The 140058-nt window shown below is 55.1% G+C and overlaps 1 protein-coding gene across 5 annotated transcripts; it reads left to right on the top strand.

Annotated features, from left to right (window-relative positions):
- The first annotated feature begins 56967 nt into the window (after positions 1-56967).
- Positions 56968-121475, top strand: ELFN1 (extracellular leucine rich repeat and fibronectin type III domain containing 1). 5 transcript variants are annotated; one of them, XM_079120626.1, is made up of 3 exons: positions 56968-57386; positions 94218-94364; positions 117805-121475. In XM_079120626.1, exon 3 carries the CDS (start codon positions 118098-118100, stop codon positions 120582-120584), a length of 2487 nt encoding a protein of 828 aa, XP_078976752.1. In that variant the 5' UTR covers positions 56968-57386; positions 94218-94364; positions 117805-118097; the 3' UTR covers positions 120585-121475. The 5 variants fall into 5 exon arrangements, with proteins under 5 accessions (XP_078976752.1, XP_078976755.1, XP_078976754.1 ...); XM_079120629.1 differs by having other exon boundaries at positions 117808-121475; XM_079120628.1 differs by lacking the exon at positions 56968-57386 and adding an exon at positions 57707-57830.
- Positions 121476-140058: the final 18583 nt, after the last annotated feature.

Raw genomic sequence — 140058 nt, forward strand, 5'->3', positions numbered from 1 at the left:
CATGAGCCAGGGAGCAAAAGAGAGAGAGGAAAGGACCAGGGTCACACAGTCATAGAAGGCAATGACCTAAACACCTCCTCCAGTTCCGCCATCCCCATGGTGCTACCCTGGGACGGATGCCTTTAATGCATGGACCTTAGGGGACATTCCAGATCTAAACTGTGGTAGTTATTGGTAGGGTGGTTAATTTGCTCATGCCATATGATATCCCAGGACACTGTACGAGGTTAGATTCCTTTTATACCTAGAAACCCTCACCCTCAACACTTCAGTGCACACAGGTCTGATTTCTACTGCCTGTTCCTACATTTCATCATTGGGGGCTTCCTCTGAAAGTGCTGAAGTCACCATCCACTTACCCATCCACATCATCCATCTATCCATCTATCCATCCATTCAACCATCCACCCACCCACCCATCTACCCACCCATCCATCCATTCATCCATCCACTCACCCATCCACCCACTGACCCATCCATCCACCCACCCATCTACCCACTGACCCATCCATCCATCCATCCACTCACTCATCTATCCTTACAACCATCCACCCACCCACCTACCCACCCATCCACCCACCCACCCATATACCCACTGACCCATCCATCCATCATCCATCTATTCATCTATCCATCCATTCAACCATCCACCCACCCACCCACCTACCTACCCACCCATCCACCCACCCACCCATACACCCACTGACCCATCCATCCATCATCCATCTATCCATCTATCCATCCATTCAACCATCCACCCACCCACCCATCCACCCACTGACCCATCCATCCATCCATCCATCCATCCATCCATCCATCCACCCATCCATCCATCCATTCATCCATCCATCCATCCATCCAATCACACACCCACCCATCTCTCCATCCACTCACTCATCCATCCTTACAACCATCCACCCACCCACCTACCCACCCATCCACCCACCCATCCATCCACCCGTCCATCCATTCATCCACTCAATCCATCCATCCATTCATTTACCCATCCACCCATCCATCCACTCAACCACACACCCTCCTGCCCATCCATCCATGAGAGAAATGTTTGCTTGGCCGTTCATCAATGAGCGTTTTCTGTTAGGAGCTGGTCTGAGTGCTTGCCTCATGTCCACCATCTCACTGCAGAGACCGGAAGGATAGCAACCAGCGCAGGTCCAGGCAGTCTTGGGCAAACACAGGAACAACCCACCCCCAGCAAATGGGACGGGGGTGGAAAGGAAGGAGGAAAACAGCTGTGAAGAGGGATGAGGAGCGCCTGTGAGCTCAGAAGCCCTACAGAGACAGGGTGTGCTGCCTGGTGGACAGAGGTCATTTGGGCTGTGTTGGGAGTAGACTCAGGTAAGCCTTCCAGGTTCCGTGTCCACTCATCTATGTATTGTTTGAATTTTTATGGCCAATATATTTCATTTTATAATCAGGAAAGAAATATGAAAGAAAAAATACTTGCAGGGGTTGCAGACAGGGAACCTGGGGACACACCCCCAGTCCCGTGGTGAGTGCGGGAGGCGATGGAGCTGGGTCTGGGCAGGGCAGGATGGGGGAGCTGCAGGTCTCCTCCCTCGCCCTAGGGAAGCCCTGAAGAGAGACCGCAGTACCAGAATACACCTCTGGGGGGCAGCAGAGGCCACAGAACGCTCAGGCCATGCTGAGCTGGACATGGCTCCCAGGTGGGAAGTGTGGAGGAACCCGTTCCCACCAGGGGAGGAGGGGAATCCTCCTCCTTCCCTCAGGTCAGTGCCCACACACACTGACTCAGCCGCCCACCAGGAAATTCTGTGTCTTCCCAGAAGGCCAGGAGCAGAGTCAGTCCCTCTGTCTGTCTGTCTCTCTTTCTCTTTCTTTCTTTTTTCTGGTGTCTCTCTCTCTCTCCTCCCATCCTGCCGCCCAAAGACAAAACACTTTGTCCTTCGAAGGTGCTGGCATCTGTATTTTATGTCACTGACACCTGCTGAGCCCATCACTCTGCTGCATGGCAGAGGCTGTGAGGAGATGCAGGCTAGCCCACGGTCACCTGGGGAGAGGGCCAGGTACCTATAGGAAGTGGGATTACCACAGACAACAGAACGAGCCCTGTGCATGGGGGAGAGTAAGCTGGCATGAAATACCAGGACCAGGATGGAAACAGAGTGTGCGTGCTCGCCACACGGGCACTGTTAGTAGGCTTCAGTTTTAGCTTTGACCTTCCTGGTAGATGTAGAGAAAAGAGAAACAAGATGAATCATGCAGGTGCCTATCCCTGTCCCTGGGCAAGGAATTTACCGGCTGCTCAGAAGAGGGAGACTGTCTAAGCCCCTCACGGCCTGCTGGTTCTCTCCAGGGCCTCCTGCTGAGCGTGCTGAGGGGCCAGGTCTGTGCCCAGACGCTGTGGTATGCCCACAGTAGGCTCATCCAGGAACACTGGACCCGGAACTGCAGGAAGTGGGTGTCGGCAGGGGGCAGGGCCCACCTCACCCAGGGCTACGCCTAGAATGCTTAAGGAACCTGGAACTTGGCCAGGCTTCTTGTTTGTGTTTTTAACTTAAAAAAAAAAAAATTACAGAACTAATTTACACACATGAAAGGCACTCTTTTGGGGTACAAACCTGATCTGACAAACACACACACTTGCCTAACAGTGATCAAAATGAAGCCTGGTATGGTGGTGCCTGCCTGTAATCCTGGTGGCTCGGGAGGCTGAGGAAGGAGGACCGCAAGTTCAAAGCCAGCCTCAGTAAAAGTGAGGCCCTAAGCAACTCATTGAGGCCCTGTCTCTAAATAAAATACAAAACAGGGCTGGGGGTATGGCTCAGTGTTTGAGTGCCCCTCATTCAATCCCTGGTACCATTGTCATCATCATCATTATCATCATCGTAATACATAATAAGAATACATTTTAAAAAATCAAGACTCAGGACGGTGTCATCTCCCCCAAATTCCCTTGTGACCCTCTGCAGTCAGCACCCCTGCCCCACCCTTGTCTCTGCAACCCTGTCATGTTCTCTGTCCCTGTCATTCTGCCTTTTCCAGGTGATCTCCAGATGGACTTACTTGGGACAAGGGAGAGCCGTGAGTGCCCAGCCCTGGGTCTCAGCGGGTGGCGAGGCCTTGCTCGTCACACAGGGCACACAACATCTCTGTTCTGAGCTCTGCATTTTGCTTTTACTTTGCTCTGGCTTTCAGTCTAGCCTCCTGGGTCAGGACCAAGGCAGGGACTGTCCCTGCGTGCCCACGACACCCAGGCTGGGCTCTGGTGCTTGTCAGGGATCCAGGGAGGCACGGATGTGAGGCTGGACTGCCTCTTGCCACACCCTCTGCCTCTCCGTATCTGCCGGTGGCCATCGTTCCACCCGCCATCCATCACCCTGTCTTACACCTCCAAGCTAGAGATGGATTCCCTTGGGAATTAATGACTGTCGTGTTACCACTGTCCCTTTATCAAATGCAGCCATTTATCAGTTGACATTTCAGGGACCTTCTCCCTGTCCCCAAATTATTTTGGGGTGGTTCCTAAGGAACCTGACAAAATGTCATGCCCCGTATTGGTGGACCCCTCACACCCCTCTTGGGCTCTGCTGGGCACAACTTTATGGAAGACGCACAGGTGACACCTGGAAAGTGAGCTGTGACGTTGGGACCCCACGGCCCACCTGGGGCAGCCCCCAGTGGTGCCATGTGTGGCCTTGTGTGGGCTGTGCATTCATGGCTCTTGGGGGGGTAGGCAGATCAGCCCTTCATCTCTGCCTGACCCCTGGCGAATGGATTGACATGGAATCTCTTATGTCAGATGCTGCTGGGGAGCTTTTCCTGGTCTCCATCACACTGGGCCAACACACTCCAGCCCAAGGTCCCGTTCAACCCTCCCGGGCATCACCTACTGCAATACTGGGTGTCTGTTTGGAAGAAGCCCCTGCACACAGGCCTTGGGAGGGTGTCTGTCCCTCACCCAGCTCCAGAACGTGCTTCCAGGGAGCACCAGGTCTAGAGTCCTCCCGTTCTTTGTGGAGATCCAGGGCAACATCCGTGGCCCCACCTTGGCCGGCCTGGACAGCTTCTGCCCCTGCAGGAGCAGACCCTGGTGGGCAGCCCTCAGCATAAGAGGAAGGCCTGGCTGTCCCAGGCTGGTGCCAGCCCTCGTGAGGGCTGCTCCTTGGTCATTTGCAGGCTCCTCACCTTCCTCTGAGGCTGCCTCCCCGCTGCTGCTTCCCCACAGAGGCAGGGACTTTTCTGCTGGTCGAAGGAGGAAAGACTTGGCCTCTTCCTGCTCTGAGTTAGCAGGGCCCCCACCCCCAGATGCTCTTTGTTCTTCTAAAAGTGATGCTCAGGGTCTCTTTCCCTTGTAATGGCCTCGTACAACTTGGTGCTGGCTGAGGGCTTCTCTGTTCATGGTTTGTCCACGGGGCTGGGGAGCTGCTCTGGATGAGGCCTGCGGCTCCCTCCTGGGCCCTCTGGGGTCTGTCTGGTGCAGGTGGACAGAAGGGCGGTACTCAGGTAGGGGCCACAAGGATGACGGCTCCTGGCCCCGAGCCTGCGCATTCCTTGGAAATCAGGTTTGGCTCCGTCCACTCCAGTGCCCACCACCTTCTCTCCCTCCCAGCTGCTTCCGTCCTGTCTGGTGTCCCTCTGCAGCCCCCGGGGGCTGGGGCCCATGAAAAGCTGCACTCTGGGAGCAGAGGGGCCTGAAGCCAGGGAAAAGAACACCCGGGCTTTGACTTAAACTCGTTAAACCCAATGAACCTTCCCGCAGAATGATCCCAGTCTGCGCTGGGCCTTTTAATCTCGTTCGGGCCTCAGGATAATTTGTTTAGCTGTGCTGATCAGTGGAAGGTTAATTCAATTGGACTTGGGTTATTTATTTGTGCCCGGATTTGCTAAGTGTCATTGGAGGTACATGAGGTCTTTATTATGGGGGCGAGATGGCTTCATTAAGGTGACGCCGGGCCCTCCTCCTCCGGCCTGCTCCAAGTCCTGGGGGTTGGAGCCTGGTAGCAGAGCACGATGGTTCCCAGTCCTGATGCCGCCTGGCGTGGGGCATGCCAGGCAGGGTACTGAGCCAGCTCCCTCCGGCCAGCTGCTGTGGACAGCCTGCCATTCTGCCCAGTCCTCCTGAGACTGGGAGTTCTGCTTCCCTTCATCCCCTCAGGGTCCTAAAAGGCCACCTCCAGGTCCTAGCGTTCTCCTCCACGGGTTGGGAACCCCACCTTCCCGCTCCCTGCCTGCCAGGGATCCTGGTGGCCAGTTAGCTCGCGCCACTACAGAACCTTCCATGACTTCTGCACATGGACACGGAGGTCAGAGAGAGGGCAAGCACCGTCCCGCCAGCTGACGGAGCTCAGGCCCAGAGCTGGGATCCCTCCCCGGGTGGCTGCAAATAATGGACTGTGACGGATGCCCTGGACGAGGACTTGGCTTTTTTGCCACAGGGCCCAGACGACCCTGGTTTCCTGTTCTCAGCCCCACATCTTCCCACCCAGGGTGGTGGATAGGGGAGCCCCGTCCCTGGGATGTGGGGGGGGGGTCTCAGGTGGCCTTGTAGCCCCCATGTACCCCAGACACACATGAGCAGTGCTGCTACGGAAGGAGGAACCCAGTCCTGGGAGCGGAGGCCCTGTCTGGAGGCGCGTCAAGGGAGTTGGGTGTGGGTGGCAGGGTTCCCAGGAGAGCCCCATGGCCCTTGTCAGGAGGGCTGCAGGTCGGAGACCTGGACGAGGGGCTTGTGTTCTTCACCCTCTCTCCACTGTAGGAGCCCAGAGCAGGGCAAGGTGGGAAAGGGGCCCCACATCCCACCCACACCCCTCCACCTCGGACGGCTTCCCCTTCTGTCCCTTCCAGGAGAGAAACCAGTTGGCAGTCCAAAGCAGAAGACCCCTGCTGGAGTATTATGGATTCTAAGAGCTCAAGGGACCTTGGCCATCTAGGTCCATCCCTTTGCTGAACTGTGGAAGAATCTGAGGCCCAGAGAGGGGCAGCAATGTCTCCAAAGTCAACAGCACATCAGAGACAGAGCAGAGACCAATGAAAGTCACAAGAGAGGACACTAGTAATGACCTACCAGCCAAGCCTGCATCTACATCAACACCTCCAGAATACCCCAAAAGGGGCTATTATTACCCCTTTTCAGATGCAAGGAATGGAGACTCGGAGAGGAGGGGTGCCTTCTCTAGGGCCACACAGCTGCTTTGTTGTAGAAGCCAGTGTCCCTGAGTTTTCACTTCCTGTGCCAGCCCTTTCCTCCGTGTGCAGCGCGGCTCGGGTGGTCTCTGTGAGACTTGGCCGCCTTGGCTTGGGCTCCCCAGAAGCAGACCCTGAGAGAAGGGTCTCAGGAAATGCAGGGGAGGTTGGGAGTTCATTAGTCAGGGTTCTCCAGAGAAACAGGACCAACACCCCAAAGGAGACAGAGCATGAGCAACTGGCTCCTGGTCAGTCCCACAGGCCTGGGAAGCCAGTGGGGAAACCTAGTCACCGTCGACAGACCTGGGGACCAGGGGAATGCCAGTCTGAGGTCAGGGGAAGCGAGGTGGGAACCCCAGCTTGGCAGTGAGGCAGGAAAAGAGACGAACTGCCACTTCCTCTGCCCTTTGCTCTGCTCTGACCGGTAAGGGGTCTTAGGAGGCCGCTCACCCCCTGGAGGGCAGTCTGCTCCGCTGAGCCCTCTGACCTGACCGGTGCTGTCATTGGAGACGGGGCCTCAGCTGCGTGTCCTTGACCCAGTCAGGATGACACACAGAATGAACCATCTGCAGGGAAGGAAGTCTGTGCACACGGGAGATGGTCCCACGCCCGTCACACGACAGGCAAACTGCAGCCCGCCTTGGGGGACACAGGCCCAGGGCGTCCCCGGGAGAGAAGGTGTGGGTGCTCATGCATCGGCTCTGTGGTGTTGGTGCAGTGACCACGTCCCTGACCCATGCCTTTCTATCCTCATGATGTCTCATGGTCCTTGCTCACAAGTGGAGGAACCGAGGCCCAGAGTCTCGGTGGGGTGAGAGCAGAAAGCCCTATTCCTTGGTTTCCTCCAGTTGTGTAGGGGCCTCACCTGGGCTCCTGTGTGCCCTGTATGACTGCCTGATGATTGCTGGTGGCTGGACGTGGCCCCAGGCTATGAGAGCAGGTGTGTTTCTCACTCACAGGGGACAGTTCCTTTTGTGTGTCACTGATACTGGCTAAGGGCTTCCTGGATGGCTGGCACAACAGCATTTCTGGTGTGGTCTGTGAGGATGGTTCTGGAAGAGATCAGCATTTAAAAAATTTTTTTTTTCTTTAGTTGTCAAGAGACCCTTTATTTTATTTATATGCGGTGCTGAGACTTGAACTCAGTGCCTCACATGTTCCAGGCAAGCACTCTACCACTGAGTCGCAACTCCAGCCCCGCTCCAGCCCTTTTAAAATGTATTTTTTAGAGACAAGTTCTCACTGAGTTGCTTAGGGCTTCGCTAAGTTGCTGAGGCTGGCTTTGAACTTGCGATCCTCCTGCCTCAGCCTCCAGAGCCACTGGGGTTACAGGCGTGCACCACTGGGCCCATGAGATCAGCATTTGAACTGGGAGTGGAGTAAAGAAGATCCTCCCTCCTGTGCCATGTGGGCAGCACCATCCAGTCCACAGGGTTGCGGGGATACAACAAGAAATGTGGAGGAAGTGTGGATGTCCTCGCCTACCTGGGGACAGCAGTGTGCCTATGCAGATGGAGAGGCTTCTCGGCCTCCATAATTTCATGAGCCCCCGATCTCTGTCTCCCTGACTCTCCCTCCACACCCACGTCCAATGGGTTCTGCTTCTCTGGAGAATCCCCACTGGCCTCACTGAGAGCCCAGGACCACCCTTGATGCACACGCAAATGTCAACTGGCAGTCCTAGGAGAGGCTGTCCCTGAGGACCTGTCTTCTTAGTCCCAGGCGGCATGAGGTTGCCCTTGCGTGGGTCAAAGTTTGGGAAGGCTGGGGTGGAGAATCTCCTAGAGGACCAAGTGGAGAGGGCCCTGGTGGGGAGTCTGGGTCAGTGCTGCGCTGGGGTTGGCTGCATTCCAGGTTCATGGTTGACATTCAGGTGGTACAACTGCCATATGGGCTGGCTGGCTCCTCTGCTGTGGCCAGGGCCCACTCATGGGCAGTCTCCAGCACGGCCAAGGTGCTGGGCCTCTGCTGCCCTCACAGGGCCTCTGCTGGGTGGCTTCCTCACACAGTGTCTTGTCTTGGCCCTCGCAGGAGCCACAGGGCTGCCTGAGGTGCTGGGGACGGAACCCAGGGCCTCTCTACCTTTAGACCAGGAGGTGGGTGGGGGACGCAAGCAAGGAGGCACGGGGAGGACTGTGGTGGCCACAGAGTCCGCTGGTCTGTGTCTAGCAGTGCTGGGCCTGTGGCCTTGGAGCAAGAGTGGGTGGTGGGAAGCCGGCAGGGGTGGGTGGGGGCGAAACCCCAACAGCAGACCCAGGAAAGAGGCTCAGATGCCCCTGGCTTGCTGCCTGGGAGCCACGTGTAGTATGACGGACAAGGAGCAAGTGGCCAGGAGATTCTTTCTCCCGTCACAGGGCACTTCCTGCTCTGGGCCTCCCACACCTGCCTTCCCTGCGGGGCCCCCACACTTCCCACCTCCCCCGCCGGCCTGCCTTTTCCTTGCACAGCAGCCAAACTCCAATTCCCCCAAGACTCCGCTCATCAAATATCCTCTCCTCATCACCGTGATTTCCCATTTGTGGGCCCCGCTGCACCTGGCTCTCGGCAATCTGCTAACTCTCTCCGCTCCCGGACTCAGCGCCTCAGCCTCCCGCCCCCACGGCTCGGAGGAGCTGGCTGGTGGGTGGGGGTCCCAGGGGCCCTCCCCCACTGCGAGTGTGCATGGGGAGGGACGAGGGGTCCGGGCTCCTCAGCCAAATCCACAGAGCCATTCGAAGAAGGACCTTAGGACAGAGGCCACATTCTCAGCCTCGGGGAAGGTAGCGGTCAACTCTTGGGTCCCTCTTGCCATCTTTCCTGGCCTGGGAAACAGGCAGGCTCAGAGACGTTCCTCCAGAGAAGAAAGCAACCAGCACCTAGCACCTTCCAGGCTTCTGCAGACCTCAGCCACACTCGCCACTGAACCCTGAACCTTCACACACCCATTTTGCCCTCAGAAAACCAGGGCTCAGAGAGGACAGGTGTGGCCCCATTCACTGGACCATTAGGAGTGGCGGGGCCAGGTGGGGCCCGGATCTCTGGGATTCAGTGTGGTTTGGAAGCTGTGTGGCACGAGCTGACAATGTCACGTCCAGAAGGGGGCCCTAGGGATTGGCAGTAGGCTCAGAGGAGAGGAAGGCGACTCTACTGGGATTGGAGTGCAGTGGACTTAGGGATGGCCTCGCTGGCCAGGGGACACGGCCCAGGCGAGGTAGGGGACAGGGAAACTTGGGGAAATGGCCCAATGTCACTGTGTTCAAGAAGGGAGCAGAGGCATAAGGCCAGGCAGGATGAGTTACTGCAGCTGAAGAACCTGTGGTTGGGGACAGGGGCTTGGCCCCTTGGTAGAGGCGGGGCAGAGAGCTTGGCCTGAAAACAGGAGATCTCCATGTGAGGTGCCGGAGCCAAGGACAGGGAAGGGGCCCTCAGGAAATTAGGAGAGAAGCTGGACCCTGCTCAGGCTAGCATCCTGGGACCTTAGGATCTGTCACCAGATGGGGTGGGCAGGAACCCTGCGGGAGGAAAGTCTAGATCTGCAGGAGCCCCAGAGCCCAGAAGCACTTCTGCTGATTTCCCAAGGTTCCTGCCTTTCTGAGATGGTCCCGAGGCCACAGAAGATGGGAGCCCAGACCAAGGAAGCTACTCTGCCCGCCTGTCCCCCACCTCCTCCCTCTCCTCCCCCTTCCAGGCATCCCTCCTCCCTGCTCCCAGGGGTCCTTGCCTGCCCAGGACGGGCAGGGAGCCGAGCTGGGTTTGGAGGAACAGAACTGTGCTCTTGTGTGTGGTGGTGGGGGGAGGGGGCGTCAGGGGACCCTTGGAGGGCGGGCAGGATGGCTCTGGGGAGGGGGTGTTCAGGCTGGGAGCTGGAGCTGGAGTAGAGCAGGCTCGGGGTGCGGAGGAGATGCTAGGCCAGCCTGGGTCAAGGCCAGAAGGTCGAGCGGGAAGGTGGGTGGGAGCCAGGCCATTTATTCAGGAGCTACTGAACACGCAGCCTGGTGCTCCAGGGTTCTGCCAGCACCATGGAGTGCACAGGGACAGAGCAAGTCCCTGCCCCACTCCGTCTCCTCCTGCAGCCCTTTCTATAAGGCAGGGATCAACACAATGGAAATCCAACACAATGGAAAGTTCTTGAAAGTCAGGGGAAGGAGGACCAGAGAGAAGGTTAAGTCCCCCTCCCCAAATTATTCTGTATGTCCTCAAACAATTCTGACTGCTCAAAGGAGCCGACTGTTTCCCTGGGGGCACTTAGGGAGGGGTGCCACTGAACCCTCTATGCAGACTCTTACTTCATTGGTGAAGTCGCCCTGCCTCTGTCGGAGACCTTGCAGACACCGCCCCAGCGGTTAACTAAGCCCTTGGATCTCTCTGTGCCTCACCGCTGGACATCCTCCTGCAACAGCCAGGGGATTGTTTGTCCACGGCGCCCACTCATCCCCGGTAGCATCTTGGTTGCTCATTGAGTGGGGACGGTTTACAAGACAGCGTGACAGAAATCAGATATTTGGGGAGATGGAGCAATGGCCTCAGATAATGGGATCCAGAGTGCCCCGGTCCAAGGCCCTGTCCCCAGGACTCAGTTGAGAGAGGGGACACGTCCTGCCCCAGGGGACAGGGGACTATCCCACTCATTGGCCTCCTTGGGGACTCACATCCTAGCCATATCTCCCATGTGGAAGGGGATGAAGAGAGACACAGGTGCATGTGAGTGACGAACCACTGCCCTCTCTCGGGCCATGTGTCATGTTCCCAGGGGTCCACCTCTCAGACCATGGCTCCACAGTGTCCTGAGTGTGTCTGTTCTGTGGCAAGTGCTGGATGGGCTCCAGGTCCCCCTAGGGATTGAGAGATGCTATGCCTGGCTCCATGGAGTCCACCTGCTATAAGGCAGATGGATAGGAAGAGGAAAGCTCTGATTAGTAAATAAGCCCATTTCAGATGGCATGAACACCAGGGAGGTACCAATGCAGGCAGGCAATGATCCTGGCAGAAGTTCCAGCAGAAGTTCAGTTGAGACCTTAATGACAAGCAGAAGTCAGGCAGGTGAGGCTGGGAACAAGCATTCATGGCAGAGGGAATAGCATATGCAAAGGTCCTGTGGCAGAAGATTGTCGTGTGTTTAGGGACAAAGGGGCAGTAGATGAGATCCTGCTGTGACTGTTACATAGTACCACACAATGGGCAGCTTAAAACAAGAGTTATTGTCAGAGTTCAGGAGGTCAGAAGTCTGAAATCAAGGTGTCCTCAGGGTTGGCTCCTTCTGGGAGACCTGAGAATCTGCTCGAGGTTTCTCTAGTTCAGTGCTTGGCATTCTTCATCTTGTAGATGTCTTTGTCTCATCTGGCCTTCTCTCTGCCTCTCTTTGTCCTCCTTGCTTCTCAGAAGGACATCTGCCATTGAGTTTGGGGTCATTAAATCCAGAAGATCCTTAATTACATCTGCAAAGTCCCTTTTCCCAAATAAGTTTCCAGGCACAAGTTTCGGGGCTAGAGTGTGAACATTACAGGCATCATGAACTTGGTAAGCGGTGAGTCCAGAGGTGTATGGGACCACATGGACGAGTGGAGGGGGCAGGGGCTGGATCCCATAGGCTGTGGGCACTGACCAGGGGTCTGCTATTCCATGGTCACCTGGCAGCTGCTGCCAGAACCTGCAGGGATCAGCCCATTTGATGTCTCCTCAGGCACAGACCTGGCTGCCTGGTGGGTGGCAGGCTGCAGGGTGACCAGGGATGAGCCTGGAGACCCAGGCAGGATGCTGGCAACTCAGGGTTGGGGACATGGGGGAGAAGTGGCTAGGTTGCATCCTGGACTTGGGCTCAGGCTTCCGTGGGGTCTGTGGGGACCAGGGCCTCTCCCATTTTATTGATGGGAAAACGGAGGAACCAGAGCTCTGGTGCCTTTGGGAAAGTTGAGCAGTTACACAGGAAGAAGGGGAGAGATTCCAGGAGGCCCAGGAGAAGCAGATTCCAGCGCATCCTGAGAAGCCCGGCTTGCAGGGTTGGACCCCAGGCGAGGCCCTGCAGAAGGACCCAGGGAAGGAGGTTTGCCCTGAGGCTGTGGCTGGACAGGATGTGAAATTAAGGCCTAAAATTACATGTATTTTTAAAAAATGAATCCATTGATCAACCTCAGGGGCTTCGCCCATCTGGTTCTGGTGTGTCCTGGGGGGACCTGAGGAGGCAGGGTGTCTCTAGGTGCTTGCTATGTGACCCAGATCCCGGGACCCCTTACTGTCACTTACATGGTCCCCAGGCCTCTGCCACCCTGAGACCCACAATCTCCCAGTTTGGAAACCAGGCGGTTTCCTTGCAGGCCTACACTCTGCTGCAAACCCAGTCCTGCTAATGGGCACTGATAAGGAAGATTCCAGTCCCCATGTCCACCAGACTCTGTCCCTGAACTGCTGATATCAGACAGCCAGGCATTGGAAGGCAGGCAGCCAGTTTGTGGGACTTCCTGGGACTGGCTGGGGCAGGCTCAGTGAATCTTGGCTGCAGGAGGAGGTGTGACTGAGGGAGGCAGGGGTCTCTAGGACACAGGACAGCTGGGGACAGAGCATAGGCGTATAGATGGACAGTCATGTGCAGCCACCACACCCAAGACTGGGAAGAACAGAGTCATTCACACCTCTGAGCCTGGTGGGCACTTGGAAACTGGCTTACACTGACCACAAGCCCCAGACACACGGGAATAAGCCAGAAGGACTCGCTATTAACTTCTGAGGAGAACAGCGTGAGGGCACCAGGGGGACATTCATTAGCAGCAGCTCCATGGTCCATCCAGGTGGAGAGCCCTCCCAGTGCAGCCTGACCTGGCAGAGGCCACCCGAACATTTAATCAGGTCTGAGGTGACATCCAGCTTGGCAGTCAGACAGGAGGACTCAGAGTGGAGGCGTCCATAGCTGAGGGTCTTGCATAAGAGAGTGAGGTGGAGCTGCCTCTGAATCTAAGGGACTCCAATGAGTGGGTAGTGCCCTGGTCTGGCCCTGGCTCTGTGGAGGTGTGAGGCCCAGGCCGGGTTGCTTGCAAGTCTCCAGTGTCGGGGGGACGGGCTTCTGGAGAGTAGTGATCAGGAAGGAAGGGGGCTGTCTTTCTGAGGCCCCAACTCAGGCCCTGGGAGGGCCCCTGGGAAATGCAGCTCAAGGTGCTCACAGCCCAAGGACCTGGAGGCTCCGCCCAGGAGGAGCCATCCAGGGATCCCAGTGTGGCCAGGGCTGCCCCAGGCAAGTCAGCCGGCATATCTGAGGGTCCACACTGGGCATTGTGCCAAGGTTTAGAAAATTGAGTGGGAAACTCCAGCACAGCCTGAGGCTGCAGAGCTGACCTGACGGAGCTCAGGGTAAGGAGGACCGTCCCCCAAGCCAGGGTCTGTGAATGAGAAGGAGGATCTCAACTCCTCACTGCGTTTCAGGCCGAGGTGGCTGAGGAGGTCCCTGTGGCCTGCTGACAGTGTCAGGTGAAGAATCCCAACAGGGTGCAGAAAGGAATTCTGGTCCTGGGGTGGAGGAGGCAGGAGGTGAGGAGGAGGACCGGAGGGAAGCTGGGCCTCTGCTTCAAGGCTGGTGTGGCGACCCCTGAGGACAGGTGCAGGGAGTAGCAGGGCCCCGTGGGAATGGCCTACCCACTTCCAACATGATGTGATGGAGGGTCCCTGGCAAGAGCCCCACAGGGTCCCTGGTGCTCAGGACATTCAGAAGTCCGGGAGCGCTGAGAGAGGACAGAGCGGCTGAGCGGCTGCCAAGGAAGACAGAGGCCACAGGCTGGGGGACGATGTGACCGAGCAAGAGCCCTGAGAGAGGACGGTGCCGAGCCACCCTCGTGGACGTGGCAGCGGGGTGGACGCCGGAACTCCACATGCTGGTGAACTTGGCAAGCGTCCCCCGGATTCTGATCTGTGGGAGAAGCGACCTTTATATTTCAGATCACATGAAGTTAATTTGCACTCCAAGTTCAAGAGCACTCCTGAGAAGGTAAAATGTGATTTCTCAACAGCTGTTACTGTAGGGCTCAACATGACAGAGAGGATGAGAAGCAAGGATTCATTTTTAGATACGAAGAAACACATGCTCGCTCTCCCTGGAACTGACCCAGGATGGAAGCAATCAGGAGCAAGAAGCCAGGGAGCAGGAGGGCTGGGCGCTCACCTTGTGCAATGTCCCCGGCCCGTGGCTGCCTGATGCTGTTTGAATGCTTCCAGTGATGGAGTGCTCACTACCTGTAGGAGCAGCTGAGTGGAATCCTGTCAGGTCTGATGGTGAGAAGGACTTCCCCGTGATAGGCAAAACCTGCTTCTGTGGGTGCTGGGCTGTCCTCTGGAGAAAGACCACACAAGCCCCTTCCTTGTCCCCTGCCAGCCCTTCATGTTGGGAGTGGCCAGCTCATCTGACCACCTCAGATTCCTTAACCATGTATCCCTAAGCTGATATCCGGGTCCATCTCACCCTGGTCCCAGGGAATGTTCTGGTTTGCCATTGTCCCTAAGGTGAGGCGCGTGGGTACAAACAATATTCCTCTTCCGACCGAGTAGCTGAGATTCCCATCGCGTTCCTGCTCCCGGACTGTGCCCTTGCCAGACGGCAGGACAGCGCTTTTGTACTGAGCTTCTGGGTGTCCTGCAGCCACAGGTCAGTGTCCATGACACAGGCATGACTTGCTGGAGGGCAGCCTGCCCACAGGTAGATCTGTCCAGGCGATGGAGCTGCTGAGGCCGATGAGGGCTGGTTTCAAGTAGAATTGCGGGTTCATGGTAGCCCTGCTGCTGCGCTTCCGCGGGAGACCCTGCCCACACACCCCACCCCTGGCGATCAGCCCGGGACTGGAACGGTCAGGTCCTCCTCAAGGATGTGGGGGAGTTGAAGATAGCAGGCTGGTCCCTCCAAGTGGCCGTGGGCAGTCTTACTTCCCACTGGTTCTGGGAAATCGAGTTTGGTTTGAAGAGACAGGAGAGATAAGGTCAAGGAGGCGCTGGGGAGGCGAGAGGAAGGCTCGGGCGGAGGCGGGAAAAGTGGGGTGGGCACACACCTGTGCACCTGCTTCTGCCAGTCCCCAAACCCTCGGGGTCCCCAAGTGACAGGGTCCCCTGGGAGTCCCGATACCTGGCTCCACTTCCAACCTGTTCTTATGGATGAGGAACCAGGAAAGTCTGGGGCCCTGGGGGCCCACCTCAACCCTGGCGATGATCTGAGCCACCCTGGATGCCACAACCAGGGTCCCCTTCCTCTTCCTTGCTGCCCCGGGGAGCCAGGTCAGCAGTCAGCAGTGGTGGACAGCTGCCTGGCCTGGGCCCTTCCCACTTGTGCCTTAGGAACCTTTAGTACCTCGTTTCCAGCCCCTCCCTGAGCATGCTTCTGGCTGCAGGGTAGTGCCATGGGCTGGGCTGCCAGGCGGGTGAGGAGGCCCCCTGCAGGGATTGACAGTGTGATCAAGAGCTTTGGTCAAGAGGGGTTAAGGCAAGAGTGTGTTCGAATTCTGCTGCATCGTTCGCTAGATGGGCACGTGACCTACTGCCTCTGAGCCTCTGTTTTCTTTTCTGTAGAGGCTGCCCAGGGCTGCAGCAACTGTCCTGGCCCCTGCAGGGTGGCCTGCAAGGCACAGAGCTGGTCTCACCTGGTATGTGATCATCTCCTACCTGGAAAAGTGACCTGGTGCTGGCCTAAAGCCAAAGACAGAGAGAGGCTTCAGGTCCTCTTGCAGGGCCTCTTGTGTGGCCTGGGCTCTCTCCTGGTGTGGCACCTGGACTCCTTGGCAAGGTATGGCCTTTTATGTCCCAGCTGTGGCTGTCAGTCTTGGTCTGTTAGGAGCTGAATTGCATCCTCAGAATGTGCTGAAGCCCTGACCCTAGCTCCTAGAAAGGTGACCATATTGGGAGACAGGACCCTTATAGAAGTCACCTGACTAGTCATCCAAAGAGGCTATTGAAGCTCGGTGTGGTGGGGCATGCCTGCAATCCCAGCAGCTCGGGAGGCTGAGACAGGAGGATTGCAAGTTCAAAGCCAGCCTCAGCAACTTAGCACAGCCCTAAGCAACTTACAGAGACCCTGTCTCTCAATAAAAAATAAAAAGGGTGGGGATGTGGCTCAGTGGTTAAGTACCCTGGGTTCAATCCCTGGTACCAAAGAATAAATAATAACAATAAAAATAATAAATAAAGAGGTAATTGAGGTATAAGGAGGTTGTTGGATGGCCCTAGTCCAGTATGCCCAGGGTCCTTATAAGATGAGGGGATGAAGACATAGACACACACAGAGGGATGACCCTGAGAGGACAGGCTGGGGAGGGATTGGGGAGGGAAGCCACAGAGGGTGACCTCAGCCTATAGGACGGAGGAACCAATGTCTGTCTTTAAGCCTCCCTCTGTGGCCATTTGTTACAGTAGCTGCAGGAGGCCAATACAGACTTCTGTCTGCCTCACCCTGTTCATCAAGACCCTTAGAAGGCTTGTCCAGGCAGAGGAGGGGCATGGAAAACTCTTCTTTTTTTTTTTTTTTTTTTTTTTTTTTTTTTTTTTTTTTGCGGTGCTGGGGATTGAACTCAGGACCTTGTACTTGCAAGGCAAGCACTCTACCAACTGAGCTATCTCCCCAGCCCGAAAACTCCACTTCTTGATAACGAAGATTCTAGAAGAACGCATGACCTAGAGCTCCTGTGGAAGAGACCATCTGTCCCACTGCTACCAGAGACCGTGGGTGTTTGGTCAGGATGCCGGGATTCCTGCGGGGAGAGTGGAAGATGGGGCAGGCTGGCCAGGACACAGGTGAAGGGTATGGGTCCAGCAGGACTGCTCGGAGCCCTGGTGGTGGCCGAGGAGCCCATGGAACACAGCCTGTGGTACCAAAGGGCCTTGTTCCCAACACTTCAGAGCAACTGCTCACTGCTGAGCTCTCCAGAGCAGAGGAAGCGCCAGAAGAGGTTCTCGCCTGCTGGGGAGGCAGCCAGCCGCGCCTCAGCAATTCCCAGGGGGCCGGGTGGGGACTGGAGGCCCCTGACGGAGGCACCTCGGCTCAGGCCCCGGCTCTCCAGCAGGGACCTCAACGCCTGCACTGTGTTCACGCGGGGCCTCTGGACTCCTGGCCCATAACCTCAGGATTTGTGCACCAGGTGGGCTGCAAGTTCCCGCGTCTCAGTGGCTTTTATTCGTCTCATTATTTTGTTTAACAGGCTGTTACTGCCGCTTCGACATCAAGGAGCGAAAAATTACACTTTTTCGGAGATGTTGTTAAAGAGAGGGATTGGAAGGGATGACTCAGTGGTGAAGGCTGTGCTTAGCCACGAGGCCCTGGAGCAGCCGAGGACCCCATGCCAGAGGAAAGTCCAGGGCGGGAGGCGGGTCAGAGCCCTGGTCACCCCACCCTAGGTAGGGTCTCCTCCGGCACCTACCTAGGCATAGGGGCCTTGGGGTCCCTGCCAAGCTAGTGCTCAGCTCCAAGATGGCAAAATCCAGTCTCTCTTCTTCTCTCTTCCTCAGATTAATCATTTTCTCAGTCGTTCAAGGACCCCCAGGGCCAGCGGGGTCACGATGAATGAGAAATATTCCCAGGTTCCTGGGGAGGCACCAAGGGTGGTGTCTCTGTTTCCTTTCTTTTTCCCTTTGGGACATGTTCCTTTTTTTGGTGGGGTGGGGGTACCGGGGATTGAACTCGGGGGCACTCGTCCACTGAGCCACATCCCCAGCCATTTTTTGTATTTTATTTAGAGGCAGAGTCTCACTGAGTTGCTTAGTGCCTCGCTAAGTTGCTGAGGCTGGCTTTGAACTTGTGCTCCTCCTGCCTCAGCCTCCAGAGCCACTGGGATTAGGGACATGTTTCTTTAAAGCAGTCTGGCAGTTCGCAGGGGCACACCTAGCGCATGACCCAGTAAACTCGGTGACATCGTTCACACAACTGAACATGAGGCACCCATCAGCCCATGGAAAACCAGGCCTAGGCAGACAGGGGAACATTATTCAACCCAGAAAGGAATGCTAGGGAACCCCAGCTACAGGGGATGAACCCTGAAATAGCATCTGCCAAGTGAAAAGAACCATTGCCCAAGGTCACAGGTCGGGTGGTTCTGCCCATGATTTCATATAGCAGGCAAGTCCACAGAGACAGAAAGCAGAGGGCCAGGGGTTGGGGAGTGGCAGCTAAGGGGTGCAGGGTATCTTTAGGGTGAATGAAAATATTCTGAAATTGGCATGAGTTGCACGTGTCTGAGACTATGAGAAATGCCATTGAGTTATGCCCATCAGTGGGTGAATTGCTTGGCATGTGAGTGATGTCGCAATAAAGCAGTTAAGAAATAATAGCGTCTACCTTCATAGGGCTGTTAAGAGTATTAATTATTTCCTGTAAAATATAAAATATTGTCCGACACATGCTAAATGCTCAATAAGTGTTAGCGGCTTAAAAAGATTAACTTCCCAGTGTTTGAGAGGCTGAGGCGGGAGAATGGATTGAGCTCAGGAGTTTGAGGCCAGCCTGAGCAACATAAGGAGACCCCCCCACCTCAAATAATAATCATAATACCATTTGACCAGGTTATCCCACTCCTTGTTATATATTCAAAGCAGTTAAAATCAGCATACTACAGTGACACAGCCACATCACTGTTTAGAGCAGCTCAACTCACAATAGCTAAGCTATGAGACCAACATAAGTACCTTTCAACAGATGAATAAAGACAATGTGGTATATATTATACACAATGGAATAGTACTCAGCCATAAAGAAGAATGACTTTATGACATTTACCAGTAAATGAATGGAACTGGAGGCTATCATGAAAAGTGAAAGAAGCCAATCCCCAAACACCAGAGGTCAAATGTTCTCTCTGATGTGTGGATGCTAACACACAATAAGGTGGGGAGAGAATAGAAGTTCAGTGGATTAGACAAAAGGGAATGAGGGAAGGGAGGGTGGATGGGAAGAGGAAAGACAATGGAATGGACCTGACATAACCTTCCTATGTACTTCTGTAAATACACCACAGCGAATCTCCACATCGTGAACATCCACAGGACTGGGATTCTAATTAGAATAAGATAAACTTAGACTAGGAATGTGGCTCAGTAGGACAGAGTCTGCCTGGCATGCATGAAGCCCTGGGTTTGAACCCTAGCATGGCAAATAAATAAAGACACACAAGGGTGCTTCTTAAAAATATATATATGTATGTATGTGTATATATGCAGGTGCTCCGTGTTTGTATAAATATGTCCAAAATTGACTCTACTCTCATGGATAACTAAAAAGAACAAATAAAAAATAGAAATAAAATCTTTTTAAGTTCCAGAATACCTGCCTCCCTGAGGTCTCTGGGCCTGGACAGGCGGGACCTCCTCAGGTGAGACTTCCAGACCTGCCGCCCTGGATCCATCTGCCCCTTACCAGTTACCCTTGAGGGGACCCAGCAGTGGCCTCCCCATCCTTTTGGCCTCTCTCTTCCTCTTCTTTTCTTCCTCCTTCTCCTCCTCCCCACCTCCTCTCCTTTCCTCTTTGTGATGTGTCCACAAAGCCCAGTGTCCTCGACTTGTACTGCATATTTGGAGTTTGTCACCTTCTCGTTCTCCCTGAAGTCACCTGTCTCGAACCCCTGGTTTCCCTGCTGCTTCTCTAGGCCAGGTGAGGCCGGGAACCTCACACACACACACACACACACACACACACACACACACACACATGCACGCACACTCATGGCAAGCTCCCCAACCCACAGGTATTCCAGATGGATGCCTGTCATAAAGGGTGACATTCGGCCCTTGAGGCTGGAGCCCATCTGGCCCCCAAACCCCCAACTGGGGACTGCCTCAGTAAAGCAGGTGGATTTCTGCTCTAGAGGACCGGATGGCAAATCCATTGATGAAAATTTGTAGATAACATTAAAGTGACAGAATGGCTAATAATTTAGATGATATTAAAACTATCCAACTTCTTCCAAGTAAATTAGAAGAATAAAATGAGATTTATTAAGGGTAAAGCCAGAGTAATCTAAAAAAGAGAAGGAATCAGAAATAGAAATGGAAGAAATCTGGAACAATGGTAACAGAGAAAGACCCGGAGGTAATCTCTGATGAGAAATTAAATATTAATCATGTTAATAAGCCCTCCAATTCCATCTGGGGAGCTCAATGCGCCTTACGATGTGAGCTAGGCCTTCCTGCCACGGCCCTGGGGGCACGAGGGACAGGGCTCCTGGCCAGGCTGAGCTCCAGGTCCCAGGAGAGACCAGACTCCCAGCCAGAAGCAGGCTTCATGGAGTGTCCACACGAGCAGCGTCTCCACCATTTGAGCACCTACTGTGTGCTTGGCACAGAGCTGGGGCATTTTAAAATACATTGTTGAGCATTTATATTGAGCTGGTACCTTACAGGCATTTTCTCAGGAAGTGCCCAGAACGACTCCTACTCTGTGGACAGTGGGACAGGCCCAGAGAAGTTCCAAATTACCCAAGGCCACATGGCGGCCAGGAAGTGGCGGGACCAGGGCTCGGTCCCTGAGCTGCTGAGTTCTGGAGCCCCTGCAGGGAGTGGCTGTGAGGAGTGTAGGGCAGCTGCTGTCCCAGGTATGCACCCCAGAAAAAGAAGCTTTTACCTGCAGTACATCGAGTCCTCTTACGGGTAACGCAGGGCTGCCGAGGACACTCCCTGGAAGCAGCCTGGCCTGGACGGATGAGAAGAGCCAGGAGTTGGCCCAGACATAGGTTGGGGTGCTCTGGGAGAAATGTCCCAAGCAGATGACTGGGCAAGCACAAGGGTAAATCACTCCAGGAAGAATCTCTGCATGGAGGGACAGTTAAGTCAGATGCAGTTGGAGAGGCAGCTGAAGGGAGGCTGGACCTCATCTTGTGGGCCCTGAGGGAAGCTGGACCTCATCTTGTGGGCCCTGAGGGAGGCTGGACCTCATCTTGTGGGCCCTGAAGGGAGGCTGGACCTCATCTTGTGGGCCCTAGGGAGCTGGGACATGTATATGGGGTGAGCAGGCATGTGCAAGGGCCAGCTGTGTGCTTTGGTGGCCACGTGGTCCAGAGACTGGACTGGAGGGTTGCTCTCAAGGCAGGAAGGTGGGGCAGGAAGAAGGTCCCCTGGGACAGTCAGGGAGGGAAAAACCAACTCCAACAGGGTGGGGACAGAGAGGTTCTGTCTTGCCCGACTGAGAAACCCAGGGCTTGAGGTGTGGAGGATCTGAGGTACGATTAGTCTCACTCCTCCTCTCCCAGCACCTGAGGGTGCTCCCTCCGAGCAGCTGGGGACAATGCCCGCCAGAAGGTCCCATCCTATGTTCTCCCAGCATCCTGACCCAGAAGACAAACCCTGGTGGGGAGAGCGTTGTGGCTGCTGGCCCTGAGCTGGTCATGATGGCCAGGTGGTCAGCTGATCGCCCGCTCAGGAGAGGCTACGTACCATGGCTGGCAGCATGGCTTGGACCCTTTGGCACTGGGGAGGGCCGGGCTCCTATGCTGAGTCCTGCTGTGATTGAGGCTATTGGCTAGAGGCCAGGGCCAGCCTGGAGCAGAGGAGCATGGGGTGGATGGTTCCAGAGACATTTAGAAGGTGAAGTCTGGCCCCAGGTTGGATGGAGCTGTCACTTTCTGGGGTGGGAGACCCAGCAAGAGCAGGTGGGAAGTTCTGTGTCAGGCACTCTGCATCTGAGGTGCCTGCGGACACAGGGCTGGTGTTCAAAGAGAGGAGCAGGGCGGGAGGCACTTGGGGTCATGCTTGGGGGAGATGTTAGAGCTAATGTTGAGGGTGAGACCCCTGGGGGCAGGGAGCGAGTGCCCTGGTGGGAGAGCCTGGAAGCAGGCTGGGTCCGTGGGGATGGGATCAGAGACGCAGAATTCAAAGGGCCAGAAGAAGTGGGCTGGGGGCACAGTTCTGTGAGCCTTGGGGAAGACAGAGGTCCACGATGGAGGAGGTGCCACAGCAGAACCCATGTCTGGGATTAGGACCCCTGTGCCCACCCTGCCACCATCTCAGGGCATCCTTTGACAGAAACAAAGGACAATGGGCCCTTGGAAGTCCAGATGAGTCCAGCTCAGGCTCAGGTGGAACCCAGGCCAGGTCTGCTGACTGATGCTATTGTTTCCTGGGGCATCCAGCATGCCCCACATGAACCCAGATCCATGTCCCCCATGGACCCCACACTAGCCAGCACTGGCTCGGGCTGCCCTGGCTGGTCCTTCAGCGCTCACACTGAAGAGTTCTAACACTCTCAAAGGAGGCAGGCAGCAGGCGCCAGTCCCTAAAATACTTCTTTGTCTTCCCATGGGCCTGGCTGTGCGAGGAACGCTGCTTGCCAGCAAGTCGGTGGGGGCGGGACGGGAGACAGGAGGTGCTGAACCGCAGGCTAGCCCCAGGTTCCCACGCTTGGCTAGCTTCCCCCACCCCCACTCCTAATGAGACCCCTTCGGTACAGCTGAGGCCCATCCAGTGAGGGAAATGCTGGTAATGAGGGAAGGGGAGTCCTTAGCACCCAAGAACTTGACCAATGCCCCCTGATGGGGTATCTGCGTGGGGACAAGCCGGGTTTCCCCCAGCCGCCAGCCAGACAGCCATTGTGGACTCAGGGCCAACAGAGACAGGGAAATGGGGTGGAGGCGGCCTGTTGGGGCCAGGGCTTTGAGAGGAGCAGAGTGGGGAGGTCGGTCCCCCACCACAGAGAGTTGCCTGGGAAGCACTAATGATGGGTCTGTGTCAAAGCTGGCCCGTGCTGGCATCTCCAGCGGCACCATGCCAATTAAAGATGAGTTGAGCATATTGTTAGTTTCCAAATTGTCAAGAATCCAATTAGGGCCGTCTTAGATCCACTTGAGCAGTTCTGCCGATTGTGGGTCCTGGAGAAGCCGGGCTGGGCGGGGCAGCTGCCTGCTGACAAGCTGTAATGGGCCTTGCCAGGCAGGGGGCTGGATTAAATTGGCACAGTAAGGGCAGATTCATGGCACAGCTGTGCAAGGGCCTCTGTCTCCTGACTGGTCAAGTGTGGATCCTGGGCATGAGGCTCCCTTCTGTGGGGTGATGGGCTAGCCTAGTAGCAGCCTACTGAGAGATGATTCCCAATACCACCTTACCCTCAGAATTGACCATCTGGTCTACCCTTCATTTTACAGCAGGAAAAATAGTTCCATAGTAGGGAGGGGCCTCAGGTCACAGGGCTGGAAGGGACCCTAAAGGTCAAATAGTTCAAATCCCAAAGCAAAACTGAGTCTTCTCTATCTTCTCTCAACCAAACCACCATTTGGCTTGGATTCCTTCAATGTCAAAGGAGGTATCCTCCCATGGTAACTCATTCCAACTCTTTGGGGCAGCATCCTTTACTAAAAAGAAAAAGACCTGGCTTAAATATGCTGAGGCAAGGGAGGAATTTACTAAAAGCAGGTTTCTGGGGATTTCCACATCAAAAGAGGATTGAGATAGCCCAGGACTTCTTGACATCTCAGCACTTCGGTCCCCTTCAGAGCAGCCTCTTCTGCCTGGGGTAGGTGTGCTGTTGGGGACACAGCCACAGAGAGCTTCAGAGACGCATGCCACATCTTTCTTTAGCTTCATTTGGAAAAACCCTAGGGAGGAACTGGGGTTGGTCTGGGTTGGTCAGGAGTCTGTAGGGAGATGGCAGACCCATCAGATGGTATGGTTGGGGTTCATCAAGTCATTAATATTCACCAAGTCTGGCCATGTGCCTGGCGTTGTTCTACACTGAGCTGAGAGACTTCCCACACATAAGAAAACCAGTGATAAAGACCATTCCAGACTGGTCCTAATGACAGGGTACTCTAATGACAGTGCCTCGTGGTGTCCTAAAGATGGTAGAAGAGACATCCAAGTCTGCATGAGGCTGCTGTAACAAAATACCTCAGACTGGGTAGTTTATAAACAACAGAAATTTATTTCTCACAGTTCTGAAGACTAGAAGTCCATGATCAGATCTGGCAGATTTGGTGACTGGTGAGGGCTGCTTCCTGGTTTGTGGACAGCATCTTCTTTCTGGATCCTCAATGGTGGAAGGGGCAAGGGTCCCTCTGAGGTCTCATTATTAATAAGGACACTTATCCCACCCATGAGGGCTCTCCCCATAACCCCATCACTCCCAAGGCCCACCTCCTGAGACTATCACATTGGGGGTGATGATTTCAACACATGAATTTGGGGGGACATGAATGTTCAGAACACAGTGGGGATACGGTCTGTGCTAATGAGAAAGTCCCTGGCCTCATGCCATCCGGCACTGACAGAGCCCAGGGCAGGGACAGGCACATTCCCAGGCTTTAGCAATGCAAGCTGGGCTACAGGGAAGAAGACCTGAGCAGGGGCGCCCCAGGGTGGGCCCAAGAGTGAGACCAAACTGCTCTCAGGAACATTCTCGAGCATACAGAATCAAAGAGGTGGCATCTTTATTGCCACATGGAGTGAAGAAATGGCATCCTTCCCATGTATTTGCTTCTGGTCTTTTTTCACCATTTGTCAGACTCACAGTGAGTTTTTTTTAAAGGGGGTTACCGGGGATTGAATTTGGGGTACCAGAGATTGAGCTCAAGAGCACTTGGCCACTATCCACAGCCCTATTCTGTATTTTATTTAGAGACAGGGTCTCACTGAGTGGCTTAGTGCCTCACTGTTGCTGAGTCTGGCTTTGATCCTCCTGCCCAGCCTCCCGAGCCACTGGGATTACAGGCAAGCCCCACCACACCAGGTCCACAGTGTTTTAATATATTTACAATATGCAGTTGTATCCAAACAACCCAGAGAATGAGTGAAATTTATATGACTGGTGTCATATAAAGAATGTCAGTGACATTCTGCAACTTGCTTTTCCTGCTTGACAAGGACCTTCCAAGATTTGTCCATGTTGGCAGATGCAGGTGTGACCCGTGCCCCATGAGTTACAGGATTCTGATCTGAACACACTCATCATCTCCCTCAACGTGCAGGGGATGCTCTTTCTCGTTTTCTGCCAACGGTGCTGCAAGAAGCTGACTTTTTTGCAACTTTCCTGGCATCTTCGGATCCTAAGCTGTGATTTGACTTCCTGAAGTTCAGTTGCCCACAGTGAAGCGCAGTTAAGAAGAGTGAAGCCTGGCGTGGTGGCACACACCTGTAATTCCAGCGACTCAGGAGGCTGAGGCAGGAGGATCTCAGGTTCGAGGCCCTAGCCAACTTATCAAGACCCTGTCTCAAAGTAAAAAATAGAAAAAGGGCTGGATATGTGTCTCAGTGGTTAAGCACCCCAGGTTCAATCCTTGGTACCTAAATAAATAAGTAAATAAATAAAGGAATGAGTATAGTACAATAGTAGAGAGAGAGAGAGAGAGAGAGAGAGAGAGAGAGCGCAAATGCGTGCACATTTACATAATTCCTGTTACAGCATGTTATTATAATTGTTGTATTTTATTGTCAGGTATCGTTAATCTCCCACTGTGTCTAATTTATAAATTGAACTTTATCATAGATATGTAGGGGGAAACAGCCCCTCCAAGGTGGAGATCTTGGAACGTGTCCCCTGCAGATGAGGATTCCTGTACTCAGTTGTAGGAGAAATTGCCAGAAGGCTTCCAAAGTAACTGTACCAATTTATGCGCCCTACACGAGGGGAGGAGAGTTCCCGGTGGCTCATCAGTGCTCCATCCCGGCAGGCGGCAGGTATTGGCCCACCTGGCGGTTAGGGAGCACCTCTCGGAGGTTTTAATTTGTGCCTTCCTGATGATTACCACAGCAAAGCACCCTCAGCAGCGCCCACCCACCAGGCTTCCTCTTCTGGGACCCGCCTGAAAGCTTCTATGGTTGCCAGCTCTCCGCTGGGCTGTTCATCTTTTTTTATTGATTTGTGGGCGTCCTTCATAGATCTTGGATATTCATCCTTGGTTGGTTATGTGTGTTGCAAATATCCTGCCTGCGTCTGTGGTTGTCTTGCTGCTTTGTTTATAGCATGCTTTGCCAGACAGAAATTTCTAATTTTGCTCTAGTTGGATGTATCAATCTTTCGCTTCATGATTTGCGTCTCTGGTGTTTATAGAAGAAATCTTCCCAGTCCCAGGCATGGTAACAAAGTTTGCTTTGTACATTGAGGTCTGTAATCCACCTGGGGTGTTTGTAATGGGATGAGGTAGGGGGGTTCATCTAGCATTTTCCATCTGATTAACCAGCTTCCTCAAACGACTTCTTCTCCTTCTCCTTTTCCTCTTCCTTCCTACTGAGGATTGACCTCAGGGGTGCTTTACCACTGAGCCACATCCCCAGCCCTTTTTATTTTTTCTTTTGAGACAGGGTCTCACTAAGTTGCTTAAGACCTAAGTTGCTGAGGCTGGCTTTGAACTTGGGATCCTCCTGCCTCAGCCTCTCCGAGTTGCTGGGATTACAGGTGTGCACCACCACCCGTGTCCTCAGGCTTCTTGCATAATCCATCTTTATCCCTCTGACCACCACTGCTGCCCCACTGGATCCCAGATTTGCCTGTTCATGTGGCTTCTGGATCTTGGTCTGCTCAATGCTTCTGCACGATAAATGGGATGATTTGGAGATGTGGGAGTCCAAGGGGAGGAGTCCAGGGGTATAGAAGCAGAGAGAGGCCAAGGGCCCTTGAGGGGGAAAGGAGGACTTGCGGTGGCGGGGCTGTGGGGAAGAGGTGGCTGATGGGAAGCTGCAGGGAAGAGGTGGCTGATGGGAAGCTCCTGGGGTGTGCTCGGGAGGGAACACTAAACCACACTTAAAATGAATGAAAGCCAGAGACTGCGAAAGAGCTGGGCAACATTCGGGTTCCTGTGACTCTGTTCTGTGGTGACATCAGCGTCCTTCACCCCCAGACCTTCCTACGAGTCTACTGTGGGCTGAAGGCCTTCCAGGGTTGGGTGGAGCACAGGACCCAAAGTCAAGACACCCGGCCCTGCTGGCTCAGCCTGCCCTGTCCTTGTGGCCTCGCTCTGGTGTGTGAAGGGGGACCAAGCTGTGGGCTTATGATTCCTGAAGCCAGCCCAGCCTCCCCATCCAGCCAGTGAGACTCACCCAGCACCAGGGAGCTGAGGCCCCCAAAGGGCTGGGGTGGGCTCAAGGACATATGGCAAGTTAGAAGACCCAGGACTGGACCCAGGACTTGGCTCCCAGTGGGGCCTCCTCTTGTGAATGACAGCAGTCACCGCTCAGGGTGGGACCCCTGGAAATGCCCATGACGTTCCTTCCTGTGCCTCCCCTCCTCAATCCCTCTTCCTCACTCAGACTCAGGGCTCCAGGTCCTCACCCCATGGTCAGTCGGCTTTGAGTTAGAAGTTCAGGCCCCAGGTGAATGAAGGGGCCTGTGGCATCAACATGAAGTTAGGGGTTGTCCCAGCAGACTGCAGGGCAAGGGTCCTGGAGCCCCGGATCGGGGTGCATGGGCTGTATGGTAATTTGCTAGAAGTCTGAGGTCAGGGAGTAGCAGGGCTGGCTCCTCCTGAGGTGGCCCTCTGTGGCTTGCAGGTGGCCTCTTCTTCCCGTGTCCTCACATGCTCGTCTCTCTGTGCATCTGTGTCCTGATCTCCTCTTGTAAGGACCCCAGTCAGGTTGGACTAAGGCCCAGTCCAGGGAACTCCTCACCTGATCACATCCTGACTCCAAATACACTCATATTCTCAGGTCTCCTGGGATTGGCCTTCAGCCTATGAATTTTGGGGAACACAATTCATCCCATCACAGGGGGGACAGGGAGGGAGAAGTGTGAGGAATGGGATGTAGGGGACTGGAGTGAGGGGCATCAGGGGCTTAGGAACTGAGGGGACCTGGCCTCACTCTCTGCCCTAGCCTGCAACTGGGGGACACTGAGGTGGGGGTACATGCAGATATGACTTGTGGGACACAGGCCCCCCAGGGGAAGGACACTTTGGGGGCCTTTGAGGAGCAGGGATCATAGCAGGATGTCTCAGTGGCAGGTGACTTTGCGAACCGCCCCCACCCCGACACACCCACACAGGAGCTCGGATCCCACTCTTCAGGGACAAGGAAGGGGAACCCAGACTGGCTGAGGCCACATTTCTGTTACTTTGGAGAAACGGAGGCCAGTCTTCAGCTGTGTTACAGAGATGCCTCAGTCCTCTCTCTCCCAACACTGCAGAGCGAGCAGAGTTGGTCCTGTCTGGGGGCTCTCCTGGGAGCCTCAGACTCCTCCTGAGCTTGGAGCTAAGTCACCAGCAAAGCCCAGGCTCCTCCAAGCCATAGGAAGCACCCAAAATCACAGTGTTAGAATTCCCTCGCCCAGAGACCCTGGCAGGCCCAGAGTTAAGGGCCACTCACAGGGTACCAGGAAGGGGGGGCTCCCTGGCCCCACACCTGCTGTCCCCTGGCCTGTAAGTGGATCTGGAGCCAAAGGGCTGTGGCCTGGGAGGTGGTGGGGAGGGGTAATGAGATCGCCAGGTCTCAAACTCCAGGGCTAAGCTTTGGATGGGGAGGGGAGCGGCTGCCCAGATGTCCAGCCTGGGGTGGAGGCCAGGTGGGCGCAGACAGGAAGGCCCCACTGCACCCTGCCGTGGGGGTTCAGGCCTCCCCTGCACCTTGGCCCTCGCAGGCCCCCTCCTGGCTCCTACCTCCTGCAGTTCCCTGTGGGCTGAGGCCACCTGCCCTCCCAGTGGCAGGATTAGGTGTGAGGTGGGGCTGGCTGCCGTCTAAGGCTGGCTGAGCCCCTGGGCATTAGGCATCTCCTTCTGACCTTGACAGACTGGAGTCTGGGTAGGGAAGAGCCAGGGGCAGGAAGGGCGCAGAGGGGCGGGGGCTGTGGACTTCCTCACGCCTCATTTCCTTGCTTCATTCAGGTCTTTAATGTTGCTTCCATGTTTTTCTTTTTTAATTGTCGTAAAATTCACAGACCCTAAAATTTACCATTTTCATCATTAAGTTCATTCACCATCGTACACAGCCAGCAGCAGCCTTGTCTAGGTCCCATCTTCAACACCCCCAGAAGGAAACTCTCTCCCCACGAAGCAGGCACTCACCGTGCCCTCACACACCCAGCCCTGGCCGCCACCCGTCTGCTTTCTGTCTCTGTGACTTGTCTCTTCTGGATATAAATGGAATCAGGCAGCATGTGGGGTTTTGGGGTCTGGCTCTTTAGCTTAGTGTCACGCCTTCAAGGTTCGTCTGCTTCGTAGTGCAAGTCAGTCCTTCGTTCCCGCTCCATGCGTTCAGCTGTACGTGTGGATAGGCCACCCGTCAACTGATGGACACTGGGTGGTTTCCACCTTTTGCCTATTGTGTGTAGGACTGCTATGAACGCTTGTGTGTAATTTGTGTGTGCATGTGTGTTTGTGTACCAGGGATTGAGCCCAGGGGTGCTCTACCATTGAGCCATATTTATTTTTTATTTTGAGACAGGATCTCGCTAAGTTGCTGCCGGCCTCCCTACGTTGCTGAGGCTGACTTGAACTTGGGATCCTCCTGCCTGCGCCTCCTCAGCCATTGGGATTACAGGCGTGTGCCACTGTGCTCTGCATGAACAAGATTTTGTTCAAACCTCTGTTTTCCATTCTCTGGTGCACATACCCATGAGTGGATTGCTGGGCCACGTGGTAATCCCATGCTGGACTTTCTGCAGAACTCCAGACTGCCACAGCGGCTGTGCACCTACCAGTTGGCTCTACTACCAGCTTTCTCAACATCCTTGGCAATACCTTTTCTTTTTCTTTTCCTTCCTTCCTTCCTTCCTTCCTTCCTTCCTTCCCTCCCTCCTTCCTTTCCTCCTTCCTTCCCTCCTTCCTTCCTTCCTTCTTTCCCTCCAACAAGTCTAGTGTGTATGGGGTGGGATCCCCTTGTGCCTGGAGCATGCATTTTCCTGATCCTTGGTGCTGAGCATCTTTTCATGAACTTGCTGCCATTTGTACATTTTCTTTGCAGAAATGTCTATTATTGAGATACTTTGCTCACTTTCAAGTTGGGTTGTTTGTCCCTTGTTCCTGACTTGCAAGCATTCTTTATCCAGGATATTCTTGTATCCTGGATACAAGACCCTTATCAGATACATAAGATGTTTTATTTTCTCAGTCTGTGCATTGTCCTTCTGTTCTCTTTTCTGTTACCTTTAAGGTACAGAGTTTTTAAATTTTGATGAGGTTCACTCTCTTTTGTCAATGGATCGTGCTTTCGGCATGATCTCTAAAATATGTTTCCTAAGCAAAAGTCATGAAGATTTTCTCCTATCTTATCTTACAGAATTTTATAATCCTGGGTTTTGCACTTAGGTCTATGATTCATTTTGAGATTAATTTAGTATAGAGTGCAAACTGTAGGTCCAAGTTCACTTTTTGTGCACGTGCACACACCATCTGATGATCCGCTAAACTGCTTTGGCATCTTCATCAAAAATTGCTCTGTGGGGGGAGGGGGGTGGCACATGCCTGTAATTCCAGCAATTTGGGAGGCTGAGGCAGGAGGATCCCAAGTTCAAAGCCAGCCTCAGCAACTTAGCAAGACCCTAGGCAACTTAATGAGATGCTGTCTCAAAAGAAAAATTGTAAAAAGGGCTGGGGATGTGGCTCAGGGGTTAAGTCCCCTGGGTTCAATTCTCCAGTACCCCCACCAAAAAATGTTGCTCTTCCATATATGTGTGCAGCTGCTTCTGGATTCTGAGTTCTGTTCACTGATCTGTCTGCATTTGACCAAGGTGACACTGTTTTGATTACCATCATTTTATAATGTCTTGAAATCAGGCAATGTCTGTGCACCAACTTGACTCTTTCTCACAGTCATCTTGGTCTGCTTACGTCCTTGGCATTCCCTCTGAGGCTGACAGTTGTCTTGTCAATGCTCACTGGCTTGCTCTCAGTCTGAGACAGCTGCCACTTATTATGAGTTATAGTCTTTCTCTCCTATGGGTTGCTTTTTCTAGGATCCTGCTTTTCCCTGAAGTGGTCCCTCTGCCACTCTGCCTACTCACTATGCTCTCCCCTTGTGTACAGACACTGGGTCCCTTGCTGAGCTCACTGTTTTTTAAGGCTGGGGATCATTGCTTTTTCTCCACAGTCCAAAACCCATCAGGGCTGGGTATGTGGATGAGTTTGTCCTAAGGTTTTGATCAAATTTCCAGACTAGTCCTTGATTGTATGAACTAAAATCAGGATGCTAGCGAAATTATTTAATGCTGTGAGTTGCTATCTACCTGTCTGTCCATCCCCCCCCCATCTACCCACACATCCATCCATCCATCCACCCATCCATTCATCCACCCACCCACCCAACAATCCATCCATCCACCCATCTATTCATCCATTCACCCACCCATCCAAACACCCATCCACCCATCCATCTACCCATGCATTCATCCATCCATCCATCTACCCACCCATCCATCCATATACCCATCCACCCGTCCACTCATCCACCTACCCATCCACCCATCCATGCATCTATCCACCCATCCACCCATCTACCCACCCATCCACCCATCCATACATCTATCCACCCACCCATCCGTCCATACACCCATCCACCCACTCAACCATCCATCCACCCACTCAACCATCCATCCACCCACTCATCCACCCACCCACCCATCTATCTCACCTGTGTACACCAAGGGATGCTTGCAGCTAACACCTGTTCCCCTGGGCAGGCCCAAAGAAGCTTGCTGTGTGCAACGTGTGCTGGGCAGGTAGGCTAACATTCCAGAAAGTGCCCAACCAGGGTGCAGGGCAGGGAGGCCCTTGAGGCTATTGACCCCTTCCCTCCTGTCATTTCCTCCACTATACTGGGATACCTGGTCTCCCCTTACCTCCTGAGCAGGCAGTACAATTCTGACAGGATATACTTTGAAACCATAGCAGAGGTTTTTATCTTTTCCACAATTTTCTTTTTGCTCTATGGCCTCTGCCTGTTGAATCCAGGGCCCTGGCTGCCTCAGGGGGCTGGGTGGTGGGGGAAGGTGGCCAGAGGTACGAGCAAATAAATCAATGAACTCTCTGGGGGGATTTTTAAAAATTCACAGAAGAGGTGATATTCTGAAAGTTCAGAGGATTTCTTTTTCAGAGCAGGACTTTTTGAGGAAGTAAAGGGTTTTAGGCAAGAACACAGACGTCACTGACATAAGCCATCTGTGGGGGAAAGTGCAGGGACTTTTTCCTACCTGAGCGGGGGCAGTAGTTTCCTAGGGAAGGCTGGGAGGGGCACCTGAGCCCCTCACATGGCTGCTGGGAAATCCAGATGGGTTCGAGGTAGCAGTGGAGAGGTTCTGTGTTTGATCCTTGCTTCAGAAGAAAAGCCCCTGTTAACACTGGCCCTGCCCCTGGGACAGGAGCCTGCCACCAGTGCTCCCGCAAGCCAGGGGGACAGCTCAGGTGCTGGCAGCCTTTAGGGGCAGTCCAGCCTGGCAGGGAGGAGGAGGGTCTTGAGGTCAGCATGAGGTGCCCCAGAGCAGCAGAAGTGACCCTGGGTGCAAGGCAGGGTGCCCGAGCAGGTGAGTCAGAGCTGGAGAGAGGACAGGCGGGAGCTCTCCCTGGGCCCACACCTGAACAGATGAAGAGAAGTTGAAGAGAAGGCAGGGCAGGGATTGATCGAGGGCTGTTGGCCCCAGAAACTGAAAGAGCAGGAAGGGGCTGTGACCTGGAATGGGCCAGGACTGGGAGGCTCCTGGGGAAGCCGAGATTCTTCTGCACGTGGCAGGTCCTGCCAACTGGACACCATTGCTCACATTTTGAAACTGCCTTCCACTTGTCCCCTTGCAATAATGTCCCTTCTGTGGGGTTTTGGGTATGGCCTTCTCAGGACACCCTAGCCCCACAAAGGTCACTGGCTAGGAGAAAAGCCTGCTCTGGGCGGCAGGGACACTGGATGCACTTGTAGGCCACGGGTGAGTCCTCATGACTGCTCTCCAAGACTTAGTCTCCAAGACTAAGCAGGAGACTAAGCTCCCTGTTGTTTGGTCACCCAGTGGGGGCTGTGTTGCCTCTGTCAGAGATGTTGGGGGGGACTGACATCTGTGCATTAGGGGCTGAGGCATCATGGTGCAGCCTGGCACTGTGGCATTTTTTGGACAAGAAAACAGCCCTCCCTTGACTTGGGCTTCTCCAGGGCTGGGGCTGCCTTTGTGGACAGAGGGGTTTCAGGGTTTCCCCTGGGCAGTACTCCATCCGCCTCTTGCAGCAGACAGAGTCCCTTCCATCCCCATGGTCCCCTCTAGCCCTGGCTGGCTTGGTCTCAGGCCACCCACAGAGTTCTTTGTGTCCCTGCCTCCCCTTGTCTCTGGTCTCTTTCAGACTAGCCTTGCAGCTTGGTGGGCGCAGGATATGGGAAGGACGGGTTGGGGGCAGCTGCCTGGGGCCTTAGGGACCTCTCTGCCCCTACTCTAGACTCTGCAGGAGCTTGCTGACTTGGCAGCAGCCCCCTACTGGGAGCACCTGGACTCAGTGCCCTCCCTGTCTGCCTGCGTGTTGCAGCGGAGTGAGTGACAGCTTGGCTCACTCCTCTCTCTTCATCACGAGTGGCTCCTCCCTGGGCACCCACCATGAGCCAGATGCTGAGCAGGGTGCTGGAGACACAGGGATGGACTGGGCATACTCAGGACTCAGGCTCCTCCAGCCCCTTCCAGCTATTCTGGGAACTGAAGCTGATACCATTTGAGGCCTCCTTTAAGAAAAAGGATGCAAGGGCCCCTCCCAGGCAAGTTAATAGATCCTGAGAGAGGCCAGAAGTTCTCAGAAGCTTCTAGAAACATCCGGTTCAGGGGCTTGGCTCCAGGCTGCTGGTTTTCCTCCCTTCACCGCCCCCGGCACATTCCATGGATAAATAACCGTTCTTTCAGCGATTTCAGTGAGTGGATGAGAGGACTGTGAAGTGTTTGTAAGACCCATGTTTAAAGGTGATGCTAAGAATGTTACTTATTAGGTGTGGCGCTAACTGTGCCAACTCGGTGGATGTAAGTGTTTACCACGCTGTAAAGCTCACAGTGAAGTGTCTCAACAAACTTCTTTAGAGACACTTCTTAGGTTTGGTTTTCAAGCCTTGTCATGAAGTGTTGTTGCAGCGCATGGATATAATGCATTTAGTGACTTGCTTGTAGATACATTTTTTAAAAGATTATTTTTAAAATGTTACGTTGTGTATATCTACACTTAACAGCTTAAATACTTAAACACAGTCACCAAATGTCAGTCAGGGTTCCTTCCTGCTGATGAAAATTCCTGAGATAATCAACTTGGTCAGGGACAAGGCTGACTGTGGTTCACTGCCCAGGGCTGCTTGCACGGTGCATCCTGGCAGGAGTGTGTGGTGCAGGAGGCCTGTCACCTCACAGCAGCAAAGCAGCGAGGAAGGGGCTGAGGCCCCGCCATCCACTAAGGGCATGCCCCTGAATTCCTCCCACCACTTCTCAATAGTGCCACAGGCTGGGGATACATGGGCCTTGGGAACATTCCAGACCCAAACCATGGCAGCCACACATCCCATGGGACACATTGTCAGCTGCTAGCCTGATCACTGTTACAGCCATTGAATAACAGTCAATCAGCCACTCAGTCAATGGTGTCCAGCAACACTGTTCTCCAATCTGTAACTTGAACAGGGTTCAGTGGGGAAGACTTGTCTCGGTCCCATGTGACATCAGTTGGAAGGGCTGGGAGTCCACTACCAAGATGGCACATCTGACTGGCCAGCTGGCTCAGGCTGTGAACTGGGTACTTGGCTGGGCTGTGGGCAGGACCTTTGTCCCTCTCCACAGCTGGCATGGTGGCTGGCTTCAAGTGTGAACATCCTGAGAAAGTAAGGAAGAGGCCTGGTACTTGCATGACCTTACCTCAGGGACTGAGTATGTCACTTTTGCTATCCTCTATGGGACAGGTTGGTCCAGAGTCAAAGAGAATAGACTTGATGGGAGGAAGGTCAAGGTCGTGTTGCAAGAAGAGGCTGTTGAATGGAACTATCATGGCAACTGTCATGGCAACTGAAAAACATAGCCTGCTGCACACTCCCAGAGAGCTTGGGTTGTGCCAGTCGTGGTCCCTCCTGGGAGTAACAAGTCCCACCAAGGACCTGGCACCCACTTGGGGACCCTGAAAGCAAGAAGAGGGCCTGAAATGTCCCAGGAAGACAGTCACAGGGACCTACCACTTCCAAGGGCCCTGTCTTCCACCTATGGGGACTAGTAAGCTTTGCCTTCTGAAAATAAAGTGTGGCAAAGGTTAAGGGAAATTTCGAAGTCTGACAAAGTGCTCTCTACTTTGCAAATTTATTTTGGTTTCTTGTTGTTCTATTTCTTGTTATTTTGTTTCACAAAGCAAATGATTTGTGCATTAGTTAGGTATTGCTGCATAACAAATCCGTCCCCCCCGCCCCCACCAATTTAGCAAAGTAAAACAATAAACGTGCACCGTCTCACCCAGTTTCTGGGGTACCTCAAGTGGTTGGTGTGTGGCTCTCGCAAGCAGGAGTTGCAGTCAGGAGCTGGTGGGGGCTGCATCATCGGAGATTAGGCTGGGGCCGGAGGACACTGCAGCTGGTGGCTACAGGCCTTGCTCCTCACCACGTGGCTGCTCACAGGCTACTCCAAGCTACAGCTCAAGTAGCTCACAGGCTACTTGAGCTACAGCTCAAGTCACTTGCCCCAATGTGAGTGATCCCCAGCAAACAAGAGGAGAGGCATCTTTGTGTCTTCATTCAGAATCCTACTCTGCTGTTTCTGTTATCCTGCGTTCACCCTCCTTAAAATGTGACATGACTACAGAGGACAGAAACACCACAGGGAGGGAGGGTGGAAGCCTGGCAGAGGCTGCAGCCACAGTGCAAGAAGCACCTTCTGGACTCGGGAGCACCCGAGTTTCCACAGCTCTACCATCTACATCACATTTTTGCTTCCATTCTCTCCAGAACCCCTAGACAGTCCTGCTTGTCCTTTGAAGGGGCTGAGGTGGGACTCTGCCACCATGTGGTACTCAGGCTGCCTTCAGCTGGGCCTCTGGGTTGTCTGGGGCTCAAGAAGGTGTCTGCCCAAACCCAGGCCCCAAAGACAAGGCCAGAACCAAGAATGAAACGTCAGTCTGGTTCTGCAAGGAGCAGAGTGGGCAGAGGAACTGGAAATTTAGCACCAGCCCACTGGGGACGGCCGGGATGCCAGGCGGAGACAATGCTCAGCAGAGACGCAACCCCTGCATCCCCTCAGAATGGCTTGCTTGCCAAACGTAGGGTCCCTGAGATTTCTCTTGTGAACACATAAGCCACAGTGTGGGAGAAAATGTCTCAAAACATTTATCTGCCAAAGAACTTGTATTCCGAAGATGTAAAGATCTTTTACAACTCAATGATGACAGACTAGCAACCCAATTTGAAAATTGGACCAAAGAGCAAAACAGACATTTCGCTAAAGAAACAAATAGGCATGCAGATAAAGATGCTCACCATCATGAATCATTAGGGCATTGCCAATTAAAACCCAAATGAGATGCCTCTCCATGCCTATTACAATGGCTAAAATTTAAAAAATGATAGCAGCAGGTGTTGGTGAGGATGTGGGGTGACCAGAATTCTCATATGCTGACTTCTGATCAGGAACTGTAAAATGGTGTGGCCACTTTGAGGAAGTTGGACCGTTTCCCAAAGAGTTAAATATACTCCTAAGACCCAGACCCCCACTTCTGGGGACCTAAGAGAAAAGAAAGCATCTGTCCACACAAAGACTAGGTCACCGATGTTCTCAGTAGCTTCATTTTTAAACAGGGAGAACATGAGTACCGGACTTTCTGGACTAATTTGGTTGGTGGATGCCAATTACTTGGCATAGCCTGGCACACGAGATGCTCTGAATATTTGCTGCTATTATTTTTATACCATCTGCAGATGGAGAAACTGAGGGCCACGGTGTAGACAAGGACTAGCCAGCAGGTCAGTGTCCACGCTGGGCCCAGCTCCAGGACTCTTACAGCCTCCACCCTGTGCTCAGCCTGGGGACATGAAGCTCCCTTTCTCCCTTCATCTTGGTGGGGTCAACTCCCTGCTATTGAACCTCCATCTCAGGAGAGCAGGTTGTCTTCCAGCTTCCCTCTGAGCTGGCTTATGGCAGCATTAATTGGGCAGAATTCGGAGCAAATTCCCCTCCCTGAGCCACCCAGCTAATAAGCACACCATTAAAACTCAAGCGGGAGCGCTGCCCGGGAGCCCTCGCTGGGTTGGGCTAAATTAATCCAAAGAGCCACTTATGCCGAGCCCATCTCTCCCAGACAGCCTTGACAGTGGCAGGGGAGGTGGGGAGGGCTTTGAGCGTCCGTCCCCTTTGAAAACTTGAGCCCTTGAGTTCCCAAGTGAGGACAGGAAGGTGGCAGTCTCTCTTGCTGCTGATAAAGGAGGCTGGAAGCAGTCCTGTCTTGCTTCTTTCCAATGCCACTCAGGCCTGGGAGGGGGCTAGGAGGAGGGCGGGATAGGGTGGGGAGGTGGGCGGGCTGGGGAGTTGGGCGGTGCAGGGTGGGAGGGGCGGGGAGGTAGGTGGGGCTAGGAGGTGGGCACTTCTGGGGAAGTGGGCGGGTCGAGTCTGGGGCGGTGGGCGTGTCAGAGATGGGGCGGGCGGGGTTAGGGTGGGAGGTGGGCGTGTCAGGGAAGTGAGCAGGGCTGGCTTGGCAAGTGAGTGGGGCTGGGAAATGGGGGCCCAGCGAGTTGGGCTGGCGGGAGACGGGGGCTGGCGGGTCAGGCAGAGTTTGGGCACACCTTCGGCTGCCTGTTGGGCACACCTTCGTTTCCATTGTGTATTGCTGTGAACCAAGTATCCCAAACTTAACACAGCCACAGGCGTCTATTCTGCTTGAGCCTCTGTCTGCTCTTTGGGCTGAGCAGGGAAGTCTCCGACTCTGCTCATGTGGCTTCATGAGTTCCACTGGGGGCTGAAAGACCTTCACTTAAGATGGAACACTCAGTCAGGCTCGGTGGCGCTGACTGTGGGCCTCTTTCTGTGACTTGGGTGTCCTCAGAAAGAGTGTCTGTGTCCCCAGGGCAGGGTCCCAAGAGAGAGCCAGGTGGCTATCATAGCCTCTTCTGTGACCCAGCTCCTCATTGTATAGCACCATATCCACCACGCTGGATTGGTCCAGCTGTAGCATACACTGTTTAGGTTCAGGGAATAACAACATTGGCTCCATCTTGTGATAAGGAAGTATTCATGTCCAGGAAGGTTGTGTGGGATGAAATAGTGCTATAGCCATTTCGAGAAGGAAAATCTACCACATGCACAGAGACCAGGCACTGAAGACAGAAAAGATGCTGGCTCATCCAGCCCAGACCTCCCCAAGGAGGCTGAGTGGGGACACGGCCCCTGGTCCCAGGAAAGGACTTTGTTCTTCCCGATCGGAGCTGTAGCACCTCTCCGACTGTGGAAAACTTTCCCCTTGAATGTTCGATTTCCTTAGTCATTATCAGACTCATTTTCTCCCTCCCTCTCTCATTCATCTCTTTACCAGCATTCGTGGTTGCCCATGTCCCCAGGAAGTCCAGGCTGGGTGAAGCCAAGGGCCTGGAACTATGTGGACCTGCCATGAAGCAGTGGCTCCCCTGAGTCAGGGTCTCTCAATGTCACCAGGTGTTCCTACGCCTGCCTGGGGGCTTTCCCAAAGCACCAGGGCCTCCCGGGATCCTGCCACACCCTGTGAGATGGTTCTACACACACTCTAGGAGGTTGTGGGTAGGAGTGGATTTGTCTAAGACATGCAGCAGGGCCCTGAGCACATCACTTTGACCTTTGTCCAGCATGATTTTCCCCACTGTTGCACACCATGAAGGCTTCCTGAAGGAGTGGACCTGGCCTGGGTCTCAGGCCAGAAGCAGGGGTTTCCTTCACCACTAAGGGAGGCACAGACCCCCAAAGGCCTGGTGGTGGCTCTGTGTGGTCCTTGGAGGGAAGGGTGTGACTCCCAGCCCCAGGCACCCAAGCAGAGCAGAGAGGGCTGGGCCAGGGCCTGGAGGATCTGATGACCAGTGTGTCTGCCCCTGGGGTCAAGGCCCCTGCCCAACCTCCATCCAGAGGGTCAACTCAGGGCAAGAACCCAGCTGCAGGCCTCTTTATGTGGCCTAGGTGTCCTCAGAAGAGTATGTCTGGGTTCCCAGGGTAGCTGTCCCAAGAGAGAGAGCCCTGTGTAAACTTAGGCTTCTTTTTTTTCTTACCTATAAAAAGGGCCTGCGCTCCCCCTGCCCCACCTCCCAGAGGGTGTACAGAAGATGAAGGTGACAACAGGCAGGGCCGAAAGGCATACTGCAGAGCTCCCTGGGCCCCAGGGGGATGGATGTCAGTGGGGACCCCAGGATCTCTTCTAGGTGATGAAGAAGGGAATCCTATGTCCCTCAACTGGGTCCCAGGCCCAGACCAGCCCAGCCCCTGGCCAAATTCTCCAAGTTAACAAGTTCAGGGCCTGGTGATTAACTAGATTCACAAAGTTGATGAAAAAACTGGGATATAAATAAATATTCCTGGAGATATTCCACCCCCTGCAGGCATGAACTTTGAATAATTGGAGAGAATTATGCTGAGGACTAATCAAAACTTTTTTTTTTTCTTTTGCTAATTACCTCTGGGTTTCATCAGTGTCAGAGCCTAATCAACTCCAGACATCTTAATTGACCCTCGGGAAATGCTAGGAACGGGGAGGGCTTTGGTGTCATATGGAAGGGGGCTGGGAGCTGGGAAGCTGGGGAGCCGGGGTCCTGGGTCCAGAGCCGCCCTGGTCTGGGGAGGGGTCTGGGGTGTGGCGGGCGAGGAGTTGGCTGGGCCACAAGCCGCCTCTGATCAAGAGAAACGAAGCCCTTGCCTGGACCACAGGCCCTGGTGCTACCCCCTCTCACCGGCTCCAGTTTATCTTGGTGGATGGATGGGCCCAGGTGGGGTCTGGCATGGGGCGGTCCCAGCGGTGGGGCTGCCTCGCAGAGAAGGGGGACTGGGGGAAGCTCAGGATTCTCAGCTGGGGGATCCTTGGCGACTGAGATTGAAGGAGGACTTGATCCTTTCTCCGGGAGGAAATCACTTGCAAAGGATGAAAAATTCTTCTTCCAAGAACATAACTGCAATGCCTGAGAAGAGAGGCCTCAGAAGGTAGAGTTCTGGGAAGGGGGAGGCGTGGGGCAGGTGGGAATGGGGCCCTGAATGAGCAGGGGGCCCTGAGATGCAAGACCAGGGCTTCCTAGGGAGGGAGGTGAAACCTGGGTAGGCGCCTTGGGGCTGTCAGGGTCCTGGGGCGACTCTCTGTTTCTCTCATCGTCTCTGCCTGCCCTCGGTCTCTTCTTGCCTGCCTTTCTGTCCCTCTCGTCCCTCCCTCATCTCTCCATCTGTCCCCACCTTCCAGCCTCGCTCTGTCCCCATCTGCTCCCATGGGGTCTCAGGGGAGGATGCTGAGCTGAACAGCCTGGGCTCCTGAGGGCACACAGCTGGGCTGTGGGGAGCTGGGAAGCCCTCAGTGGCCGAGGCCAGGACAGGTCTGGCAGCTGCTGGCTGCCTGCCCCTCATGCTGCTGGCTGGGCAGGTGCCCACCATGGTCACATCACCCACCTTTCACACCAAAGAACCTGGGGTTCTAGCTACTACCTCCAGTTTCCAGAGGTCCAAGAGGTGCAGTCACGGGGGCTCCCTGCAGATGGGTCCCCGTGTCCCCAGCCCTGGCCAACTCTGCCCTTCCTGTCACTCCTCCAACCTCAGCCTGACCTAGAAGCTGTTTATTTCCTGACCACAGTCAGGGTGGCCGCCATTGAGATTAGGGCTGAAGGGGACCTCAAGCAATTCCTGGGGTCTTTTCTTTTGCCTTTGTATGAGTCGAGGGCCAGCATCCCCATGAGTCTCAGTATAGGTCAAGGGTCAGCATCCCTAGGTCGCAGGAGAGTACCCAGCTAAAGCCCATGGAGGGGCATGCTTCTGAAGCTCCGTGGTCAGCCGTGGGCATGCTGGGGGCCCACTTGGCACCAGGGTGGATTGCTGAGGTGGGGGTCTTCCTGGGGCCCTGCAGCCAATGAGGGGCAGACATGGGGCCCAGGGCCAGACTGATCCCCAGCCTCCATCCAGGGACAGGGGTTGCTGTGGTAACTGGGGATGTGCAAGGAGAAACCTGAGGTGCTGCCTCTCCTCCTTCCTCTGGGAGGGAGCACCCACTTAGGGAGTCCAGGGTGCTCCACATGGACACAGGCTCACCGGGCAGAGTAGGCACAGGTAGCCCCAACTGGGTGGCCACCTTCAGCCAGGCAGAGAGCCCCCCAACCTTTGTGAAGGCCCAGGCTCCAGCCCCCAGGCTGGGCCAATGGGGCCTCCTTGGCCACAGCAGGAACCATCCATCACTGCTCCATGAGGGATTATCTGTCCCTCCTCTGCCCGCCGTTGCAGTTTGGGGGACAATGCTTATCACCCAGAGTTCAGTGCCACCCTCCCAGCACCTCCCCTCTGGTGCAGTGGCCCCCAGTAGGTAGCAGGACGCTTTCTTGGGCTATTTTCCTGATTTAAATTTTCCATTCTCCATCTCCTCCCTTCCCCCTTATTATGGTCTGGGCTTTTTTGGGCTCTGGAATGAGCATACATTTTCCTGGTGATATTTTTTAATAAAAACCATCATTTATGATTATTTTTCCTCCGCACATGCTGTCAGCCTCCTCATTGGATTTCTTATCAACGCAGCTTCCCTTCTGGCTCATCCCCAACACAGATGGGGTCGGTGCCTCTGCTAGAGAATTTGCTCTGGCACCTCAGGCCTCCCCCAATCTCAGGACCCTCCCTGTCCGTCTGGGCCAACCCTGCTGCCTTCTGTCCAGATGGTCCCTGGTCTTCTGGGCTTTCTGTCTCAGCCTTCAGGTGAGTCTCACCTGCCTACCTTTCTTGGCACACCCTACCTGCAAGATCTGGGTCACTCCTTCATCTCTGAGCCTCAGTTTTGTCATCTTTAATAGAAACAAACGTGCATTATGGATCTTTCATTCACTCAGTGAATACAACTTGGAGGCCTAATATGTGCATGGAATAGGGTTCCCCTTTTGTCCCATGGTAGAACCTGCTCAGATGTAGCTATCTACCTGCATGCCAGAGTCCGGCAACCCCTAGTAGAATGGAACCCTAGCCTTCTTCATGATTTTATTGTGTGACCTTGGGCAAGTCACTGACCCTCTCTGAACCCCACTCTTTCTATTTTGTGAAAGGTAAGGCATGGGCACTGGGCAGCTCCATTCCTGGCTGCATATTTCCCTCCCCATTAGCCCCCAGGTGATGCTTGCTCTGAGCAGCTGCAGCCAGGCCAAGCTCCTTCATGGCTGCCTGCCAGTCACCAGGAGAAGCCAGGCCTGTTGGAGCCTCTTCCCTCAGCCTGCCATGCCCAGGTGTCTGGCCAGCTGGGCTCTGGAGCCCTCATCCAGATCAGGGAGAACCCACCTGTCCTCCCACGCTGGCCCAGCCCTTGCTGGTCCCTGGTTCTCAGCAAACCTTGGAGAAGGGCCCTGTTGGGTTGGCTGAGCAGGTGGGCTCCAAAGCCCAAGGCCACTGCCAGGTTCTGGTCTTAAAATTGGTCCAGAAGGGAGCGATCTGCCCTTCTCACAGCCTGGCCTCTCCCTATCAGTGGTAGAAGAGGTTACCATGAATATTCATAAATTCGCATGAATATTCACGACACTAATGATGCTACCCTCTCTATCATCTTGCCCTTGGGCACCTCCATGGCTTGCTTGCTCCCCTGCACCCACATGTCTCTGTCGCCACTGTGTGTGCAACAAGGCAGCTCTATCCAAGGAGACCCCGCCCGGGTGGGATGACCCTTGGCCTGGGGCTCAGGCCCTAGTCTCCACTCCGACACCCCTTCCTGTGTAAGGACCAGCCCTTGCCTGACCTCAGTTTCCCTCCTGACCTCCACAGGCCCTTTTGATCCTAAGAGGGTCAGGCAGTCTGACACTTCAGGAACAAAACACCTCTGGTTCCACTTTCCAGGTGCTCCATTGTGCTGGGGACAAAGCTGGCAAGCTTGGGTTTCTGGGGGGTACGCCAGGCCAGACCTCAGGCTCTGCAGGGTGAGTAACCAGAGAGGCCTGCGATCAGGTTCCCTCTGCACTCCCCGCCCATGGCCTAGGGTACATCAGCCAGCCTTCCCTGGGGCAGTCGAGGCCAAGGTGGGCTGGGAGCTCAAGGGGGGGCTTCGGGGGCAGCAGATAGTAGATTCAGATCGGGGAGCCCTGAGTGAGTCAGGGAGCTTCACCTTGAGGGTGAGGATGAGCCAGGACCTTGGTGCACGGGGGCTCCTCTGCTCACACCTGCATGACCTTGGGCAGCTCTGTCTCAGTGTCCTTCTCTGTGGATGCTCACTCCCCATGTTCAAGGCCCAGCCACCTCTTGGTGAATGTGGCTGCTCTGTGGTGGGGAGCCCTGATCAGAGGACATTTGGCTCTTTGTCCAGAGGGACCCCAGCTTGGGGAGCAGGGACACAAACACAGAGCCAGAGGCCAAGGTCTGCTGCTTGCCGTCCCCGGAACTGCTCAAGAGCATCCCTCTGCTGGTTCCAGACCCCTCATTCCTCTTCTGCCCCCAGAAACCAGCGTCCCAAGTTTCATCTTGCTTACCTGACTTACTAGCCTGCAAGCCCTGGGCTTCCTGGGTCCTAGTCCTGTGTCCCCACAGGATGGGCCTTCCTTCAGGGGAAAGTGTGGCCCATGAACTGCAGGCCGTGTCCAAGAGGAGTCGTCAAGGAGAACACCTTCTGGAGAGTTCCAGGACACTTGGGCCTATTGGCATGTCTTTCCAGGATGTCTTTCCTGTGTAGTGAGCTCTGTGTGCTGGGAGCTTGGTCCAGTGTGAACCTGGACTCCTGCCTGCACACTAGCAGACTGAAGGTCCTGATAAGTCCTGACTGCTTGCCCTGTCTTCCCTGGCAGACAGTAATGCTCCTTGGGTGCTCAACTCGGACCTTGCCAATGTGGACATGGAGGTTCACAGTGGTTCAGTGCTTGCCCAAGGTCACACAGCAAATGAAGGCAGGAGCCAGGGCCAAGCCCATCTCATTCTGTGCTCAGACCCACCTTCTGGGGTGGAGGACGGGTAGAGGTCCCTCGCACTGTAGATTTTCTGCACCAGCTAAGCCTGCAGGAGCTTCGTGGCCAAGACCCAGCCTCTTCTGTGCTGTTTGCCTAAATGTGTTCAACCTCGTCTTCCCACGGGACTGGCGCGGCTACTGCCAACATCTGTGGGGACAACGGCAGAGGAATGCCTAATGAGGGCTCGACGTGGCCCTGCCACGGAGCGCAGGCTGGGACAGATGGTCTATCATTACCCATTTTTATTAATTACTGGCTCCCCGTGCAGCGATTGGCTCCCGAGCTCAGTCTTGTCGGACGTGCCGAGGTCCCAGCTATTCTGGAAGAGAGAAACGGTCCTTCATGTAGCGCGACGTGCCTTCCTTCTCGGCTCCCTTTGAGGCCACAGGCATTTTTGGCTCGGTGAGGTCCCTAGGGGACCAGGCTAGGCTAGGAGAAGGAAGCAGCTGCTGTTGCCAGAGGAGCCTGGGCAGAGGGACTGGCGCAGGGACAGGCGATCTGTCCTGAGGGTCCTGAAGTTCCAGGGCTGGCTCCCAAGCCCAGCACCACCTCCAGCTCGCAGGGAGGCTGGGTCAGTCCCTCCCCATCTCCAGACTTCCCGTCTGCAAAGGGGACGGCTCCTCACCCAGTGCCCCCGTGGCCAGAAGAGCGGCCAGCTCAGGCCTGCTGCATGGATGGTGCCCAGACTGCAGGTGCTGCTGCTCAGGTTCAGCCTGTGGCAGGTTCCCTACAGTTGCTGCCCCGCAACCCCCAGGGAAATGGTGTTCTGCCCGCCCCCCAGGAAGACAATAGAACATGCCCAGGCTGGTGAGAGGGTGTGGGGATGTGGAGGATGAGGACACCCCAGGCCGTAGCCAGGGCCTAAAGGCTGAGGGCCAAGAGACGGGGTTCCACATTCCCACCAGCTAGGACAGCGAGGGCCTGGCTTCAGCAAGCAGTCTGTTAGCCAGGGAGATACAAGATCTCCAGTCAATAAAAAGAGGCTGGGAGACTTTTTATATCAAATTTGTCACATGGGACAGGCGTTTTATCTGCTGCCCACTTGATGGCTTGTCATAAAGCAGGGCCCTGCTGGAGTCCCCAGAGTAGCAGTCTTGGGCCGGCTGTGCAAAGCCCGCTGGAGGTGGCCAGTTTCTGCACCCCACCGCGTGGACCCCTCGGGCCCCAGCTTCACCCCAGCCCGTGATCCCAGAGTCCCCAGCGTGCAGTCAGGAAGACCCCACCTATGTCAGTGTGCTCAGTTGCCATAGCACAGTGCCACCGACCAGGGGACTTAACCACAGGAATTTACTGTCTCCAGGTCCCGCAGGCTGAAAGAGACCACGGGGCAGGGCTGCCTCCTGCAGCCACCCTCCCTGGCCTGTAGCTCCTCTCCGGGTGTCTTCACAGTGTCGTCCCTCTGTGTGTCTGTGTCCTGACCTCCTTTATAAGAGCCCCAGCCGGATTGGACCAGGGCCACCCTAGTGACCTCGTTTCACCTTAATCTCCTCTCCGAAGGCCCCTCTCCAAGTACGCTCGCCTTCTGAGGTGCTGGGGATCGAGGTGTAAGCGTGGGACTTTGCAGCTGAGCCCATCACCCCATCCTCTTCCCAGGAAGTCCTCTTCCTGAGGCCACCTACTGAGTGACTCCAGGAAGGCCCATCCCATCTCCCAGCCCCCACAACCTTCAAGAACTGTGAGGACCTTCAGCAACTGTGGGTCATTTCTATGCAAGCTGCAGGCCGCACAGCAGGAGCCTCATGGTGGGAAAGGGGCTGGAGCGGCCCAGCTGACTGAGCAAGTGCTGAGCGGCCGGTCGGATGCTGATACCAGGGCTTGGACCCCGGCCCTGCCACTGACTGGTTGCATGACCAATTAAGACCCTGGCCTCAGTTTTCTTGTCTGGCAATGGGGGCAGTCCTAAGCCCTGTCCCTAGGGTCTGGGCAGAGACTAAGCGAATGACATGTCTCCTCACCTGGCCGTGTGTGTTTGCTGGAGAAGTGGGAGGGGTGGCTTTAAGGAGCGGGTAGAGCTGGGTGGAGGGAGCTGAGCCGAGGGGCAGATGTTCATGCTTAATTCCTTGAGCAGGGAGGGACTGTAGGGGCTTGGCCCAGCGGGGACACTTGACAGATCAGCCCCAGCACAGTGACACTGGTGGTCGTGAGACAAGGACAGTGGGAGGGCCCTTTGCAGAGGTAACGTCAGACCCTGGCAGGGGGGCCACACAGGCTGTCCCGAGACAGGCTGAGAGCCAGCAGGGTGGACCATGCTGTCTGGAAGGAAGGGGTACTCAGCACCCCCGGTGGACTCTCTAAGGTGAGTAAGGCCGGCAGCGGCCATGAGTAGGAGTGAGCTCCCTGGCACTGGAGGGAACCAAGCATGTCCTGGTACCCAGAGCAGGAGAGGCAGAAAGGCCAGCACTGTGAAGGGGGCTTTATTTTTGCCAAAGGCAATTGAAGGGTACAGAGTCTTGGAGGGAAGCAGTGGGGGAGATGGCCTTCAGGGGACAGGGATGGACCCCTCCACACATGGCTGTCCCATCTCCTAATCTGTGCTTTCATGGAGGCCTGGGGGCTGGAGGGTGTTGAAGGTCAGGTTGTAGGTGTAGGGTTCACCCAAAAGCAACCCCAGAGGAACAGAATTTTCTGGAGTCGGCACCTGGCAGGGCTGAGGTTAGCAGCTGCGTATCCCAGTCCCAGAGCTGGAGGGCTGCTCTGCAGGGCAACAAGACTGACCCCAGGGTGGCTGCAGAGTCAGTGGGCCTGGCGCCAGGCCGATGGGATGCTACCGCCATTCTGACTCACTCACACGCCTCTCACCAGTGGGACCACGGCAGACCTAGGAGGGGAGGCACTGGCTTCCCTCCCAGAGGAGCGCGGACCCAGCCTCCAGGCAGAGTTCCGCCTGGCCCGGATCAGTACTTGGGCCTAGTTGTCCACCGTGAGGGGTGAGGGGCGAGTGGCCATTCTATTGCAAGGCAGTGGAGAGACCTCTAGGGAGGAAGGAGAGGCAAAAGGAGGTGTGTCTGTCAGACTGGCAAGGACAAGGACAGGGGTGGGGTGTCAGGACCTTGGTTCCTCTTCTCCAAGGCTCCGGCTCCTGGTCCCACTGGCTCACCCATCCCCCAGACCACTTAGGCCCAGTAAGGTAAGTGTGGTCCTGTGACTCCAGTGTGGAAGGAAACAAGCCTCCCTCAGGGCACACCCCACAGGAACCCTACAGGTGTGGTTCATTGAGTGGGATCACATATGGGAGCCTCAATCAGCCCAGGACCTGAACCCAAGGGCAAAGAGCAGGGAGAAGCCATTGAGGAGTGGGCGCAGTCCCAGTAGAGGCGTCAGCATGAGCTGAGGCCTGGTGTGAACCCTGGAACACCCGGGGGTGAAGTGTCAGCTGGGGTGGTTGGGGGAGGCAAGACCACAGAGAACAGGAGCCTGCCCAGGAAGATGGCTTCTTCTGCAAGAAGAGGTGGGATTTTGGAAGTCTCCCTCAGCCACAGCAAATGGGAAGCTCGATCAGTGTGGGCAGGAGTAGAGACCCAGGGGCTCTTCCATACGTGGGGGAGACGGGTCCACATGACTGACGTCCCAGGCACCTGGCTGCCCCCACCTCCTCTTTCTTCCTGGAGCTGCAGGCATGGCTGGATCTATGTCTTGTGTCTCCAGGGGGCATGGGGTCTTAGAGACCCACAGACCCCTCTCGGACACTGTGGAGTGTCCAGTTCCCATGGGAGGGGGCCACACTGGAGATAGGAATGGTGTGCCCAGGGACCTGGGGGTATGCAAGGACTCTGTTTGGAGAACTCAAATTTCCAAATGCCAAATTTACTCTGAACTTCTAAAGGGAGTTTTAGTTCTTGTCCTCAGTCCAGGCGAGCACAATGGCTCTGCAGATGGGCGAAGGCGGCAGATTAGGGACACATTCAGGGGCAAGATGGATGGACCTTGGGGCCCGTTCACTGCCAAGGCTGAGACAGGAGCAAGCCCAGCTTTCAGAGAACAGAGGGATGGAGGGGAGGAAGAGGGACCGTGGCATCGAGGGGCCCTTGTAGCCTCAGAGGACTGGAAAGGAGGCCTGTGACTTGAGGCCTGCCTTGGCTGGTGGGAGGGAAGGATCGGGGGGTATAAGACCCAGACAGGATTTTTCCTGAGACTTGACTCTCAGAACTTTTGCAGGCAATAAAATTCCCAACTGACGAGTCCCAAGTCAAATGCTGCTTCTGCCAGGAGATCAGCAGACGGCCCAGGTTGCCTAGAGTCGGCTTCACTGCCTCCTCAGCACCTGCCTGCTGTGGGACTATCAGTCCCCAGGCTGAGTGATCCTGGGCAAAGGGCTCGAGTCACTGAGCCTTGACTGCCCTTTATAAAATGTGACTAAGGAGTTAGAGCTTCTGGGCCACTGAAGTGATCAGGATGGGGGTTGTCATGGGCTCCGTAGAGTCCCCGAAAAGATGTCAGTGTCTTAACCCCCTTGGAATGGGACCCTAATCAGAAACAAGGTCTTTAAAGGAGGTCAGGGTAAAATGGCATTGTGGGTATGGCCAACATGACTGGCCTTATGAAGGGGAAATCTGGACCCAGAAGAACTTGCACAGAGAAAGTGGAGTGATAAGTCTGGAAGCCACAGAAGAGGAAAGCCAGAGATGGCGTGGGTGGGTGGGGAGCGGTGGAAGGTGAAAGCCCCTCTCTGGAGCCATCAGAGGGAGAGATGACCCTGATTTTGATTTCAGGCGCCCAGACTGTGAATGAATAAATGTCTGTTGTTTTAAACTACCCCGTGTGGGGCTCTTTGTGACTCTCCCCAGGACACTGAAGCAGGGTTAGGTATGGCTCACTCGGGAAGGTCTCTCAGGCTGTCAGCTCCTGGTGGTGACACATCAGCCTCTCCTGCACATGCCCCCTTCCTGGAGCCCGTGCCTGGGCACACAGGGACTCATGGCCCCTCCAGCCCCAGCCACTACATGTAGTGCTAACAGATGACAATGGAGTGCAAGAGGTTGCCCATGCAGGAGTGCTCACACACAAACACACACACACACACACACAGGTATGTATGCAGACACACGTGTCAACACACATGCAGACACATGGGCACACACGCATTTTCCCATGTACACGTGTTTGGATACAGGCTCAGATTAGAAGCCCCCTGGAGAGACTCCACCAGACCCTTCCTTGCCTGTCACCCCTGGCTCCTGGCGCCAGGGGCCTTGGCCTAGTGCTTGGCTGCAGCAAGCTAGATCTGCAGCAATCCGTCCCATTCAGCTCTGGGAGAGAACCAGAGGGTTGGGGAATGGGGCCTGCCTGGAGCCAGGGACCCCAGTGCAGAGAGGCTGCTGCTGAGGACATGCCTTTGGGGAAGAGCATGCCTGCAGCTCAGCTCCACAGTGCCTACTGTGAGTACCTACTGTGTGCAGGAGCCCCAAGTGCTCACAGCCAGAAGCAGAGCTACAGCTACTTCCTGTAGCTCTGCCATCATAAGGGGCACACTGAGTTCAAGGCCATGGCCACAGGTGGCCACTGCCAGTGTGTCCACTCTGAGACCCCTGGAAGGACCCAGGGACCCATGGGCCATGTGGTTGACCACTTCCCTCTACTGGCTCACTGCTCCTGGACATCTCCCTCCAAGTGGAAATTCCTCATGGTTGACACTATTTTTAAAGAAATAAAATACCTCTGGGCACTGTCCACTCTAAAGCTTGCAAAATGTCATTTTTGTTATCTTCTCATTAAGCCCCATTTTAGTCAGAATCAAGCAGAATGAATCATAGGGGAACAGGCCTGGGCTCTGGGCCATTTGCCTTCCATACTGAGGAAAGCAACCCCAGCCTTCAAAACGCAGGGGTGAGAAAGGGGTGCCCACCTGGTCTCCCGTCCACTTCACCTGTTAGTGCCAGGTAAGGCCCCCAGGCTCCCGGACACCAGAGACAAAAATGGGCCCAACACAGGGCTGGGAACTTGTCTGCCCATCTGGCCTTCCATCTCTCTTTCCTCCCACCTTCACGCAGCCAGCAAATATTAGTTGGACAGAGACAGTGGCCCCCATTCTCTGGGTCCTTTACAGGTGTTGGTGGGCACTGATATCTGCAGTATATGTGGAAAGTGGTTGATGGACAGTTGGACTCAGGGAGAAATGTGGTAGAGAAGCACAGCAGACTGTCAGTGGGGAGTACAGGTGGCAGATGTCTGGGTCTTTGTTGTAACATGATTCCAACTTCCTGTGTGTTTGAAAATTGTCAAAGTCAAGGCAGAGAAACAACTAGAAAGAATCTGGGCTCTGCAGACAAACTACTGGAAGGGGCCACAGTCCACTGACCGTGTGGCCTTGGGTGAGTTCTTCTACCTCCTGGTGCCTCGGTCTCCTCACTGTGCATAAGGACAGCAATGGAACCAGCTCCCATCACTGGGCTGAATAAATGGATGTGGGGTACCTACAGTAGTGCCTGGCACACAAAGGATGTGTATTCCTCACTAACGAATAGTATTTCTCAGTCCCGATTGGGGCTACTTATGAGCCTCAGCTACTCAGAGAGGCTGAAGGACAAGCTGGGTTTTGCACTGTACATTGAGTTCAAGTGCAAGGTTTGACTCCAAAGACTCAAAACCATCTTGAAAAAGAACAGAGTTGGAGGACTCACCCTTCCTGACGTCAAAACTTTGTGTGGTGATGGAGGTAGTGTAGTACTGTTGTAAGGGCAGGTACATACTTCAAAGGAAAAGAATTGAGGGCCCAGAAACAAACCCTTAGTCAACTTATTTCTGACAGGAGTACCAGCACAATTCAACTGGTAAAAGAATAGTCTTTCAGTAATTAGTGCTGGGACAATTGGATGTCTGCCTGCAAAAGCATGACTTTAGACCCCTACCTCACACCATGTATATCAAAATTAAATCAAAATAGAGCCACAACCTAAATATCAGCTACTCCTATACAGATCTGAGGAGACAAACTAAGTGTAAATCTTCAACTCAGGCAAAGGCTTCACCAAGAGCATAAGAAACAGAAGAAAAAATGAGTTTTCATCAAAATCAGAACTTTCTGAGCTGCAAACAGTACCAATAAGAAAGTCTAAAAAAAAAAACCCACAGAAAGAGAGAAAATATTTGCAAGTTAAGTATTAATTAGGGACTTGTGTCCAGAATATATAAAGAACTCTGACAGCTCAATAATAAAAAGAAAAATATGTTGATTTAAAATGGGCCAAAAATCTGAATATTCATCTAGCTAAAGAAGATATGCAAATGACCAAAACGCACATGAAAAGATACTGAATCTCGCTCGTCATCAGGGAGATGCAAATCAAAACCATAATGAGATGCCACCTCATACCCATCAGGATGGCCATAATCAAAAATGACAAGATAGCTAGTGTTGGTGAGGATGTGGAGACGTTGAAAACCCAGTACGCTGTGGTAGGTGTGTGAAACATTGTGTCTGCCTTGGCAGGTTGTTTGTGAGTTCTTCAAAATGTTAAGCATTTTATGTTTAACATAATGTTAATGTTAATGTTAAGAGGTCCACGTGACCCAACAGCCCCGGTGCTAGGTGTATACCCACAGACTTGGGAACACTGACCACAAGCAATGTCCATGAATGTTCATGACTGCACTGGTCATCTGTTCCCAAAGAGGAAACCACCCAAGTGCCTGTCAATTGATGAAAGGGTAATAAAATCTGGTATGACCATACAATTGAATATTATCAGGCAATAAAAAAGAATGAAATACCGGCACACAGTACACCAAGTACGAACCTCAAAACCATTATGCTCAGTGAAATAAATCGGTCACAAAAGACCAGATTTCGTCTGACTCCACTTTATGAAATATCTGGAACCATCAAATCCATAGAAGAACAAAGCAGATGGGCAGGTTGCCTAGGGTTAGGGTGGTAGGGAGTGCTGAATTCCTTTTGGAGTGATAATATGTCCTAAAATTAGACAGTGGTGTTGGTTGCATAATTTGTGAATACACTAAAATCCACCAACTGTATACCTTAAAGGGATGAATTATGCAGTATGTGCTTTATACCTTAGAAAAGCCATTTAAAAAAAACAGCCTTAGATTCAAGCCCTGACTCCTCCATGGGGTCCCCTGATCAAGTCATGGTCACCCAGGGAATGCAATCTTCTCACCTGTGAAGTAGGGGTAGAAAGATTTGCTTCCCTGAGTTTCTGTAGGCAGGAGAAGAAATGACAGGAAACAATTTTTCATTTCCATTCTTGAATTCCATTCAAGTTTATTATAAGGGGAAACATCTGCACATTGCCCAAAATTCAAACAGCATGCATGGGTACACCACGAAAGTCAGTCTCATTTTCTGGGGTGATGGCTGTGTTCAATACTGATCCAGGCAGTGATGACAACAGATGTATACATTTGTCAAAACTCATAGAACTGTGTAAACCACCGCATATAGAACTGCATAAGCCTTAAGAGCTCTGCATTTCACTATCCATAAATAAATAATATTTTAAGAAGCGCATCTCTCCCACCTGCCTGCTGTCCCCCTGACAGGAGGCACCTTGTTTCTAGTTTCTTGGGTGTCCCCCCTAGAGATCCGTCTATGCACACACAGCAAATAAAATGTTCTTTCGCTCTCCTCTTTTTGCACACAAATGTAAAAAATGTACATACACATTGGTCTCCCCTTCAAACTTTCCTCTTAAGGATGAGCTTGGAGAAGGACCCAGATTAGCTGGACTCTCTAGGCCTGAATGGGCTATGACCTAGTCAAGCACCAACCGCCCCTCCATCTGCAGGCATTTAGGGTGTTTCCAGCCTGCTGCTGTTACAAAAGAGTGCCTCAGTAAACAACTCTGTTCAATGTAACGTCACTTTACACGTTCCCAACCAGTGTCTGGAGGACACATTCCTAGAAGTAAATGCTGGACCAAAGGATGTGGGGTTTGGAATTTCCACAGCCCAGTGTGTCCACTCTTCAGCATGATGCCTTGGACATGTCCTCAAACTTCCTAAACTCCACTCACCAGATGAGTGAAAACATCATCACAGAATAGCTTTAATTTGCATTTCTGGTCAGAGTGGACCCTTTCTGATTTTTTAAATGTTCTTTTCATTTCCCTTTTTTTTTTTTGTCTCATAATCTCTGCTTATTTTTTTCCCCTCTTGGCTATTTTTCTTATTGATTTGTAAGAGCTTTTTAGATATGAGGAAATTAGTTTTTTGCCTGGGATCCAAATTGGACAGTGTTTCTTTTATGGCTTTGGGGATTTATGGGTGTTTGTTGATGTAGCCGTGAAGCTCTGGGTATGGGATAAAAAAATTGTCACCATTTTTCTCTGGGTACCATTTTTCTTAGGATGGCTGTGGGGTCTTCTCCATGTTAATCTCAGTCACTTGTATTACTCCCCCTTCCATGAATGTCCTCCGGGAACTGTCCTGCCTGGGTCATTTACTCCCAGCCTTGCCATCTCTCATGGACAAAGGACACCAGGAGCCACCCTTGGGGGTGCAGAGATGGTCGAGCTACTAGGCGGGTCCTTGTTTATCTGACTGTGTGGAGTCATTAGTCCGTCAGTTCTCAAGCCTGCTACTCTGGTGGAAAATATTGATAATCTAACAAGGTGAGCACTTGGTTGGGCCAAGAGATGGTGGTGATTTTCATAAAGATGAGACTCTTCGTGACCCAGTTGGAGTCCTGGTCTCCCTCCCAGTGGGGTCTCTGTAGGGCCACTATAATTTCTTTTTCCAGCTTATAAAGAGAAAAGATAGATTTATTTTTGGCTCCCAGTTTTGGAGATTTTAATCATGTCTGGTTGGTCCCGTTGCTTTGGGGTAGGAGCAGGAAAAAAGAGAGGAAGAGGAAGGGGCCATGTCTGGTAACCCGCTTGAAAGGCATGCCCCCAAAGACTGCTCACTAGACCCCCACCTGGCCAGTCGAATTCTGAAGGAGGAGATTGTGGGCATCAGAAAGGCAGATGGAACTCCCAGAGCCCTGGAAACTGCCTCAGGCCCAGGAGAGAGAGAGTGAGCCACTATCCCTGCTATCCCTGTCCATCTGGTTGGTCCAGGTCCTTTGCCGAGTCTGTGCCCTGTCCAGCAGACACCCTTGCAAAGGCCTGAGCAGGCATGAGTGGGTCGACATGTGTGCATAAATGTGAGCATGAGCAGGTAAGGAAAGAAATACTAAGTACTGTGGTTTTGGAGTCGGATCCTCTGGATCTCAATTGTGACTTGGCCAGTTCCCAGTTTCTGATGACCCTGGCACAGCACCCTTCAACCCCTCAGTTTCACCATCTGTGACATGGAGATCTTAACTGTGTTCTGGGGTTGTTGTGAGACCTGGATGAATGGATGAAGCAGAAAGCACCATTCATGGGGCCAATCTTAAAATTCTGTGAGTGTGTGTGCACGTGTGTTAGCAAGGGTCCCACATAGGCCCAGGATGCCTATGACAGGCAGGGTGCAACCATGGCCAGCTGCAACAGGTACATCAGCAGCAGTTTAGGCAGGGCCTCTGCATGGAGGCTCCTGTTCTTTTGGTCCAGGTAGCTGCCATTCCTCATAGGGGGATGGCTGAGAGTGAGTCAGGGGGTGTGTCCACCAGAGGTGTGGGGATCATGGTGTTCATCACACATTGCCTTTGGGTAGTGAATCAGGCTGGGGGGGTTTCAGGAGGAGAAAGATCATTAGAGAGAGAGGACAGAGAGAGAGGGAGAGTAGGAGGGAGAGAAGAGAAAGAGGCAGAGACAGAGGGGGAGGGAGAGACAGGTGGGGGGACTTGGGAGGAAAGAGGAGACTTGGGGGAGGGAGAGTATATGGGAAAGGGAAAGCAGGGAGAGACAGAGGCACTCATGGAGAGGGAGGAAGGAAGAAAAAAGAGGAGGAGGGAGAGAGATGGGGGAAGGGAGAGACAGAAAGAGGGAAAGAGGAGGAAAGAGAATGCCTCATACAGACACTGAGGGAGGGAGGGAGAGAGGGAGGGTGGAAAAGGCCAAGAGAAGGGACTCCATTAGGACCTCCCTTCCAGCTCCATCACAGGGCCTGTGCTGGGTCTGCCACCTGTCTCCCATTCCCAACCTGGGGTGTCGCAGCCTTTTGTGGGGGCAGCAGCCTAGCCAGCCAGGTCCAACCGGGTCTCTTGTCCTCTCAAGGAAACAACATCTCCAAGAGCCGCAGAGGGAGTTAGGGGATGAAATACGGGAGCGGCCTGGATGTCCAGGATAGTTCCCCTCCCGGGGGCAGGACTTCTGGGCAGACGCCTCAGCGGCGATTTGGGGAGGGGAAAGAGAAAAGGGCCGCGCGCCCATCCAGGCTACCGCAGGCCACAGAGGGGCAGGCTAGCTCTACCAAGGACCTGGTCAGAGAGACCCCAGGCCAGGCTCTGCGGCCTTCCAGGTCCCCTTTCCTTGGAGGTCTGTACCCCCGCGTATGGATAAGGATGGGACAGCCGGCAGGCAGTGACTCCGTCCTTGATCATCACCTTCGGGTACCGGCGTCCAGGGGAGATGTGGAGGACCCTCCTCCACCCCTGGTCCCGATTTGGGTCTCGTTCACTCAGTCTCGCAGGAATGAAGAGACCGGCGGGGCGCAGGGTCTGGTGCGAGGAGCTAGTGCAGCCCGGAGCCGCAGGCCGGACGGAGTTTATGGGCTGCGGAGCGGTCGCTGTATCGGCCCCTGGACCGGAGCTCCCAGGCATCCATCCCTGGCCCTCTGATAGCGCTTCTAAAAGCTTCCTGCGCCACTCCCACGCCTGTCCCGGGCCACTCCGGGAGGGAAGCCCCAGGCGGTAGCCCCCTACCCCCGGCAGCCTCCTGAGCTTTACAGAGCGCACTCCCGCGCACAGCCCGGGTCGCCGCCTCTCCGCGTCTTTGCGAGGTTGGTCCAGGTAACCTGGCCCCCGCCGCGCTGAGTGGCGTTCGGAGGGTCGCGCCAGCGTTGCCGGCGGGGTCCGGGGTTCTGCAGCTTCGCACACGGGGCTCGGGAAACTAAGGTCAGGCGGTACCCCGCGAGGGCGCTCCTGAGCCTGATTTGGAATTTTTACCCAACGCAAAAGCTGCCGGCTGAGGAAGGGGCGGTGGGGAGTGGGAGCCGCCCAGGGAGACTACGTGGCCGCTTGGAGAGTGCTCAGGGAGATCAGGAGGGCACCTCCGCTTAGAACCCGAGGGAGCGATTTCGGATCCTCCGGGAATTGGAGGGGAAAGAAATGTAGAGAGGATTGGTGGGAGGGAAATCCACTAAACCGAATCTTCCGGGATTCGGAAGGTGTCAGGCTGATCTCACGCGCCCCCTTCTCTCGGCTGAAAGGGGGTGGGGACCGGCGATGAGGGGGGGAGGGGCAGTGGGAGGGGGTCTGCGACCTTGGGGGAGAGCGAGTCCCTGAGGGCATTGGGCCCCAGAGGGCCTGACTACATTCTCGCCCCACCCTCAGGATGTGCCCGGCCCTCCCCACCCCACGAAACGCGCGCCCCTGAGGGCTGTGCATTGACACTCACGGACGCGCGCGCCCACACGGGGTCTGACTTCGGGTCAACTTCCACGCGGTTCCCGGTGTGTGTGTGTGCACAGCCGTGTCCGCAAGCGCGTGCACGTCCCCGCCTCACGTATCCACCTCCCATTGACACGAAGGGTCCCAACCCCTAGACATTCAGGGGCTTCGGCTCCTCAGGGAAGCCTCGGAACAGCTGGTGGCTTGCGGGGGGGTCAGGGGGCGCAGAGCGGGGCGGAGAGGAAAGGGCTTGGGGGCCTCTCGGCTTCTCACGCCCTCCCCACGGCTCCCTGCAACTTCCCCTCCGTGTCCCCCTCCGGACAACCCCCTCCGTCCACCGACGTGCGGACAGCGACACCCGCCGCCCGCGCCTCCGGCCGCCCCCCGGCCCCCGCCCTCTCCTCCAGCCCTCCCCGCGCGGACTCCTACATTAAACCTTCCTCACGCTCAGAAAGAATGTGCTACAACCTCGGCGCTGCCGTGGCCGCCGCCACCGCGCCCGGGCCGGAGCGGGAGCCAAAGCCGCCCGGCTCATCGGCGTCGCCGGCGCCGCCGCTGCCCCGCCTGCCCGGCCGGCCCTGGGCTCCGAGCGCGCGGTCCCCGCCGCCACCCCGCGCTCGCCCCGCGCTTGACGCAGTGAGCGCCGCAGCCCGGCTCCCGCCGGCTCTCTCGGCTCCCCGTCGCAGGCCGAGCCCAGCCCGGCGGGCTCCGGGAGGGGCGGGCAGGACGGGAGGGGGAGGAGGTCTGTCTGGAGCCAGCGAGCCCCGAGGAGGAAGAGGAGGAGGAAGCAGGGGAAGCCGCCGCCGCCGCGCTCCGGGGACCTGGGCGCGCGCGCTGTGCTCGCCGGTGACCGTGCCTCAAGCCCCCAGCCCACACCCGGCTTCAGGTAGGAAGGGGCCTGCGGGGAGGAGGCTGCCCCGGGTTGGGGGAGAGGACCCACTCTGCCGCAGCTGCAGGGTCGACAGGTCCCTGCCCCTGGGGGGCGGGGAAGATGCTCTCCCCGTGGCAGCGGAGGCGGCGCGGGTCCCCAGCGGCTCTCGCTGCCCTGGTTGCCCAGCCCCCGTGCCCTGCCCTGGTCGTCCGCCCGGGAGCCGAGTCCCCCCGCCCGTGGGGCTTTGAATGCAGCGCGTTTAGTCCGCGGCTCGCGGGCGCCCCCCACCCACCCTCCGGGTTCGAAGGCAGGCGCACCTGAAGTTCTCGGTCGCCGAGCTCCGGGCGTACAAACTTCCCTCCCCGACGCGGTGGCTCGAAAAGCCAGGGCTTGGGACCCCTCGCGCTAGGAGGTGCCACAGGGACCCCGAAACTTTCCTGAGCGCTCCGAGAGCGAAAGGTGGGCGGAGTAGGGAGATAGGGAAGGGTGTGTTCTCGCCTTTGAGTGCACAGGGATAGCCGCGGCGCCCCAAGTTGGCCCAGAGACTGTCTCCCCGCAATTTGAAACTGGCCTCATAGTCGGAGGTGGAGAGGGAGTGGGCTGTGGGAGACTAACCTTCAAGCTGCAGACTTGGGGCAAGCAGCGGCCGGCCCCGCGCTGCTGAAGCTCTGGGAAAGGTATTGCAGGACTCGCACCCCCACCCTAAGCCGGTTGCCGGGTTCTGCGGGCCGCTGCCGAGCTAACTGGAAAGACCAGGCTCACGGCTATTAATAGGCGCCAATGCCTCGGTCCCAGGAAGTCGGCGCGGTGGACTAGTTGGTTGGTGCAAGACCCCAGAGTGACCCCTCTCTAGTGCTCTTGTCCCTCACGCTGTCCTTCCTTCCTCCCCACCTTCTGTTCTCCTCCCTTTTTCTCCTCTAGTGTCTCGGGGTGTCGCCCCCTAACTTTTTCTCTTTCCAAACTGTCTGTTTTGGACTGTGGCCACCCGTCAGGGGCCCGGGCGACTTGCGCGATCAGAGCACGGTTTCCAATCGAGTCCTCGGCTGGATGGGTGTGAGTCCCTGAGGCTAGCGTGCCGAGGATGAACGGGGATCTCCTGTAACCAGTCTCTCCCACCCACCACCCAGGCGCAACACATTCACCTGCCCTGCCGAGTCACATCCAGCCCATCTAAGGGGGCTGGGGGCCAACGGGGACAGCCGAGGGGGCTAAGGAGCATAGAGGGGACCTGAGAGGCTCTCAAAAGGATTTTGGGGGTGCAGCTACCCTTGCATGTGTACGAAGGCGGCTAGTCAATGTCGCCCGGACCAGCGTAGCCTTCGCGCAGCCTGAGGGCCTGAGAAGGTTCCGATGCTTCCACCCCCCACCCCACCCAACCCTCAGGTCAGAGCTCTAGTGGGTTCTAGGATTTGGGGGACAAGTAGTACGTGGTACTTCTTCCGGTCTCGGGATCTGCAGAGCCCAGACCCGAAACAGCTCGGGGATCTTTGTCCCCAGGGCTGGTAGCCGGCCCCGCCCCCTCCCAGTTAACTCCGGGACCCTGACGCCCTCCAGCGCTCGCGTGCGGGCTCCAGCAGCCTCAGCTTGGTAAGCGAAGTGTCGCATCCTTTCCGCTGCTCTGGGTCTAGGGGAGGAGCAGGGGGCGTGGAGCGAGGTGTTGGGTCCCTGACAGATATCCTCGCGCGGCGCCTCTGTAACAGAATTAATGACTTATACTCAGGCCTCCCATCCGCCCATCCGCGCGACCACGGGGGAGGGGCGGAACCGCGGGACTCCGGGGACTCGGTAGCAGCCTCTGTCTGGGGTGGGAGCGCAGCAGGGAGGATCCGACCCCCTGCCGGTCGACCCCACCTCCAATCCTGCGCGTCCCCCACCCCGCCCCAAGCTGGGCGCTCGGCTTGGCGCGGGTTCTCGGACTCTTCGGCAGGGACCCCTACTCCCTCCTGTAGCTGACCTCTAGTGCCTCGCCCCTCATGTATGACCCTGAATGGCCACGTACTTGCCTAGGGGTCCAGGAGTACAGATCAAGAGCACTATGGACCTCGGTCTCCGCTGTACTCCACAGAAACGGGTTCGCAGTCCCTGTGCCTGCTGGTATAGGGGAGGTCCTGGTGTAGTTCAGGCCAGACACCCAGCACAGTCCCTGGCACAGAGGCTACGGCCTTCAATAGCCCAAGGACTCCTTCCAGACCCCCAACTGTGCTTTGCCAGCTCAGGCCTGGGGGAGCCTGCCAGACCTGGGAGCTAGCCACTTCTCTCAGAGGTTTGCCTTTGGCTGGCTGATGGTGAGACCGGGCCTCAGGTCGCTCCTATTCATTCCCTTCCCACGGCTGGCCAGTCCAGAGAACCTTGCAAGAGTGACCAGGGAGACTCTGGCGGATGTTTGCCTTTTCCCTAGGTGGAACAGCAACTGGGGAGGCCTCTTAGACCTGGCAGGGAGGAAAGGATGCCCCCTTGCTTCCCACCCCAGGGTCCATGGGCTCAGGTCTGGCACATCACAGGCTTCCAGCATCTATCTGGAAGATGAGCAAGGGCCTGCCCTTGACCTGGGGCCTGGCTGTGACTGGAGTCCAGGTTCTGGGTAGCTGTAGGAGAAAGGCTACATCGATGGGGAAGGCCCCCCGCGCTTCTGTCTGCCTCATCAACCCTGGGTGTGATGCATTTCCATGACACAAACCCCTAGGACTCACATATAACTGTGGGGGCACAATGGTTTTTATCCACACCCCCCAGGAGCCCCACCCACCTGGCAGAAGGAGGCCACAAAGCCCTAAATTCCTAAATTCCAGCCAGTACTTGGAAGTCCTGGCAGCGGGAGGGGAGGTCAAAGCCCACTACCCCATTGAGGCTCCTGACAAACACTCCATACCCAGGTCAGGTCGGGCCCTGCCGCCTGGAGCCACCCCCGGGGCCAGGCTAGTCCATATAGGATTCGCTGGTGCTGTGGGCGTTCATTCACATTCCCTCTCCGGTCCCCACACACGATAGGATTTATCTTGATTTGCTGCCTTTGAATTGAGTCAACTCTTTTGTATGCTCGGTGAATTGCCCAGCTGCTGGCGAGGAGCGAGAGCGTGCCGGGGGTACTGAGGCCGGGAATCAGAAGCGGGCGGGGGACGGGAAGCGGGGAGGGGGCCCCCGCGAGGACGACTGAAGGGATGGGAGCCCGCGAAGGCGCGGGTGGGGCGAACCGGACTTGTCCAGAGCAGTCTAGGCATGCCGGCAGGGTGAGACGTCCAGAGGGCTCGGTCCTGAGGGTCCCCGCTCTCCTTCTGGGATGCGCTGTGTGGCGTGGGGTAACCCTCTGGAACTCCCCTGCCTCCGTTTCCCCTCCTGTAACACGCGGACGGGGCGGGGGGGGGGGGCTTCGGCTCACGCAGGTTGTATCAGGCCAAGTCGGAGGAGTATTCGAGAGCCCTCCCCGCAAGTCATCCCAGAGGTTGGGGTGAGTGAGTGAAGGAGGGGGCCAGGACTGGGAGACAGCCCTCTCTGCTTCCTGGGTTCTCCGCCCCTAGGTCCCAGTCCTCTGGGATTTGGGCCCGACCCATGGGAGCACCAAGGTCCTGAGAATGTCTTGGCTTGGCTTTGAGTGGTGGGAGTCGTGCGTGCTCGTTCAGGCGACAACTGCCCCCCCCCCCCATCTAGATGTGGTGGGAGGGACCGCGAGGATGCCCCTCTGTGCTTCCTAACACCCCCCAGCTTGTCCGAGGAGCTCTAGCCCTGGCTCGGCGGAGAGGAGCGCGGTGGCGAGCCGAGCGCGAGAGCAGAGGGGCTGGGGAGGCGGAGGAGGGAGCGGAGGGCGCGCGGCGCGGAGCCGGACTCGAGCCGCGGAAGGGGGGTGGAGGAGCGCGGGCGAGCGAGGGCGGGCGGCAGGGGGAGGGCGGCGGGAGCGAATTCCCCCCCGGCCGCGCGGCGAGGGGCGGGGCGCGCGCAGATCGATGGGCGAAGCTGGGGAGGAATTTCAATCCCGGGAGCGAAGTTAGAGCCTGAAGGACGGCGGCGGCGGCGGCAGCGGCCGCGGGCGCAGCCCCGGAACGGCGGCCGGGCCAGGCAGGTAAGCGTGGAGCCCGCGTCGGAGCATGATCGGGAGCCGAGCCGGGGGGCGTGGGACCCCGGCCACTCCCAGGGCATCGAGCAGGCCCCTTCACTTCGAGCCTCTGTGCAACCTCGCGCGTTCTGCGTGCGCCTCGGGTTCCGGATGCGCCCCGGGCCCCGCGCGCGATCCCAGCGCAGCGGGCAAAGTTGGAAGAACTTGGCGGTGGATCCGGTGCTGGCCCTGCCAGGCAGAGCTGACCAGGGTCGGGGTCCGGCTGTCGCCTGAGTCACTACCGCAGCCCGCACAATCTCTGCTCTCTTGGAGCTGCCCCTTCCCCATCACTTCTACCCCTCGCCGTCCCCTCCCCCCTTCGCCGCCTCACCCGAGCCTGCTCCCAGAGCCTTTGCCCTCTACCCTCGGCAGCCCTTGCTCTTCCTGGAAACAGTGGTGCTGCCCCTGAGCCCCTGACCCCTATCCTGCCGACATTACCATCCCTGTCCCCGCAGCCACCGTCAAGATCTGGAGAGCCTCCTCACTTAGCAGCCAGGACTGGCCACGTTCTGGGAGGGAACACATTCTGCGGTGTGTACCAGTGGGAAGAAACCCTGGCATAGGAGTGGGGGACTTTGCTCCCAACTTGGTGGTACTTATGGTCATGCCTCTGTTGGGTGGGGTGTGGAGGTGTGCTGCTGAACTTACTTCCTCCAGCCTGACTCTAGGGTCTCCACTTGATCCTGCTTGTTGCTGAGGGTGGTGCCCTGGGGCTCTGTCTGAAGTCCCCCCTCTAACACACACAGGAAATGATAGCTTCTGAGATCAAAATCAGACCCTTCTAGGCATCTACTGCTTGACCTTGGGTTAGGTGACATAGAGCCTCAGTTTCCATATCTGTAAGATGGGAATATAATGATAATGCCTTTTGTGAAGTGAGGGTCCAGGAGACCTTTCCTTCATGCTGGGAGCCTAGCCCAGGTATATACCTTCCCACCAAGTCTCAGGTGAAGGAACCGTGTCTTCCAACATGTCCAAACAGAACCAGTTGGCTGTGTGTGCTGCTTGATCCCAACTCTGAAAGAGGGCTGTGCAGAAAGTTTCCAGGAGCTCCTGGGAACATTGGAAACAGGAGCACTAGATGGATGCAGATCTAGAAGCACAAAGGGTGAAACTTCCCACCTTTGTGTCTTGTGGAAACTGCCTCCTAGAGAGGCGCCCTCCCAGCCTCTACCCAGCACCGAGAGGAAACAAATTGAATGGGGTTTGTGTCTCTTTAAAACCACAAATAACCATTTTTTTCTGCCTAGCTGGCCCCCTGGCCTCCTCTTCCCTGGGTCCTTCCTGCTCTCATCTTTTAATTGAACAAGTATTGAGGAGATGGACTCATAAGTCCCACCCCAGGTTTGTACCTCTTCACCAAACTCCAAATGACCCAGAGCTTTAGAGGAGGACCTCCCCTTGAAGGGGATTTGGAGCCTGGCCAGGACCTCAGTACTTTGGTCCCTTTATAGTGGCCAGGGAGGTCTGGATGCCCTGTTAGGCAGAAGGCCTCAGGGTCTCCAGAGCAGAAAGACTGGTGATCCAGCCCACTCCTCTGGCTGCCTCAGGCTTCCGTACCTCCCCGGCACCAGCAGCAGGAACACTTGCGAATCCTTCAAGATGATACAGCAGGCCAAGCACAGGCAGGTCGTGACTCTGAGAGAGGCTGGAATGGTCACCTTCACTAGAGCCACACTCCCTGGCCTGACAGACCCAGAGGGATGGCAGGGGCTGGAGGAGAGAGGGAGTATGAAGCTCCTTTCCTCCGTCCCCACAGGACTCTAGAAAACAGCAATTTCTGAAGTGTCTTGGAAGTGGGCTTCCCACACCTGGTCTGGGGAAAGGCTGAGCCCCATTTCCCTCCCCCAAGGAGAATCTAGGACTGAGTTCAGAGTAGCCCCTCATTTGGACCTTGGCATTGGAGTCATCGGGCCTAAATCCCTGGACCCTGAGTCTTTGAACCCAAGTGCAAAAGAGAAAAATTAGTGGGACCTGAAATACAACGGAGACTTAGATCAATGGAGTACTATCAGAGCTTCTGCCGGGGCCAGGTGCCTGTGTCTGGGCCTGTCCCCAGTGTCCACGCACCTGCACACACAAGCCCTAGATTCCAGTAGAATTTTCCAAACACTCAAAAAAACCTTTCTCCCGTCTCCCTGGGTCATTGCCCCCAGCCTGTAGTCCTCCCTCACCCCAAGGGACACCATCCCCATTAGTAGGGGACCTTATTTGTGAGTGTCTCCAGACACGGATACCAGAGCATCAGGAGAAATTTATGAGCAGAGATGCGGGACCTGGGGTGTTCATATTTTTCCACGAAAACAAACAGGCAGACCCCGCAGGCGCCGGGGTGGGTGGTGTATGAATATGTACAGAGGGATGAGAAGCGCTAGCAAGTGACAGGCAGGAGATAGATCTCCAGGGCCAGGTGACGGGGGCCATAAATTTCCAGCCGTGAACCTGGAACGGATGATGGCGTTGCCGCGGACACTGGATACATTGTCATCTCCCCCTTCTTGCCCTTCCCCTTTTGTTTTCTGTCATGGATTCAGTTTCTTCCACTGGAGCCTCGGATGTCAACTGGCCTTGGGTGGCTCTTTGTTGGGTGGCTGTTGGGGGAGCCAGTGCAGGGATTTTGATGTCATCCATCCCAAGGTACGCAGGGGGAGACTGAGGCCATAACAGGGCAGGGTGTGGTCCAGAGTTACACAGTGAGCAGGGGCAGAGAGTGGACAGGGCTCAGCTGTGTCCTGCTGTGCTGGTTCAGGTCAGGAGTTTGAGCAGGGCAGGGGTGCCCTTGGCTGCTGGGACAGCTCTTCTCCCCATGCAGTTTGTGCTAACCAGAGGCACCAGAGGGGGGAAAGAAGTGGTGGCAGCTGCGACCATGTGGTGCCTCTCTTCAGTCCCATCCCCAGTTACTTCTCTGAAACTCTGAGCCCTTGTTGGTCTCCCAGAAGGGGTGGGCAGGGCAGGAGCTGGGGAGACCAGCCTGGGACTCCTGGACATCTGAGCTGGAAGAGCCACTGGGAAAGAGCCACTGGAAGAGCCTACTGTGTGCTCTGCTGGGAGCCTGGGACAACACCATGGTCCAGAGATGGGGCGGCAGCAGACACACAAACACGCATGCTCCCTCCTGGCGGAGCTCGGCAGGTCCTGCTCCATTTCCCAGAAGGGTCCAGCATCAGTTGCCCAAGGACAAAGGGCAAGTGAGTGGTGGAGTGACTGCTTGCACTCAGGTCTCATAGTGGCCAGGACAGGCCTTGTCTGCTCCCCTCAGGTCTGTCCCGGGGCAGGCTGTGCCTCTGTGTAGAGGAGCCAGAACAATACCAAGTTCAGCAGGAAGCCCAGCAGGGCCTGCTGGGCCTTCTTAGGTAGATACAGAATAGTCCTGGCTCCTCTCCCTGCTCCCTCAGTGCCCTGGGGGTGAACGGGAGTGGGTGGGGAAACTGAGTCATAGGGGTGGAGCACCCAGCCACTCCAGCAGCCCTTCTTCTGCCCACCTGTGTGACTCCTGGGGCTCTTCAGTCCTGGGGGCCCCGAGTCTCAGTGACTCAGCCTCCCTTCCTGCCCTGACCATGAGCCTTCTCTCCTCAGGACTCCTGGCCCAGTTCTTCTTCAGGGGCCCACTGCCCTGTGAATTATCCCCAAGGTCCTCTGCCCCGAGCCTGGGGCCCTTGCTGAGGAGGGGTCGGGCTGCCCTTAAAGTGCAGGCAGGAATTGGGGAGGGGGCTCTGCCAGCCTCTGGGGCTGGAGGGTGCTGGCCGGCCGAGGACTGGACTGTGAGCGTCCGCTCCCCTGGGGGTTTTTGCTGCAGGCAGCTTCCTCAGCCAGCTCCGGAATGGTCGCTGGCAGCCGCAGGGAGAGCCCGGTAGAAGGACTTTGGACGCTGAGGCAGGGACATGGCCTTGCTTCTTCTCTCCCAAAATGACTGGGTTTGCGAGGGTTGGGGCTGGCGAGCCACAGCCTGGCCGGGAAGCACCCATCAGCTCAGCCCACCAGCTTTTGGCCTTTGAACTGGTAGAGCCTCTGGTGCAATCCCTCCACCAGACAGAGGAGAAACTGAGGCCCAGTAGGACAGTGAGCCAGTGTCAGAGCAGGTGGCTGTGAAGGCCCGGCCCTGTGCCCAGACCACCTCTGCCCCTGCGCCTGACCTCCCTCCTCAAATCAGGGAGGGCCAGGGTCTTTTTAGACCTCTTACTGATGGGGACCCTGTGCCCTGCCCATGACTCCCAGGCTGGAGGGGAGGGTATGCAGTCCACTGTGGCTCACCCCCTCTAGAGCCCCCAGCCCTCAGAAGCACATCTCTGCCACGTGCCCCCTCCGGTGGTTCTTCCGTAAAGGGCAGTGGGATCGTAAGCATTTCCAGAGCACTGAGGGAGGTGAGAGCTTCTCACTAGGGCAGGGACGGGGTGACCGGAGGCTCCAGGACCTGCCCCACGCAGTGCACACACCTGGCCAGCACCGCCCCCACCTTTGGAAGCGGTTGGATCCAGCCGGAATCCTGCCTAGGATGGGAACCCCGGAGATGACTGACAGCCAGGAGGCTCCCTCATGTTTACCGACAGCTCTGAGTTTTATTTTCAGCAGGATCAAACTCAGGCACCTCTTAGTCATTAACTTCTTCTAGTTTAATAAACACAAGCGCAGGCAGCCGCATGCCTACCCCACACGAGGGAAGAGGACAGCTCCTGGCTGGCCCTGGGGCTGGGAACCCTGTATGGAGAGGGGTCAGGGCCGCCTGTCAGGCTCTCTGGACCCTGCCCGAGCCCACGGTGGGTGCTGTAGAGGCCTTGCATGCAGGATGCGTCGTGAGGAAACCTTCGGACACTGTGAGCAACAGCTGTGTGCCTTCACGGCCCCTGTTGCTGGGGAAGGGACTCAATCAGTGCCCTGGATGTGCCCCAGCACAGACACTCTGCCAGGTGCCTCCAAAGATCTTCCTGGAAGCCCGAGGGCCTGGGGCCTTCAGGATGTGTCTCCTGAACCTGGACCATAGTCCAGACTCTGTGCTGGGGCTCCTAGTTGGGCCCCATCTGGGAAGTCAGAGCACTGACCGAGAGATGCACCCAGCTGATGTGGCTCAGGAAGCTCCCTGGGCATGTCAGAAAAAGTGAGCCTTGATTCCTGACCACCTCATGTGAGGTTGGCTGCCCTCTGTGGGGTGGGGACACTTATGGCAGCATCAGGGTACTGTGGCTCCTGTCCAGTGTCCCCAGGAACCCCTAACTTCTTGGTCTGCTGTGGTTCCAGGAGAGAGGTCACCCTCACCCTCTATTTGTTGGTTCTTCCTGCTTGGGGTCTGGGTCAGGGTCTGTGCCGTCCCCTTGAGGGAACTTTCTCAGGTGTGGCAGCCCACAGAAGCCCCTGGTGGGGTCCCAGCAGCAGGTCAGGAGGTGGTCCAGGGCTGCTCTGCCTCTTGCCAGTCATATGACCTGGGAGCAGGCCCCTTGCCTCCCCATGCCTTGGTGCTTCCATGTGTTAAATGGATCTAAGGCAATGGCCATGCCCTGGGTGCCAGGGCTGGGAGCAGAGCCCAGAGTGGGGTGCTCTGGTCTCAAAGACTGCCCTGGCCAGGGAGACTGAGACTGTGGAGCCTCTGATGCACGTGTGGCTGGGGCCGTCCCTTCCCCTCCCTGAGCCTTGGCCTCCCCTCTTTAGGGTGAAGACTGGTGGTGTAGCGCAGTGGTAGAGCGCTTCCCTAGCACGCACAAGGCCTTGGGTTCAATCCCCAGCACCGAAAAGAAATTGTCAACACGTGTTCTGGAAAAAACAAAGCTTCTCTGCTGCTTGCAGAATTCCCTGCACTTTTGATTTTGCCCCAGGGGACCTTCACTCAGACCTGCAGTGACGGTGTCTTGTGGTAGCAGAGGGGGGCAGGGCTGGTGGGCAGGAGACCTCTGTTTTCTGTGGAATGAGGAGGCAGGGAAAGAGGATGCTGGGACAAGAAACGGCAGGTGCAGAGCCCTGAGGTGGCATGGAGCCGGGCACGTTGGAGGAACAGCAAGGCCAGTGTGGCCGAGCACAGGGCTAGGAGGCCAGCTGAGAAGTCACAGGGTCCAGGCTTCCAGGGTGTCGGAGTTCCTGGGAAGAGCCTGTCTTATTCTAGTTGCCTGGAGAAGCTTTGGGGTTTGTAGCAGCTGAGACCAGTGGACGTGTTTGTTAAACAGCCCCTCTGGCTGTAGGTGAAGAAAGGATTTGAAGCCTACGAGTCTTCATTAAAAGACTGCTGATATCTGGGAGGTGGCCTAAACTGGGGTGACGAGGCTGGTGACGGGGAGACGCAGGGGCGTGAAACTTCTGTTTCAACATTGCTTAAAACATTGGAGCCATGTTCCGGCGGAGAAAAATATTCTGTAAAGCAAAACCCATTTTCCCATTTATATCCATTAGGAGACGAGGGACACAGCTCTGGAGAGTAAGATTGCATAAAGCAAATCCTGTTTCCCCTTTGACATCCACTAACATTTCAGAGATTTATTTTGGGGGGAGACAAACCCCTTGGGATCCCTGGGGATGCTAGTGAGGGCAGAGCTCAGGGCCCACTTCCCCCGGTACCCGCATCTGCATGTGGGGACATGACTCTTGGATCTTAGCTACGAGTGGGTGTGGGTGTAGAGCAGTGTCCATGTGAGTACAGGACATGCGCACGCGTGTGCCCATGTTCACATGTGTGTGCATTGCATGCCCTCCCTGGGCCCTGGCCCCTTCCACCCTCAGAGACTGGAGCAGGTGGCAGGTTCGGGTTCTGTGTGGTGCTGATGGATGTGAGACCTTTCAGTCTGAGGGCTCCAGTTCTGTGAAATGAACTTGCCTGCTTTTTTCTTTTTTTTTTGCGAATTCAGTCAAGCGGATGGAGGTTTAAGAGGAAGGTGCATGTGGAGCTGCCTGGGCTCTGGAGGGACCCTCACCTGTTGGGTCTGGGAGCTGCCTGGCTCCCCCGTCCTGTGGGGGTGGGGAGGTGGGACTCAGGGATAGACTCCGGGGACATTTGCCAACGTCTGGGCTTATTTTGGTTCCCACCTTATGGTGTCCCCACAGAGCAAGAACATGCTGGATCTGAAGGATGTGCTTAGCCAGAGACAGCCTTTTAGAAAAACAACTCACCAGAAATCCAGGGCGGCCACTGACCTAATCCACGCAAGTCAGGGATCAAATGGGAGGCCCCTGGAACAGGCAGCCCCGGCGCTGGGCAGCTGCCCGGAGACAGGAAAAGGTGCACCTTTATAGCATGCGGTTGGTCATGTCACCCACGCCCTGACATGCACCCACACAGGCAGGCATGTGTCAGTATGTCTGCTAGCACAGGTGCACAGAGTCACAAAATCCTAAACCTCAGCCCGCCTCCCAGGTGGAACCTCAGCTCCTATCCCACCCCAACCATCCAGCCACCTGCTGCTACAGACCCTCACTCCCTGGGCCTATGGCAGGCCAGTGCCTCTGTGACTCTCCACACAGGGACTGCATGCCCATTTCACAGACAGGCAGGCAGGAGGGAAGTGACTTGGTCCAGGCCCACATCCACACGTCCGGAACCCAGCTCTGCCAATCTCTGAACCCCACTCCCATTTTATGGAAGCGAGAGCTGAACCTCAAGGGGAAGGGACACCAGAGAGCTGATACTGGCGAGTCTGCCCTGCACCAGGGAATGGCAGGGAAGAGCTGCTTGTCGGGGTGGAGGGCAACTGGCTAGTGGGGTCCAGGCTGCCTGCCTGGGCCAGCCTCCAGCCCCACACTCTCCATTCCAGCCCAGGGTTCTACATGCCCAGGATGCAGGCTGCTCCCCACCCCCCAGGCCCAGGAGTTGCTGGAAGTGCCGACCCAGCCCGAGCTTCCTCCCAGCCCCCTCGGCATTCAGAGCGGCGCCCTGGCAGCCCCTCCCACTTCTGCCCACACCCGTGGCTTCACTACCCCATCAAGGTCCAGTTCACCAGGTGCCTCCCACCCTTGTCCTGCGTGGCACCAGGGTGACCCTGTCTTTTCATGCCCCTCTTTGCAACTACCAGAATGAGTGGGTGAGGGAGTCAGCGTCATAGCCCTAGTGACACAGTACCTTAGAGCGAGGAGCATGGAGAGGGCCGTCATGTGCACGTGGACACATCAGGGACTGGTTGGGAAGTACCATCCCGGTTCCTAGCGGTGCCTATCTAGAGGAGCTGGCCTTGAGGGCAGAGGAGGGCCTTGGGCACTCCAGCCCCATCCTGTATCCCGTCACCTCCTCTGGGCTCTGTGACCCTGAGTGTCCTGACTTGGGATAATGCCCTCCTTTGGGGGAGGTTGGCACCTGCTCAGCCATGAAGCACACACGTGTGCACACACACCATCCCCTCCTGCCCCCCTCCTGCTGATCCCATAGTAGCTTCTGGACCCAGCCAGCTGGCCAAGGGAGTTCCTGGGAAGACTCCCAGGAAGAGAGGAAGAGTCAGGGCCCAGCTGGGAGAGGAAACTGAGGCCCAGGCTGGTCGCTACCCCCTCGAGCTCCCTGAGGAGCTCCTCCTTTCACCCAGTGACACCGGATGTTGTGGTCGGCTGGCCATGCCCAGGACGAGGCCCCCTCCCTCCACACTGACCACCCTGCTCCCTGCCCTCCCGACGCCCCTTCTGGGCTCTTCCCCAGGTTCGTGCTCAGGAGCCCCCTCCGTAGCTTGGTGCTTCCTTTGTCCCCAACCCGGGAGCTCCAGTGTGACTCTGCCTGTTTCCAAGAAGGAGGGGAGGGGGAGGGAAGGGCCCAGACCGAGGGCCACACAGAACGAGCAGCACCTGAAGCAAGTGAGCTTTCACCGAGTGACAGGACCACTGGGAGGAGAGCAGGAGTGACGTGACGGCACCGTGGCAGCTGACACTCACGGACAGTCCACCCAGAGGGCCACCCGCACCTGGCAGTGCAAACGGGAACCTGAAGGAATATCACCCACTACTTTATGACAGCAGAGTGGACGATTTAGATGGACTGGACAAATTCCTAGAGGGACAAAAATCACCAAAACAGATTCAATAAAAAACAGAACATCTGAATAAAAAAAAAAGACCAATTCATTTAAAATCTTCCCACAAAGAAAAGCCCAGGCCCAGATGGCTTGAGTAGTAAATTCTGTCAAGTATGTCAAAACAACAACAACAACAACAACAACAACAACAAAAGCATCAATCCTTCAGAAACTTTTAGGAAAAGAAAGGGAAAATTTGACACGTATTCTATGAGATCTGTGTTTTCCCTGATACCAAAACCAGACAAAGACGTCACAGGAACAAAAATGGGACCTGTCTCAGAACAAAGAGGCAAAAATTCTTAACAAAGTAGCAAACCAAAGCCAGCCACACACAAGTAGATGCTATGGGTGGGATTTCTCCCAGGAATGCAAGGTTGGTTTGGCACCTGAACATCAACCCCTGTAACATCTGTGCTAAGAGATAGAAGGACTAAAGCCTCATCATCACCAGATAGATCCAGAAAAAGCATTTGACGAAATCCAACACTCACTGTGGAAAACTCACAAGCCAGCAACAGAAGGGAGTTCCTTCCCTAGTGGAACCCATAGCCGACGTCATTGTTACCAGCTCCCAGCCAGGAAGTCAGGACCCAGGACTCGCTTGTCAAAGACAAGGGTGCTTCTTCCCTCATTCATGCGGTGGACACCTTCTGGGGCTGGCTTTGGGACTCAGATGCTATCCTTTGAATCGTATGGTCTTGCTGTTCCTCCTGGGCTTCCTAAGGCGCATTCTGAACTGGTCTGGGGCCCAGAGTGGTACTGAAGTTATAGGCGTATCCAAGGAAGATCATGAGAGGGACAGAATGCCAAGTTAGATTTGGGGGGTCCTCCTGCTTTGAGTGAGAATCATTGTGTGACAGGCTGGCCTTGGGAGCTCATGAGGACCCTGGGTGGCTTTGCTGCTCAGCTCACAGTGTGGGCCAGGCGGGGTGTTTGCTCACTCACTCCCCCCTTCCCCAACACTAGGGCGTGATGCATGCACGTCTGAGTGTGCGTGCCTGTTGTAAGTATGGGATTCAGTAATTCTCATACACTTATGGTGTTGCATGACCAGGGCTACAAACCAGTTTTAGAGCCCTTCTGTCACCTCAGAGGGGTCCCTCCTGCCTCTTTGCAGCCAGCCGCCCCCCTGACACACACCAGCACTGCTCTGCATCCTGTCTCTGCAGACGAGTTACCTTTTCTGGATGTTTCCTGTCAGCATCATAACCCATGAGTGCAAAGCCGCCTGAAGCTCTTTGGTGTGGTGGCGTGTGTTAGTGGCCTGCCTTATTACTGAACGCTACCCCCTCCTATCCCCACACCAAGTTCTATTGACTCATGAGCCATGGGGGGATGTTTGACGTGTTTCCAGCTTGGAGCCGCTGTGAACCCGGCTGTGACATTAGTGCACCAGCCTCTGTGTAGACACGTCTTTATTTCTCCCGGGTAGATTCCTTGGGGTGGAATTGCTGTGCTATCTGGTAAGTTTATATTTAAATTCTTAACCAGCTGCCAAATTGGCAGACTTCCAAATTGGCTGGACCATTGTTCATGCTCATCAGCAAACGCACAAGGGCTCCTGCCCTTGGCACGCTCCTAGCACTTGCTGTTTTGGGTCTTTTTTTTTAAACAGCATCCAAGCGGGTGCGCAGAGGTATCTCATGGTGGTTTTGATTTTCATTTTCCAGGTGACTAATGAGGCTGAGCATCTTTTCCTATGTTCATCAGGCACTCATGTTTCTTCTTCGATAAAATGTCCCTTCAAATCTTTTGTCCATTTTTAATGGGTTGATCTTATTGAGTTTCAAAATGAGGGTGAGAGTGCTACATATTCTTATGGATACAAGTTCTTTATCAGAATTGTGACTTCGAGAGCCAGGCATGGTGGCACATGGCTGTAATCCCAGCAGCTCGGGAGGCTGAGGCAGGAGGATCGAGTTCAGAGCCAGCCTCAGCAACTGAGTGAGACCCTGTCTCTCAATAAAACATGGAAAGGGCTGAGGATGTGGCTCAGAGGTTAGTGCCCTGCATTCAGTCCTTGGTTTAAAAAAAAAAAAAAAAAGGATTGTGATTTTTAACCGTCTTGTCTCTGACTGTAGCCTGTTTTTCTTTTTCTTAATGGTATCTCTTTGGACCACACCTCTTGACTTAAAGTCCAATTTGTCAATATTATTTTCTTCTATGGATCATGGTTTTGGTTTCTTGCCTAATTCAAGGTCATGAAGATGTCTCTCTGTCTTCTTCCAGGAGTTTTATAGTTTGAATTCTTATGCTCAGATTTATTGACTATTTTCAGTTAATGTCTGTGTATGGTATGTCGGGGTCAAATTTTATTTTTTTCCCTACATTTTCTGAAAAATACTATCTTCTCTACATTGAATTTTCTTGGAATCGTGAATGTAAGAGTTTATTTCTGGATTCTCACTTCCATTTCTTTGATGTAGACGTCGATTGTTAGGTCACTACCACACTGTCTTGCATACCATAGCTTTGTGCTACATTTTGAAATTAGGTAGTTGTAAATCTTCCGGAATCACTTTTTCTTTTCAGAATTGCGGTGGCTCTTATAACTCCCTTGCAATTCCGAGTAAATTTTAGGATCAGCTTGTCAATTCCTACAAAAATGCCTGCTGCAATTTTGATGTACTCGTGTTTAATTTATAGATCCATTTGGGAATTTTAAGTCTTCTAATCCACAAACATGGCAGGTCTTTTCATTTATTCAGATCTTCTTTAATTTCTCTCAGCAATTTGTTCGCTGACTGTCTTTAAATTTATTCCTAAATATTTGGGTCTTTACACTATGAATGGAATTATTTTCTTAATTTCATTTTCAATGATTTGTTGACAGTACAGAAGGATAAAATTGAGCCTTGTATAATGAGCCTTTTGTGTCCTACGATCATGCCAATTTGATTCTTAGGTAGGTAGTTCTAGTAGACTTTTGTCTGTTTTGCTTAGGATTTTCTACCTGCAGGATAATGCCATTTGCAAATAAGGAGGGGTTTACATCTTCTTTTTCAAACTGCATGCATTTTATTTCTTCTTCTTGGTTTGGCACACCGGTTGGGGCCCCCAGAATAATGTTGATCAGCAGAGATGCTTTCTTTCCCGAGTTGTAGGGGAAAGGCGCTGGGTTGCTCCCCATTAAGGATGACGTCAGCTGTGGGCTCCACCTTTATCACACTGGGGAAGGAGCTCCCTTCCGTTGCTGGCTTGTGAGTTTTCCACAGTGAGTGTTGGATTTCGTCAAATGCTTTTTCTGGATCTATCTGGTGATGATGAGGCTTTAGTCCTTCTATCTCTTAGCACAGATGTTACAGGTGCCAAACCAACCTTGCATTCCTGGGAGAAATCCCACCCATAGCATCTCCTTATGTGTGGCTGGCTTTGGTTTGCTACTTTGTTAAGAATTTTGCCTCTTTGTTCCTGAGACAGGTCTGGTTTTTGTTCCTGTGACGTCTTTGTCTGGTTTTGGTATCAGGGAAAACACTGATCTTGGGCTGGGATTGTGACTCAGTGGTAGAGCACTTGCCTAGCATGCATGAGGCCCTGGGTTCGATCCTCAGCACCAAGTAAAAATAAAATAAAGGCATTGTGTCCACCTAAAACTGAAACAGAATATTAAAAAAAATCAAAACTGATCTCCTAGAACATGTGTCAAATTTTCCCTTTCTTTCTTTAAAAGTTTCGGAAGGATTGATATATTATCATTATTATTTTTGACATCTTGATAGAATTTACTCCTCAAGCCATCTGGGCCTGGGCTTTTCTTTGTGGGAAGATTTAAAATTAATTGCTCTTTTTAAATCTTTATTTATTTTAAGTCTGTTTAGATGTTCTGTTTCTTATCGAAACTGTTTTGTTGATTTTTGTCTTTGTAGGAATCTGTCCACTCCATCTAAATTGTCCGCCCTGCTGTCATAAAGTAGTGGGTAATATTCCTTCAGGTTCCTGTGTGCACTGCCAGGTGCGGGTGGCCCTCTGGGTGGACTGTCCGTGAGTGTCATCTGGGTGGAGTTGGCGACAGTGCCATCGATTCTTTACTCTCTTGCTGGCTTCTGGTTCTTTCGGTTGTTTAGAGTGCCGTTTTGAAACCTCTAACTGTAGCGGCCCAGTGTTCTATTTATCCTTCCCATTCCGTCAGTTTTTGCTTCGTATGTTTTGGGATTTTTTCCCTTACGGGCATGTGCCTTTAGGATTGTCAAGGCAGCGACATGTTAATCATTATGGAATTGTCTCTCTTTGTCTTATTAGTATTTCTTGTCTTAAAGTACATTTTATCTGCCACTCCTTGACTTCTCCCGGCTCTGTAATGGTGGTTGATTGCTTTGTTGTTTTTGTGGTTCTGGGGATGGACCCAGGCCCTGGTGCCAAGCAGGTGCTCTGCCACGGGCCACTGTTGACCTGAGTATCCTTTTCTATCCGTTTGCTTCCAACATGTTTGTACACTTGAACTAAAACGCATCTCCTTAGACAGTATTTATTTGGATCTTGTTCTTTTAATACCTCCTGACAATCTCTGCCTTTTAATTGGGCTGTTCAGCCCGTTCGTATGAATATTTTTGTTTCCTAGGGTTGCCATTTTCTTGGTTGATTTTTGTGTCCCGTGTCGTTTTCTCTCGAATTAGGTAAATATATTTAGCGTGCCGTTTCAAAATTCTGTTGTGCTAGTGAACTTTTCATTTCAGTTATTATATTTTTCAACTCCGGATTTTCCATTTTGAACCTAATTTGTCTCCTCGTTGAGGTTCTGCGTTTTCACTCATTGTCATCCTGTCCTTCCTTAATCACTTTTCTGCGTCTCTTTGAACATGTTTTTGCTGGCTGCTTGGAAGCCTGTGTCGGCTCTGTCGGCCTCTGGGGGTGCCGGCAGTTTCTATTTGATTTTTCCTTCTCAGGAAGGGTTCTCCTTTTTCTGTTTTTTTTCCATGTCATGTAAATGTGTGTTGAAAATGGACAGTTTGGCAATTTATCCTAGTGACTTCGAATTCTGATTTTTCACCCGAGAGTCGCCAGTACTGCTCCGTTTCCTTGTTTGTTTCGTCATTTACCTGGACTAATGCTGTCAGATCCATTTTCCATCAGTGACCACCGAAGTCTCTCTTCTTCCCTTACAATCCCTGCTTTTAATTTTTTATTTGTCCTAATTAGTTCTACGTGACAGTAGAATGCACTTGGACACGTACATAAACGTACATGATGTGGATTCCCACCGGTCATGTCATCACGTATGCGCAAAGGGTAATAATGTCCCATTCACTCTACTGTCCTTCCTGCCCCCACACCCCTCCCTCCTTTCCCTCCCCACTACCTAATCCAAAGTACCTCTGTTTTTCCCTAGCCTCCCCGCATTGTGGTTTAGCTTCCACTTACCAGAGAAAACATTCAGCCTTTGGTTTTTTGGGATTAGCATGCTCTTCTCCACTCCATCCATTTACCTGCAAATCCGGCTTCCTGGGGACCTCCTCTCTGTGTAGCTTTGAGGTCCGTGACTGGCTGCAGGTTGGGTCAAACACCTGGAGCCTTCCAGATTCCTGCTGTCTGGGGACAGATCTGCAGGCGGGTCTAGGAGCGTGTGCACAGATCAGCCAGGTTTCAAAGCTTACTTCCTGCCAGACCCTCTCGGGTGTCTCTGAGGGCCGGGAGGGGTGAACTGCGTAGTCTCTGTTCTGCGGGTATGCATGCCCTGCCCGTCATGGGGCTCTGTGATTGTCACAGTTCATGTCTCTCCACGTCAAGTATCTGACTGCTCTGCTGGTCTCCTCCTGTCCAGCCAGGATCAGAGTTTCAGCCCCGCAGACTCGCTGGCCTTCCCCCCCTCCCCCCCGCTCTTGCCACTGAGACTACTGCTCATCCCTGAGACACAGTGGCTGAGTGTGACTTCTGTCTCGGCTCCATACCAGATCAGCTCCTGGCAGAGAATCTTCCAGTATTCACAGCCCGCCCTGCTTATGTGACCGCAGGAACTGCTCTGGGGTGGGAGCAGGGGATGCAGGAGGCGGGAGCCGTTCCAAGATCCCCTGGTCTTAGCCAAAGTTCAGTCATTTTTCATGAATAAATATCTTTGTCAATTTCTAGGATGATGAAATGATTATTTTTGAGAATTTTGATTAGTTTTATAGCTGTGTTTTGACAAGAGGACTTGACAATCTTTTACTACACTCTGCTGGAAATTCCCCCTCCACGATATGCTCTTTTAAAAAAACATTTTTATTTTTTCGGTGCCGGGGAGTGAACCCAAGGTGCCTAACCACTGAGCCACATCCCCAGGCCCTTTTATTTTTTATTTTGAGACAGGGTCTCATTAAATTGCTTAGGCTGGTCTCAAACTTGTGATTCCCCCTTCCTCAGACTCCTGAGCTGCAGGGATTATAGGTGTGTGCCACCACACCCAGTAAAACAAAGCTTTTAAAAAAATAACATATGTAGCTCCATGAAATATCACAAGGTGAAATCCATACAAGAACCACCTAGGTCAAGAAAGAAAATATGACCTGCGTCTCAGAAATCCTCCAGCCTGTGTCTGCTGATCCCCACTCCTCTCCCTTTCCCAAGGGGAAACATTATCCTGATTTGCAGTCCTGCTTTCAGATTCGATATGGGTGGAACCGCAGTGGTACGTGTTCTGCTGAGGCTGGCTGCTTTGCTCAGAACAGTGTATCTGAGAGTCTGTTCATTTTCAGTGCTGTGTAGTATTCCACTTATCTATTCTACTATTGGTGGACACTTGATTATTTAGGTTTTCAATGATTGTTGATAGTGCCATAAACTTCTCTGTACCTACCTTTTGGTGGACATATGTGTTCAATTCTACTGGACAAGTACCTTGAGGGGGTCACAGTAGGGTTATAAGTTATTTCCACTTTCAATTTTAGTAGATGTCACAAAACAGTTTTTCAAAATGTTTGTACACTCCCATGAGCACTATGTGAATGCTCTGATTGTTCTGTGTCTTCGCCAACTCTTGATAGTTTCAGTTCTTTCTATTTTAACCCTTCTAGTGAGGGCTTTTTTTGTAATTATATTGGCCATTTGGATATCCTCTCTTGCTAAGTTTGTGTTCAAAACTCTTTTCGATTCTTCTACTCCATTCCTGTCTTTATCTGATACATTTGTAGGAATCCCTTCTCTCTCAATTCTTTCTTTCTTGCATTGCAAATTTGCAATATTTGCATTGCAAATATCTTCACTCCCTGGTTTGCCTTTTCACTCTGCAGTTCTGTCTTTTAATGAGAGGATGCTTTTTGCTGTAAGGTAGTTCCTTCATGATAGATACTTTTGGTTAGCTCATAAATATTTTACCCCTCATGTTCTTCAAGATGCTCCTCCATGCAATTTTCTGGAAGCCCTGTTGTTTTACACTTGACATTGGAAACATCCGTCCACCTGGAATTCATTTTTATCTATGGTATGAGGTAAGGATCAAGTTTCAGTTCTTCCCATCTCTGTTAATCCAGTTGGTCCTTTACTTTTTATTGAAAAGTGTCATCCATTTTTGATGGCCTTAGTTTATTCAAACTTTTTGAGATAGTTGTGCAGTTCAACAATACAGAGTTGAACTCAATAATACAGAGATTCCATGTACCCATTATCAGTTTCCCCCAGATGGTAGCATCTTCCAAATTATAGCACCATGTCACAACCAGGGTGCTGACAGCAATCAATCCAGATTCAGCGAGTCCCATCACACAAAGGTTTCTCACTGCTTTTTCCCCCCCAGTGCTGGGTCTCTAGCCTGCTAGGCAAGCGCTTTACTACTGAGCTGCTTTCACTGAGCTTTTTTATGGCTGCCTGACTCCAGCCTCCTCTCTGACCCTAGCCACCACTAATGTGTTCTCCATTTCTGTAATTTTGCCATTTCAAGTGTAAAATATAAATGAAATCATCCAGTATGTAACTTTGGGGGATTAGATTTGCTTTCACTCAGCAAAATTCCCTGGAGATTCATTCAAGTTGTTAGGCTTATCAACAGTTTCTTCTTTTTTAAATAATTGAGTGGTGACATCATTTTTCAACCTGGGCCTCTCTATATGCTCTACTCTATCTAGAGTGAACACACATGTGTGGGTATACTCTGGTGTGTGTGTGCAAGTGAGATGCACGGAACAACAGATTCCCAGCTCAGTCCCCAAAGGCGTGGCTTGCTAATGAATGGCGCGTGTATTTCTGGGTGTTGGGGACATCTGGGGACTGCAGACTGACTCTGCTCCCCGGGGTCTGCAGAGTCTCAGCTGGGCAGCTTCATTCTACCTCAGCTGCGTGGAACCCAGGCGCACCACACCCTTGAGAAGCTGTAAAGTGTACCTTGTCCCTTTATTTTTATTCACTTTTTGGAGTTCCCTGTCCATGTTGTCCATTTACAATGCCCTGAGCCAGCCAGCTTCCCTGGTGTGGCGTGGCCCAACTTGAAGCCTCTGCAGTGGTGTGCTGGGTACAGGTAGAGAGGGTCTTGGCCAGGTCCACACAGTCCTAAGGCAGGGCCACTGTGGGGGACAGGGGTTTGATTCCCTCACCTTTGAGGACAGGTCAGAGCCAAGGCAGTGATGAATGCTTGGCCATCCAAGCACCCAGCCTCCTGGAAAGTGCACCAGGGCAGGAGTTGGGGACCTGGAATCCAGCCCTAGAACTCTGCATTCTTGGCACATGAGCTTCACAAATGAATAAATGGGTAGGTAGGTGGATGGACAGGCAGATGGACAGATGGGTGGGTGAATGAACGGATGGATGGATGACAGGATGGATAAGGGATGGGTGGGTGGATGGATGGATGGATAAGTGGATGGGGGGGTGGATGAATGGTTGGGTGGAGGAATGGATGCATAGATGAGTGGATAGATGAATGCATGGGCGCATGAATGGGATGGATGGACAGATTGGTGAGTGAATGGATAGATGGTGTATGAATGGATGTATGTATGAATGGGTGGATGGATGGGTAGGTGGATGAATGGTTGGGTGGATGAATGGATGAATGGATGGATGGATCAGTGCCTGGGTAGATGAATGGGTAGCTGGGTGAATGGGTGCATCGATGGGTGGATAGATGGGTGCTTGGGTGCATGGTTGGGATGGATGGATAGATGAACAGACAGATGGACATAATAAACACATTTCTGAATGACGCAGGATGTAGAATGAATGACGAAAGTAGATGTCCCTACAGGTATTTGGAAAATGACATCGCTATGCGTGGGGGTTTGGAAGAAAGCATAGAAGCTCCCAAATCAAGAGACTGACATCACCAATCTGCACATGGAGATCACAAAACCCAGAGAAGTGACTTGACCAAACTCATAGGGTCAGGCAGTAGCAGGGCTGGCCTTGAGCCCAGCTCTGCCTGAGGCCAGATCCAGTTTTCTCCCACCATGCCCTACCCAGAGAAGTGGGCTCTGAACCAGGTCAGGGGCCCCACATGGAGCTGACTGAACCCAGCAGACAAGAGACCAGTTAGAGACCCCTTAGAGGATGCAGGGTCTGGGGTCTCTGTACGTGACTGCCACTGGAGGCTCGTCAGCCTTGGTGGGCAACTCCCAGCAACAGACACTTATTGAGCACCTCTTGTGTGCCTAGTCCTGTACTAGACCCTGAGGGATTCAAGTTGGATAACTTGTGGTTTGTGACATTGGGGACTTTCATGTCCCCTCTGTTCAGCTGTAGAATGGGGCAGGGATTCGATCAGTGCTTCTGCAGACGGGTGGGCTGGACTCCAGCCTTCTGGGCCTGCTCCTGCCACCCAGTCCTTGTCCAGCCCCAGCTCTGCATCCCACATGTTGGCCACTGAGGTAGCTGTCCCCTTGGCCTGCGACGGGAGTGAGAAATGAGGGCCTCGCAGATCCTGCATGGAGGACGGCTCCCTGAGGGGCTGTCTTGGCTCTGCACCCAGGATGTCACCAGGCTGTGTCTAAAGGCTGGGCCAGGGAGCCCAGGAAATGTTTAACTTTGAAAAATGGACCTTCACAGCTCATTAGGCCTCAGCAGCGTGGCCCGGCGGCCTGGGGAAGAGCGAGATGCCAGGGCATGAAATCGCTGAGGTATTTAAAGGCCGATTCTGCATTCCTGACCAGCGAGCGGCGTCTGCCTGCCGAGCCCAACAGTACCAGGCTCTGGGTTGGGCGGGTGCGTTGTGCCCATGAACCCAGAGCCCGGGGCGGGCAGGGTGACTGGTGGGCCAGAGGGCTGGGCTCTGGGGCTTCTGTTGTTTCCCAAGCACTGTGACGTGAGCCCACGTTGGACCCTCCTGCTGTCTGTCACTGGCTCTGTGACCGCAGAGACAAGTCACTTCTAGACTCTGGGGCTCAGTTTCCATAAATGCATCGTGGTCTGTGTGCCAAGTATCTCTTCAATTCTTGGAAGAGGGAGCTGGTTATAAACTGCCCCAAGCGGCAGCTGAGGGGCACTCGGGGGCATAGGAGCCTTGCTCAGGGAGGTGACTGCAGGGCCAGGCCTCAGCCCACCTGCAGGCCCCCAGCAGCCCAGTCAGCACCACGAGTGGCCGCAGGGTCTGGCCAGGCTGCTGTGTGGGCCCTGGGAGTCTGCACATCATCTGGGGGTGCTTCTGCCCCCCAGCCTGGCAGGTGGGGCAAGGACAGGGAGCCAGGAGGTGGACTGAGGGGCACATCTGCATGAAGCCAGGAAAAGACAGCCAGGAAAAATCAGAGCTAATCATCAGAGGTGGCCGCTGCCACGGCTCTCCAAACACGGAAAATTGCATTACGTTAGCTTCTGGTCTTCGTCCTGCACCAGCTGCAGAGTTGTGAGCAGGAGGCTGGGGGCCAGCGACCTGCCGGCCTGCCCGGCTGCAGCTGCCTCTGGCTGGGTGGGGCTGGAGCGCAGGGCTGTTGCAGGAAGTTTTCTGATTCTCGGGGCCCTGTCCTCAATCCTCACCAGCTCCAGAACTTTCTGAGGGCTCTGTGACCTTCGGCAAGTTACTTTCATTCTCTGAGCTTCTGTTTCCTTAATTGGAAACCAGAGGCGCTTCCTTAATTCCGACTGACCTCACAGAGTTGTAGAATTAAGGTGGAAGCCTGGGTGGCTTCCTTCCAAGGCCCTGTAGGCAACAGTGGTGCTGCCTGCCATGTTGGTGGGGCACTGCGTGGGTCCAAGTCCTGCTCTGCGGCCTGCCGGCTGGGCTGTTACTCTCAGAGCCTCAGTTTTGTCATCTGTACAGTGGGCACAGGCCAGTCTCTCCCTGCTAATATGACTGAGGGTTCAGCCCCACCCAGGCAGGCCCATCCTGACCCGCCTTGGGGTTGGGGCCTCAGGAATTGACTGCCATGCTGTTGGTCCCTTGGTGGGCAGGTGCTGGGCTCTGAGTACGTGTGTTTTTTCCTTCCTCCACATCTTCTTGGGTTCTGGTAGGTTCCGGGGGGTGGGGAGCCCAAGCCCTGGAGATGTTTACAGCTGTATGGTTTCATTCAGGAGAACTGGGGCGCATTCAGAGCCCTGGAGAGCTAGGAAGAAGTGGGCTGGCCTGGAAGGAAGGGCAGAGTCCTGCCAGGGCTCAGAGCATGTCTGCTCAAGCCAGCAGGCGTATGCAAATCCCATGGCGTGGGCTCCACCGCCTCCGTGCCGATGGTGCATGCTCCACGTAGAACATGAACTTGTGTGGGCAGGGGGATGCACACACAGCTGCGTGTCCTCACACGAATCTGGACTCTGCACAGGTGAGGCACACTTACACATGTGCCCGGATGCACAGTTGTGTCACACCCTGGTGGTGCCACGACCCGTGCAAACGCACAGGGCTGCAGTCTACACACGTGTGTGTCCTCCATGCGTCCAGACAGCTGTGTGCACCCACACTGGCCCCTCCTGCTCATCCCCATGGCAACCCAGCAGTGTCCTGGTGAGGCGCAGAGCAGGTGTCTGGGAGACCTTGGTTGGTACCAGGAACCACGTGATGGGCTCCCCAGAGCGGCCGGGCCAATCGGGGACCCTGGGCAGAGGTTCCAGGCTGGGGAAGCCTTCCGGAAGCCCCTGTCTGGTCGTGATTCGTGCAGGATGAGCAGCATACCCCTGTCTGGCTGGGCTGCCTGCCAGCTCAGCACTGACCAGCCCTTGTGGAACAGACTAGCAGAAAGCCCTTGGTCTGTAGTCTTGATCCCACTTTCTGGGAAGGGAAACTGAGGCTTGATGCTGCTGCCTCTGTGAGCCCCCAACCCAGGCAGACACAGGCCCCTTGCCTTCCCTTCCCACCTCCACGGAGGAGGAAAGGACCTGTCCCCAGCTCCAGCTCCAGCTCCAACCCCCAGGCTCAGGTGAAGGAGAAATGCCAGCACCTTAAAACCAGTGGCTCCTCTGCCAGGTAGCTCCCCTGCTTCCCTTTGCCATTTGGCTAATTGTCAAAGACCTTTGCTGCAAGACCCGGGACCCAGCCCCTCCCATCTGCCTGTGAAGTCATCTGCTCAGTTGGCAGGGTTCCCATGGCAACACAGCAGTGACGTCACAAAGGGCTGGAGGAGGATGACTGGAGGGAGGCTGGGGTGAGGCCGGGAGGGAATTCCTGGTTTCTCGCAGCCTTCTAGAAAGATGAATCTCTGGACACCAGTCACCCAGTAGGCATGGGCTGTGACACCAGAAATAGGTTCCCATTCTTCCCTTCACTGCTCTGAGTTAGGAAACCCCTCTGTGAAGCCATTAGCTTCCCTAGGACCCGGACCCCCTCCTGCCCAGGTGCCAAGTCCCTTGGAGGAGCAAGGACATGAGGCGTGAGCCTCAGATGCTGGGATGTCACTATCACATGCCTGGCTGGCCCGACTGCTCCTGCCAAGGACTGCCCGGCTTTGAGGGCGGTTGATGGCTCCTCACCAGACCATCAGCCCTCACCCGACTCTGCCCTTGGGCCACATGGGACCACACTGGAGCTTCTCTTTGGGCTGGCTTAAGAATAGTCTCAGGAAAAGGAAACTGTAGGACAGGGTCCCCATCAGACCCTGACCCTGATATCCATAGCAGCAGCAGGACCACCAGGTGCCCCTGCCCAGCAGGGACAAACGCCACTCCCTGTAAAAATGGAAGCACAAAGCAGTGCTGTAGAGGGCACTTTGCATGCATGCCCCTTCCACTCAGGTCCTCCATCCTTGCCGCTCCACAGGATGGCTCAGGCAGGGGTCTTTGGGCACCACCGTGGCCACAGTGGGCTTGTGGTGGGTCAGGGCTCTAGAACCGTCTGGCCCTGCAAGGATCTGCCCTCCCCTGACCGCCTCAGGCCGGTCTCTGCTCTCCCCCGGCTGCACCTCAGTGCTGAGATGTCCCTGGGAGGGAGCCCTCAGAAGCACAGGGCAGGTGTGGTCACAGGCCCGGCTGCGTCCTGCCCGGAGGCAGAGAGCAGGTGCCTCCTCCCCACTTGTAGAACCAAGCGTGCTCTGGCTGAACGGCCTCACGTTCATTCATTAGCAAACGTTCACTTGGCAAATACTGTCTGGCCTCCCCCGTGACTGCGGGAGAAGGCAGTGCCAGGAAATGACCGTGGGGCCATGCACTGGTGGAGGTAGCGGCTCCTCTAGATGGAGCAGGCTGAGGAGCCTCCTCGGAGAAGAAGACACGAGATGGCTCACCCAGGCGGAGGCCCAGGCCTGCTCCCCTACTCAACTCCGAGACCTTGAGAACCCATGGTCCTCCTAGACCTGGGCTTCCCAGCAGGGTCAAGGATGGCGGGAAGGGACACTGGGAAGAAGGAGAGGATGGGCAGGGCAGAGCGCGCCCCACCCCCTTGCCAGGAGGGATCCCAAGTCAGGCTCCAGGATGGAGAGGCAGGGCCTCAAGCCCATGCTCCCCGAGGGCCCAAGACTCTGCCTGCCCCTGCCCAGCACTGGCACTCAGAGCCCAGGCCTGCTGATGGTTCTGTCCCTGCGCCCCTCTGGGGTGTCCAGGTTCTTAGAGGGGTGTGTGCAGGAGGGAGCACCTGCTGGGAGCACCAAGCAACCCCTCTCCTCTCTCAGCCTCCACTGCTCCCCACCCCTCCAGGAGGGACAGACACCTGCAGGCTGACCCTGCTGGCTCCGCCCTGGAAGGCGCTCATTTGGGGTTTGACCCTATTTCCCAGGGTCTGGCCTCCCGTACCTTGTTCCCATTCATCCACAGGGTTCAGCGTGAGAGAACCGCACACAGGGGCACCTCTGCCCAAATCAGTTCACATTGCCAGTAGGATTTCAGGCCCGAGGGTGGTCCCTGTCTCTGGCGCCCTGTCCTCTTTCTGGAACTTCAGCCTTTGCCTCATTCAGCAGGGACAGGGATGCAGAGTGGAACACAGGTTCCTCCCCTAGGCCACCAGCCTGCTGGGAGCAGGGTGGCAGGTTTGAATCAAGTGACTTTCTGCCCCTTGGTCTCCTCCCCTGTGTGTTGGGTCTACTGAGAAGCTCTGCAGATTCTTGGGGTTGGGGTGTGGAGACATGAGGAATAAGGTCTGGCGTATAGTCAGTGCTCCGTAAACATGCCGCTGTCCTCACCGTGGGGCTGAACTGAGGCTGGCTCAGGAATTGCTGGAAGAGAGAAGAGAAACAGGCGCCCCTGCTGGAGGGGGCTGGGGCCCGGCTTCTCGCAAGAGCTGGTCTGGATGGTGCTGGAGGGAGGACCAGGAGCCATGGGACACAGCAGGAGGAGGCACCAGTGACTCTCCTTCCTGTCCCCAGGTAGTGCTCAGGCTGCCCCAGCGACAGTCAGAGTCTTGGGGATGTTTTGCATCTGTATAGATGTCTCTTTTATTTCGTGCCTACATCTGAACATCTCACCAAATTTTCAGCCAAGCCAATTAGAGTCCAAGGAAACCTCAGCCTTCATTTCAGGCAAACAAGCAAATTTCAAGCCTCATTTTCATATTTCTAATAAGCACTTATCAAATTCACAGCTCTTACCTGCGATTCGTCAGGTTAATGCCTTCGGAATATTCCTGCCCCCCGCCCCCCCGCAGCAATTTTCTTCGCCTGCCTGGCGCAGCTCAGAGGGGAGCTCTCTCTCTGACTTTACTCAGCAAATTAGCACATCAGCTTCCTGGTGGGGCGAGGAGTGATTGTTTGGGCTGCCAGCGAGAGGAGGGGTGGGGTCCCCAGGCATCCCCAGCACCAGTGCAGTTTTCCCACAGCATCCAGAGCACTGTGCCATCCCGGGCCACCAAATGCTGATTAGCACCAAGACTTTATACTGCCTGGCATTTAAAGATGCATACGTATAGATGTGTATTTTCTTTTTTAATTTTAAGATATATGAATATATTATATATATGCTCTACCTAATGTGTTTTTTCACTGAAGGAAATTAAGAAAATACTGAAAGGAACAATAAGCTGTGGTTTGTCCATCCAGAGAAGAGCTTCCGAGGAAGCTCCTTCCTTTGAGAGTCTGTTTGTTCCAGGGTTTGTATCACCCTGCAAGAAAAACTGGTAAAGAATTAAAATTGTGAATTTTTCTGCATGCAAGAAAGTTCACGAATCTTAAGCATACAGCTTGGTGAGTTTTTCTCACAAGGTGTAAGTAGAACTCAAATCTAGAAAAAGAACCAATCCAACCCCCAAAGGCACCTTGGGTTCCTGCTTCTGGCTTCTATGGGCCTGGAAGAGCTGCTCCTGGTTTGGTACTTTGTGTAAATGGACCCAGACACGTGTTCATTGTGAAGTTCATTCTCCCTGCAGGATGCAAGAGAGCTGCTTCATCTTCACGGAAGGGTAGGATCCAAGCAAGGACATCCCCCAGCTGACTCTGCCTTCTCCACCAGGGGCTTATAGTTGGGCTACTGTGAACAGTGTTCACTAAGAACATCCTCATACGTGTGATTTGAGGATATGCGTTCATCTCCATCCGTGCTGGGAATGGACTTGTAGGGTCTGCTCATTCATTGATCTTCAAAATTCCCAGGTTGAAAAACACGCATTAGTGTCCTTAAAGTGATCATGGAATATTTAAGAAGAAGGGGGTGCCGTGATGGATTTCGTCTTTCTGCTGTGGAACACTTTGGTGGTTTTCAGTCTTTGTTTTCCTCTTCTATATCCAATGGCAATGGCACTCATGGGCCAAACACTCACTCTTTTCTCTCTTTGGGATTATTTCCTTATGATGCATTCTCAGGAGGAGGACATCTGGGTCAAGGGCAGGTGCACCCACATCCCTGTGCTCCTGTGGACTGTCAGGTGTTGCCGACAGTGTAGACAGTGGAGTGCACTGTGTATGCAGAAGGGAAGGAATCATTAGGGGACCTGGTGTGAAGGAGTTGCGGGACCCCTGTCAAGAGGAGACAGCAGCACCAACCCCGGGAGGCTGGGACCTTCTCTTCCCTGGTCCCAGTCCTTTCTTGGCATTCCCCGGGCAGAGCAACCAGCATCTCCATGCAATACGTTCTGGCTGCCGGGGTCTGAATTCTTATCTAAACGTAATTGTCATGTGCATATTCTTTTCTAACCTCATTCTTTCTGTCAACATTATCTGGGGGAATTTACCTGCCTACCATGAATGGTGCCTGCTTGGTTTTTTGCAGAATATTCCACTGTAGGCGTGACTGTGGGCTGGTGCAGTCTGGGGCTCTGTTACACATGCTGGAGTCTTTCTGAGGCTAATTTTTCCAAGAGAGAAATCATGGTCTCAGGCGTGTGCAACCTTGTGCCAAACTGTCCAAAGCAGTGGGGAGACTCCTTGCCTTGGTACAGCGGGGCTCCCTACAGCTCCATACTTTCTCCAACCCCAGGACCAGGGTAGACCTCGGGTCTCCAGGGGTAGGTGTGTTCCTGCATCGTATCCTTTTAATTTGAATTTCCCTGACGCATAATGCGGTTGAGCCTCTTGGGGTCTCTTGGCCACATGGATGTTGGTGGAGCTTCTTCCAGACCTCTCCTCATTTAATTACCAAGGTGTCTGTATTCTCCCGATCAATGTATAAGAGTTATTTCTAGATTTGGAATGAGGTCCCATTGCCTCAGAATAGATAGAAGATAGATATCTTGTAACATTTTGCTGGCTCATGTTTTTATTCTATTTATGGCACATTTTTAAGAGCAGAAATACTTCATTTTCCTGTAGTGATATTTATCAATATATTCTTGCAAGGGTGGGGAGAAATCTTTCCCTGCCCCCGTATCATCAATATATTTTCCCATATTATTTTTTTTAAATGTACAGTTCTTTTCTCTTTCTTTTTCTATATTGGTTTGATACGTGGTGTGAGGAAGGTGTCCGACTGCCTTTTCCCCGGTGTATTGAAACATCTCCCCTTTTCCTGGTGATGTGTTGTATCTCATCTGTTATGCCAAGGGCTGGTTCCCAGTTTCTGGGTTTTCTATGTTTCAAGGGTTTATTCATCTAATCCTGTGCTAATTATCTTAGCTTTATATCCAATTATAATTCCATGACAGAGTAAGACCACCACTCAACTGTGTTCTTTTTATTTAGGGTCATTCCTGGCTCTTTACCCTTCCATATCAATTTTAGAATTGGTTTGTCAAGTTCCACAAAGAGAAAAAAAAAATACTACTGGGATTTTCATTAGGTTGAATGGAATCTATATATCAATTTGGAGAATCTTGACTTTATAAAATCAATGTTCATTTTTAAGTTATCGCAGATGTATAGAAACCCAATGTGCATTTGTATGTGGATTTTCCTTCTAGAACCCCAAGGAAGCTCTTATTAACTATTATTATAATCTTCACCTTCTTTTTGAATTTTATGTATACAACCAGATCATCTGTGAATACCCAGAGTTCCGTTCCTTCTTGAGTCTTAGAATTTGCATTTCGTTTTCTTGCCTTACTGCAATGGCTGAGACCACTAGTACAGTTTCAAATAGAAGTGCTCATAGCAAGTGTCCTTGCTTTTGTTCCTGATCTCAAAGGAAGAGCTTTAGTTTCAGCATCACAGGTGTTGACTGCTGTAAGTGAGGTGCATTGATTTGTCTTGACAAATGACTTTGCAAAAGAATTGGGCCAACTTTACCACATCTTGGAGCTGCCCTGGGTGTTACTTTCAGTTTTGCTTTTTGTTTTTACTGTAGTTGTTGTTGTTTAGGTCATTGTTTATTTGATGAGCACAAGTGATATCTCACTGTATTTTGTTAAAATTTGCAATTCCCTGATGAGGTGAGAGGCGGAGTTTATCTGTTCATCACCTGTACTTTCTTTGGGTCTGATTCTGAACCCTTTTGGCGACTGTTGCTGGAGCTTCCCTAACCAGTTTGAATGAGTCTGCTGCGCGATGAAGACATGAAGATCCTTCCCCTGCCACGTTCACGACGAATGTTTCCCTTCTCTGCTGTATAGCTTTTCATTTCTGTGAATTTTCAGTTTTCCTTCTTCTTGTTTTTATTTGGTCAAATCTGCCTCTCTTTTCTTTTACGATTTATTTTATTCCTTCCGAGCTTGGAAATCTTGTCTCTCTCCTGAGGCCTGATAAGTATTGGATTCTGTTTTCATCTGGCTTTTTTAATGGCTTAATATTTCATATTTAACTGTTTACTCCATCTGGAATTGACAGGGATGTGGGATGGGAAGTGAGGAGTTAATTACCGCGTGCAGTTTACCAGGGGACTGGCCTCACTTGCACTTCAGAGTCTCTGGGGTCTGACTCTCTGCGTCTGTGCTGAGCAGGGAGAGATTAAAGGAGGGAAGGAGGTGGTGTCCTGTGCTGCCAGCTCTGGGGTTGTAGAGCCTAATTACCATTGGGACTGTCCCGGTTGCTGCTTTGCCTGAGCTTATCAAAAGCAAAGCACTCTTAACCCAGCTTGGTCACCTCCCTGGAACCCAGGTGTCTCTTCATGTTTGAGACTAGTTTGTCATCTGTTCAGTGTGTGTGGGGGGGAATCTAATGGCACCTGGGCTGGGGATGACTGTCCCTGAAGTGGACTTGCTAAGGACGTGTCCTGCAGAAAACAAGAGCCAGGAAGACTTGGGACAAATCCCAGCTCTTCTGTGAGACCTTGGGCAAGTGACATCATTTTTCTGAGATTCGGTATCTGAATCTGAAAAGGGGATAATAGTACTGTTGTTTCCACCTCAAGGGACTTGGGGACGGTTTAGCAAGACAACCCATGAAATTGCATGGCACTGGGGGGGCCCTCCAGTAGCACGGCACCCCCGGCGCCCCCGTTGCTGTCTGTGAGGATCTTCCTTCAGAGGCAGGGCCTGCATTAGCTCTGCTGTTTCTGGGCATTGGACCCTGGACCAGCTGTAAGGGGGCAGGGGAACTGGCTGACAGTGTCCTGGCACATGGGCCCAGATCCCTCCCCAGCTCTGAGAGGACTGTGTCTGTCCCTCCTTTCCCTAAACTGGGTGGTCAGTGGTCTCTTTGTCCCTAACCCAGGCAAAAGGATCGGCATTGCCTGGAGATGTCTGTAATGTGCACACACACATGTCACACATGAGCACGCGCACCCTCACACACCTGCATGGACACACCTGCAGATTTGTAACCAGAGCCTCTGTCTACACATGGTCACACTTAGACACATCGACTCAGGCACAAGTCATGGACAGTGTGGTCCACACACGCCATGCTCATGCCGGCTCCTGGCTTCTGCTCCAGCCTCAACCCTCCCTGGACAGCTCCTCCTGGGCCCCCTGGGGACACTGCCCAATGTCCTATCCACCAACAGGGCCCAGCTCCTCGTCTTGGCCAGGTTCATTCCTGGAGGTCTGTCCATGGCCTCCCCCAGCTTCTTAGCCCTGGGACATCCATATTGTATTCAGGGTCTGCACAGCAGGTTCTGGCACAGAGACCATATGTGGCCAAGAGGGTGGGGTAGGTGTGACCAGTGGGTCTCAGCCAGGTCCCTGGTGCTGTGGAGCCCCTGTGCACAGAGAAGGAAGGTAGGTGGGGCCTTGAGACCTGCCTGAGGCCCCCCAAGAAGAGCCACAGTCAAACCAGGTGTGGGTCACCCTGGGTGCCCAGGAAAGCCCCTCCCAATTGCAGCACAGGTTGACTTGGGACTGTGGTGGTAACCTGGGGTGGGTGTGGGACAGATCAGCTCACCAGCACACCTCTCCCGCCCGGCTTATCCCCCTCACCCCAAGATTCCCCTGAAGATGTCTCTGAGTTGGAGAACCCTCACCACGCTGTCCCGGGGAGGTCCACGCCAGGCCTGGGCATCCTCCCCCGCGGGGTGTCTGGCGCACAGTGGAAGGCAGGCGGGGACTGGGTCAGAGCACCTCCTTCTGGCTGAAGACCTATCGTTTGGCAGAGCCAGGACTGGTGGGCCCTGCCCCCACTGGGTGTCAGCTCTGTCCAACGGGACTCAAGGTCAGCTTGGGACCTGGTGGAACCCTTGGAATGGTGGACAGGGTGACACTGTAGCTGGGCTGTGAGCGGTGAGAAGCCAGCAGGGTAGATGTGGGACCGAGGTTCCCAGGCAGGGGGACAGCCAGTGCAGGGAAGTGTGGGGGAAGGACATCAGTGGTCAAGGACTGAGCTTGGAGGAGCCAGAGCCCAGCTCCAGGTGGGCAGGTCATGGGGGTCAGCACAGGGCAAGCGGGCAGGGCGGGAGGTGGTGGGGATGGCGTGGGGCGGGGTGGCACAGCTGCAGGAGGCCGGACTGCTGGCATCAGCAGGCACCCCTCCTCCCACCTCGCTAAACAATCATTGCACAAAATATGCAAATGGTATAATTACTGTTATTTGTTTTGCTGATATAAGTGTTTGAAATGCAAATGTCAAGTTTGGGCGCTGTTGGTTTTCCCACCCCTCTTACCCGGACATTTGCAAGTCGATGAGTTGTTCCCCATCCTAACAGGAGGAGGAGACTGGGGTGCCCCCACTTCTGAGGCCCCCCCGGGAGCCTCCAGGCAGCATCCATGTGGCTGCCCAGGCCCCTCCCAGCTGCACACAGTGGTGCCCGAGAAAGGAACCCTTGCTTCCTCTTCCCACCTACCAGCTATGCCATCTGGCCTCTGGGAGCCTCAATTCACCCCTCCGTAATGCGACCTGCTGGTTCCTGGGACTGTCTTGGCCCCATCTGGCCCCAGGCGATTGGGTTGGTGGGAGTGGGCCTTAGTTCCCATCTGTGAATTTCCCATCTGTAATAGGCACTTGGAGTTCACAGAGGGACTTGGGGGACCTGACTAGCCCCCAGATATCGTAAAGAAACCTGTGTGTGTGTTGTCTGGTGTAGTGGCCCACACCTGTAATCCCAGGTGCTCAGGAGGCTGAGGCGGGAAGGATCTCAAGTTAAAGGTCGGCCTGGCAACTTAGCTGGACTCTGTCTCAAAACATAACGGGGTTGGGGATGGACCTCAGTGGTAGGGGCCCCGGGTTCCTTCTCCAGCAATACACACACAGCTGTGTGATTTCCAGGGGGTCCTGAATGGTCACCTCTGCCGCCCAGAAGACCTCTGAAGCTTTCCGGCTGTGGTTCTGGACCAGATCAGGGGAAACTAAGGCGGGAGTTTCAGGGAGTGTCAGGGGTGCACCAGCAGCTGGTGTGGTTCAACGGCTGGTCCTATCCCAGTGCCTACAGGTGCCACCTCACGCCCTGTGGCTGGCTAGGCCACGCCTCCTTTCTGGGCCCAACAGCTCCACCTCCTCTGAGTCCCACTTCAAGCTGCCTTCACCGGCCACCTGGATCCAGGCCAGATGCAGACCCTGCGCTGCCTCTGTTCCAGCAGAGTCCCCAGGGCTGCAGCGGCCTGTTTCCCAACTCCAGCTTCAACTGAGCTCCCTCCGCCAACACGTCCACATCTATTACTGACGCAGATGCTTCAGACACGTGGATTTCCGGTGGTAATATGAGCGCTAACTTAAAGCCGCCTTGAATCACCTGCCTTCCTGTGGAGAGACAGCACAGCCCCAGAGGACCCCCCAGCCTCCTGGCTCCTAGGGGGTGGATGCAGGGGCCTCGCCTCGCCCTGGCCTGTGAGGCCTCCTGCTCAGGTCCCTGGACCCTGCTCTGGGGGGTCCCGGCGGGGTGCTGCACTCAAGCTCTGCTGGGCCGAGGGATGTGTTGGAGGCTCAGGCCTGGTGTGGAGAGCAGCGGGTGTGTGTGTGCACGTGTGCATGTGTGCTCCTGCGGATGCCCACACATGTTTGTGTGTGTGTGCCCACGTGCCTGGGCACACTTGTGCTCATGCTGTGTGGTGGTGCTGCTGGAGGGTGAGAAGCTCCAGGCACTGGCTGCGAGCCGCACAGAACTGGCCCCAACCCCGGAGGGCCCGAGGCCCCGGACCCCCCCCCCCCCCCCCCCCGGTGGCCTGGCCTCTGCTTGCACAGCTCCGGGTGCAGGACCTCCTTGCTCTGTCTTGGACAGCTTCTCTGGGGAGTCTGAGAGCTGAAAACCAGTGCCTGGGGTCATGCCACGCGAAGCTCTCGGAACTCCCTGTCCTTGTCAAGTGGGGCTCTGTGAAGCTGGGCTGGGAGCACCAGAGGGCAGTCCCATCCTCCCCTGGGGCTGCCCTGGCTGCTAGGCCAGGGGACCAATGCCCAGTGTCCAGCATCTGTTCCTGCAGTGCTGGAAGCTCAGGCAGCCCTGGGCTGACAGGGTGGCCCGGAGAGGGGCCTGGAGCAGGGCAGGGAGGAGAGCAGACAGGGCACTCCAGGCAGGGGACCTGTGGACAGAAGCCTGCCGGAGGAGGAAGCGTGTGGTCCTTGGCCCCTGGGCTCAGCCTCAGCCTGGAAGCCTCCTGCTGTTTTTATTTCAATTACCTTTTCCAAGACAGGTTTAGCCTCATTAGCATATTCAAATAGAGTCCATTATTATTTGAATTAGCTGTTAAGTAATTAGCTCTAATTGATGAACATCCCCCCACTTCCCCACATATTTTTTGGTTATTTACATCCGCTTCTAACCAACAATTTTAGGTAATTACATGCCAGTCACTGCTCTATTTGCACACACATGCACTTCCTCCGCGACAGGTTCCTCCTCGCCTGCCTTTCAACCTCGTGGCCCCGGGTGGGGGCCGGGGTGGGCGTGGGCAGGTCTGGGCTGGGGACTCCCGCCAGGGCCTCCCGAGGGCAGCACTGTGGGGCCCCACCCACCTTGCAAAGACTGCGTCCTGCAGATGCCACCTCCTCTGGTCACTCACCCTCCCCCACCCTGTGGTGCCTCCCACGCAGCCCTTCACTGAGCGCTCAGAGCGGTGGCTTCAGGCCTGGGGCTGGGCCTTGTCCACATGTGGCTCTGTTACCTCATCCAAGCCGTGTGACCCTGGGGAAAAGGATCTCCTTCCTCAGCCTCAGTGTCTCTGAGTGCAGAGCCACGTGAGGTGGCTCCTGGCACAGGTGCAGCTACTCAGCTGCCTGGGGTGGGGGCACTGAATGCATGAGCAAGCCACGTCCCCTGGGCAGGCCAGGGTCTCAGCCACTTGCCCGTGCTGGGCCTTGGCCAGGTTTCCTCACTCCGTTTCTTCCAGCAGTGCAGGAAGGTCTGGTCTGCACTGGTGTCCTGCCCCCAAGCAGCAGGTCCTGAGGTTGGGAGGGACCTGCTGGGACAGAGCCCGGGGTCATGGCTTAGCCAGCCTGGCTTCCATCTCATGGAGGTCAAAGGAATCAGGGGAATGCTGGACAGGGAGCTGTGAATGTCCCCACTCTGCTGGCCTCAGAGCTTCCAGAGCTGCAGCCCAGAAGTGGACCACAGCCTACCCCAACCCCTGGCCACAGCAGAGTGGCTGAGGATGGAACTGGGTGGTGACCACCTGCTCCTCAGTGCCCTGCGGCCTTGCTGCTACCTCAGACCAGCTCCCTGCACCTCTGCCTCAAGGGCACATGCCTCCAAGTGTCAACCCCTGGTGCAGCAGAAAGTCCCCTGCCCAACATCTGGTGGCTCTGATGGACAGGACCTTCTGCAAGCTGAGACCACTATGAATGTGTGGCCTCAGACCTTTCCTCTGTCTCTCTGCAGTTGGCGCTGCCTTGGCGACCATTTGTCCTGCCGTCCATCCTTCTGTGTCCTGAAGCCAGGAGAAGATGCCTGTGACCCCTGCAGGAAGGAGCCTACTGGCCTGTACTCCTCAGCTGTGCCAGGTGGCTGACGGGCCCTGACCCACAGGTAAGGGATGTTCTTGCTCATCAGGCGCTCGACAAGGGGCAGGGCCACCTCCTGAGGGGCTGTGAGGCAGGTGTAGTCCCAGAAAGAGATGAGGCCGAGCCAGGTGTCCTTCAGGAAGGAGTGTTGCTCAGGGACTGAGTCCTGGTCAGAGGTACTGTCCCCACAGATGGACGAGGGCAGAAGGGCTGCCTTAGGACTGAGCAAGAGCAGCTGGGGGTGTCAGGAGCTGGAAGGGGTCCACATAGGTGGGGTCTCGCTCAGGGCTGTCACAGTCCCCCTGACAAGCCAGCACAGCCCTGAGGTTGATGTGCATTAGTGTGGAGCCACGTGGCGTGGCCCGGGTGATGAGGTGGACGTTGGCTTCGTCCTGAACCTAAGGCAGGTTCTCACATGGAACACTGTCTCCAGGAGGCAGTGACAGGCCAGGTGCTGTGGGCCCTGGTGGTGATGTGTCTACTGGGAGTCTCACCTGCAGGTGGCAGGTGGCTGGGGGGCTCGCTTCCTACACTCCTCACAGGCTGCAGATGTGCCTCTTCAGACGACTGTACTTTGAAGTCTTCCTGGCCATCCTTGATTGCCCAGTTCTGGGACTCACACTGGGTTCAGATGCAGATGCGTCAGCTCAGCATATTGTCCAGCAGAGCTGTGTTGTCATACCTCATGTGACCAGGAGGAGGTGCTGTTGGGAACCAAAGAGATACTTCCTGCCGCGGCCCCTCCCCGCAATGCACTGGAGATTGAACCTAGGGTCTCTACCACTGAACCACATCCCACTCAGCCCTTTTTATTTTTTATCTTGAGACTAAGTTGCCCACGCTGGTCTTGAACTTGAGATCCTCCTGCCTCAGGCTCCCGAGTTGCTGGGATTACAGGTGTGTCCCACTGTACACAGCCAATACTTTGAAAAGTTTGGATCTTAAGCTCTGGGTTTTCCCAGTGGGTTGCCTGCTTCTGTGTTCAGCACTGAGGTTTCTGGGTTTTGCATTTGTTCAAAGTGATTGAGGGCTTAATCATGGCCGGTTTTCACTTGGGACTTAGCGGACTCTCTCTTTTGTCGCATGGGGAACAGAGGCGTCTTGAATCCTCCTAGGCATGTCTTTTCCACTGGTGGTCAGATGGCTGCCAGGCTTCTCAGGAAAGCGGGTTGGACTTGGCTCTGGGAGGGTCCCAGCGGGCCTCGCTCCCCTCACTCCTGTGGTTAGAGAAGTTATCCAGGGGCCCCACTGGCCTGGCAGGGTGGGCTCCATGAGCAGCCCGGGGCCATGTCCAGTGGGAGAGACCCTCAGGGTCAGCCACGCCACCCCCATGTTACAGGTGGGACGCAGGCCCAGAGGGTTCCCAGTGGTTCAGTCTGGGGATGGGTCTCTGGCTCTGGCTCCTTGGCTTTCTCCTTTCTCCTGCACACGGGTGAAGCTCCCCAGGGTGTCACCAGATGGGAGACCTGCCCCTGCCTTGGTGGCCTTTCCTTCTGTCCACACATCAGCAGGATAGCCTCTGAGCTGAGTGCTGCCCCGGGGAGGACAGGGGCAGTGACCAGCTCCAGGAGCTGCTCCCATTCCAGGAGCAAGGCGCCCCAAGACCAAACCTGGGAGGCTGGTGACTAGGGAGGCCTCTTGGAGGAGGTGACCACCCTCAGACAGAGGAGCCCACGCAGGAGAAGAAAGCCGTGCAAGGCCGCGGGGTCGGGGAGCGCGAAGACGGGGTGTGGCTCAGGGGCGGGCTCTGAACAGGGCAGAGGCACCGTGGATCCACCAGGTCACTGTCCCTTCACACTCTGAGGAGCACCAGCCGTCTGCCAGACCCGGGTCCAAGCTCTCTGGCAGGCGCAGACATGACTGAGGGAGAGGCAGCAGCTTGGGCCACACTGGTCCCCTGAGACCCCCTCGGCATTCAGATAAACCCCAGGCCGCAGCGGGACGTGGCTGTAGCGGGAACAGGCCTGGTGGAGCGTGGGAGTCTGGGAGGTGGACAGCGGGGCGGTGCGGACCTCGGGCCAGTGGCGCACCTTGGGTAAGATGGCGGGGTCCCAGCTCCGCCTGGCCGCACTGGCCCACCCGGGCACAAGGCAGTCACTTCCCCTCTCCCACGCCCGCTGTCCGTCAGCGCGGTTGGACTGACCCCGCTCTGCCAACTTGGATGCGGGACACCGGCACGTTACTTTCCGGCTCGTCAGTCTGTCCCGTGGGGCTGGCTGTCCTCTCCTGCATGGTGAGCACCGGTGGAATCAGGAACTGCCGAGATGCGCGGGTGCCAGGGGCCCTGCTGGGGGCCGTGCCTGCCCCGAGCCTGGGACAAGCGCCCAGCCGGCTCGGGGACATGGTTTCCAGAGGGCTCCTGCTTTCCTTCCTCCCTGACCGCCACGCTCTGCTCTGCCTGAGCCTGGCAGGTGGCAGACGCTGAATAAATGTTTGTTGAATGGATGGATGGGACGCTTCCCAGCCCAGGTACCCAGCAAGGCAGGTGGCTGAGCAGATGGCCCTCGTGGCTCCCGCGGCGGGGTCTGACGGAGGCGCCCGGCTCTGCCAGGGCTTCCTCAGGAACTTGGGGGTGGGACGAGCTGTTTCCAGGATCCCGTCTAGCTGCATCGCTTTGTCACCCATGAGTGAAGTTTCTGGGCTTCTGTTCCTCCTCCTCCTCCTGGTTCTGAGCCCCGCCCCAGGAGCTGCTTTCATTGAAGCAATGACTAAGAATCCGGAGTGGGCAGATCTGCGTTCCGATGACCCCAGGGGATCTTAGATTGGACACTCTGTCCAGTACCAGGGGATAGAGGGACAAGCCATGGTACGAGATAGTGAGACAGACAGACAGACAGGAGGAGTCCGAGTGTGGATGGAGGTAGAGCCGGACTCTGCAGGACGCTGGCCCTCTGTGGACCTCGGTCTCCTCTGAGAAACTGGGATGACGCCGTCCCTAGCAGAGGACCGCAAGCTGCCACTGAGAGTGGGGCAGCGTCCTACGACTTGCCCAAGGCCACCAGCAGAGGCTCCCGTGTCTGCCCCTCCCCCGCCGGCTCCCTCCTGCCTCCGGGACAGTTGTTTTGCTGCCCAGGGTGACGGGGGCTGTGGTTGGCGTGTTGAGCTGCTGTCCAGAGATCAGCTGGCAGCTGCAGAGCAAGTAGCCCAGGCTAATTAGTAAAAGGTCAGGCCAGCTCCTGGAGTCCCCGCCTTTGAAGTCTTCCTCACACAGGCCGGCTGGAAGGAGCCGGGGACTTCAGTGGCCAGGACAGCTTCAACCCCTGCCCACAGCTCTCTGCCTAATTGCCCAGCCCACGATGCTGACCCTCGGCCTTCTGGAAATTCTCCAGCCCCAGGAGAATCCATCCCCCTCTCCAGGCTGGACAATGCCCCTGGACAGCAGAGATGCAGCCCCCAGAATGCAACGGGGCTGCTTTTGACCTTCACCCATGCAGCCCTGTGCCCAGGGCAGATGCCTGGGCAGGCTCCCACCCCAGCCCTGCCAGAGCACCCCCTCAGAGACCCCCCTCCCTTCCCACGGGTTCTGACTGCGTCTCTCTAAATCAATCTATTTTTTTTTTTTTGAAACTTAAATACATTTATTTAAAAAGGAAGCTTTATAGCACTATACAAATTGCAAACAAGGCTCCCTTGCCATAAATAGAATTCATAATCATAAAAATAAATTCAGTGGAAAGAAAACAATGTTATTAAATTCTAGTTGGATGCTCCAGCCCTGGGGGAGGCTCGGAGCCCAGGGCTGCTATTGCTTTATTAAAAAAAAAGAGAGAGAGAAAGAACATCGAGTGTACAGAGGTGTTCAAGACTCACCAACCCCAATATGAGACTTTCTTTTTCATGTGATCAGAAACATTGAAAAGAATTAAATTGAGAGTAACTTTCTAATAAAAGGATCCAGCATTATTTTATATTTTGTCAATTAGAAATTGAATTTGGTTGTGTAAGGCAGAAACTGAACCACCGTGTGGTTAAGCCCCATGGGGGGTGGTTTATTTTTCTCATGTAAAGAGAGTGTCAGGGGGGTTGATGCACAGCCTTGGGAAGTTGTCAATGATTCAGGTTCTTTGTATCTTCCTGTTGTGTCATTGGTAGCATTTGTTCTCATGGTCTCAAGGTGGCTGCTGCCCTCCAGCCATTGCATCTGTACCTCAGAAGAGAAAGAGGTAGAAGAGGGGAGAGGCAAAGGAGAAGGGAGTGTGCCAGCTAAGTTTGTTCCTTGTTATCAGGAAGACAGTAGAGGGCACCGAGCCCATTCTCCTGCCTACCAGGTCTCATCAAACAGTTCATCCATTTGCTGTTACTCAGCTGCTTGGCGTCTACTAATCGCTCCTGGCATGCACAGTCAGTGCCGGCATTTGTGAGATGAGTCACAGCTCCACCCCGGGGCGTCCTTCAGGGCCTCCCTGCCCCTAGCCATGTCCTTCCCTCTTCTTCCCTCCACCCCTCACTTCTCCTGCTTACCAGTCCCCACCCAGGGGCAGCCCCTGCTCAGTCTCCTCCTGTCCCCCGCTGCAGACCCAGAGCTGCTGGAGCCCCTGCAGGAGGGTCCAGGTCCACCCAGCTCTGCCCCCCTGGGCTGCCAGGAGGACTAGCCTGGGCTCCTCCCTCTCCCATTGGCCTCAGGTCTGCGTTGGTCTTTTCATTTCCTTGTGGGGTTCACTTCCGGGTTCCTGTGACTTCATTAGCAGGGAGAGAGCCCCTTGTCACAGCCGGGGCTGGCTCCTCTCTTCACACACCTGCCCCTGCCTCTGGCCTCTGGCCCTCTCTTTGGCACCCAGTGCAGGGGACCTGCCCAGGCCCAGGTCTAAATGTAGGCCCACTGCTAAGCAGCTGTTCCATCTGAGGCAAGTTGCTTAACCTCTCTGTGCTCTTCTTCGGTGGGATGGCACTTGGGCAGCTCTGGTGGCTCTCCTTGATTAAGTGGGCCTGTGGCAAGGGGCCCCTGCTGTGCCTCTTCTCCAGCCCTGCTCTCACAACCAGGTGGTCCAGCGTCCCAGTCCAGAGCTCCCTGGGCCCAGAGCGCCACCCGCGGGGCCAGCATCTGCGTGGGTGAGGCCTGGCTGGTGGCGGGGGCTCTTGGGGGCGGGGGAGGGGCGGCAGGCCCCGGGGCAAGTGTGGGAGCCCCGGGCCCAGCCTCGGCCCGCACAGGCCCCGCCCCAGCACACGCACGTGCGCATGTCCCCGCGATGCCTCGGTGACCGGCCCGCCCCTCAGCCCCCAGCCCCACCTCCCACTGTGGACCTGCAGCCACCGTGGGCCGGGAGGCAGGGAGGCCCTGGGTGACGCGGAGGAGCGGGAAGTCCCGCAGCATCCCGCTCTTACAGGAGCGACCCAGGGCTCAGCCCGTCCTGCTTCCTGCCGGGACACGCTGGGCGGAAGCGTCCTGGGCATCCCGAACACCTGCTGCGTGCAGGTCCAAGCCCAGCCCGCCGGAGTGGCTGGTGTGGGCACCGCACCAGGGACAGAGGGAGAGGCCCAGCGGGGGGTCCCAGTGGCCCCTGCAGCGCCCTGGCACCCAGCCAGACTCGCGCCAGGACACAGCTGACTCTGAGGCTCCCAGCCGCCCAGGAGGGCCGGTCGGCTGCAGGCTCCCCGGCCTGACCCACCCCAGGAGGGGAGGGGAGGCTGGAGGGGACTGGAGGGGCAAAGAGGAGGATCCCCAGGGGCGGGGAACGGTGTGAACAGTTGGGTCTCCACAGCACACGTGCAGAACAGTAGACCAGGGTGCCGTGGTGGGAGGAGGAAGAACGGACCTGGCCGAGGCGAGCTTGGGGACAGTGTTCCAGCTTCTTTCCTTCCTGTCCACTGGATATCTCCAGATCCTGCTGAGCCTCTTCCCTTATAACCTTTTCCCCCAAGAAGTCCCTTTTAAGACAAACTGTTGAAACAAAGTCCTTCAAAAATAAGGTAGTTTAAATAAGATAGAATTTTGTTTCTTATTTACAAAAAAGCCCAGAGGTCAGTGGCCCAGGGCGACTGTTACAGTCACCTGTGGTTTCTACATCTAGAACCAAAGTGGCTGCTCCAGTTCCCACCATCACATCCTCATCCCAAGTAGACAAGAAGCATCCATGCCTGTTCTCTTTAAGGGAGTGATTGGACCCTGGAACATGGCAACTCCATTCACATCCCACTGGCTGGGCTCTGCCCACAGGTCATGCCTGGCCGCCAGGGCAGCTGGAAGTGTAGTCTGTAGGTGGACCTTGCTTGAGCGTTGGGCTTTATGTTGAAAGGGAGAGGAAAAGAAAACGGTGAGCGACCAGACGTCTTGGCCTCACATTCTTGGGCATCCTGAGCCTCAGGACCTTGAGGGAGGAGCGGGAAACGGGGCTGGACCTCAGGGCCTCCTTCCTCCGCCAGGGTCCTCCAGGCACCTGTCCATGAGGGTGCCCGCCTCTTAGAGATGGCCGCTCCCCAGCCCCATGGCCTGGCCCCACAGTGTGGCCGACGGGAGCAGTGTTCTCCACGGCACCGACCCCTGCAGTCACTGCAGGTCTCTGGAGCTGTCTTGAAACCAAAGGCAGCAGGACTCTGCTATCCAAGCACTGGGGTCAGGCCAGGAGCCAGCGCTGGGGACTGGGCCTCCTGGCCTCTCCCCTGTGGCCACAGCCTGACTGCCACACTACATCCAGGGAAAGCACAGGCTTTCTCGGCCCAGAAGTGAGGCTTGGTCGTCGGGACTTTGGCACGTCCCCTCTGCCTGGCTGGAGCTGCCCAGGAGGCCACCCAGGCCTTGACTTCCGCCCCTGGCCTCCTCCTAGCCGCCACCTGAAACAAGGGCCCAACTGGACCCTGCAGCTGGGCTGCGCCACAGCCCCGCTGGGACAAGGAAGGGAGACCAGTGGCCCGCCTGCCTCGATTTCCCCAGAAGGCTTCCCAGAGGCCCCCTGCCTCGGCCGCCAAGAGGCCGAGGAGCCCCGGATCTGCCCTGAGGGCCCTCGTCCCCACCTCCCCAGCGGAGGACCCCAGGGTTTGAGCCAGGGCTGGAGGCAGGAGGCAGGAGGAGGACCAGGTGACCCTCGGCAGGCATCCTGCGCCAGAGCCCAGCGCCCGGGTCCCGCTGAACTTCGCAAAGGTCTCCCTGCAGGGGTCTCGGCCCTGGGGCTCACCCTCCCCTTCCTGGGCTGGAGGCCTGGCCGGGGGCGGGACCTGGGGCTGTGCCGCCCACCGCCACGCACCCCCGCTGGCGGAGCTTGGGTCTCCAGGTCTGTGTCCACCTGTGCCGGCACCTGCGGGCTGAGCCCCGCGGCCGTGCCTGTGACCCCAGCCCAGCAGCTCAGCGAGACCCTGTCTCCTAAACAAAATCGAGAACCCAGAAGGGCTGGGGACGCAGCTGGGTGTAGAGCACCCTGGGCTCAGTCCCAGCACCTGCCCCGAAAGCACCTCAGAACATCGCGGTGAGGAGTCTGCTGTCTCCAGGGCAGCGCTGGCTCCCACCAGGAGCTGGAGGACGGAGGGATTCAGCTACTTGCCTGAGGCTCTCGTCTGCTGGGCAGCAAGTTGGGTCTGTCCGTCCGCAGAGCCCAAGCTGCTGACCCTCCCTCCAGTGCCCCCAGATGGTACCAGGGGGCCAAGGGGACCCAGCTGCAGGGCCAGTGGCTCCGTCTCCCCCAGGCCCCTTGCCCTGAACTGTACCTGGGGAGGCACAGAGGAGTCACTCTGGAGGGGAATCGGGAGAACAGCCACGCAGTGGTTCTGCCTCAGCCTTGCTGTGTGGCTCAGGGAAAATCTCTTTCCCTCTCTGGGCCTAAGCCTGTGGGTGGGAGTCCTGAGTGGGCAGAGGCTGAGGCTGGGAGGTGTCCTGTAGGCGTACTGGAAGGCTGTTTCAAGGGCCCGGTGGAAGCTGCTGGCAGCCTTGTTTGCACATGGTGGATGCTTCCAGTTCTGTGTGGATGGTGAAGATGGAGCCAGCCCAGGCCCCAGAGGGCACCTGCCACCTGTCCTGACTCCAATTCTGACCCTCAGGGCCGCAGAGGCTAGGCCTGGCCAGCGTGCTCGGGCTAGGGGGCATGGGAGGGACGGGCTGCCCCGGGCCATCTGAGGCTGGTTGTGGTCCCTCCCTGCCTGAGACGCACAGGAGCCCTGGGAAGGGAGGAGGCCTGAGCTCCAGACCATGCGGCCCCAGCCCGGGATCCCGGGTGGTCCTGCCCTCTGTCCCCACCTTCCCTCTGCCCAGCGGGGCTCTGTGTCACACTGTCCAAGGCCTTCGGCTCTGGGACTCGCCACCCTGGGGCTGGCGAGTCCTGCCCTCTCTGGCTCCAAGGGTGGACTACCTCAGCCCAGCCGTGGGCGGGGTGGCCTTCTCCCCTCCAGGCAGGAGAGAACAGCACGGGAGAACTGGCCTCGATGGACACGGACCTCCCGGACTCAGACCCCAGAGCCGAGTCTTGGAAGCCTGGTGCCTGAGGGACTCCGACAGCTGTCCCGACTGAGGGGCCGGGTGTTCTTCCCTCTCCCCCCAGTGCTAAAGCGCCCCCTGTGGGTCCCGCTCTCCTGCATCCCTGCATGGACAGGGAGTGCCGTCCCACGCCGCAGCCCGATCCTCCTCAAAACGCTCCAACATGTGCTATAAAAGATTCAAGACGGCTCAAATATTTAAGGAATCCCTAATAAATATTTCACTAATTCTAAAATATTTAATATGACCAAAGGTATGAGGAATAATACCATGAATACCTGAACACTTGCCCCTCCCAGGGCAAAACTGATCCCTGTACAGCGGAGCTCCCTGGGCACCTGCTCAGATCCCCGCCCCTCCCTGCTTTTCTTCAATTTTTTTGGGGGGGCGGAGTACCTGGGAATGAACTCAGGGACACTCGACCACTGAGCCACATCCCCAGCCCCATTTTGTATTTTATTTAGAGACAAGGTCTCACTGAGTTGCTTAACATCTCGCTTTTGCTGAGGCTGGCTTTGAACCTTTGATCCTCCTGCCTCAGCCTCCTGAGCCGCAGGGATTACAGGTGTGGGCCACCAGGCCCGGCTTCTTCAATTTTATAATTGTAGTAAAATACATATAGCATAAACCTTACCATCTGAAATATTTTTCGGTGCAGATTTCAGTAGTGTTATGCCTGTTCTCATAGCTGGGGAAAATCTTGTTTTCATCTTGGTCCTCCTCCCTTTGTGATTATTACTCTCACACTTTTTTTACACTTGGAATAAATTTGTATGAGTTCCAACACAGTACACTGTTCACAAATCCAGGGGCTTTAAATTCGGGGACAGTATGGCAGGGGTTTGGGGTGGCCTACTTTGCAGCTGGATGGTTTGTTCTTTTTCACTGCTGTATAGTGAGCATATGCCCCATGGCACTTCAGTCCCTGGTCTTGGGGACATCGAGTGTCCTGATAAGCTAGGCTGCTGTGTACCTCCTCAGACACCTCTCGCAGCTCCTGCAGGGATATCCCAGGCTAGGATGGTGCTCAAGGGCTTGTACATCTTTACCTTTGCGAGATGTTGCTTGGCTGTTGTGTGCTGGGCTACACTCACCAGAAAACTCAGGGTCCACCCACAGCCTGGGGCTTCTGCACACACCCGTCCTGCACGCAAGCCCTCCACTCCCTCCCTTTCCTCATGGGCTGTCCTGTCCCCCATTGTGGGGGGATGTGCCATCCACCTGTGGGCCAGGGGACCTAATGTTATCCCCGGGACTCTCGGCCAGGCTGCTTGGGCTTGACCCGCAGGCCCTACAGCATGAGGGACTCCGGCTAATTAGCTAGCATTTCAGGGCCTCGTCTGTAACACAGGAACCACGGCCTCAGCGTCCAGGGTGATTGTCATGTCGATACCTGGGTAGACGCGAAGCTCTGGGGACAGCATCTGGGGCAGGCAGGTGCCATGCCAGCAGGGCTTCCGTCCTCTCCCCGAGGTCTGGGCCAAGCTGTGCCACGCAGGGCAGGTGCCCTCTCCCCAGCCCACACGCCGACCCCTCAGGTGGCCACGGTCACCACTGAACTTGCTGTCGTCCTTCTCCCCGCAGGTGACGGGGAGCTGACTCTGCTGACCCCCTGTGTGGGTGTGGCCTGCGTGGCTAGGGGTGGGTCTGAGCCACAGTCCAGCTGCGGGGAGCTTGGGGTTCTGACCCGCTGGGGCTCTCGAGTGACTGCAAACTGCCGCTCACCGTGGGGAGCTGCGAGGTCGCAGCCCCCAGACCCCCAGGGACCCCAGTCCCTGAACAGCTGGCACATGTGCAGGGCAGGCCAGAGCCTTGCTGGGGGCTGGGTCCCCCAGTGTGGCCGTCAGGAGGGTGGGTGGGTCCTGCACGGGTCTCCTCGGCCCTCGCCACTGCTTCCTCGGGAGGCCGAGGTCACAGGCCCAGATCCCCCCACCATGCCGCCAGCGCCTCCTCCCTGGGCCGTTATTCGGGCAGGGGCATCTCTGAGGGCTGCCTGGCTGGTCTTCCAGTGGCTCTTCCCCCGGAGAGCGGCTAGAGGGTGCTGCACCTTGGGACCTTCAGCAGCGGCCAAGGACTCTCCTAGGGGTGGCCGCGGGCTGTCTCCCAGCCCCTGATGGTGGCGGGGGGCTCCTTCCATCTCCTCGGACACTTGCTGACTCCACTTTCTTCCTGGGTTCCGCCCACCTGCAGGCCCAGCCTGGTCCGCCAGTCTGTTTCTGCCCACTGGGCTCCTGAGCCTGCTGGACTCCCCTGTCCACCTGTCGGCAGGGAGGGCCTGAGAGGCCGGAGGTCCAGGCTGCCCTGGCTTTCGACACTGGGCTGGCAGGGCAGGAGGAAGCAGGGCCTCTGCGGGCTCCCACTCGGCCGCCCCTCTACCCCACCCACCCAGCACCCCTTCCCTCCCCCACTCTCTACTGCCCCCCTCCGTCCCCTTGGCTGGAGCACCAGGCCCTGTGAGGGGTCCCCAGCCGCGGCCTCTTCCCCAAGGGGCGCCATGATACAAGGTGTGTGCTCTTCCAGATCAACCGTCCTGTGGCCTTTCCGCTGTGATTAGAGTCTGCTGTCATTGGAGTGAGGTTTTATAGAGCCCAAGAGCCGAGGGGGCGTCGCGGGCTGGCCTGGGCCTGCAGAGGCAGCTGCCCTGCCGCACCCCGGGACCCTCCACCTGGCTGCAACCCACGTCCTCCCCCGAGGAAACTGTACCCTGACCCGTGGGCCCCTGGCCAGTGGCACCTGCTAGACTTTGCTCATTCCTGCCTTTTCTCCCGTCCCCCAAGATACCCCCCAACAAGAACCTGGCGGCTTGCAGGGTGCACTGTGCAAATGCCCACTTTCCCGAGACCCCTGGGTGGACCTGCAGAGCAGCATCACCACTGCCGTTTCCCGGACAGGGAGAGCGAGACTGAGAAAGACTGAGCGCTCTGCAGGCACCAGGGCAGGGTGCAGGGTTGCCCCACTTACACCAGGTCCAGCAGGGTATTGGGGCACTCTGACTGGCCAGCCACAGAGAGCCCGTGTGTCCACAAGCACCTCGTGTCCAACTCGCCTGCTGCCATTAATGACTCTTGTCATTAATGAGGTCCTAGTTGTCAGAAAAATAAACTGAGGACCAAGTGCAGTGGCGCACGCCTGTAATCCCAACAGCTCGGGAGGCTGAGGCAGGAGGATCGAGGGTTCAAAGCCAGCCTCAGCAACTTAGGGAGGCCCTGAGCAACTCAGCGTGTCTCTAAATAAAATACAAAAGTGGGCTGGGGATGTGGCTTAGGGGTTGAGCACGCTGGGTTCCATCCCCAGTACTAAATAGAAGAAGAGGAGGAGGAAGAGGAAGAGGAAGAAAAGAAAAGCAAAGAAAAGAAAAAGAAAGAAGAAACTGAGGTTCAGAGTTCAGAAAGTTCCACAAAATCCCCAGCTGGTAGGCGGGGTCAGGAGGCCAGCAAGGGTCAAAGCCCTGTCTCAGGCTCCTGTCCTGCGAGGTGGGCATTGGACAGCTGTCCCTGACCCCAAACCCAGAGCCCTTGGTGCTCATGGGTCCTTCCTGTGATTCTCAGGCTAGAACTGCTTCAGACAGACTGGGAAAGGGACCGTGGGGAGAGCGGGGACCACCAGCTGCCCCTCTCACTTTGTGCTCAGCATCATCAACCTGTGGCACCCAGACCCGCCGTTCTGTGCTGGGCTTTGCAACACAGTCACGTGCTCAGGGCTTCTCTGGCATCTGCTCTGCTCAGTCCTGGGTCCTTCACTCCCAAGCCAGTGCTGAGGTCCGAGGCCTCTTTCTAGGTGATGCCGCACCTGGAGACCCTCCCTGGGGCTGCAGCATCTCATGTTGGAAAGCTGCTTCTGTCTTGGAGGCCGTGGTGGACACAGTCCTGCCTCAGCCAGGGCTGGTCAGGACAGTCTTAGGCCAGGGAGGCTGTGGAGACTGACCCAAGCTCTGATGGGGAGGGAAAGGAGGTAAGGTCTCTCTCTCTCTCTCTCTCTCTCTCTCTCTCTCTCTCTCTCTCTGGTACTGAGAATTGAACCCAAGGGCGCTTAACCACTGAGCCACATCCTCACATCTTCAGCCCTTTTTTATATTTTATTTAGAGACAGTATCTTGCTGAGTTGCTAACCACCTTGCTAAGTTGCTGAGGCTGGCTTTGAACTCATGATCCTCCTGCCTCAGCCTCCCAAGCCACTGGGATTACAGGTGTGTGCCACTGCACCCGGCAAAGGGCTCATTTTTTGATGAGCAATGGGACGTGAAGTTGAAGCCACCTTTCAGAGTCTGGATCTGCTGGACAGGCCTGCCTCCAGCCTTGCCACTGTCCCTGTGACTTATCTCAGGATGTATGTCCTGTGAGGCCTGAGGCAGGATCCTCTCCTCATTTTGCATTCTCTGGGCCCCGACGTCTATTGCAATGTCCGACAGTCCACACGCGGATGACCCAGAACACAGATTAGCAGGCCCTGGGTGGGGGCGTTCGGGACAGTCTCCAGGCCCATCCTCCATGGCCCTCAGCAGCCCCTACTGAGTGGCCCTGTTCTCCAGGGCTGCAGCTTGAAATCCCCGAGTAAGATGCCTTCTGAGCTACCAGGGTGTTCCCAGAGGAGATGGCACTACCTTCCCGTGAGCCAACCCTGAATCGTGAAACACAGAAGGCGTGAAGGACAAACTGGGTGACCTCCCACTGCAGAGGATGGCCATTCATGTACAGAGTGGCTCGGTGCTACCCATGTGGCTTTGGGGAGCTCACCATTGTGAATGGACCTCATGCCCCTGGAACTTGGGGGGTCCCCATCAGAAGCATCACTTGGATGAGCTGCTGACCACTGTCTGGAGGAGGAAGTGACCCTGGCCCCAAATCCCCAACTGCAAAGACATCCAGGAAATGAAACCCCACGGCAGTCTCACCTGTGAATATTGAATCAGAAGTCCTCAACAAGACACAAGCAAATCCAATTCCACAGAATATTAGAGCGATAATCTGCCATGATTATGTAGGATTTATACAAAGAATTCAAAGATGGCTTAATATTAGAGAAATTTATTAATATAATACATGGTAGCCGCAGGTCAGCTAGAATATCGCTTTGATAAATGACAAAGGTATTTGACAAAATCCCATGCCAAGTTCTGACTTCAAAGTGACTGCTAAAAATAGACTGAGAAAGGTACTTTTTTTTTTATCACATTAAAGAATCTGTCTCAGTTCAACAGTCAGTCTCATTCTAAATGATGAAATTTTTCAATGATACCCATTCAAAAACTTCTATTAAAAAAGCAGTGCCCTTCTCATTGTCCAGAAATGCAGGACAAAGCAATAAGACACGAAACGGAATTAAACGGCGTGTCTCTAGGAAAGAATTGCAATTATCTGCAGCCAGTATGATTTGAGGCCCTGGAGACCCGAGAGAACCAACAGAGAAAATAATTTAATACAAGAATTTAATATGAAGGTGCTGGGTTGGATATAAAACAAACATGATACAAATCAATAATTTTCATTTGTACTAAGAACAACTCGTCGGAACGCGTAATAAAATCAACAGTCCCCGCTCACAATGGCAACAATAAAAGAACAACAAGAAAAACCCCAAGGAATTTTCCGGAATAAATTTACAAGAAAAATTTAGGATCATTATGAAGAACTCTATGAAGTTCTCCTGAGAGACCAAAGACAAAGCAGGAAGAGAGCCGTGTGCCATGCTGGAATCTCGCCTGGAAACTATTGTGGAATTAATGTACGGGGTCAGCGCAATCCCATCAGCAACTGGGGGGCAGGTATGGAAAAGCAAGAGGAAAATTGACCTAAGGTTTCCTCAGAAAGAACATTCCAGCTGAAAGAGCACAGAAAGCAGGCCTAGGGTCTTTCCAGAGGGTCTTTCAAGCTGTTTATAGTCTCCGTGATGGAAATGGCCGAGAGGGGCCACCCCCGGGACAGTCGAGTGTCACTGCGGGTCACTGGCAGCTCATGAAGCCGTCTCCAGCACCCATGGCTCGCTCTGCGCCTGGGAAGGGAACACTGGACTCTTCCCGCTTACCACCAGACTCCGCCCGCCTACCCCGGGCCTCTGGTCTAGAAGACTCGAGATGGAGGGCGGATCCGATCATCGCAGTCCTCGCTGGTCCTAGTGGGGCTTTGTGGGCCCAGAGGGCAGCCCAGCCCACAGACCAGCACTCGGCAGAGATGGGTGGCAGGTGGGCGAGCTGGCATTCCCGAGACAGCATCTTTGAGAAAACACTAGAAACCCAGGTCAAGCACCTCTGTCCACACGGGCAGGCAAGGGACGCAGGGACCATTGGCAAGGCGTCGTGGTCTTTTATGACGTGTGGACTCTCCTGAGGGCACTGGGGAGCCAGGCGGGGAGGAGGGCGAGGTTGGAGCCTCACAAATCAACCAGCGGGAATTGATTATTCAATAGATGGTGTCAGGACAATTTGTCGCCTGCTTGGGGGAGGGGAGGAAGTCGATTTCAATCCTTCTTTACACCTGAGAAATATGTTCCAGGTGGATTGAACGTTAAGTGTGGGAATTCAAACCGAAAAGGCCCTAAGCAGCCCGAGGCAGGTGTCCGGTCTCAGGGCCGCTCCGAGCTACCCAGGCTGCCATCGATGGAAGGCTTGTCTCTGGCAGACTGCGCGGGTGAGGGTCCCGCGGCCCAGGGGCTGTCTTTCCTGCAGAAGCCTCGCTCTTGAGGGGCAGCTGAGGCCTCTCAGCTGGGGACAGGGTGAGAGGTCACTTTGGAATAAGGCCGTGTGACATGCGCTGTTGTTTTCACAGCTCAGGGGAACCCCGGCGGGGGGTCCTGGCAGATGAAGACCAGTCCTGGGTGCAGAGCTCCTGACGGGTGGTGTGGGGGGACCTGGTGTGGCACGTGAGAAGGCTGGTGGCTGAGGAGCCTCCTGGAGGGACGGGGCCTCTCAGTGCCAGTGCCCCTGCCCTTGGCTGTGGGAGTCATGGATACCGTCACAGCTGGATTTGCAGGAGCCCTGGAACCCCTGGAGGGGACCAAGCTCTCTGCAACCAACAGGTTTCAGTTGCCAAGGGACGGTGACGGAGGGTTCCTGCCTGGCCTGGTCCTCCCCATCCTCCCTGGGGCTCCGTCTGCAGCCAGCGTGAGGAGCTCATCCCAAGGCACCAATGTGTGCCCGCTCCATGGCGGGCGCCCCCAGGCCAGCCAGGGGGCAGTTTATCTCCCTTATTAATGCGACGTTTGAGCTGCTTGCTCATTCACACCCCCTGCTTGGAAGCCACACCCACGATCTTCAGCACAATTCACGGGGGCTGGAAGCGTGCCCCATTGAAGTCGCCAAGATGGTGGTGCGGGGCAGGACTGTGTGCGAGAGGCGGGCCAGGGGCTCACAAGTCGCTACACCTGTGTGCCTGGGCCTGGGGTGGGGGTTACAGACCTAGGGAGCTGGCCTCAGGGTCTCCAAGGGGCCCAGCCACCTCCTACAATGAGATCCTGCTATCCTGCCAGGCTGGGATCGGATCTCAGAACTGGGACAAAATCCTCGAGCTCAGGATCATCAGAAAGGGCTTCCCAGAATTCAGGGGCTCTTGGAGGTCAGGGTACTACTAGGGAGAGAATATCAGGTCTCCACCTTCGGTCTCAAACCAGCCATCCCTCAAAACAACTGAAGAGATTCAGGTCAGACTAAAGATAGAACTCCCGGCTGCCAAGGTTAGAAGGGTGTGGTGAGACAGTGCCAGGCATGCATTGGACACCTAGACCCGTGCCTGGGTTAAGTGATGTGCTCTCAACGGCAGGGAGTGGACCAGTGTTCCTGGAGAGGGTCACATGCCATCCCTCATCTCCAGGGGGGAGGGTGACACGCTGTCTCTCATCTCCAGGGGCCAGGCAGGCACCCTCCTCCCCGCAGCCCTGCCAGCGCCTGAGCGGGGAGCCATTGCAAAGTGATTTCTCCCTCCAACGGTGCCATACATCATGTTTTTTAATTTAAAAAGATGCCCGGTGGAAGCACAACGGACCATTAAATGTTTGGGTCCCTAATTAACTTGAGAGCAGCCTGGAGCTGCCCGACCTGGAGGGAGGAGGGAGGAGGGCTGGCGTGAGCCTTCCCAGAGCGGAGCCAGGGGTTTTGGGGTGCTCACACCGCAGCACGGGGCCCGTGGGGCCTGGGCTCAGGGCCCCCTCTGGGGACACGGCAGGGCGGGGATCTCTGGGCTGGGCTCTGTTGCTGGCCAGCTCCCCCGGCCTCTGTTTCCGTGCTTGCCTCTGGGGGTGGCCCGTGCCTGTCTCTAGGACAAAGGAGCGCTTAGGTGTCCAGCAGGCACTCGGAACACACAGGCTGTGTGCAGCCTTGTGTGCTTCTGCTCTCGGCAGGCTGGGCGGGTGAGGTCTGCAGAGGTCACGGGCCACCGAGGTTCTGGCCTCCTCCTCAGGCATCCGTGGAGATCTTCTCTGGTGACCCAAGTCTTACAGGAGAGTGCCTTGCGGGGAGTGGTTCCCTCAGCCTTTCCCCAGCCTGGCCTCCTGGAGGACAAGGTCAGGGCCGGCTGAGGTCCAGTGCATGCCAAATGCGACCCTGTGGCCAAGTCCTGGGAGCCAGGCCTGCTGATTCAGCGCTCCTGGATGCCAGGCAGGCCTGACCCACAGCCAACCCCCGGGGAGCAAGAAGGCTGGTCCTTGGAGGGTGTGAGGAAGCCCCTGGACTGCGGAGAGCCCTCCTGGGGCTTTCCCCGGGTAGGTACCTGGGACAGTGGCCATGCTGCTCCAGAGGCTGGCTCCATCTACCCACACTCCCTTCTTCCATGTCCCCAGACCAAGGGGCAGCTGGAAGAGCCAGAGATGAATGTCCATGGCGAACCCCTGCCCCAGGCAACTGCTGAAGCCTTACATAATTGGTCATGTACCCCGCCAAAATCCTGGCAAGGAGATGCCACAATTGTCTCCATTTGACAGTGGGCTCAGAGAGGGTGAATGAATTGTCCAAGGTCACACAGCCAGGGCACAGCAAAGCCAACATTCACGCCCTCGCCCGAGAAGGTCCCGTGCCTCTTGACAAAGAGGGAGTCAGGCTGGCCGCAGCTGCTCCTGGCTGACCTAGGTTGGTGCTGTCGTGCCCTGCAGCCTGAGGCCACAGCTGCCCCGACATGCCCATCACACCCCCGTGCGCTCTGCGGCAGAGCCCGGGGAGACCGTGCTGGCCAGAGCCACGCTGCAGAGGCGGGCAAGCATTAGCAGTAAACATGATCTATCGGCAAAACATTGGAACGGTGAAAAGTTATCGATCTATAACTTTCCGCCTATCTCCCCGCCTCCCCATGCCTGGCCCTCGGCCCACGTTTTCCCCGGAGGTGGAAAGGAAGTCCATCAGCAAATGCCCGGTCTAGCCCTGGCCCCAGCCCCAGCCCAGCGCCGGCCTCCCGTCTGGCTCAGCCATCGAGGAGAGGAACGATATTTTTAGACAGATGTGCTCCGTCCCAGCACGGCTGCCGCGATTATGCAAATCTGGTCATAAGAAGTTTAAAAGCCCGGAAACACCGTATTTCTTTATTTCATTAGCAGTGACAGGCCACAGAGTCAATGTGGCAGAGGGAACTTGGTGCTAGCCGTACACACTGTCCCCATCGTCCCCTGGGTGACAGAGGTGCTCTCCCATGGGTTGGTGAGTGGGGACCCGGGCGGCCAGGAGACGCGGGCTCGGGTCTTGGTGTCGGGTCGACCCCTGCGGACGCGCCTTTGCATGTGCAGAGGTCGTGGGGGCCAGGGGATGTCACAAGGGCACCGGACAGACCGGAAGTCCTGGACTTCTAGATACCTGGTTCAGTGATTCTGGGTGAGGACACTGGGGCCTGGGCACAGGGGTTGGGGAAGAGCCTGGCTCTGCTTCTCTGCTGTTGCCAGTTCTCCCTGCAGGGAGGCAGGGAGGGGAGCGTGTGCCCACCATGCAATGCATGTGGCCAGGGGGCATGAGTGGACCAGAGTTCAGGCTCCTCTCCTGCAGCCTGGCCCCAGTGCCCCTGCAGCCTGGCATCCCCTGGCATTGGCCACCACTACTCATGCCCTGCACACCCCGCAGTCCCTGGAGAGGGGCCTTCCTAAAGTGCGCCTGCCTGCCTCCTGCTACCCGCCTGGCACCCTCCTTGCCTGGGATGCCCTCACCCCTCTTCTCTGCTTACAGACTCCTCAGTTCCCAGCACCTCCTGCGATCCTGCCCGGCCTCCCCTGATGAGCCGGGCCTCTTTTTTCCTGCTGGTCTCCCCTACCCCGCCCGTGAGACTTTCAGGGAGCACGCTGTTCCTGGTTTTAGTTTAGTTTAGTTTTATTAATAGGGATTGAATCCAGGGGCACTTTAGCACCAAGCTACATCTCCAGCACTTTTTTTAAAAAATTATTTTATTTGTTCTAATTAGCTGCATATGACAGTAGATGCGTTCTTGCACTTGGATAGATCATACCTAAATGGAGTATAATTTCTCATTTTTCTGATTGTACACATTGTAGGATCCCATCAATCAGACAGTCATGTCTGTACGTGAGGTAATACTTTTTTTATTTTGAGACAGGGTCTCCCTAAGTTGCCGAAAGTCTTGCTAAGTTGGTGAGGCTGGCCTCGAACTTGTAATCCTCCTGCCTCGGCCTCCTGTGATGGGGATTGCAGGTGTGCACCACCACGCCCAGCAGTCCTACTGCTCCTAGTGTCTTGCCTGGCCACCCAGTTGCAGTGGAAGCCACCCAGTGTCCTAAGGGCACAGCCACGAGGCTGTCCTGCCATCTGGGCCCATCAGCAGGGCAGGTGCAGGCCGGCTGGCTTTGGCCCCACCTGCCCGGGGCATCATGGGGTGTCAAGTGTTTCCACAGCCCATGGCGGCCTGGCCCCGTGGCTGGCTGCCCCACTCTAGGTGCTAATGGTGTCTCCTGCCACCCACCCAGGCAGTAGTGCTTCAGGGAAGTCAAATGCATTTTCTTCCCAGGGTCTTTTGAATGTTCCCTCCCTGTGCAAGAGTTCGACTGGCCAGCCGTCCCCGGGGATGTGGCATCTTCTACCCTCTCCATCCAGAACAAGTGGCCCTGCCCCTCGGCTCCCAGCTCCAGCTGGAACAGCCATGGTGACGGGGGTGGGGGTTCCACTTCCCAGGACTAGCTGGACAGAGCTGCTCACTCAGTCCCCTGGAGTGCCCCTCTCTCTGCAGGGGCCAGCGACAGTCCCCACCCCAGACCCGTCCCCCGTGCTGAGTCTGACCTCCAAAACCTGACTGGGGTCAGAGGTCAGCACACCCTTTGCAGAATTGAGAGTGTCAACATGGCAATCACAAGGAACAAGGCCACCTGGGGACCACAGGGGAGGGACCTGAGGACAACTGGGCTCCAAGGACAGCCAGAGGTCCAGGTGAGGAACCAGCAGTGGGGACAGGAGACAGTGGCCGATTCGAAGCATGGAGCAGAGGTGCCTTAGCAGGGAGCAGGCGGGCACCTGGGCCAAGTGCTGCTGAAGGGTAGGCAAGATAAAAATAGGAGCATGCCCTTTGAACACGGCAGGAGGAAGTCGCCAGCAACCTTGATGGGAGCTGGCTCCAGAACTGCCGGGGGCGGGGTGGACGCTGGACGCTGGGCAGGAAGGGCTGAGCAAAGCTGAAGTGAGGAGACAGGACCGAAACTGCTGGCCACTCTTTCGGGAAGATTTGCTATTAAAGAGAATGGGAGGGGCAGGGTGGAGGTCGCTCAAGTCCACTCACTTGATTTTTCTGACAGAAGGTTCTAGAACTATGTGGTCCAACACCACAGCCACTGACCACGTTTCTGGTGCTTGTAGCCACGTGACCAGTGGTGGCTCAGCTGGACAGCACACACAGAGCCTCTGCACGTGGCTGTGGAATGCCTGCCCTGGGTCAGGGAGCCACGGAGGGGAGAGGGCCTCACAGGGACCAAGGTGGCGCCCTCCCCTCCGTGTCCCTTGAGGCCTGAGGCATGGAGGAGACGGTGCAGCAGGTGGAGGGAAAGGACCACTCACCCCTCCAAGAGCACAGTCCACAGCCCAGGTCCAGCCAGGCCCAGTGCGCCACCATGGCAACCTGAGCCCAGGGTGGAGGGACAGTGGTCAGTGAGGGGTGCCCAGGGTGGGGAGGGGTCAGGAGAATGAGGGAATCTCAGAATCCGTGAGCGAGGGAGCCCAGCTGCAGTGTCCCTTCAGAACCCGCCCAGGTTCTGGCCTGTCCCCGCAGCAGCTGTTCCTCGTTCACGTGAGGCCATGGCTTCCGCCCTCAGGGACCCCCAGACCCCTGTGGGGGGCACTCTTTCCTGTGGCTCCTGGGTGGAGACGTCAGGCCTGTGAGGCGGCTGCTCAGCCAGCCCCCCATCTCCAGTCCCTGACAGGGGAGGCTCTGGCTGATTCACGGTCCTGACCTTGGACAGGTCCTTCTTCTGCAGCCTCAGTTTCCCCATCTGCAAAGCGAGGTGTGGAAGGAGAACTTTGGGGTTCCTCCAAGGCTGAGGTTGTAGGGCCACAGAGGGACAAAGGCCAAGCCTCCTGAGGGAGGAGTGGGTTCGTGCCTCCTTGCGCCAGGGTTGCCCGCCACACTGGGGGACAGCCACCAGATTCGTGCCCTAGTCTAGCACATCCCTGCACCTGGGCAGTTTGGTGAAGAAGCCAGGTGGGAAGAGGTGCAAAAGCTGGCAAAAGCCAGGTGTGGTGGGTGGCGCACGCCTGTAATCCCAGTGACTCCGGAGGCCAGGGCAGGAGGATCTCAAGTTCAAAGCCAGCCTCAGCACTTAACAAGGCCCTAAGCAACTTAGCGAGACCCTGTCTGAAAATTTAAAAAAAAAAAAAAAAAAAAAATTAAATCTGGGGGTGACGCAGGAGAGGCTGGGGATGTGGGGATGTAGTTAAGCCTCCAGGACCCCCAAAACAAAAACAATCTGGCAAAAGCTGGGATCCCAGCCTTGCCTCCCCCCTCGCACAGGCCAGCCCAGCCTGATGGAGGAGGCTGCAGAGCAGGAGGGAGGAGAGTCTCTCTGTGGCCTGAATGGACGCCACTGGGGGAGGGGGGGGCGAGGCGGGCAGGAAGTTGAGTCCCCACAGGAGCCACCGCAACTCCTGGGACTTGTTCCCACACATGCGCAGGTGTGTAGGTGAAGTGTGTTTGTGGACCCCTGTGCAGGAGGCACCCTGTGCAAACATGCAGCCGACACACATGTGCAGGCCCCGGGCGTGAGCCGCAGTGCCGGGCCCGGCCCTCGGGCGACGCGAGGCCCCTGTGATAGGGCTCTTTAGACCCTGTAATCCTCCTTAGCTTGACTTTGGGTTATTTTGAGCAAGAGATTAAGGTGATTACGATCGCGCTGCTGGGGCGCCACCCTTCCTAGTTGGGCCTGCGGAGACTCTGAGCACCCCCTTCTGGAAGCCTGGGGACAGGCTTGTGCTTGCCCAGCCCCCACCCTGAGCCCTCTACCTCTCCTGGGCTCCAGCCCTCGGGAGACCCAGGCAACACAGACCACAGGTTGGCACAGGTTCTGGGACATCACGGGTGGACGTTCTGGTGGGGAGGGAGGGGGTGCCCTCGGGGGCACAGATCACAGGTGCCCAGAGCTGTGCAATGCTGGGGACGATAGTGGTGACAGAGAGGAGCCCTCAGCCCTTCCTGGACGTCACTGAGTTCTCCTGTGATGGGGTTTTACATCACCAGCTGTGTCGTGCTGCCTTCCCTGGCAGGCTCCCTGGCTTGGGGAGCCAGACCCAAGCAGGCCCCATCCTGCTGAGCCATTCCTGACCCCAGGAGCAGCTCCTCGTCCGGCCAGTAACCCTCTGCAGCCCCCAGCCCCTCTGATCTCTCCCCATCTTTAGATCAGAAATAGCCTCTTCCCAGGAGCCAGATCAAAAATTGTTCTTTATGAAGTTTCCAAAGAGGGGAAAATCCATTTCACATCATTATATTTTTTTCTCCTAATTTGAACCGCCTCAGTGCGGACTAGTTGCAGACGTCAATATCGGTGAAATACACTCGGCTGGCTGCCCGCCAGGCCAGAGAACAGTGACAGAGGCCGGCTGTAAATCCAAATATTAACAAGCAAACACAAACCCATTTCTCCCTCCTGCGGGGAAAACATGAGGGGGCAGAGAGGCGCGTCCTGCTGGGTGGGCGGCAGGGTCCCTGTCTGTGCTGGGCGGGTCGGGCCACACCTCGGGGACTCTCAGCCCTGCCCGGCTCCCTGTGGGGCTCCCCACAGCCTGGGGCCTGGTTCACCCTCAGCTGCGGCAGGCACTGGGTAAGGGAGGAGGCTCCCGAGCTGGTGGGCTGGAGGCCCAGCCACAGGGTGGGGATGGAGGGAGACAGCTTGGGTCCGGGGACTGCAGAGTCGTCCTTCCCAAGCCTGGGAGGCCTGCAGAATGCTGGGACTTCTTGGCAGAGTGGGCTTCCCTTCCTTCTAGAACTCGTGGCCAGACTCCACCAATGCAGGGTGGGGACAGGGCATGGGTGTAGGGTGGTGGCCTCAGAGAGCTTCCAGCTTGTTCCTCCTGAGGCTCAGATCAAGCCCAGGTAGTCCTGGGCCACGGATGGGCCAGCCCTCTCCGCCTGCCTCTGAAGGGGCTTGAGAGGGGCCAGATCCCGAAAGGCTTCTCTGTCTCAGGTCCAGGGCTCAGGGCTCCTGCAGACAGCTCGCAGGGTGCCGTGGCTGGGCCTTCCCGAGCAGAAGCGTCATCCTTGCTCCCAGGTGGAGGACACAGCTCAGCAGTGTCATTCAGATACGTCTCTGTCTCCACGGGAGCAGCCTTGTCACCTGTTGGCCAAGTGACTCTGGACCCCATCTCTGGGCCTCAGTTTCCCCATCTGCCCAGGGTTACGTGTGGTGTGGAGGGAGTAGGGTGGGTCTCGATTCCCAGCAGCCACAATACCTTGGAGCCCAGCCACACAGGTGGTGTCACCTCTGCCGATGAGGAAGCTGAGGCAGAGGCCGGAGGAGCCGAGTGTCCCTCCGGCGTCCTGGTCTCCCCCAAGCTCTGGGGAAGCTTCTAGCCTGTTTTACAGCAGAGGCTCAGGAGGTCGGGAGCCAGGCCCCAGCCACACTCCTGCAGGGAACCCTGGAGGAGGCCTCCGTGACCTTCTTTCTTTTTTGTCTTCAGCAGGGACTTCTACGGAACAGAGGCACCAGGTGGAGCTGCCAGGACCCACAGACCCATGGGGAAGGAGGCTGTGGCCACCACAAACTGGGGGCAGAAGACGAGGGGCGGCGGGCCGTGACGGAGGTGTCCCCCCACCCCAGAACTTGCGCCGTGCGGCCATGCGGCTTGGGACAGGACACGGCTGAGAGTGCAGGCAGCTCCCCGTCCCGCCCCCTCTCCCTCTGGGAGCTGCCACCCAGCCCCCCACCCAGTCCCCTTGGGTAGGCTGAGCAGGGTCTCCCGCAAGGGTCCCGATGGCTGGGCGCGGGTGGGGTGTGCTGTGGGTGTGCGTGGCGGCTGCCACCCTGCTGCACGCAGGAGGGCTGGCCCATGGCGACTGCTGGCTGATCGAGGGGGACAAGGGGTTCGTGTGGCTGGCCATCTGCAGCCAGAACCAGCCTCCCTACGAGGCCATCCCGCAGCAGATCAACAACACCATTGTGGACCTGCGGCTCAACGAGAACCGCATCCGCAGCGTGCAGTATGCCTCGCTGAGCCGCTTCGGCAACCTCACGTACCTCAACCTCACCAAGAACGAGATCGGCTACATAGAGGACGGCGCTTTCTCGGGCCAGTTCAACCTGCAGGTGCTGCAGCTGGGCTACAACCGGCTGCGCAACCTCACAGAGGGCATGCTGCGCGGCCTGAGCAAGCTGGAGTACCTGTACCTGCAGGCCAACCTCATCGAGGTGGTCATGGCCAGCGCCTTCTGGGAGTGTCCCAACATCGTCAACATCGACCTGTCCATGAACCGCATCCAGCAGCTCAGCAGCGGCACCTTCGCGGGCCTGGCCAAGCTGTCGGTGTGCGAGCTGTACAGCAACCCCTTCTACTGCTCCTGCGAGCTGCTGGGCTTCCTGCGCTGGCTGGCAGCCTTCACCAACGCCACGCAGACCTATGACCGCATGCAGTGCGAGTCGCCGCCCGTCTACTCCGGCTACTACCTGCTGGGCCAGGGCCGCCAGGGCCAGCGCAGCATCCTCAGCAAGCTCCAGTCCGTCTGCACCGAGGACTCCTATGGGTCCGTGGCCGAGGCGGCCGGGCCCCGCCTGGTGCCAGGTCGCTCCCAGCCTGGGCGCTCGCCACCGCCGCCGCCGCCACCCGAGCCCAGCGATGTGCCCTGTGCCTACGACGAATGCTTCTCGGGTGACGGCACCACCCCCCTGGTGGCCACTCTGGCCACCCAGGCCGAGGCCCGTCCCCTCATTAAGGTCAAGCAGCTGACCCAGAACTCAGCCACCATCACCGTCCAGCTACCCAGCCCTTTCAACCGCATGTACACGCTGGAGCAGTACAACAACAGCAAGCCCTCCACTGTGTCCAAGCTGACCCAGGCCCAGGAGGAGATCCGCCTGACCAACCTGTACACGCTCACCAACTACACCTACTGCGTGGTGTCCACCAGCTCCGGGACCCAGCACAACCACACATGCCTCACCATCTGCCTGCCCAAGCCGCCCAGTCCGCCTGGGCCTGTGCCCAGCCCCTCCACGGCCACCCACTACATCATGACCATCCTGGGCTGCCTCTTCGGCATGGTGCTGGTGCTGGGCGCCGTGTACTACTGCCTGCGCCGGCGGAGGCGCCAGGAGGAAAAGCACAAGCAGGCGGCTGCGGCGGCCGCGGCTGGCAGCCTGAAGAAGACCATCATTGAGCTCAAGTATGGGCCGGAGATGGAGGCGCCCGGCCTGGCCCCACTGTCCCAAGGCCCGCTGCTGGGCCCCGAGGCCGTGACCCGCATCCCCTACCTGCCCTCGGCCACCGGCGAGGTGGAGCAGTACAAGCTGGTGGACAGCGGAGAGACGCCCAAGGCCAGCAAGGGCAACTACATCGAGGTGCGCACCGGGGAGCCGCCCGAGCGCAGGGACTGCGAGCTGGGCCGCCCGGGCCCCGACAGCCAGAGCTCAGTGGCCGAGATCTCCACCATCGCCAAGGAGGTGGACAAAGTCAACCAGATCATCAACAACTGCATCGATGCACTCAAGTCCGAGTCCACCGCCTTCCAGGGCGTCAAGTCCGGGGCCGTGTCCACAGCCGAGCCGCAGCTGGTGCTGCTGTCCGAGCCGCTGGCCGGCAAGCACAGCTTCCTGTCGCCCGTGTACAAGGACGCCTTCAGCCACAGCCTGCAGCGGCACCACAGCGTGGAGGCAGCGCCGGGGCCCCCGCGGGCCAGCACCTCGTCGAGCGGCGGCTCCACACGCAGCCCCCGCGCCTTCCGCGCCGAGGCCGCGGCTGTGCACAAGGCCGCCGCCGAGGCCAAGTACATAGAGAAGAGCTCACCAGCAGCCGACACCATCCTCACTGTGACGCCCGCGGCCGCTGCGCTGCGGGCTGAGGCCGAGAAGGGCCGCCAGTACGGCGAGCACCGGCACTCCTACCCCGGCTCCCACCCCGCCGAGCCACCCGCGCCGCCCCCGCCCCCACCAGCCCACGAGGGCCTGGGTGGACGCAAGGCGTCCATCCTGGAGCCCCTGACGCGGCCGCGGCCTCGTGACCTGGCCTACTCGCAGCTGTCCCCGCAGTACCACAACCTGAGCTACTCCTCCAGCCCCGAGTACACCTGCAGGGCCACCCAGAGCATCTGGGAGCGCTTCAGACTGAGCCGCCGGCGGCACAAGGACGAGGAGGAGTTCATGGCAGCCGGCCACGCCCTGCGCAAGAAGGTCCAGTTCGCCAAAGACGAGGATCTGCATGACATCCTGGACTACTGGAAGGGCGTGTCCGCCCAGCACAAGTCCTGAGCCCTCGGTCGGGCACCCCGTGCCTCGCCAGCCCACCCCGAAACTCGTGATGCCCACTGGACCAAAAAGGATACAAGATCCACCGCAGCTATTTGTAACTCAGAGACTCTCACCAGGAACCCGACGCACGCGCACAACACAGGAAGGTCACTGTCAGAGCGGGGCCCTGCGGGCAGTGGGGAGGGGCCGTCAACCAGGACAAGCACCTGTCCTGAGGCATAGCACCTGCGCAGAGGTGTGCTCGCCACAGACCGAGGGAGCCAGCGTGCACACACACGCGCACACACATGCACATACACGTACACACATGCACACACATGCACACACACACATGCACACCAGGGACTTTGGAAAACTGTGTCTTAGGGGTGGGGGTGGGGGACTTTTTTTTCATTATCTTTCCTCTTGATTCTTCTCTGCCTTTTTCCTTTTCCTCTCTTTCTCTTTATTTTCTTCCTTTTTTTAAAAAATAATAAAAGTGAAATTCTTTACAAAAATATAACCCCTATCGTGGGGGGCATGGCCAACATGGTCACCTCACACCCCCACCCCCACAGGACCTCCCAGTCTGTGGTCTTCTGTGGACTCTGTCCAGTCCATCTCTTCGTTGCCACCTCCGGAGGCCACCACAGAGGGACGGAGCAGATGCAGGTGGAGCAGCCTCCAGGACCGTCCTGACGCTGCGGACTTGGTGGGGAGGTGGAGGCTGTGCCTGCAGACGGGCTGGGGTGGTGGGGGGCTGGACTGGGCAGCACTGTGCACCCCCAGCCCGGTCCCTGGTGAACACTCTAGTCGTTCCATTGTACAGAAAAAATATTTCTATATTTGCAATGTTTGCTGTAAAATGAGAAAGAACAACAACAACAAAAGACTATGTCTACTAAAAAAATATCTGCAAAGGAAAAAACCCAAATACCTGTTTGTGCTGGGTTTTTACTTGGGTTTTGGGGGAAGATTGGGAGTTTCTTTGATGTCCAGTTGGGGCTGGCCTTGGGGTGGAGCGGCAGCCGGAGTGGGTGACCACAGGGAGGGGCTGCATGCGGGAGCCCTGGGGAGCTGGGCGGCCCACCCTTGGTGGAGCAGGGTCCAGCAGCTTTGGGGGCAAGAGCCAGTGTGGACTGCAGGAAGCAGCCGAGTGTCAGAGGTGGCGGTGGGGGTGAGCAGGCCAGCCCTGGGCATGCAAGGCTTCCCAGGCACCTAGGCTTCTCCAGGGCCCCATGGGTCTGGCTGTGCACACACAGGAGGGGGAGGGTAGGCGGGGCTGGGTTTGCACGAGTGAGTGTGAGCGTGCCACAGATGGGGATGTGTCCGCATGGGGGCCTGCAATGGCTGCTGGGACCCTTCCTGCATTCTGGAGCCAGCCCTCAGCCCACCCACCAGCCCGCCCTGCCACACCCTTCTCCCCATGCCCACACCTCTGCCTCCAGGCAGCCCTCCTGGTGCCGCCTCTGCTGAGCGAATGGGTGGCTGGAGTCCCCCTGGGAGGAGCACTGGATTATCCAGAACCTTCAGAGCAGAGGAGAGGAAGTCCCTCCCTGAGGCCAGCTCCAGGACTTCCTGCTGCCAAGATCGGTTACCCTTCATCCTGCCCTCAGCGAGCCAGACACGGGGTCCAGCCTCGATTTCCAGCTGCGTCCACCTGCAGCAGCCGGGCTATGTGCCCAGCCCCAGCCCTGGGTTCTCTGTGAGGCGGGGAGTATCTTACTCTGTCCTCTCCCTCCTTCAATGCCCAGGGGACTCTCCTGCCTGCAGCCAGGCGGCCAGTTACCATATCTTCCAACTACACTGTTCCCGACTTAGCTGGGAGGCCCCTCCCCTGCTCTTCCTAAAGGCCCCACGCTGGCACACGCCCCACCGCCACTCCTTCCTGGGCAAACCGTTCCCCATCTGAGCAGGAGGCTGGGCTGGACCTGGGTCCTGGAGGCACCAGGGCCGAGGACACAAGGGCAGAGCCACAGGGGTGGAGGCAGGCCTGTGGGCCTTGGAGAAAGATCTGGGGCCCCAGCCTGACCCAAGGAGTGGGGAGGGCAGGGAGGGCTGGGACTGGGAGCAGCTGCCTCTGCTTACAAACCCTCAGTGACACGAGAGCCACCCCTCTCATGGCTCTTTCCAGCTTTAGGGACCTTCCTCAGGCTGAGTAGAAACCCCACACTGGTTCCCAGGGGAAACTCAGCAGCAGACAGGGCTGCACTGTCCCCCTCCAGGCTGGCTGGCCCCATCCTGCAGTCCACATGCAGGCCGGCCCAGCTTAGTCCCTGATGTTGAGACACCTCAGGGGCCTCCAACCTGGGTGGGCTCGATGGGCACCCTGCCACTGATTTCCTCCAAGGTGATTCATTCCCAAGGATACCGCATGTCCTGGACTTCTCCAACTGACCCCACAGGCCAGAGGTCAGGTCTCTGCAGAGACTTCCACCTCCGTGTCCCCTCCCCCAGCTCTGGGTGGCTCTGCACCTTCCTAAAGCACCTCTAGAGGATGGTGAGGGAGTCCAGGACCTGTTAATGGGCTAAAGATGATGCGGTCACTCCCAGGGGTGTGGGGTCAGGAACAGGGAAGGGGTCAAGGAATTGCAGATGGAGGCCCAGAGAGGGGCTGGTCTTGCTCAAGGTCACACAGTCACTCGATGACCATCCTGGTCATGGGACAGAAGAAGGTGGCTGGGTCTTTCACTGAAGAGATAAAATGCACTATTTATAGGGGACTAGGGAGAAAGACAGAGTAGAGGTGCCGGCAGCTGGCCAGGTAGGGCAGGCGTGTGAAGGGACAGCATGGAGAGCTGCTGTCCAGCAGGGGCCTGAAGGGAGAGTCAGTGCCTGAAGAAGGACGAGGAAAAGGAGGCAAGTGGCAGAAGGACCGTGGTCCTCAACAGCAGGACACCCAGCCAGTGGCTCAGCCTCTCAGGAGGGCTGGGGCTGGCAGCTCGCTCCATACTGAGTACCTGCCTGATGCCCAGTCAGCGTGCCCTTGCTTGAAGGAGGTCAGAGGGTGCTGACGAGGCGTCCAGGAGTGCCCACACACGTTCATGGAGCACCTACTATGTGCCAGGCTTTGTGTTGGGCCCACGAGGGGTGTCCAACCCAGCCTCAGGACCGTGGGCCTGGGCAGGGTGGGGTAGGGTAGAGAACAGGGCACCTGGACACAGAGACCAAACAGGAGGCCAAGCCCTAGGCCGTCTGTCTCCAGAAGAAGCTGCAGAGCATGAAAGCAGAAAACCAGAGATGAAGCTTCTGAGGTTTTAACCATTCACTCAGCATGCAATTACAGAGCTCCTACTGTGTACCAGATCTGCTAGAGACAGCAGTGGAGCCTGCGCCCTGGCCGTGAGAGTGTATCAGCCTGGGTCCCAATGAGAAAGAGGCGAAGCCCACATGGAACACACTGAGGGAGCTTGCGGGCAAAGGGCCATTTCCAGAGAGGGGGTAGGGACCGGGGCACACAGCAGCCATGCTGACAGCACACTGGGGCAAGGGGAGGAAGTCAACTTCCTGCAAACATGGAAGGAGAGAGAGGCCACAGAGACCCTGGAGGGGGCAGAGAGTGCAGTTGATCCTGACAGGAGGTGCCTGCCAGCCTCGCTCCCCTCCCTCCTGCCTCCCCAGACACCAATCTCCACCTGTTGGCCGCCCGCCTCCCATGGCCAAATGGCCAGGGAACCAGGAAGTGGGGGGAGCCCAGCCACGCAGGACACCGACAGCAGGTCAAGCAGTGCCGCAGAGGAGGTGGTGAAGGGGCCCAGCACAGGGCCGGGAAGGAGACAGGGCCTCCCAGACCACGGTGTGCAAAGGTGAGGCATGGAGGGAGCTGTCACATCTGCAGGGGACAGGGACGCTTCTCAGGAAAGGAGATTGCTCGCCGCAGACTTGAAGGACAAGCAGGAACCCACAGAGCTGACATAGGAGCTGGGAGGCAGGAAGGGGCCTGTGCAGGAGGGGACCTCAGGGACGGGCGGGCGGAGTGTGCAGCCCGCCCCTCTACCCAGGAAGACGGGTGCAGCTGAAGGCCAGAAGCAGGGCCGCAGGGGCAGGTGGGAGGTGGGCGTGGCCAGGCTCCAGGCCTGCTGGGCAAGCCTGAGGAAGTCAGGGCTGAGTTTTGGCTCCAACGATGGCATTTTAAAGAATAATAACTTTTATTGATTTTTCTTATCTCCGAAGTAATCCTTTTATTACATAAACTTTAGAAATAGTTAAACACAAAGAAGAAAATAGAAACCACTCAATCTCATCATCCCGAGACAAGCATGCTGTATGTTGGCATCTGTCCCAGCAGGGCTTCTCTAAAACTGCAGCAGGCTCGAGGACTGGGGGGACCCCCGATTCTCCAGCCGAGCGCCTTGCACGGGACCCTCTGCTCCCCTTGGTGGGGAGTGGGGTGTGGTGCCTGAAGACCCTTTGCAAGCCCTTGCGCAGAAGCGAGCGGCAGTGATGCTGGACAGGAGTGTGGCTTGGATGGTACCATGGACAGCTCCTCCTCCACGGGATCAGGAGAGCCCTGCTGGAGCCATCGCGAGCTGGGACCTGGCGCGCTCTTAGTCACGGCCACATAGCTAGCTCCCCTTCACTCCATTGTCTTTCTTTTCTTCTCCTTCTCCTTCTCCTTCTCCTTCTCCTTCCCCTTCCCCTTCCCCTCCCCCTCCCCCTCCCCCTCCCCCTCCCTCTCCCTCTCCCCCTTCTTCTTCTTCTTCCTTTTTTAACCAGGGATTGAACCACATAGGGGCACTTGACCACTGAGCCACATTCCCAGTCCTGTTTTGTATTTTCGTTTAGAGACAGGGTCTCACTGAGTTGCTTAGTGCCTTGCTTTTGCTGAGGCTGGCTTTGAACTCAAGATCCTCCTGCCTCAGCCTCCCAAGCTGCTGGAATTACAGGCTTCCCCCAGGGTGACCCCTTACATGAGTACAGTATTGGCACATGGTACAATTCTGCTTGCTGGGCTACCAGGCTCTTCCCATTTCTACCAGATTTTCTGGGCACATGTGTGTTCCTTTGCAAAGTTCTCATGAACATGTGTAACCACCGTTGCCTTTGAGATACAGAGTGGGCAGTGTACCCATCCCCACACAGACCTCAGTTCCCCCTGGTGCTAACTATTGACCATTGCCCACCCCATCCTGATTACTACCTGGCAACCTCAAACCTCATTTCTCTGCTCTGTTATGAAAGGTTATCACACACCACATAACCTTTCCGGCTTTCCCCCCCCTCAACAGAAGGCCCTGGGGACCCTGGGCACCACTGCATGAGTCTCTGGTTTTTCTCTTTATTGCTGAGTTATGTGCTGTAAGGGGCAGAGCAGTTTGTCTCACCACTGAGGGATGCCTGGGCTGTGTCCAGTCTGGGGGGACTACAGATAAAGCTGCAAGAAAATCCATGTGCAGGTCTCTGGGTGAACTCAGAATTTCATTCCTCTGGGCTCAAATGCTCAGGAGTACAATTACTGGGCTGTTTTAAATTTCAGTTTCCACATGTTCCTTGCTAAGATCTAGAAATGGGAATGACTTTTACGTGTTAATCCAATAGCTTTGACCTTGCTCGATTCACTTACGAGTAATGTCTTTTTTTGTACTTGATAATTTCCTTTGCTCTGAAGTTTATATTATCTGGTTTTAATACATCCATGCCTGCCTTTTAAAAATATTAATGGTTGCATGGTTCTATTTTATGATTCTTTTACTTTCAATCTGCCTGTGTAGTTATTCTTGAAATAAGTTTCCTGTAGGTCATATATAATTGGGAAAGATGACCGGGTGTGGTGGTACATGCTTGTAATCCAGGCAGCTTGGGAGGCCGAGGCAGGAGAATTGAGAGTTCAAAGCCAGACTCAGCAACGTAGTGAAGCCCTGTATCTAAATAAAACATAAAAAGGGGTGGGAATAGGGCTGTGTTTAAGCCCCCTACTTTCAATTCCCATACCAAAATAATAATAATTGAGAAAGACGATCTTTTATTTATTTATTATTCATTTTAATTTATTTTTGGTACCAGGGATTAAATCCAGAGGCACTTAACCCCTGAGTCACATCCCCAACCCTTTTTATTTAAAAAAAAAAAATTTTTTTTTAATTTTGAGACAGGACCTTGCTAAGTTGCTCAGTCTCTCTAAGTCGGTAAGGCTGGCCTCCTTGAACTTGTGATTCTCCTGCCTCAGTCTCCTGAGCTGTTTTTTTAAGTTCACTCTATTAATCTCTGTCTTTTTTTTTAAAATCTCTGTCTTTTAATTAGTATATTTGAACCTTTAAAATTTAAAGTAATTATTTACTGATGTGTTAGGATTTAGGGCTAATATTTGTCTTTTATTCTGTCTGTTTCTTTTTTCTGTTTCCCTTTTCTTGCCTTCTTCCCTTGAACATTTTTCACAATTCAGTTGGGAAATAAATAAATAAATCTAGATGGACCCAATACCTTTATTTTATTTACTTATATGTGGTGCCAAAGATCAAACCCAGCACCTCCTACATGCTAGGCAAGCACTCTACCACTGAGCTACAACCCCAGCCCAATAAATTCTTTAAAAAATTTTTAAAATAATTCTTTTTTCAAGATGGAGTCCCCTTTCATCTGAGAACATCTTTATTCCTTCCACATTCCTGAAGTGAGATTTTGCTTGACATAGAATTTGGGATTGAAAATGCTTCCTCAGTCTTCCAAGGATTCAGATGAAAAATCTGCTGTTATTCAAATTGTTATTCCCTTGTAAGTAAAATGTTAATTCTTTCTAGCTGTTCTCACTATTATTTCTTTGTCTTAAGTTTTCAGAAGTTTAATATTATTTTTTGTTTTTGTTTTGGTACTAGGGAAGAAGTTTAATTATGATATGACATGATCTTGACATGAGTTTTTTTAATTTTAATTTGGAGTTTGCCCAGCTTCTTGAATCTGCAGATTTATGCATTAATTTTTATGAAATTTAGAAAATATTTAGACATTTAAAATCTTAGCCATTTTCAGTCCCACAACACTCTTAGTCCTCTCCTCCTGAGAATCTGTTGACACAAATTTTAGATCTTTTGATATTGTTTCATGGATCTCTAAGGATCCATTTCTAAGACTATCTTTTCTGTATTGTTCGGATTGAGTAATTTCTATAATCTGTCTTTAGGATTGCTGATTCATCTATTTTTTCCAATTTACTATTCAGCTTGTTCACTGAATTTTTAATTTTTGGCTATTGTATTTTTTTAGTTTTTCTAATTTTCATTTGATTCTTTTTTTTCCATTTTCTATTTTTTTGTTTGCTTCAAGAGTGTTTGTAATTCCTTGTTGAAGCATTCTTTATGATTGCCGCTCCGAAATGTCTCAGATGGTTCCAATATCTGAGTCATCTCAGTGTTGGTTTCTATTGGTTGTCTTTTCTCAAGCAAGTGGGGATTTTTCTGGTTTTTAAGATGATGAGTTTTTTTTTTTTTTTTATGTCTGTATAATTTATGTTCTTTGAAAGTTTTTCTTTTTTTAGCATGCAAAAAAACCAATAATAAAAAAAAAAAAAAAAAAAAAAAAAAAAAAAAAAAAAAACAATAATAGTCATAATCTTTAGTGACTGGGATAGTAAAGAATTGGCCAATCAAAAAAATTACAGCCCACCTGGCAAAAATGTCAACTGTAAAGGAGACCGTCTGAACCAGTTCATATAGCCTAACTGGTAGCACTGGAAAGAAATCTTTTTAACTCTCTGAAAATATTTGTTAAACTTTTGATCATTTAAAATGAGTTCTTTTCCTGTTCACGTTAGTTTTTGCCATTTGATATAATGCTCAGCTGTCTGGTGCATCTTGTCTCCACTTTTTTATTTGGGAGGGATGTCTCAGCAAACTCAATGGGCTCTTTAGTACCCAGGAAGGATTTGCTGATTTGGGGGCCATGCAGAAAATCTGGCAGGGTGTTTTTAATGGAGACCTAACTGTCAGTTTTCATGTGTGACCCGTTTCTCCAAAAACGATTCCCCTAATTTCTTGAGTTTCTCTATATGGGAGACGAGTAGGAAAGGGAAGAGACAGGCATTTTGTGGGTTCTCGTAAGAGGTTTCACTTGATCTCTGTTTTCAGTATAGGACTCTCACCTCCCGCCATGTGTATCCCTAAGTTCAAATTTCTGTGGTTCTTCCTCTCTTGGGACTAAGCTTCTAAATAAGAGAGTTGCTTATGGCTTTGCTTCTTAAACTAGTGGAATCAAGGAAGCCTTCTGATCTTTAGCCCTAAGATTTGCACTTGTGTAATTATCTTCTCCCCCATGCATCTAGAAAGGTGCTTCTTGAGCCATCCTTGGGAGATGGAGAAAAGGGTCACTCAAATTATTTTCTGTAGGATTAACTCTTGTCCAGACCATCAGTGGAGAAAGGCGGCGGTGGACCCTGTCCTACCTCAAGGCAAGGGAGGGGGCCTCTATACTGCTGTTATTGGTTGTTGACCATAAGCTGGTCCAGGGCGAGGAGCACATGACCCAAGCACCTCCATGAGAGGCGGTGCAGATTCACCGAGTTTGGCTCTCCAGCAAAGGCCGGGGGTGTGATGTTTGCAAGTGTCTTGGGCGTGTGCACTGGATGGGAGGAGACCCAGGGCCTCAGGATGTGAACCAGCAGCATCTGGTACAGATGAGCCTCCCACCACTCCAACACATTTGCTGCTCACGCTAGAGCTTTCCTACCTCAACACAGCTCCACTGGACTGTCGTGGGGACCATCACTGAGAAAACCTAGGAGAGGCAGGATGAGGCTGAACTTTAACACCAGTGGTGAGGACCATATCTGGTGCTCATCAGCATCCCCCTACCCACCTTTTCTAGATCTGTCTTGGCCTCTGACACTGGGCCAGGTGCTCACCCGATGGGTAGTTCAGACCCTCATCCTAGTGAGATGAGCCCGTCTGAACGCTTTATCAGACACACGCTGCCAACGGTGTCATTTACATTAAAACCAGGCCAGGCATGGCAGTACAGAGATACCCCTGTGTCACCGGAGTGCCCACACATTCCGCCTGTCCACACAGCACAGCAGCAACCCCACTTCCTATCGCCAATCACTGTCAATGACTTGCCAATATGGTGACACATCTCTTCGTTTCCTTCTATTTGGTAAAAGGCATCCAAATAAACAGGTGGCAGACGTAATTTAAATTTACTGGGATCTTTGTGTGTCCCCATGGGGAAGCTCTTGCCTCTGGGAGCTGTGATAGGCAGTGGGTCACCCCTGCCTTCCCCTGGATCTCTTCTGTCCTCTGTTCATGGGGCAGCAGCGCCATACAATGGGCGTAGGGTTAAGGTACATACCACACACTGAGGGACACGCCCCTCCTCACTGTGTATTGTCACCAAGTAGGTCCCTCTGTTCTATCCTATGTCCAGCCGCTCTCTCGTTCCACCACTGTCTCAGGTGGGCAGTACTGGCTGGTGTGGTATGTGGAAGAACCAGTGGCTCCCCTGACCACAGGCCCCCAGCACACCTCCCTGCATCCAAAGCGAGGTTACGAGGGCTTCCACATTGGTGAGTCAGACACCCTGTCAGCCCTGGACTTGGTGCTGGTGAGTCATTTCTGGGAGAATGGCCACCTAGACCCCAAATATGGATCAGCCCTGGTCCAGAGGAGTCCAGGGTGGAAGCAGCCCAATGTAACTAGTTGGCCACTGAGTTGCTTGGTCTGAGATGGCCCCTGCCAATGGTCTGCAGAAGCTCAATGGAAAAGGGGCCTCCTTCCCTGCCACCAGAGCCTGCTGTGCCAGCATGGGGAGGCTGAGGCTGGTGTCCCTTCCACTGGGTTGTGGAGCACCTTGTCTGTTCAGAGGCTCTGGTGGGTGACAACGTGTGATATGGACACATCGTGCCTGCTCCTATCCATCCATCCAGGCCTCTTCCAAATGTTTGTGTCCCCAGTCTTCCAACCTTGTTCCTTCCACTCCCATCCAAAGTCATGTGCCACTGTGCAGAGTCAAAGTCCACTCTTACGCTCAGCACGTGTGAGCTCTGCCCCAGCGGTCCCCTCAGCGCTGCCTCTTGGTCAGCTCCATGTTGGTCAGCCCCATCGCCGATCACAGGCCTACTCAGACGTGCTGCCACTGGGTGGACCCGATCTCAGGGCTCGCTGCGTCTCTCATTCCTACTTCCAACTGCTCTTCCTACGGCAGAGCCAGCACCTCCCACAGGTAGAAGCTTGGTCTACCAGGCATGGACCACGCCAGCAGCTGCCTTTCGAAATCTGCATGTGGTTCTGTGCAGCAGACAGTGCGACCCGGCTCCAGCACTCCGCTCTGGGTTGGGCCTGCCTGGTGTCCTGCACAGCCTGCTCACCTGCCACAGGTGCCTCAAGCTCTCGGCTCTGCCCAAGGGGCAGGACTTGTCGACACCCTAAGCTGCAGATACTCACAACTCCACGGGCAGCTTTCCATGTGGTGGGCCAGGTAGGTTTGCATTGCTGTGACTGAAATACCTGACAAGGACAAGGCAGAGGACGAAAGGTTTGTTTCCACTCGTGGTTTCAGAGGTTCAGTCCATGGTGGGCCAGCTCCATTGCTCTGGGCCTGGGGGAGACCAAACATCATGGCAGAAGGGCATGGCAGAAGATGGGAAGGAGAGGGGGGGAGAGAGAGAGAGAGAGAGAGAGAGAGAGAGAGAGAGAGAGAGAGAGAGAGAGAGAGAGAGAGAGAACATGCATGCACAAGGAGCAGGGACAAAATATAAACCAAAAGTCCCCAGTAACCTACTTCCTCCAGTCATTCTCCACCTGCCTATGGATATCACCTAGCAGGTCCATTCCAATTATAAATCCACACTGGGAAGTGACATTGGCCAAATTATATTGTTATATTGCATGCATGTATGAGAATGTGACAGCAAATCCCATCATTACATACACCTATAAGGCACCAATAAAAAATGTGGAAAAAACAAATTATGAATCCATCAAATGGATTAATCCACCAATCAGGTGACAGCTCTCATGACCTAATCATCGCATCTCCTGCATTAGTGCAGAAGCTTATCCAAAACCATAATGCCCTGTGATAGAGGTGTCCCCAGTCCCGCCCACAGCTCAGGGCTGCCGAGCCTCACCCTTCCCTCCTGGCAGCAGAAGCAGCAGGCGCCGATAGTGCTTCACCTGGCAGGGACGTCCCAGCAGCTCCAGACAGCAGGTCTCGACGCCGTCACTGTGGCAGGCCACTTGACTCTGTAGGAGTCCATGCTTCTCCTGGCTTCTCAGGCCAATTGATGTCATGATGTCCTATGGGTGCCTGGGCCACCACCTCCCTCCCAACTGCCCTGGGACAAGAAGAGGCGAGGCTGTGAGAGTGCAGTCATCCGTCCCAGGGGAAGGGAGTGCCTCTCACCTTCCTTCCTGTGGGCATCCAAAGGCCCGTTGTCTGTGCTCTGCGAGGCTGTGAGACTGGACACACAGCAGATTCAATGGGGAATCCACTCCACTAGGGTTTTGGTGTCCTTTGCCATCTGCCACAGCCCATCTGGTTTGTGACAGGCGAATCCCAGGGGGGAATCTCAGGCCCCACTTCCCCTCATCCATCTTTGGGGATGGTAGTGGCTCTCCCAACCTCTGGGATGGGAAGGTGTTTTTTGTGTGTGGTGCTGGGGATTGAACCCAGGGCCTTGTGCTTGACAGGTAAGCCCTCTACCAACTGAGCTATAGCTCCAGTCTGGGGGTGGCCTTTTGATTGGCTACGGGATTCTCTTGCTGCTTCCTCAGTAATATTCATCCCACAGTCAAGGACCATCTGTGTGACCATTCAGTCACCGAGAATGTCCATCCGAGGGACATGAGGGGAATGACCCATTGGATGCATGAGGAGACAAACCTGGACCAGCATTAGTGGCTGAGCTGGGTCCCTCCAAACTCACCTATTGAAGCCCTGACCTGCACCTTAGAACGTGACCGTATTTGGAAACAGGGTGTTTTAGTCAGTCTTTTGTCACTGTGACCAAAAGACCTGACAAGAAAAATGCAGAGGGGGCTGGGGTTGTGGTTCAGTGGTAGAGCGTTTGCCTAGAATGTGTGAAGCACTGGGTTCGATTCTCAGCACCACATAAAACTAAATGAACAAAATAAAGGTCTATCAACATCTAAAAAAAAATTTAAAAAAAAAGAAAAAGAAAAATGCAGAGGAGGAAAAGTTTACTTTGGCTCAGAGCTTCAGAGATTCAGTCCACAGTTGGCTGACTCCAAAGCCCTGGGCCTGAGGTGAGGTAGAATGTCACCGCAGCAGGGCAGCTTGGAGGAAAGCAGCTCAGACATGGCAGTCAGGAAACAGAGAGCTCCACTCACCGGGGACGACACATCAACCCCAAAGGCACCCCCAGTGACCCACCTCCTCCAGCCACTCTCCACCTGCCTAGAGTTACCACCCAGTTAATCCATATTAGTGCATTAATTAGCATGCCTGCATTGTCTCTCACAAGAGATTTTGAGAGATATCTCATATCCAAGAGACATCTCATATCCAGACTATAACATAGGGCCTGGTTTTTTTTTGTTTATTTGTTTTTTGTTTTTTTGGTACCAGGAATTGAACTCAGGGGCACTCAACCACTGAGCCACATTCCCAACCCTATTTTTGTATTTTATTTCGAGACAGGGTCTCATAACTGAGTTACTTAGGGTCTCGCCATTGCTGAGCCTGACTTTGAACTTGTGATCCTCCTGCCTCAGCCTCCTGAGCTACTAGAATTACAGGCAAGAGCCACCATGCTCAGCTACACTGGGCCTTTTTGATCTGGTACTGGGAAGTGAACACAGGCCCTCATGCATGCTGGGCAAACACTCTCTCACTGACTTACACTCATGTCCCTTTTTTTTTTTTTTTTTTTTTTTTGGTGATCCTGGGGGTTGAACCCAGGGTCATATACAACAGCCCTTATTTATTTCTGATTTTGAGATAGGGTCTGGCTAAGTTGCTGAGGCTGACCTTGAACTTGCAATCCTCCTGCCTCAGCCCCCTGAGTTTCTGGGATTACAGGTGCGCACCACTGGGCCCAGGGGCAGATGGGGCCTTAAATGAAGTAATCAGGGTAAAGTGAAGGACTGGGGCTAGCTCCAGGGTAGAGCACTTGCCTAGCATGCACAGGTAACATGAGGACACTGGGTGGGCCCTAATCCAATGTGACTGAGGTTCTGAAAAAAAGAAATCAACACAGACTCAGAGGATGACCCTGTGATGACACAGGGGAAGACGTGTCTACAAGCGATGGAGGGCGGCCTCAGGAGGGACTTGCCCTGCTGCTCCTTGACCTGGGACTCCAGCCTCCAGGACGTGAGGAAGAAGTTTCTGCCATTGCCAAGTCTGTGGTGTTTGTTATGGAGCCTGAGCAAGCCGGTCATGGCTCCGCTTAGGCCTGGCCCCGAAGCACTACATGGATGGGGAGGCCAGGAGGCCCCGTGGCTCCGGGCAGTCGACATGGGCTTGGACTCTACCCAAGGTCTTCTGAAAGATCATGTTCCCGCAGTGAACTCTTGCCCAGAAAAGTGTCCACAGGCGCCTCTGCAGACCGGCAGGGGAAATAACCACTACATAACTGCTTTGGTGTCATGGGGTCCTGTCCCCTCTCCCTTAGATCAGGCTGTGAGCATGGCTCTGGATAGCATCTGGGCTAAGGATCACAAACTCTCTTCAGGATGGGCAACACCAACCTACTGATCAGCCACAGAGTGACATCCAGTGGCTGCCCACCCTTCCTGCCCTGAGGAATGGCATGTCCCGTGGGTCAGGCCCTGGCTTCCCTTCTTGCCCCTGCTGGTTAAAGGCTTCCACATGGTCTCTGCATTTCCAAAAGCCCACCATCCCATTTGGCTCTGGGGAGCTGGCTTCCTAACTGTCCCCTGCCCAGGGCCCTGGCTCACAGCACAGGGCTGCTGGGCTCCCCTGGGGAGGCCCCTCTGCAGGGCAGGGCTGTGGCCCTGGCTCCTGGCTCCTGGCTCCTGGAGCAACCTCCTGGCTCCCCCTGCAGCATGCCCACTGCAGAGAACTTCACTCGATGCCACACTGGCATATCGATTCTGGCATTTATTTAAGTGGGTTGTTCGTTTTCTAAGCCTCCAGGTACATGCCTGCTCTTGAGACCAACCCTCAGATTCCTGCCCGGGCATCGAGTCCTGGGACATGCAAGCATGGTGTGCAAGGGCCTTCAGTCCGTTCTGCACCCCACACCCCACAGGCAGTGCCCTGGAGATGCCCAGGCATACTCTCCTGGGTCCTGCAAGGTGGCAGCAGGCAAATCCGGGCTCCTCTGGGGTGTGGTCTGTTCCTCACCTCTGCAGACTCACCCTCCCACACACGTAGGCCTTGACCCTGGCTCCTGGCTAGGCTGTTCCCACTGCCTGGAACCCTGCCCACCCCCAATCCTCCTCTACGCTCCCATCTGCTCTGGGACCTGAAGTTCTTGTCCATTGATCTGCTGTCTGCTCCTCTCCAGATCCACGCCATTCTCAGCTCCGTCAGCGATGCATTTAACATCAGATAGGGTGAGCCTATCAGAGATCATTATTCTTTTATATTTTCAAATTTTCGTTGGCTCTTCTCAACCATACATTTTTCCAGATGAACGTTAGACTCACTATATCACATTCCAGAAGTCTTGCTGGGCTTTTGTATGGGATTGCTTTGAATTTATAGACAAACTTGGAGGAAAATTACATCTTTACAATATTAAGTCTTCCAGTGCAGCAACATCGTAACTCTTGCCTTTTATTCAAAATTTTTTTAATATGCCCCCAGGGTGGAAAATGCTCCTTTTTTTTTTTCTCCCTGTGTGCTGCACATGCGCATACCCCTGCCTAGTGCTATCTGCCCAGTGACCATTTCCCTTGCCCTCTCTCCGGGCCGGAGGGAAGACGTGTGTTCTGTCCCCAATGTGTTCTGGCCACAGTGACTGGTCCACACAGGACACAGGAAGAGCCTAGGTCCCTTCATGAGGTTTGACACGTGGAGCTGGGAGAGAGCACCTCCCTTCCTCTGGAATTATCATCCAAATGAACAAGTCAGGTCTGGGACCCGCATAGGGACAAGGGACATATGTGCTTCTGGGCCTTGGCTCACAGCTGGACAGCACCTCCAGCAGGTTTGGTTTGGTGGGAGCCACCGCCAACCAGTGTCAACCTCGCGTGGCTGAGGTCGGGGCGCCCTGTTCGTGTTCTCTTGAGCGGCTGCAGTAACTTGTCTCAGGGCAAAATGCTTGAGTCGGGCACACCCGGAGCCAAGTCACACCCACTCTGCGAGTGACCAGTTGAAGGAGGTCCCTCTTTCATTCAGAGGGCCAGCCTGACACTCTTGCCAGGGCTCCCAAGTGGGCGCTCCACTAGAGTCTCTGCCTGTGGTTTTCTACTCACCTGACTTCACTTCGTTTCTGTTGTCATCCAGAGTTCCCAGTGTCCGTCAGCAGCCCTGCCTGAGTAGAAGCACAACAGAAATGGGTGACAGGCACAGGCCAGGCACTGTCCCTCCAAGCTTCACGAGACTTGCCTGTGTTTCCTCACAATGACACCAGTGGGCAGACCGGGTGACAGTCACAGATTGAACTCCTGGACACCCCATTATAGCCCTACCCGTGGGCATCCACGCTGGCGGGTGTTGTGGCCTCTCAGATCTGAGCCCAGCATCATCCACTGTACAGCTGAGCAAACGGAGGCTCAGAGAAGGGTAGGAATTTGCAGGGGAATCTCACAGCTGGCCAGGAGTGTGGCCTGAAGTCCCTTCTAAACCTGGAAAGTGTCCAGGAGTGACTGCTTCAGATGACAGTCCCCACCTTGAACTGGCTGGGGCGGCAGTGTGTGGAGGGGCCAAGGGCCCCATCCGCAGCTGGAGGGCAGCTGTTCTCACCCTGTGGCTACAGCTTGGAGATGGACCCTCAAGGCCACTGGGACAGAGCCTCTGGCTACAGACCTGATGCGCTCACAGTGGTGGCTTCCTTCCATAAGAAAAGTCAAACTGACTGTGGGACCAGACTCGGGCAGGGGCAGCAGGGCTTCAGGGACCGAGTCTGTACCTCAGGGAGAGCCAGCAAGGGCGGGGCAGTCACCCTGGGAGGCAGGACAAACTGTGCTCCGGGGAGGGGAGACCTTTGCTTGCGGGGAGGAGAGCCTGCGCGGCCATCTGGCCCCAGCCTTCTCCGAGCTACTCGGAATCGCCAGGCATTAGGGGCCACGAGAGTCCTCAGGAGACTGGACGTCTCGCTCCTCTAGGGGACTTCGTGAGGCTGAATTGAGGGTGGGGTGTGCCCAAGAGTGTGCAGGACCACCAAGGGCATGGGGCATGTGGTGCCGTCTGTCTGCCCCCCCCTTGCCCTTTACTTCCCAGACGGATCTGTACAGGTCCAAGGTTTGGACAACTGGAACATTCCATGCCAATCTCCAACAACTCCTCTGTAAGCATGAAATGAAATGGATAATCAAAACGGTCAGAAGAGAAATGCAGCTGTAGTCGTTTTCTTCTGTTGAACTTTATGTGATGTTACCAGTAAATCACAGGTGAATTTAATGAAACCAAAATTATCTTCGAAGGTGCTATTTGGGCAACTTCTTTGTTGTCTTGATTCCTTCTTTAGTTTTAAAACAAAACTTAATAATCAAGAATACGCTTCACATTAAAAAATGTTAGGCACATCTAGTAAAATACTTTTTATTTTGCTAGATAAAAATTAAATGCTAAAATAAATACTATAAATAAAATAACTTTTTATTTTTACTAGATTAAAAAAATTAGTTGTATTTTTATTTGATTTGCATTTACTAAACCATAATAGTATAATTTACAATTCACATTCTGTCAGTTTTAAATTTTATTTTATTTTAAAATTTTATTATTATTATTATTACTCATATCAGGGATTGAGCCCGGGGTGCTTAACCACTGAGCCACATCCCCAGCCCTTTTTATTTTTTATTTAGAGACAGGACCTAAGTTGCTTAGGTCCTCGCTATTTTGCTGAGGCTGGTTTTGAACTAATGATCCTCCTGCCTCAGCCTCCGGAACCACTGGAAAGTTTTAAATTTTAAACACAAATAAAATCTCCAAGTCATCCCAGAGAAGGAGTTTCTTTGATTTTACACTGACCACGTGGTGGACAGAATAATGGTGTTCACAAAGGTGTCCTTGCTGTCCCCAGATCCAGTTACCTTGCAGGACTCTGCAGATGCGAGCCAAGGAGGAATTACCTGGGATGCCCAGTCTGACTGCAGTATCCTTGAAGGCCCTTCCCAGCTGTGGTTAGAGAGATGTGAGGAGCCCTCTCCTGGCTGCCGCCATGAGGGCTGAGGGTCTAACCGGGAGCTCCCGGGTCGGCTTCTGGGAGGCAGCGCTGGCGGAGGGAGAGCGCGGAAGGCCTGCTGGGCCGAAGCTCACCTGGAAGGTGAGGTCTCAGGGTCAGGGCAGAGCGGGCAGGGCTGGCAGGGCCTCTGTCCCACAGCTCTCAGCTCTGATTGTTGCAGGTGGCCTCTGGGGATCCTTGGCTTGTAGAAGATGCACCCCGTCTGCCTTCATCTGCAACATGTGCGTGTCTGACTGTGTCCCTTTCTTCCTACAGGGACACCTTGGGTTAGGGTCACTCTAATTTTTTATTTTTATTTTTTGGTCCCGGGGATCTAACCCATGGGCACTTTACCACTGAGTCACATCTCCAGCCATTTTAAAATTTTTTTTTCTTTTATTTTGAGACAGGGTCTCACTAAGTTGCTTAGGACCTTGCCAAGTTGCCGAGGCTGGCCTTGAACTTGAGGTCCTCCTGCCTCAGCCTCGAGTTGCTGGGATTACAGGTGTGTGCCACCACACCCGGCTCACCTGAATTCTTAGTACCACTCTGTTGCTACTCCTACAGATGGACTACTTTAGTGTAGGCATCCATCAATGGGGTTTATTTTTAATTATTTTAATTAGACATAAACATGGTGTCAGCAAGTCTATGTTGTAGTCCACCGTGTAAAAAATCGTCCATCTGTTAATTCATTCATCTGTTACTGGAAACGAGGCGCTTCTGGGGCTCTGCTCCTGGGCATGGTGCTGCTGTGGCCCTTCCAGCCCGAGTCCTGGCACTGTGAGAGCTGCTCTTGGGCTTGTGCCCGAGGGGTGGGATCACTGGTCCAAATCAGCTCCTGGTGCCCCCTTGAAAGGGCCTTTGAGCGGCATGGCCACAGGCTCCTGGCAGTGCAGGAGCGTGTCTGCCGCGAACGCCTTGCTGAGGCTTGTTATCGCCCCCGGTGATCATGTCTGTCAGTGGCATGTGCAGATTGGGGCCCTCCGAGGTTCAAACTCACATTCCCTGGGTGCAGATGGGATGGAGCATTCTTGGCTGTGAGTCCCTGTCCTGAGCCATTTGCCTGTATGCCTGCTGTTTTTTTCTCTGGGGTTTTGAAGGTCTTCGTTTGGGATATGAATCCTTAGTTGCATGCATTGTGAATATCTTCCATGCATGACCTTCGGTTTACCTTCTTGGCATTATTACTGTGGTTTTTAACATGTTCAATATGTTTATTTCTCTCTTGGGGGTGTGTGTCTGTAGTATCACAATGCACTTCTGGTGCCTTGTGCTTTTCCTATCTCAGTTTTGTGCCTTGGTTTCTGTTTCTGGTATGAGGTAATCATTGAATGCCATCATGTTTGTCAGTTTTCCATTACTGAAACAAAATACCGAGATAACCAACTTAAAAAGAGGGAAGGTCTACATGGTATCATTATTTTGATGATTTCATGGTCAATTGCTCTGTAGCTTTGGGCCTATGGAGAGGTAGCACATCAGGATAGGAGCACGTGGCGGATCAAAACTCACTTCATGGCAGCTGGGAAGCAAACCCAGAGAGAGAGAGAGAGAGAGAGAGAGAGAGAGAGAGAGAGAGAGAGAGAGAGAGAGAGAGAGAGAGGGAGAGGGAGAGAGGGAGGGAGGGAAGGAGAGAGAGAGGGAGGAGGGGCTGGGCTTCCCAACATCCCTCTTGAGGACACGCCCCCAATGACCTAACCTCCCACTAGGCCCCACCTCTTAAGGTTCCACCACCTCTAAGTAGTGCCAAGCTGGAGAACAACCCTTTAAGACATAGCCTCTGGGGGAAACTTCAGATCCCCACCATAGCACCATCCTGCCCCCACCCCATAGGGATAGCAGCAGTGCCAGGAGCCCTTGCTGCACAGTTGTTTATTCCCTTTGCCTTTAAGACCACACCAGCACGTGGGCACACACAACTCTGTCCCTTGACCTGGGTAGTACGCCTTGTTATCTTCATGACTATTGATTTACGATCTCAATCATCTAGGAGGTGGGATCTGCTTCTTCAAGAGCTGTTGATCATTCCAGACCCTCTGTTCTTTAGGTTCTAGAATCTGTCGAGTTTCAAGAAGATTCTGGGTGTACTGCCACAGGTTCACTCGACAGGGTGGTCAAGGCTTTGGACTAAGGGAATTTTCTCATGTTTCACTTTGCTAAGCATTTTTATTATGGAGAGATGCGTGTTATTTTTTTTTAAATGTTTTTCCTTCACCTATTGTGCTGGCCAAAGATTTTTCT

The sequence above is a fragment of the Sciurus vulgaris genome, assembly GCF_902686455.1.
Source record: "Sciurus vulgaris genome assembly, chromosome: 18".
NCBI classification, from domain to species: Eukaryota; Metazoa; Chordata; class Mammalia; order Rodentia; family Sciuridae; genus Sciurus; species Sciurus vulgaris.

What these genes read in the sequence shown, in the direction of transcription:
- ELFN1 (XM_079120626.1), top strand. Translation starts at nt 118,098, where the DNA reads ATGGCTGGGCGCGGGTGGGGTGTGCTGTGGGTGTGCGTGGCGGCTGCC.